This window comes from Aythya fuligula, chromosome 12, assembly GCF_009819795.1.
Source record: "Aythya fuligula isolate bAytFul2 chromosome 12, bAytFul2.pri, whole genome shotgun sequence".
Lineage (NCBI taxonomy): Eukaryota > Metazoa > Chordata > Aves > Anseriformes > Anatidae > Aythya > Aythya fuligula.
Window position 1 is genome coordinate 14,652,883 of NC_045570.1, and position 144,179 is coordinate 14,797,061.

The following is a 144,179-nucleotide window of genomic DNA, read 5'->3' on the forward strand; positions in this document are numbered from 1 at the left end:
GACAAACCAGTTTCTTTCTGGCCAGGTTTCAGCTGGCTGTTGGCTGGCCTGAACGCATGGCTCCCAGACCAGACCTGCTTCAGCCAGCCAGCTCAGGACGTGCAGAAGAGATCTGTCTGAACCTGTTGTGCCACTACAGCTCCAGGCACTGTGGGCTAGTAGAAGATAAAAACTCAGAAGATATAACCCAGTTTTCACAGATTATTCTACTTTTCTCTGCGTTACTCTTGGCAGTAGACCTGGGTAGTACTAAAAATAAACATAAAGTCCATGTACATGAACTACATAGATAGCCTGCCTTCAGTGTTTTTATGTAAGTGTGCTTACCTGTTTATGAGCTGCTTTGTCATGTCCAAAATAGATAACTATTAAAAATTAGTTATCTATATTAGTGAAGAATGTGCAGACCTAGTAGAACTCCAAAAAGAGGTTCAACTACTCATCAGTTATTGTTATATCTGAGGTTACAATATTTGTAGGAATCAGCTCTGGCATGTCCACATGTAGGTGGACAAAAAGCAGCTCTTTCTTAATCTTTGCAGCTTTCACTGCCTTCCTTGAGAGCTGTGGGAGCTCTGTGCTTCTGAACTCATTATTATGTAAGAATCGAAGTAGGCATTCTCATATATTAATTACTTCAGGTTCCTATGTAATTCTTTTCTTAGATTTATCAGTTAAACCAACTGTAAATTTATTAGCAACAGGCTAATGTAGTAGGTGAGTTATTTTACAAAATCACTGTTAACAGATTAAGGAGAATAGAAATACAAAAATGATTTTCTAAGCCCAAAAGGCAAGTAGGAAATAGACCCAGAATAGCATGGTACTAATGTATCTCTGTTTGTTGTGTTTTTTAGCTTGTCACTAATACGAATACAATTTCTTCCACAGTAAGATTTTGCTATATACTACGTTATAGATATGGAGGTGAGACCACTGCAAAAACCACAAACCATTGCTTTTTGTAGTTTCGTTAGGAGAAAACTCTCACTGTTGCACCATCTTCTTCCTGTGTGCTTGTGATTCAACGGTTTGCTGGCAACTTTGGCAGAAATTATTACAAAAATAACTGTAAAAAATAGGTATTTAAGAAAATAACAGTTTATTTTACAGTTCTAAATGATTGGGATAATGAAATATTTTTTGTGAATCCTTTTTTTTTTTTTTTCCCTATGGTTGTTTGCTCTTGAAATCCTAGGGAATTGTATTCTAGTGACATCTGTTAACACTGTTGCATTTAACATGTAATTAGGAAGTGAAAAAAATAAAACAGAAAATAAAAGCCCATGCCAATCTAAATGTGCTTGAAAGGTGCCAGATTGATAACTCTGGAGAACTGAGTCCTCTGTTTATCCTCTGAATTAGTGCAGGAAAATCAATGGCAGCATAAACTTGCTCACGTCGCCCTGAAATGTCTTGTGCTCACTCAGCTGTGAGAGTAGCTCAGGATTCATATTGCCTACAGTCCTTAGGATCCCAATAGGAATCATACAAAGGATGCTGTCCTGTGGTGGAAGGACCGTACTGAGAGTGCTAAACTTCTTTCTTATAAACTTCTGACCATCCATCCAAGGTCAAGCTTTGCAGTTTCAGCATAGATTACAAATGGTGATTTTGAATTAAAAGGCTTTATAGTGCATTCCCAATCTCTGAGCTATTGAATCCCCTGGTGTGTTTTATTTAATGCATAAACTTCCATTGACATGACAGAGCCAGAGGCATTACAATCTATCATGTCAAGACTTCATACATTAACAGTTCTTGTTAGCACACATTGGCACAATACACTGCAATAGTTCTGAATTATACTAATGATCCATGGATAATGGGTCACAAGGAGATTTTTGAACCGTACCTTTAAACCAATGCCACAGTGCTTTTAGGATGTGTCAAAGAGCATGGAGGCTTGGCACTATAACACGCTTTAATGCATCTTCAGAGCACCTTATCTTGTATGCTTTGCTTTAATTGAGATTAAATGGCTTTGAAGGACCTAATGCAATTTCAAGGACAATGCAATATCTCATATTCTCAGTGAAAGGTTTATAATGTATTTCCTTAAAACCGAGACAAATATTCCATACAAACACATTACACCAAACTGATGTTAAAGGTCTAATTCAAACTTAGGGAAGCCAATACAATTAGAATTAAAAGCATGGCATACCATTCCTGAGGCTATGGCTAGGATGGGGTGAGAGAACTGCATAGGGTCTTGGGTTCTGCCACAGCACCAACTGGCAAAATATCAATGGAAACAACATTCTGGAAAGAAAACTACTTTCCTTTTTAGGTGCCTAGATCCTGTTGAAATTCAGATTTAATTTGTGACAGGGAAGACTTGAGAGAGTATTCTTCTGGGTATGCATGCTCTGAATTCTTTGTATGATGTCAAGGCAGGAGCAAAGCCATCATAAAAGTTATGTTTAGTTTGTTCCTCCCTTCTTTATTATATTCCTATATTAGCGGTTTAAGAAAATTTAAATAGATGTCACACAAAATGAGAAATGACAAAAAAAGTGACAACCCTCCTCCTCTTTTTTTTGTAATTTCAGTTTGATAAGTGCTGTTTTATTTAGTTGCAAATTTGCCCTCCTTGGCTTGCTTCAATAATTATATATATAAATGTGCTGCATTATCTTGGAAGATGTTGTTGTATTCCAGTAATGATAACTGTGTAGTTTCATGACCCTCCTGAGCTTACATTTGAGGACTCTTTGGAAAAACTGCCATCATACCACAAGAATGTGAGGTGTAATACTGCCAATTTTTTGAATTATTCATTAGAAGAAAAAAAAAAAAAGAAAGGCAACAAAGACATAGGATTTTTCTTTTTATGTATGACTTTACTGCTCTTCATATTTTTTAAGTAAAAGGAATACAATTCTCCCATCTTTTCCACAACCACAACTCAAAAAGAAAAGAAAATATGTATGCTTCAAAAAGTTGGGATTTCTGGGAATACATTTCCCTCTTTTAACTTGCATTTTAACATAAGGTAAAACATTTTTTTGACAAGGTAAGTAGAGTAAACAAAGATCAGTGAGAAAGCAGAAATTATTGAAGTACTGGAAAAACTGCTGCAGGCTACTTTTTCACACATTGCTGCTCAAGTCAGGATTATGCTATGACAGTTCTAACTCTCCTGCTGACATCCTTATAGACTCTATTACATTATTTACTTCTTGTAAAATAACATTCTATTACAGCTCCTTCATGTCCTGCTGCTATTCTAAGTTCAAGGGGAAGAAATTCTGCTCAACCATAATTCTTTGCTTCCAGCTCGTTAATATGGCTCTGAGGAGATCATTATTAAAAAGACTGATATGCGGCCTTATTTCATACCCCATTTTCTGTTGCAGTTACAACTGTATTGCTAGAGTCTTGGTCTTCACTTAAATCAACAGTACTGCATAAGATGCATTAGCCTGTGTCTTGAAGTATCAGATGAAGCATGTCCCACCCTGAGCTGAAGATGTAATGCCGTTTTTATGTCAGTAAGGGGGAAAGCTTTCAGATATTTCTCTTGCTTTTTCATTGCAAGGAAAAGTGAAGCCAGACATGCAATCATACCTGATTTCTAAAGAAGAAGAACCGATTCTCAGTAGACTTGCTGGGAGCATCTGTGGATAAAACAGGGTTAAGAGCAGACAGATTACTCAAACACTCTCTGAAAATGGACTTAGGTTTCTTTTTCAATGTCAGGACATGTCAAACACATATCATGGAGTCCTATGCAAGGAGTCAGCTGAAACTTGTTTTCTGAGAAGATGTGCATATTAGGACCCAGGAAATGAATTTTCCTACTGTCTCTGAATTGTCAGGCCTTTCATCACTGTAAGTCCAGTTAGCAGCTAGGTGTACCACTAGCAAAATATTCCCACAGTATGGTAGAATGCTCCCAAAGCACTAGCCTTTGAAAAAAAGCACTTTCATGACTGCCTGAAATCACCCTGGCAAGTCAATCATCAGCCCTGCTGCTTGCAGTGTGAATCTTGAAAGCAGCGCTCAACACTTGAAGAACTGGCATCAAACCAAACAGCAGTGACCACATGCTTTGAGATGGTCAGAGGACAGGGAACCCCCAGCACTACACACACAGTTCTGAGTAGAGCACTTCATCTGCTTTCAAAACCCATTTGGTTCATCCCTAATGAAATTTAAGTTGCATTTTGTCAGTAATAATACAGACAACATGATAACTATCTAGTTATCCAGTCCTTGTGAGGAGATGCCGCATAAATTTCCCAGAAAAAAAAAAAAAAATGAATCATATGTGCTCTTTCTTCAAGGCAAATAGTGAAACAGCTAGATCAGCACTGACTGAAGCAGCATTTCATTATGTATGTGGTGGGTCCTGATAAGAGCAGTGCAGAGCATTTGGCTGTTGATCTCAGAAGTTAGGCAGGGACTGTGTGGGAAGGGTGACATTTGCCACTTCCCTCAACCTGAACCAGGACTTCATTCACTGTCTCTAGTATTTTCACAGTTTGCTGCACAGCTTATAGTTATGGCATTGAAACTGGAGATAAAGTTATATATGTGAGTATGCTGTGTTATCAGCTGGGGATTGCTACATCTGTACAGGTAAAGGATGTAGCTGATTAAATATCGCATTCATCATGATCATCATCTGATGATCCTTCACAAAGGCAAGAAATGGGAGTGGCAGGAGGTTGCATACAAACAGGGTGGTTGTTAATTCTACTAGAGTGATCACACAGGATAGGTATTTTCTATTTCTTTCATATATGGGGCTGTTGGTCAATCAGAAAGAAATATTTTGAACCCTGTTACCCTTTGATTTCAATGGAGTTTGGGACAGATTCCCATTATTTTGCTTCACAACATTCTTGTGTCTGCAGAGTCCCTGAATGGGTCAATAGACACAAGCATAGGACAGGTTACTGGAAAAAAAGAAAAAAAAAAAAAAAAAAAAAGTTTACTTGGTTTACTTGCTAGTGTTACAAATTCTGTTTCCCTCAGGCATGAAAGGTCATCCTCTTCTTCATCTTCTTACCTTTGTATTTATCCCTGTCCCCAAGTCTGACCTGCTTCTTCTGTAAGAAGAGTTGTTTCTTCTCTAAGAAATGTTTTAGAATTTCAGTAAAAATAACAGGAATATCTGACCAACTGTTAAAGTCATTTAGCTCAAGTGCCTACAGAATATTTTTAAGATCCAATGTCTTAGCTCTTCTTGCACTGGCAATCCAGTCTCTGAACCAGGGAGTCATTATATATTTATTTATTTATTTATTTATTTATTTATATCACCAATTACTTTTATCAAAATATGTTAAATGAACTGTGTTCTAGGAAAGCAGATAATTTCACTGTAGACTTGCAAATATCCGATTAAAAATGAAGCTGCCTTTTATTTATTGCAAAGGCTAGCATATTCATCAGCATGCCTAATTAAAATTTAACAATTAATAAGCAGTGGCAAACCCTGTACGAAGGTCAGTAGCAACCTAAGCAAACTTATCAAAAATGCAAAGGGGTTTAGAGTTTTTAAAAAGTTCATTCTGTCCTTAATTAACAGATCTAATTACAGTTCTGCCATAGCAAAATGCAAAACGATCTCTTCAAAGGACAAGAAGTCAAAGGTTTAATAGTGCAGATAACCTTCTTCTTCAGTACATACTGACCCGAGTGTAGAAGGGAATTTTACCAAGCAGTCAACAGAGTTGATGGGATGGCTTTGATAGAAATTAAATCTAAGCAATACATAGAAATCCCAAAACAACAAAGGAATTGAGAGGGAATAAAAACTCTCTCCTGTTTTGGGATTTGAACTAACACCAAGTCAAGACTTCGGATAATCTCCCTTCTTAGCAAGTTGTCAATGTATTTGTTCTGTGACCTTTGATGGTTAGTTTTGAATAACACTTTCTGTTCTATAGACTGCATGTGTTTAATTATCACCTTATTCAACCACAATGGACAGTGCAAAAAATGAAGGATAATCTAGTATAGTAGAGCTAAATACAATAGAGCAAAGCACTTAAAATTCCTGCTGTTAATAGTCAGCATTTAGGAGATGAAGGGCAATTTTCCAAGTTTCACTAAAGGGTTTAGTTATGCATTACTTCTTCAAGAAGACTAAGAAAAAGCTGAGCATTATGTTCAGTGTTTTGGAGGAAGAGTCTGGGAATGAACAGAACTGGGTTCATCAGTAACCAAATGAAATCTTCCTCGTTGATTTATGTGGGCAAGGGTCATTACATGTGGGTAATATAAAGTGTCTGAAAGAAAAATTAGACTGCTTAAAATTAATAATATATAGTTGAAATGAATTGTTACTACTCATCTTTACATTTGGATTAAAGAAGAGAACACCAGCATGAGAGGCAAGATCTCTTCAGGGACATCCGACCTATGTGACTATCCTTATTGTCCCCTTTCATACGCTGCCAATGTTGAAGTGAATGTAGGTCTATGGAACATAGTTACATAAAGGAGAAACAGTTGAATATCAATAATTATCTTGGAGAGGCTCAAAATCAAAGGCACCATATTCATCTTATACTGGCAACAAAGTACATCATGACAAATATTTCAACCAAAAGGCTCATTACATGCAACATGAAAATGGAGAGTCTGTTCTGAGCAATCTCCATGATTTGTCCTCTAGCTCTACAGTTGTACTATCATGACCTGAATTAATTTCATATGGCATGATAATTTTCTATTGGCTGCAGGAAGAAAAAAAAATGAAGCCGACTCAGACTGATGAGCATTTTAAGGCTGATCCTTTATTCTTTTTCTTACAAAGAACATAATCTGTTGCTTTTAAATTGCCTGTCTTGTACCAGTCAACCATCCCATCAACATGCCGTACTAACGTAGCTTCATGCTAGTCTTGTGCTATATATTTGAAAGCAGAAATGGTGAGGCTTTTAAATGTAGCAAATATTTTGTCTACTCAAAATAGTTAGATTCCCTTTGTGGCCATGATATGATCCACACCTTTAAGGAAATTATAGTGATTAGTCTAAAATTTGGGTGCTCTGAAATATTTTATTTGGTATTTGGTACTCCTCTGTATCCTACCTCAGAAAAGGACAGAAAACTAGTCCTGCTACACTGCTTAAAAACACAAGCAGTGGAAAACACATACTGCATTATCACATTCCTTTCTTTGATAATGCTTGCTTCAAAATAAGAAATGAACATAATTACCTGAGTTCTACTGATGGGAAGTGAAATACAAGAGGTAGGCATTATTACTGTTACTGTTATTATTATTATTAAAGTAGCAGGAAGTGCAGTGCTATAAAAACTCTTCTAAGCAGTCACTCCCTCTAACAGACCATTAAAGGTTCACTTCACACTTATATCTTTTTTTTTTTTTTTTTCCAGAATGAATCCTGAATCATTAATTTTGCACTTGATGTTCCTAAACGAAAGCTTTTTGAAGCAAAACCTTCTCTTGATGTCTGAATGCACCCTGAAGATGTTAATCACCAGAGCCGTAAATTCAAGACAAAAATCCATCCAGGTACCTTGAATTTATTGAGACTTGAAAGCAGTAAGATGGAAAGATTTTTATTTTTGAGCACTATACAACATCCAAGCTTTAGACAATATCATTTACTAATAGGAATCTGAGGAAACAATGTTGTTAGAAATAATATATGGCCCAAGACACTATATGAAAGGGTGGTAAATTAGATTTGAGAGCCAAGAGAACCAAACCAAACCCTTCTTCCCCTCCCTTGCAAAACTGTTTCAGTTTACAGATCAACTGCATTTGAGCTAAAATTTATGGAGAGACTTGACAGTTAGGGTAAGTACAATTTTTGGGCTGTGCGGGTGAGATACCTATAGTGAAGAAATAAAAAGTTTTATGACTTGTAACTACTTCTATAATTTCTTTCTCTTGTGTTTTTTTTTTTTTCTTTTTTTTTTTTTCTTTTTTTTTCTCTTTATTTTCTTTCCCTTTTTCTTTCCCTTTTTTTCTTCTCTTTTCTTTTTTTCCTTTTCTATCCTCTCCTTCCTAATAGATCTTTCTCTGTCAGTGTTTCACCAAAATAAGGAACAAATTCAGGGATCATAAAATGTCAAGTACTTTGTTTCAAAGAGACACCGATTCCCTGTATCTTTCTCAAAAAAAAGATACTCAATTTCTTTTAAGATTATCACAGCACTGTGAAAAAATAAAGCAATTTTTTTTCTTTCTGGTCACCTGGGAATCATTTTCATCCTCCTTTTCTATTTTAGCATAAGTCCTTTTCAAATTAAAGCAAATGCATGAAGCAAGGGGTAAATTTTGTTTAACTATTAACAAATGAAGACCACCCATTTCATACCCTCTCAGGCACACAAATTCTGAATATCTCATGCATTGTTGCCCTCTAGTGTTACTTCAGAATGTATGTAGAAGATTCTATCCATAAAAAGTGAACAAGAAATGCATGTTTCAAAGAGATAGGACCAGATCTAAACCTGACTGTCTGTGAAAAGAGGCATTTTCCAATCCTTTGACTTTGGTCAGGTTAATTATCTAAGGTTTTTATGAAGAACCAGTGCTTTGAATATTAATTTCTACACATAGGAAGTAGGGGATCACAGGCATTGCTACTTTGCTCTCCACATATCTCTCCACTTTACTCCAAAGAGGATGCCACTCATGCCATATGGGCCTTTTGATTTACCCCAGTTTTCCTGTAGCTGAAAACTTCTCAGGGAGTTCAAAATGCTTGGTTTAGCTATGGGCTAGTATTAATAAAACGAATAAATATGGCTGTATAAATTCAAAACTGTGTTGCTCTAGAATGGCAGGAACAAATTGGATGGAGTGTGACCTGTTAGCACGTCTGGCTCATGAGTTTTACATGTGCATCAAAAAATGGGGAAAAATAATTAATTATAATTTTCTGTGGAAATATTGCAAGGCTTTCCAATTTCCAAGGAAATTTACAAATCGAAGGGGGGGGGGGGGGGGTGGGGGAAGCATTTCTGTCCTTAGGGTCTTAGGGTCCTTCTGACCCTATGTCACTAGTTAGATAACTCATTAAACCTGATCTAATAACATGCAGCCTAGCTGGAATTCTAAATAAGAGCAATCATCAGGAGTCTTCAGCTTCTTTGAAAATCACATATTGGTTGATACTTTAATGGTTTAGTGCTATTACCAGACAGGCATCACATACTGCGGATTTATTAATTTTACCCATCTGATGGGTTTCTGCTGGAAAGTATATCATGTGGCTTGGTGAATAGAGTTACCATCTACGGGATGCTGATAGCTCAAATTCCGGACCTCATGTTGTTTTTCTGTGCTTCGTTTTTCCCATCTAGAAAATGGGATGATGAAATAATTCTCTCATGTAGAATTCTTTCAGATTTATAGATGAAAATGGCCCATCAGAGCTGGGGTATTACTAAATAATATCCAGACTTCCTCTGAAAGCTCTAAACATAATAAGATAAAATGCCAGATTTTTATTCTCTCCAAACTTACAATAGCTCTTCAGAAAAGTTCTCAAAGCTTCATGAAAGTTTTGAGCCCAGATCAGCACATTAATGTTCTTTCTGCAAACCATGCAACATATTCATTTCGCTACCATTTAGGAGCCTGTTTGAAGGAAGAACTGAAGGACTCCAATCAAGTGTCCCAAGATGTGCCATGCAAAATACAACTGCCAGTTCTCTCATAGATCCTTTCATCCTATGCTCACACAGGAGCTCTTGTGCATCCCTACAAAAGATTTTGCTGGGAATAAGCCAATGAATTCCAGCCAGGAACTCTACTCATTTCTCTCACTCAAAATCTTGAAATCCACAACACAAACTGAATCATGACACTCAGTCCTAGCTGTTAAAAAGAAAGGAATGTTACTTAATTTTTATGTTCATACTGGGCATGATTTTTATCTCACACTGATTTTACAACTGTATACTGCAGTAAACTTTGATAACACAGCATGACCTATCTTAATAAAAATAACAGAATCATCAATGACTGGGAGTTGTTCCTGCAGTCACAGCCCTTCAACTCAGGGCTCTGGGGAGTCACAGGGTCCATCACTGGTGTTGAAGACAGAGGCAAAGAAAGGCATGAAACATCTCTGATTTGTCTGTGACCCTATTTATGAGGTTTCCATCCTCATCAAGTAACAGGCCAATGTTATCTCTGGTCCTCCTTTTGCTGTTAACATTTTTAAAAGCCCTTTTTATTATCCCCTGTAGTACTGGCCAGCTTCAGCTTTAATGGAGCTTTGGGTGCACAAATATTCTCCCTACAATGGCAAACAGCATCTCTGTAGTGCTCCTGTGTCACTGACCTTACTTCCAGTGGCCATACACTTTCCACCTAATCTCTGGAAGATCCCTGCCCAGCCAAGCCAGCCTTCTGCCCTGCCTTCTTGACTTCCAGCATTTTGGAATTGCATGTTCCTGTGCTCTTAAGACGTGGTACTTCAAACATGAGCAGCACTGAGGGACCCCAGTGCCTTCAAAAGCAGTTTCCAAGGGGACCTCACTAACTCTTTCCTGAGCAGCATCAAGTCTGCTCTCCCCATACCCAGGGTATACTGTATATGTTACACAAAACTTTTAGAACACACTTTGCTAACATTTATGTCTCCTTGACCTGCCTGTGAGAAGTTAACACGTTTCTGTTCAGACAACTTTGAAAGAATGATTTAAAATTTGATCTTGAACAGGAAACTATTTTTCCAAAAGATTGCAAATGTCTCTAACATTTCATGCACTGAAGCTCATTTTTTAAATGTTGCTCATAACTAGATTTTATGGTGAATCTTTATGATTCAGGAAAATCAAATCTCAGAGTGATTTGTGTCTACCCTTCACAATGGTTATAGCTTTATAGTAATCTTTGGATGTGGACTAGTTGTTATATATATTTGACACCTGTTAAAGGATTTATATCTGAGGCTTAATGAGTAAATGTACTCCAGGTTGCACAGTTTCCTAGTGGCCATCACGAGGCCAATTGTCTTCAAGTATGAAGCTGAAGTAAAAGATTTTCCACAGAGGACTTCCAGTAGAGTCAACAAAGACTTCAAATCAGCAGTCTGAAGATTTACCTCATAGACCACAGAAGGTACAACCATCACAGTTATAAGCACTGGTCTAACTAGAGTGATCTGTCAGGGCTAGACACAGCGTAGAAGCACTCAGTATGGCCGTGTGTTTATGTTAAACATTCTTATCAACATAAGAGAAGACTCCACACATCCCAACAAAAGACACAAACATCCTGGAAATAAGCTCTGGCAATTTACTACTTCTGGGCAGAACAGCTGTACTGGTACTGATGAAACTGCCAGTTCTGATCTCTGAGCAAAGGAAATGAACATGGTACATAAGCTACCTTCATTTGCTGGCTCTGGGACACAACTGCCTTTGAGCCATGTCTGAATATGTTGCACTCTAGAGTTACTACTAAGCCAGTAACAATAGTAGTATGTGTTAGGGAAATGGTGCCTTTACTTACAATTTGAACTGGACACAAATGAGATTGTTCATGGTTGAAACGGGAGTTGTTTAATTTTGGGATAATATATTTCTTAATTTTTGCATAAGCAGCCTAGACTGGCAGATGGGCTGCAGAGAAATGTCAGAAAATTCACTGAGTTCAGAAAATCTAGTCATTGCTTCCCTGAACAGAATTTTATCCCTGTATTCCTTCTCTCCTGGAGAAAAATGCAGGTGAGTATAGGGATCCCTTCACACTCATTAGGTCTGTTCCCTGCATGTCTTCTTACTTCCTATATGAGAAGAAAGACATTTCCAGGGTTGTCTTATGCTTGTTAGTCCTGTACAATCAGAGCTGTTGGGAAGGAGTTTATTTTTTTGTTTGTTTGTTTTTGTCTTTTGTCTCTTACATTAACAATAGAGTTTTAACTAAGATGCCACTTCAGAATGGCAGTAATGAAATGCGCAAGTCAAGAGCACGGCTGTGACTTTCAGAGTTTACAGGGCTGTCAGCTAGAGAAAATGCATCTTTACCTGTAAAGTGGGCAAATTTATTCTGTAAGACTTCGAGGGAAAATAAATTTGAAACTTCACAATGCTATTTATTCAGAGTCACTTTCCAGCATATAACCAGTTGTTAAAGTTCTCACAATAGTAGGAATCTCATAAGCATCTCAATGCACCTTACCTCTGTCAAGAGTCAGCATCCAAGTTTATAACAAGACCTGGCTTCTTTTATTTTGGTGGAGAGACTCTTTTAATCAGCTCACAGTTGCCTGGTATGTGTCTAATTTTATGCGGCAAGAAAAAGATGAGCAAATCTGCACTGACTTCACAAGTTCAGAGATATTTTGCTTTGAAATTTACAAACAGATAGGATCCATGACTAGAATTACAAATGTAGATAAATGTAGATAGGCATAACACATTTAAAATTGCATTTCTTTTCTTCTAAATTGTTTCTCTGCCTCTTGTCATTGCTCATGTAACTTATCAACAGACCTAGGACTGGCACAGTAACACAAGTGTCATTGGGCCAAATTCAGAGGAGGATACAGACTCTGATTTTGTATCTACAAATTCACGTGCTCAGATTATTCACATTTTAAAAGAAAACTGCAAGATATATGGAGAAATTATAAGAAACAAGAAAAGTTCAGTTTTAAATGCATTTCTCCCACTGTGCTGGCAAATCTGTACTACATTCTGTAGAATTTAAATATGAACTGAGAAGAAAAATTGGCCCTGAAGATAGCACAGACTATATTGTGTAGGTCTGGCCAGGAGCAGACTAATCTAGAAAGAGATTAGGTTTTGTGTGGTTTAAGGTCAGTTTCTGCCTTATGTCCCACAAGGCAGAATGGCAGAGGAAGGCCTATAAAAGCATCCTGCTTCAGTGGAGGAACAACTATATAAGGCTGTTGGTGATATTAAGTATACTTCCAAGCAGACATTTAGTATCTGTTACGTTTTTATGGCAGCAATTTAATTCAAGACTTCACATGTTCATAGAGCTAAATGACAGCTCATTTGGGAATTTGAGGTTCCAAGTAACTTAAACCTTACTGGTTTTAGTACCTGGGGTCAAGCTCCTCTTCATGCTTTCAGAGCCACATCCATTCTTCCCATCTGTAAGGTCAAAGCACAAGCATGTAATGGATTCTCTGTGCCTGAATTTCTCTAACTGCAGAACAGGAGAGCAGTCAACATGAAGGGCTGTACGTCTTATAGTAGAGTCTGGGTTCAGCTCCTCCAAGGTACATTGCTTTCAGGTGACATGAGATAAAAGAGATAATGGGTGCTTAAGCTCATTTAGGATCTGGGCCTCAACCTCCTTCCAAAATTAATGTCAGCACTAATTAGCTCCTTAAATCACTGCTGAATAGGTATGCAGAATGAACAAACATTTATCTTTAACATAGTCCTTTCAAAATCAGTGTGAGATGTTTGCTGAGAAAATATCTTGAACGTGTTGTACTTTGACTGTACCTGTTCTGTAGCTAAGCAGAGAACTTGCAGTTCTGGCATCTCTCCTAGACTCTGCAGTATGTTCATTTTCAGTTTCAAGCCGTTTAGTGGTAAAAGATCCTTCCTTAGATATGGCTACAAATATCAGAATTCCCACTGTGAGAAAAAGTTTAAATATTCAGAAATTTCTATTCAAAGCATCAGTTGAAAATCACTATAAGAATTTCTTACCTTTATCTTTTATCTCATGAAGAAAAGCAAAACCAAAAAACCTTAAGAAACAAAGTCTGTCTTTGACCTTACCTCAACTTTTGCTTGCCCAGATTTGACATACAGGTGTATAGAACTAGAGTTGCTTGTTAGTTAGCAATTAAATGTGTTTGCAAGTTTAATAATATGGCGTCCAACTTATTTGATTACAATAGCAGAGCATAATCACACAGATAACAAGCTCTTACAGATCTGGAAGCTGTACTCTGCTAATAGCTGCTGCTTTTCTGTTGACCTGCTGCAGTGCACTTGGACATCCATAAGTTTTGGCAAATTCAACTTGACATTGTCTTAGTGAGGGAAGGGAAGACCACAGATGCATGCCCTAACTGTAATTCCCAAAGAACCTGAACAGGGCCATCTATGGGTAATTGTGTAATTCTCTTGGTCCAGTAGAAAAAGGATCTGATAATTACTGTTCTCTTTGACTGTTTTCACAAATCACAGGAGACCTTTAGGGGAAAACTTTTAGGCAAAGCACCATTAGAAAGTTTTTCAGAAATCTTCAAGCTACATATTGTGAATCTTGATAATGTTTTCTTGGCAGTCAGTCTGAAGAGAGTTGTCCTGTTGTTCTTAGGCCTTAAGAAGAATGTAGAAAGTACACTTGTCTTTTTTACAGGATTCAGCCATAGCCTTTGAAACTGTAGTTGACTTTATATGTTCTTGGCTTGCTGACTTTGCTGTATCCTCTTAACAGAATAAATGATCTCATGTAATAACAAACCTGACAGATCTTCATAATTGATCACTATTCTTCACAGATGAAGGGCACAGGATGCAAATAGAATAAAGCAGTATAACTATTGTGCAATGTAAGTATTGATTCTTTTAATAGCAGTACTGCCTGTCTCTGTAAGTGCCCACCTCAGCAATAAGAAATTATCGGGAAAAATAGAAGTGGGAAGTAAAATTAGAATTAAATGGAGAAAAAAAAAAAAAAAAAGTGTAACAGAACTTAGTGAGTGCCTGCCAAGTAGTCTTATTGCCTAAACATTCAGCTTTATGTAAAGCCCCTAACAGTATCAATAGATTCTTTTTGGACTTGGGAAGGCTAAACAAATGTAACTGGGGGAGGGATAATAAATCAGCCCTGCTTGAACTGTATAGAAGTCAGGTCTTCAAGACCCCTTTAAACAATCGGAATGATTTAATGATTTACAGATGAATGATTGGCATAGGCTGAGAGGTACGGTGGGTATTGGGTGGAGTGATGTGGGGAGGGCTGCTCACACCTCTTACAGCAAACTTATAATCTAGCAAATTGTGCTTTCAGAGCCTGATGTCCTTGATAAACAAGAAATGGCAAGACTTATTAAAGTGTAGTCCAATCACTGTTATACCCTGATACTGGAAGAGATAGGTGTCAAGTTCTGTTACTGCTCAAGTTTTCACAGCATCCAAACGATCTTATTTGAGGTGTGTGAGAAGACACATTGGCATAATATGTGCACACCTATTCCCAAACCTGCAAAACCACTGCAGGAACCCTTTAACCTGCTCTTTCATCTTCTCTTATACATTGCCGTTGTCTCACAATCTGCTCCCACTGAGCACGCTGCAGTTGTCTAACGAATTTCACATTCAGATGGTTGACTCACATTACACTCCACAGGGTCATATGAATGTTCTGAAACTGACAGTTGTGATTACAAGTTAGTTGGGTAAGAAGAGGACCCCTGGGCACAAATCTCTGATGTACCTGAAAATTTTTTTGGCAGCAGTGACTAAATCTATCCCAAGCCTACAAGGTCAATTTGCAGCTCAGTTGCTATCCATATTTATCTGACTCACACTTTAAAATTTTGCTATGACAGTGATAGGATCTCTAGGAAATACCTCAAGTAGTTTCTGTAGATAGTCTGTAATACTTGTTGCCTTTAAACAATCTTCCAAGACATGTCATTGTCCTGATGATGACATCTTCTATTAATTTTTAAGAGAAAAAGAAGTTGTTATAGTCATAGAATTCACCTTGGTTTCAAGTCTCAGTGGCCTGTAACTTGGTAAGCCTTGGTCACAGCACTGTCATCAAGTGTAGGCATCGTTATGCTAAGCAATAAAGGGAAGTGCTTGGCTGCAAGAAGGGACAAGGAATATAGTGTAAGATCACTAAGTTACTTAAATTTCTTATGCTAACTGTGACATCTTATATCACTGAAGCACTTAGGATTTTCCTTCTCTTCCATATTTTTTTCTGTTCCTGTTTGCACTTACTCTTTTCTCCTAAACACTTCCAGTTTCCGATTTGACAGTAGTTAAAACTAATGTATTTAATCACAGTAGTAGTATGACAAAAGCACTAGAAAACTACAATTACAAAAGGAGTCATTCATACACGTCATGTAGATTTTAGAAGCAATAGTAATTTTTATAAGCAAAGGGGAGGGGTGAGAAATCAGACTGTTGAATCTTGTTTTAAAATGTTTAGCATTTAGAAAGTTTTGAGGTATTTATCATAAGATGATACTTGAGAAGTTTTCAGCAACGTCTCTTGACAGAGAACTGCTTCTCTTGGTCCCCAGAACATCCCAGGAAGTGCATGACTTTGTGTCATACAGATACATGCCTGACATGGAGAAAGGTTTTAAACTATGATTTTATAATTTGCCACTCTCAACACAGTCCACCTCTGAACTGCTAAATATTGGAAAAAGTAAGAGGATCATTACTCTGAGGTAGCTGTTAAATATTGAGATATTAAACTGATTTTTTTTTTCTGATCTTTTTCAAGAACAAAAGCATGTAAAAAGAAGGAACGTTGCTCAGTGGCTTGGAGAACCTGTGGTATTTTTGTGGTAGGCTCTAAAATGAGCAGTGAGGGAATAATTTTCTCTAGCTTGGTGTTATGTGTTCCTAAAGTTGTGATATATCCATGTAGTATGAGGGTTCAAGAACTTGAGCATTCAAACACTGTCACTGCAACTAACTGCAGAAAAAGCCTACCATAATGTATGCTGAAGTCAACAAGAGTATTTCTATCAGCTGGAATGGATGCTGGATCAGGTTCAACACAACAGAGATGCAAACTCTGCAGCTCAAGCTCTCAGAGGAGCTCTCCACTATGTCAGCTAAAGAAAACTCTCCATTAGCCAAGTTCATATTGTCATCAATATGAACACGTAAGCAATTCTGCAAGGCAAGCCATGCACTAGACAGTAGTGATAGGCACAAGACGCGAGTCAGTAAGTATCTTCAGAAGCACCAGCTCTATGTGCTATATATGCACTATGATATGCATTATGCAAAGCTTCTGCTCAGCAGAATTAGTCTGTATACCTAATTTTGACAGTTAAGACCACATTTTTTTTTGATAGATAAGACCACATTTTATAGTTACTTCACCAAGAACATTCACTAAGATAGGGAGCTAAAATACAGGGAGACGGAAATGCATTCTTTTTTCTGAACCTATATGCTGGTCTTCATTGTGACCTAAGGCAGAGTTGCTTTAGCTCTTTCTCCATCGTTATTTGATTGCTAGTATAGCAGTAGCACTTAAGTAGGGGTCACAAAATGCTAACAGTATTCTATTGTGAATGTATGCTCTTGTTATTCACAACCTGGAATCCTTGTCCTGCAAAATTTTGCTTTTTATTTACAGCTCTCTAAGCACATTTCTAGGTATATGTTACAATCTCTGTCAGGGATACAAACAATAAAATATTACTATATAGCTGGCATCTCTGAAGCTAGAATACAACCCAATCAAACTGACACAACTGATAAAATTTGGTGCTGCAACTCCTGTGAAGTCTTTGCAGCACTCTGAAATGCTTGAGTACAGCATGGTCCTGAAGTCAGTATGATGTTTTTGCTGCAAAAATGCACTACATCAGTGCCAGAGAATAGTGTCCTTCATTGCACTGATTTAGTGCTCCATCCCAACCCTATTCTCATCAGGTGTTGTCCACCAGAGACAGCTCAGTGCTTTGCTGCTTTTAAGTAAGAAATTTAAATTAGTGAAAGCTTCAAATGGAGATTTATGTGTTATTTTGCTATCAGAAAACCCTTTGTCCTTTGCATCAATAAAACTGATTAATTTTAAACTTACTAATCCTATTGAAAATGGTTTCATTGTGCTCTTTCTGAGTCTAATAAATGGGGGTGAAAAGTGATAGTTACAGTAGATGCACTATGATATGGAGAGTGTGTCAGTTTCTAAAATCCAGCATGTGTGGGTTGTTTTGTTTGAAAAAGTAGTGTCGGCCTAGATTCTAAGTGTATCTTTAGCCATAATGTGTGCTTTACTTACCAATTATTTCTTGAAGAACTAAATTTATATTAGGAAGCAAAGTATTTCTTCCTTTGAGGAGGAGAAGTTTTTGGTCTCACACTAGCATTGCCCACTTGATGACAGAAGAAAATATTAACCATATGTATCTTTGAAATATTTATGGTGATATGGTACATGGCATAATAGATTTAAGGCTAAAAGAGGCCAGCCCTCTTAAATAAAACCTGCCAGAGAATTTCACCGACTTCTGCAGTTAGAGTTCAGAATCTTGTTCAGTAACTATCGAACTCTTTATCACTTGCTTCTTTTGTTCTCCTCTCTGCCCCATAGGAACAATGTAAATTCAAATGAAAGAAAATGTAGTGTTTTGAAATAACTCGATATATGTTGACTTGTAAGTGTCAAATATCATTATTAGACCTGGTGAGAAGGATGAAAAAGACAGTGTTCTGTGCCGCGCAGAAATGTGCTGTTTGTAACACAAGCTCACAGCAACGTTCCCACCCCAGCACGCTTCCTACTGCTTTTCCATATTGCTGCAAGTGATACTAGAGAGCTAGACAAAAAGAAACAGCTTTTAGTTTTTCAAAGCTGTATCTTCCCTTCTTTCATCTCATCTCTGCTTATCTCTTGCTGTTGTTCAGACCCCCTCTAGGATGAAGTTTAAAGAACAATATGGAAAAACAAAGGAAATAACAAGAGTGGTTGTTGTTTTTCTTAAAGCCTTTCTCAAGAGCCTGTGCTCTCAAATGCTTACCTTCAGGTTTTAATTTTGTTGTTTGTTTTTTCTTTAAACATATTCCACTCTGTCATAAACACTCCTCATGTAATTTCCAGTGTCAGGAAGGGAAACTTGGGGCTTGAATTAATTGTGTAAAGGTACAGTTACAAGGAGAAGCAGATGGCAAATAAAATGTTGGGTGAGATTTTCTGTCTGTCTAGCCATCCGTTCATTTATTGTTCGTTTCCATCTGTCTTTGCCTGGCTTCCAAGATTGCATTGTGTATTTCTCTAAGTGCTGTTAAGTGCCAGAGATTTGACAGAGTGCTACATTAGCTTACCTCAGCAAGAAGAAATAGTATTTGGTTATACTGAATTGGTTTTCCCTTCAGCATTTTGTTATAGGATTTTTAAATGTATGTGTTCATGTCTGCAAAAGGCTTTTATGTTAGGTTTATTGTGTAGCCCATCTTAATTGGAGATACTTTACCTACACATGCTTCAGGATTTTTCTTTGCTTCAGTGCTCAAATCATATTTGCCTTGCAAGTTCTGAATCCTTATTCTCTTTTCAGCTGATTTGCCTACTTTTACTTGAAACAACAATAACAACAACAAACTTACTCAGCAAAATTATTTTAGGTTTTGTTAGCATGGGAAAGGAAAGGTTTCAGTAAGGTAGGTGTGACTGTATTCAGCATTTAAAGTGACTTTCCTGAATTCTCAGCAGATTTGATCCTTATAGTAGTTGTTGCTTTAGAAGGGACATAAATTTCCTGCCTTTTTCTCTCCAGATGGGACATGGGGGTGTAATGATACTCTAAACTGCAAAGGTCTGATTGAAAAGGACAGTTAAACTGTTGATAGTTTGTATACCTTGCTGATAGTTGTAAAGTTCTGTAGCCTCACAAACAGACTCTCAAAATCTGGCATTTCAAAACTCTTTTCATGTTTATTTCCAGAGATACAGTAGTATTTTACATGTAACATGAAAATCTATGTACGTGTGTATGTCAGAATGCAAAGTCTGTTGTGTGGATTATCAGCAGCTTCAGGTTAGAGGACTGAAATGACCCAAAACAAAACCACTAAAATGTCACAGAATCCTGCTTAGAATAATGATAGAAATACCCAGTGAACTGAATGATGTGATGTTAACAATCCCAGGATGCAGAAAATGATATGAGTACTGTAAGTTAGATGGCCAGGACTAATAGCCAGGCACTGACGTCAGGACCTCTTAGGGAAAGGCTGTGGGAACTGACCCAGGTCAGATCTGCAACTGAGAGGGGATGTATGTTTTGAAGAAAAGATCAGGAGCTGGAGGTAAGGATACTTATCTTCAGGTCATCAGAGCAAGATGATAATTTTAAAGGCATTAAAATAAAAATTCTGACATCTTTGAACTATCTAGAGGTGGTTACTGCTTTGTTCTCAGTGTGGTTCTATTAACTGTTCATGCATTCATCCTTTCTCTGATTTCTTGTCCTGAAATAACAGTTGTGTGAATCAACTGAAAAATTCCACAAAGTTGCATAAGGTTTTAACAGATTCTCAGCCTTAGCAGGGAAAGAATCCTTTTTTCTTTGTGTGTTTCCAGGATACTTGTCCTCCGTCCTTCTCTTAAGAATAGGTGCCATGATTTCCTGTGTTAGGTCTATCTGTGAAATACTTAAACATTGCTGGGCACTTAACATCACTGTAGAATCAATTCAGCCATATGCCACATAACCCCATCAGGAACTGCTGTGCTATTATGGAAAAAAAAGAAAAAGAAAAAAAAAAAAAAAGAAAAAAAAAAGATATGCAAGTCATTTCTCAAGTTTGACAAACATCTATTTTGTTGTCAGCTTAAATATATTACTACTTTTTTTCATTATTATTTTTCACTCACCTGAGAATACTTCTTTATGCAGTAGACTTCACTGAAAGCCATTTGGGTAAGAATTATAGGATTAAGAAATGTAGGATTAGAATCTCTTTTTATACAAAAATGTTTTTTCATCTCTAAGCAATTATTTTCTTGGACTACAGCTGGAAGTTCCCCAAAACTCTATGCTTGAGTTTCTGAAAGGAGTAATTCCATCATGATGATTCCCATATGTTTTGTAAAGAGAGAACTAGCTGTCTGTACTCCATTTGCTTGAAAAATATGCATTCAAAATTTTATCTATTTATAGTAGACATAGATACAACATGTATCTTAATGTCTTATAAATAAATATTCTCTGTGTTTGCTGGCCATTTTCATGTTATAAGCCTTTCTGAGATACTCTTAAAAACTTAGCTGACATGTTTCCTGTCTTTTTATAACATTTCAGTGGTTTGGGACCTGAGTTCTAATACATTCCTAAATCTGATTTTGTTATGTTATTTTATTTTTGAAATTGCATGGTCACCTCAGTGCTGCTAAGATGTTCAGAGTGAAAAGAAACGAGAATTTTTTCTTCAGTCCTTGTTTTGCAAACGTGGCAACACCATAACATGAACTGTTCTCTACATACTCTCTTGGGAGATTCCTGGTTTGAAAAGTCTCCAGTCTGTATAAAAATACCACAACCAGTCCCTTTGCCGTATTCCGTTAGAGAATCTGAGGACATAGGAAAATTTTGTCTAATGTCTGCTGAACTCTTGACCACCTGCCTACAGGAGATGTCATGTTGGAAGCCACCCATTGTAGATTAGACTAATTCCTATAACTTCCCTGACTATTCAGACACAGATCAAGTTACCGATTTCCCTAACATAGTCAATCACATTTGCAGAAAATGTTTTCATGTCATACTCCCACCAAGTTCTGCAATAACTAACTTCATGACCATTTTCCTTGGCACCTCTGTGCAGATGCAGAGATAACTGCAGTACCTAGATTGCTCTTGTGAGATCCCTAAGGGTAGTACTAATTCCTTAATGACTACCACAATTCATTCCAGTGCCTCATGCCATGTAGTGAGACACTGCTTGCATTTCGTGATGCCCTTTTCAGATAAATGAATGTTTCTATTCTGAGAAATACACTGGATTCTTAAGGGGATTGTGAAAGAGGAGGAGAACCATTGCAATGTCATGCAGGCTGTCTTTCCAACCTCACAGTATCTGGCAATAAATATTTGGATAGGAGAGAGATGAAGTTGTGAAATTGAATCATGATATCTCAACAGATGGTCATAAGCAGCCTAAATATGAGCTGAGTGCATTGTATGTTGTACAGGACTCTCAAAAGATTTACACAGTTATGTTTTACATCAGAATGAAACACCTTTGCTAATCTAGATCTGTACTGCATTAACTTTCAATGTTACACAGTACTTTCATTGCACTATAAGGTAGATTATTGGTTCTTCTGAGCCAAGAAGCATGTAAAAAATGACAGAGAGGTATAGGCTTCTATCGAATTTATCAGAACAAGTTAATGAATTGTATGTGAAAAGGGAGGTTGGAAGTATAAATATGTTCTACATCCTTTCCATGACAGGCTATGGAATATTTATTATAAATGGAGACATAAAGCAGGAATAATCTTCCCCATGACCTCACTGTGACAAACTGGCTTCCTAATTCTTGCTGAGTGCTGATTATTACTTGGCTAGCACTCTGAGCTGAAGATGAAGCATGTGCTAAGTTGCAGGAATTCTTACAAGTAGGCTGAGCTATTTTCAGAAGGGCAGTTTTAAGGACACATTCATGTTTTTACTTGCAGGAGCAGTTTTTTTTCTTAAAGCGTACAAGTAGATCCACATGTGGAAAACCTCCAGGCAAACAATATGAATGCAATTGCTCATTTATACGTTGTATTTTGTGCCTGGTTCAATGGAGCAGGCTTGTGAAGTGTGAGGTGAGAGAGCTTGGTGACATGCTATGAAAGATTTTCTCCTTAAACACCTTTCTTCGAGGTGTATATCAAAGGAACAAGTGTAACATTAATAAACCTGCTTCGGTTTGTATCAACTTGAAGAGAATGCCACCAGGAGAGGTAGCTTGGAAGTAGATGGATATAACATGAAAGAGTAAAGTTGTGCCTTGCTGAGTTTTGTCACTTGCTGGAAAGTTTTGAATTATATTTCTGTACAGACCTGTCTCATAGAAGGAAGCAAGGATCCAGCTCCTTGCTGCAGTTTTGCCATGCACGTCTATGCAGTGCTTTCAGAAGGCTGGAGAAGAGCTACAGAGAAATCACAGAAAGAAATAAAAAATACTGATGAGTACCATTAAATAAAAGAATTGTGCCATTCTTCATGCAAGGTTTCTACTATGTAAAAATCATTACGATTTGAATTCAGACAAAATGCCTTCTAGCTTGTACTTTGAAGGTGAGAATGACCTTAAGTAAGGACTCACCAGATATGACTGGCCATACCTAGGCCATGTGCTCTCCAGACCTGTAACTGTAGCTGAGCTAGTCTTTCTAGTGTGCTGAGAGCAGTGCAAACAAAACGTTGTACTGTTTAGGTTTAACCACAAGATTTTAATCTAGGTCAGTCCAGCCAAGCCTACCTAAGCAGTTTTCTTGTTGCTTCATCCTTTTACCATGCTGCAGGATTTGCTGTACCTATTCTAGAACCAACCTTTGATCATTTCCTCTTAAGCTTACACAGCCAGGAGTCCTTTGCAAGCTTGCTCTTCCCATGTTTTCAGAGCTTGATAATAGTATCCTCTTTGCAGTTTTGTTCCATAGACCACTTGATGCGTAGATACAGGGACAAGAGAAAAAAGTGAAAAGTTCTCAGGTCTTTCTGATGCAGAACAGCAAGAACAGCACACTGCTGGGGATGGTTGTTTTAGTATTTCTTTTAATAATGTCCATAAAGTATATAGAGGAAGGCTTGGTCATTCATTTCATAATAATCTAAACAGCTGTAACTTGCTTTTAAAGTTTTCCCATATGGCAGAAGAGTTTCTCTACAACTTATTCTACTATCTCACCATGCAGTCTGCTTCTATGATACAACACTTCTGTACTGAAATTAAGACCACTAGGGGAGATCAGTGGAGGGAAATGTCTCACAAGAAGAGTGTAAAACATCAAACAGAATGAGCAAACACCTCTTTTAACTTCTAGATGAGCTGTGGGAAGTTTTTGCTTGTATGAAGTCTCATGGACTGTCTGAATTTAAATCTCCTAAATCTGTGAAAACAGAGAGGGATTTTTTTATTTCTTTCAGACCCAATATATGAGAGAAAGCTCTGCAGAGTTTTTAAAGGAATGTTTCTGTAGTTACAGATGTGGGAAGCAATAAAAATCCACCAAACTGTCCTCTGCAAGGGAACTAATGGTTCTAGTTTTGCCAGCCTCCTTAGAGTGTTTTCCACAGGCTTTGGGGAATACCAAATTTCCATTTAAAGGGTAATTCAGCACATGGAATGGTAGAATTTCTTTCTAAATTAAGAGACCCTGGAGAGGGTCTCTTTGTTCTGAATCATTAAGGGTTAAACCCATGACCAGGAAGATCTTCAGTCAAGTCCTACTATAATTTTCAAATCCAAGACAGGCAGATACAGCTTAATAGTGAATCATGAGAAGCTCATATTTTTCTAGGGGCTACAGGAAGTTTATCTGCTCATCACTGAACCAAAGATCCTCTCAGTTCCTATCTACGCTTTTCAGTTAATATGTCAGAGCAACAGTATTGAACAAATTGTCAAGGCAATGAACCTAAGTCCTAGGACAGAATTTCAGGCAGTGTTATGATTTGTAGGTTTGGAAGCCATTCACATTTTTGTTTCTACAGGCTTGAATTCTTTGATGTCTTATGGCTATTAATCAGTGACACAGGGTAATTCTGATTACAAGATTTTGTCAGAACAAAAAGTCACTTAAAAAAAAAAGGTAACATCTCAATTGAGCTTCATGAGAGAGATGTTTCTCCATAGCAGATGTCATAAGCATGCAATACTCATCCAATTTGCAGGAACAGAGGTCAAGTACTTCCAGAAAGTGACCTCTAGACACGAAGGGAACACAGAGTCAAAGAAACGGTTCTAGGGAAATACAAGTATTCTGAAGGATTGCGTTTAGGATTCATCACTGAAAAGATATTAACTGTATAATATAGAAATTAGTTTGATACAGAAGAAAAACATAATTTTTACAGGCCTAACAGAAAAGAAATACCTTTTACACTTTTACAAGTGTTAAGAAGCATTAGTGGCTGTGTAGTCTGACAGTGATGAATTTTACTCACACTTCAGGTGAACTGTGTAAAAGCAGGAGTGTGTTATGCACGTAGATAGGAAACTCAGTAGAGTCACGGCTTCAGAGGTAAAGGAGGTAATTCGGGTTAGAGTACTTCTATAACTGTAACCACTAGTGTAATGCTGCCCTAATAAAACAGCAGGGAGCAGCTCTGTCTCTTTGCCTATGTGTATAAATACTCAGGATCAGGAAAGGAGAAATCACACAAGAATGGACTATGGAACTTTGTGAACTATGATAACTAATACCTATTGTACTGAAGCAGGTGAAATGATTGTATTGTTTTAAACACCTACTTAGAACAACAGGGATATTCAAATCATTCCAATTCTCCTGAAGTACAAATTTTGAAATGTGCTTATTTCACCTCTCAGCAATGTCACAGAAAACAGCCCCATGGCACTCATTTCCCCCTGGATACAAATGAAAACTGAGCCTTATGAAGGGAGATGATGGAAGTGTGACTTTGTCAGGATTTATTTTGGTGGTGGTGTGGTACCCACACTCGCTCTGATGATTCCCTTCGGGGAGAGGTGAGGTGCTGTCTGGTGAGCTGCCATCAGGATTTAACCCACAGTGCCTGGTGAGGGAGCTGTATTCCAGTTGCTAAGCTGACGGCAGCTCTGGTTGTGTCTGTAGCAGAATGAAGGGGCTGGACGTCTATCTGGAGTAAATAAAAACTATTTCTCCTCCTCCACAGACTTTGCGTGGAACCTGTGTGCATAAGTTCAGCTTCTCCTACAGAGAAACAAGCCATCTGTGCAGGCTAGCGCATACCTCTTCCTGAGGTATTAAAAAAAAAGAAATTGTCAAATGGCACAAGCCCCACCTGTCTGGGGAGTTTCAGAACTGAAGCTCTGAGAGCTGAATGACAGTAAATTCCTAAGGAACGGGGGGAAATTGGGACAGAAAAACAGAAACCAGTGTGAAAGGGGAAAGAGAGACCCGGCCGGCAGCATACAATCTCAGCGTGACTGAACGTTCTGTAGTGAGCTGGGCCATGCGAGGGTAGCAAGAGTTTGAGTGAGACCTAATTAAAATCATCTGGCTCTCATAAGGGATATGTCTTTCTCTTTGCAATTATTTTGTGTGTGTCGTGGATATTTAATTAGGCATGTAGAGCTGATGTTTCTGAGACAAATTCAAAGCATGCTATTTTTAGTATATTATTGTATTGTTGGGCTTATGGATTACAAACACTGCAAGTCTGTAAGAACAAAGAAACTGCATTCAAGGCTACAGCAATAATTTAGGACTGACACGATCTGCAACTTCGGCAGTTCTCTGTATCTGATTTTTGTGAGGCAGTAAATGTCTGAGTAGAAATTATACATCATCCCAAACAGATAATAATCAGCAGGGTTTAGTTATTTCTTCTTTGACCTAACCACCTTCACACAGTTATTTTATGGCTTTTTAATATTAGGCAAAACTTGGAGAATGGTAGTTTTGATAATATTTTCTACTAGTGTCTTAATGTCTTATTTCAGTGGATCTTTTTCTTTTCATTTTGTTTTCAATAGTTATAAAAAGAGACCGTTTGGGAGCTTTCTCCTTGCAAGTGGTCTTCACAGCAAAAAGTAATTTAGCAAGCAGCGGTTAATATGTAACCACTGGACTGATGATGTACAAACTCTGGCTGCTTCACTATAATTCCACACATTCTGCGTGTTTCTAACATGAGGATAAAATTGCATGTTGTGGCTCTGTGAACATCCAGAGCACTAACAGAGATATGAAGCCATAAGTATGTAACATTTTGGTGGTCTTCCTGGAAAAATTTTGCAAAGACAATCTCAGAAATCATACCTGAATGTTTTTCTGTGAACCATTATGTATTTTTTTTTTTCTTTTTCCATTTGTTTTGTTTGTTTGCTTTCCTTTTCTCTCATAGAGCTATAATTTAACACACACAAGCAGTAAATGTAAGTGCTATTCTTCATATGAACTGGGGTCATAGGTTCTTTCGTCTTACTTAAGAAATACTATTTTCACAACCATGTTTAAGTTTAGATTAGCAGAAACGTTGGAACACAGACCAGTGAGGCAGGCTTTCTGTGCGAACTCCCAGGTGCAATTCTAAGAATCTTTCCCTCTGGACTTTGACCCTTTTTATATTGTATGATATGAGGGTTTTCAATCAACAATAGTCTTTAGATTTAGAAATGGGTAGATAAGAAAAAGGTGAGATTTAAAAAATACCCTCGTATCTGTATACATATATGCACACATACTCGTTCCTAAACATTTCTGAAATTCAGTTAACCCTCAGACATCCTTTTTAATACTTGAACTCCCACCCAAAGATTTGTTTCTAGAATTGCTAGGTAATGAGGAATCTTATCTTACGGCTGTTTAGTAATTCAGCAGCCCTTCCTCTGCAACTGTGTTTACTATGAGAAAAACCTAAGAAGTTCACTGCTGATTTTAGCACTGTATTTGTAGTGTAACTCCAGTCTCAAACAGTTCGGTGAATTTTCTTCCAGCTCTTGATTCCTCACTGAGCTCACTAGGTGGCTGTCTAAGAACACATATATTCTTTTACTCACTGAAATATAGTTCTTTTGCTGCTGTGCCATTCTCTGAGTTCACTCTGGAGAGCACCCTCTCATCAGCCACAGGAGGTACCACTGCAAGGTCTGGGCTGAAAGAGCCTAACCCCACAGGTATCAGACATCGGATCTCTTTGACTAATCCACTCTCAGTCTCCAAAACCTGCAGAAGTCTGAAGTGCAGAATTAAGTATTTATATCAACTAAGTCCAAGCCTCAGTTGAACAACTTCCTTGCAATACCCGTTTTTGAAATTCTAGGGGATATATTCATAGAAGTTGGATGAAAACAGGGAATAAGGTAGAACGTGCATAACTAAATCTAGTTTGTTCTTCCAATAGGCTAGAGAAGTGAGGCAAAGCATCTTCCAGAAACTGGAAACTGTAGCTTGTGAGAGACTAAATTCAGAAAAACTATGTATTGTTCACTTAACATCCTTCATGTTTTAAAAGTCATAGAATCATCTAGGTTTGAAAAGACTTTCAAGATCGCCATGTCCAACCATTAACTTGACCTAATGAGTCCCACCACTAAATCATGTCCTTTAGTGCCACATCCTCATGTCTGTGCAATACCTGCAGGGATGAGGATCCCGCCACTTCCCTGGGCAGCCCATTCTAATGCCTAACCACCCTCTCCATGAAGAAATTCCTCCTGATATCCAATCTAAACTTCCCCTGGCACAACTTGAGAGTGTTTCCTTGTGTCCTGTTTTTTGTCACCTGTGTCCTTTTGGCTAGTTTGGGTCAGCTGTTCTGGGTCTGTCCCCTCCCAGTTCTTGCTGCACCCCCAGCCTGTCTGTTGGCAGGACAGAGTAAGAAGCTGAAACGTCCTTGGCTTGGTGTAAGCACTGCTCTGCAACAATTAAAACATCAGCATGTTATCAGCACTCTTCTCATCCTAAGCCAAAACATAGCACCCTACCAGCTACTAGGAAGAAAATTAACTCTGTCCTAACTGAAACCAGGACACCTGAGAAAAGAGACTGACACCTCCTTGCTATAACTTCCTTTCAGGAGCAAGAGGTCTCCCCTCAGCCTCCGCTGCTCCAGACTAAACATCCCCAGTTCCCTCAGCTGCTCCTCATCTGGTTTTCTTGTCCCTACACCAGCTTCATTGCTCTTCTCTGCACACACTCAAGCAACTCACTGTCATTGCACTGAGGGGCCCAAAGCTGAACACAGTACTTGAGGTGTGGTCTCACCACTGCTGAGTAGAGGGGGATGGTCCCTCCCCTAGCCCCGCTGGCCACACTACTTCTGATACAGGCTAGGATGCCACCGGACTTCTTGGCCACCTGGACATACTGCTGGCTCACGTTCAGCCAGCTGCCAACCAGCATCGTCAGGTCCTTTTCTGCTGGGCAGCTTTCCAGCAGCTCTTCCCCCACCGTGTACGGCTGCATCAGGTATTCCCTTATTACCAGATGTCCTTACTACCAGATGTGGTTTGAGTTTGACTTGTACACACTGATTTTGTATGGTTATGAATCCTTTAACTTATGGGAAATTACTTCTGATTGAGATGAAAATTGGACCCCAAGGCTCAGGCTGAGCTGAACTTTGGGCATGTATCTCAGTTTTCCAGTGCTTTTCATTGGAAACCCTGACTTAGGAAGGAAAGTATGCATGGATCTCTCTCTAGTCCATGTGTCATCCTGTTGTCTTCAGTACTGCAGAATATAAAGCAGGGAATGAGACCACACAGGAATACATCTCTCTAGAGCACCCCTGAATCTTACTTACATGGTTTGTGTTACTCAGTACTGCTCCAGAAAGATGAGGTGGGGAATAGGCAGTATCTTGTCTCTTTGCCTTAGTGTAATTGCAGCAAAGCTGAATCAGCACATGGCTGGGAATGATGTTAATTGCTTATGCATGGGAAGGATGGGAGAATAGTAGGGAACATAAATGTTATCTGTACTTGATCAGTTTTTTCCCATCTATGTGTTTTCAACAGGATACTTACATTCCATACAATAATAATTTTTCTTTTAGTGTAACCTTGTTGAAAATCTTAGATTTACCTGACACTTTAACAATATTCAGTTGGAAACACTGAAACAAGATACTTCAGGCTGGGGGCTGGGTCAGCTTCATATCTTCCAGAAAATCTTAGACTGTGAAATAGTTTGTTTCCTGTCATCAGAACACAAAACGCTGATGTACAGCTCTCCAGTGCCTTCTGGGAGCTGTAATTCGCTTGTTCTCTGCCCAGCTCTGGTATTTTTTGGCACCTTGCAAATACGTGATACCTTTTCCACATGAAGATAAATGCATAGTTTTAAGCCTTCATTTGCCATAAATCTTAATTTGCATATTGCAAGTTTAGCTGAAATAATAACAAATTGCAGAAGTGTTTTTGCTTGGCTATCAGGAGAGTATGAAAGCTAGCATTCTTGGCTCAGTATCTGCAGGATTAATCTGAAACGCTAAAACATGATACTGGAGCTGATCAAACCGTGCAAGCTACACCTGAGGGGAATTTTTCTCATGGAATTCATAAAAACGTCCTTATTTTCTCTTGATTAGATTTGACTGTTAAGGTTTAAATAGAAAGCAGCAACTTGTACATAGACAGCAGTGGGAGCTTTACAGTTCCAAAGCCATAACTTGTAATCAGCATAGTTCCCTGTCAAAGTGGATTACCCCAAGACACTTCACAACCAGCTCCACTCCCCCTCTTCCCCCATGGCTTCAGGGGGAGAGCTTTGGAACAGGAGGAGAGAAGCAGAGAAAAAGGGGATGCAATTGTCCAAGAGAGACAGAGCTACGTGCCAAAATGTCTGAAGGTTTCAGGACTGTATGAATCTCACATTATTGGTACTTTATTTTTTAATCAACCACTGTTATTGAAAAGACAAATTCACTGTTTGTCTCCCTCTTGTATGTAGTTAGTACACTACAGTAACACAGTTTGGAAACTGAGGTGTAAACTCTGCTTTCAAAGAGTCCTTTGGTAGCTGCTGGCTGGGATCCATCCAGTGGGCTTGACGTTCAGAAGGTTAATGAGAAGATCAGGGAAGAGCATTTACAAAAGCCAGCATCAAGAATAACCCAGTTCTTGAAGTACTCTGTCCCTGTGCAAAGTATAATTATGTCATCTAGGAAGCTGGGGAACTGCTTTCTTTACTTTGGTTATTTCCTGAATAAGGACAGATAGCATTTATGAATTTATTTATTATTAACCTTAATTAACTTGCTTGAACAAAATAAGAGCTAGATTAACAGCCCCGAAGATCTATACCAGATATATTGTATATAGGTAGATAAGAACAGTTCAGGTGGCAGAAAAAGAGAGTATCAGTATATCCATGCAATATCTCATCTCTGCCTGTTGTCAGTCAGAAGATAGGTTCCCGTCCATTTTATGTTTCTAAGTTATGCTGCAAGATGAAAAAATCATTCTTGGCCCATGATGAAGACCAGCAGAACCACTGAATTATGGCTCTAAACAAACACAATTCGATGCAAATACTTTGCAGCAAACACAAGCCCCTTCAACCTTGCCCTTACTGATTACAATAGGTCAAAGCTCAGAAGCTGTGTAATCTCAGACTTTAATTTATAGCTCTGGCATCAACCCTCACCTGTTACATAACCAGTTCTGTGAACTTCTGGCTTCTTAACTAGCCCAGATAAAGTTTTTTCACCACCACACACAACTGATCTACAGCACTGCACTGCAGCATGGACACAGACTCTCTGATTTAGCTCTACATTACAAACAGCAATACAACTGGTGAAACTGATCAGGATTCTCAAAATAAGTAAGCTCTAGTGTAGAATCAGGGTGCAAAGGAATAAATAAATGGCTGATGAATGTCCCAAATGTTAAATGTGTCTTAGTTATGTGTTTTGTATCAACTACCTGAGAGTTGCACTGGTATGCTCTTGGATCAGTATGGCTAATATAAAGTAGGGCTAGTCCAGCTTGAGGTTAATCGACTGTTTATGACACACAGAGCAAGCTGTATACTTACCTGAACAAGACACTTACAAGTTCAGGATTTTCATTACGTGTTCCATTGCGGTTGGAAAAAAAAAAAAAAAAGGGGGGGGGGGGGGGGCAGAACTGACCACAAGACACAACAAGAATTTGAGTTCAGAACATGTAATATGGTAGATGTATATCATAGTTGCCCATATACCATCTTAAGGTCTCACTGAATAGTTGAATGCTTTTAAAATTAGATATTACAGTTTGTTCATAAGCAATTTTGGTTTTGCAACTTGTATTTTAGTAGTGGACACCAAAAACCTCAACATTAAATTGTGGTAAATGATACAGTTTGAAGAAGTATATCCTATATTTAATTGGGGAGGGCTGTGTTTACAGCCTGTTATTGTCTGTTGGTTGACTTTTCCCCGCACACCAGCAAAGACAGTAATGAGTAAGTCATGGTAGTTCTGGGCAATTTAGCATTTGCAATGTATCTTTACAAAGTCTGAGCTGATGAACTTTCTGCTGACAGGCAATATCTGTGTCTAGAAATGAAATGTTCTGATCCTATTAAAATATTATCTATCAGTGGAGAGTGCTGTACAGTTACATTTTTGAAAGTCTGACTTCTTTTAGTGGACTTGGAAGTAGAGTATCCTCCGAAGGGTGAAATTAGGATTCGCATATTGAATTTTCTCATTTAACTCCCATGGATAAACAGTGACATATCCTTAACACAGTTAATAATCTAGAAGCACTTTCCTTTTTGCAGGGTTTGTCTATTTGGAGAAAAAAAAAAAATAAATCTGTGAGATGATCTGTTTGGATGTTAAAAATACAACACACAAAATGATCTCAATGAAAAATTGTTTTTCAACTGTCAAAAGCCCCCAGAAATGAAAGCTGTAAAGCATTTTGTTTAGTTGCTTAGAAAAAGTCATTTTTGGTGATGCATTTTGGGAAGAAGTGAGCCCCAATTATTTCTTACTTGTTCAACAGTTGCACTGAATGTACAATGTGGAAATGTGAATTCTAGTGCTCTGGGGAAGGCATTGCACCAGAATGGCTTTTCCTGTGAAACTGGTCACAGCTGCATTCAGGGAAAGCATTAATGGGATTTTCTATCATCTCTCTTCATGGAATGAAAATTTATCCCTTTCTGTGCTCAGGTGCCTCCCTCTACATAGGACGCACAAGGATCCTGGGTGCCATTACAGGTTGCTGAGGTGAGGAGTCACGATGGTTGCAACACATTATTACACTAGAAGCACTATGAAAGTTGGTCAGAAACATTATACATAGGATTAACTATTTTGTATGAGAACAACTCTTGAATCCTGCAGATATCCTGAATATCTTCAACTATAATCTAAGCAGAGCTAGTAAAGATCCATAATTTCCACAGAAGCACAAGAATATGAGCAGGGGACCCCTGCTTTGGAGACAATGCCTTCAGTTTCTCCTATTAGACAGGCCTGATTTGGGTATTTTGATGTTATAAGAAGGAGAAGATCCCAAAGAGGGAGTTGTGTATGCTTTTCTCTGAATCCTGTTTGCTTTCCATAGGTAAGATTTTCATGAGTAAATATTGCTATTATAAACCCTTTTATATACTTTTTGAATGATCATTTGTGGCAGCTCTTCTATGCTGTTATGAGAGGATTAGTGAACATTATCACAACAGAACATAATAAACTAACATTTGGCAGCCCAAGTCACCTACAAGTCATTGAGGGTTTATCTTAAATCACAGTAGGTACACAGTACTGTGTTAAGGATTAAATGTGTGGTGACAATGGCTTGATTTAATGTTTAGAAAGTAAGTCCAGAAGTTAGAGTTAACTAAAGGTTCTGCCTTCATTGGCAGAATCTAGAAATTGCATCAGATTCTGTTTATGGGTAAATACTTACTACTGAACAGAAAGTACATAAAATAGATACTAGTTTGAAGTATAGGTGTTAGAATAGATTTTCCTTCTTTCAGAGAGCATGAGGAAAATTGTAAAATTGTCTTTGATGTTGAAATATTAGATTTTGAATTCAGAAATTCAGGTTCCATTTCTAGTTCTGCTTGTCTGGGACATTCAGACAGTTTGTCCTCCAGTATCACTCATGGAAAATGAGCAGGCAGATACTCCTAACCCTGCCTGGCGCGTTGACTGCTAAAAGGCAAGCTCTTTGCCCAGAGTGTGCTTCTGGTTGCCTCCATCCAGGGCAGAGACAATGACTTTCCGTGGGCAATGCAGTATAAATGCTATCAACAGCAACCGACATTTGTACCATTTGCAGTGCAAGCCTAGTACCATTTGCAGTGCAATCTGTCTGTTACAGCCTGCTCTCATGGGAAGCAAGTGCTATTTGTAACCTGCCACATGAACAACTTATACAAGAAGAAACATGTACATGGAAGAACCAATTCCAGCATGGAATGGTTGGGATTACAGCCCAACCTTGACCTGGATTCCTTCTAAAGAGAAGGAGATGGAGGATAGCTGTGCTAGTGGTGCACAACGTGCAGATAGCAGAAAGGAAGGTCAGCCTGATTTGGCTGATGTTTGTATGAGACTGGTGAGGTAAGAATTCAGGGTATTTTTTACCAGCTGCATCTCCTTATTCCAGAACTCTTTTTGATGGAAAGATTTACTGCCTTGCCAAAACCTCACATCTCTGTAGTCCCTGATAACTGCCAGGGTAACAGTTTGAATAATTCGTATTTCTTGGTTTCGTCTCATGATAGTCACTATCTTGGTTAGGACTCAACATTGAGCACACCTCATTTTTGATTCATTCCACTGTTTCCCAGCTTCCCTACTAACTTTTCCCTCTACGTTCCTCTCAGGCCTTAGCAATGCTTAGCATTTCCTTTCAAAACAGTCAAGACAGACTTCCTCAACATTTTGCTCTTTCAGATCTTATCTGCGTGGTGTTTCCTTTGAAATGTTCTGCAATGTCCAGACAGACAATGAACCCACGAGCAGCGCTTCAGATCACAATGATCCCATTATTAATACTTTCTTTTCCTATTGTTTCTTGTTGTATACTTGGGACAGTAAGCCTTTCATGGTGTGTATACAGTGTTGTACACAATGGAACCCCGGCGACTCAGGACTGGACATCTATTACAATAGAAATAATAATGTTAATGTATTTTATGGATACATTTGAATAGGATTTGATGAAAAAATAAAGGAAATATGGGATATGGATCATGTTACCATAAAACCACATGCAGCAAAATGTTCATCTGTCTCCAGCATTTCATGTCTTCTGGGCATCCAGGGTAGTTGACTTTGATTTACACAATCAAGCCATTCATTAAATATCTGTTTGAGTTTTAGGCAGATGCATCCTTTACCTGAGTGATGAAATCTGACTACAGGAAACAGAGTTATTCCTTTGTGAAAAGACCCCATTCTGCTTTATAAAGTCAGCCTTGCAGCAATATATTTCTAGAAAACTGCCAAGCTTTGTATACCAAATATCGTTATAAGGGCTTAGCAATATAACAGTTGTGGACTTGGGGTTGATCCAACCACACAATAGCACATCTTTATGCAATACTTCCTCTTTCAACATCCATCTCCAGCACTGTAATTCACTAACAACCGTCAGTTAATTTTAATTCCAAAATTCTAGACCAGAATACAAAGCAGTTTCGAGTCTGAAGTCTTGTGTGGACATATTAATTATTTAAATCACTAGTCCAAATCATGTTCAAAAGAGCACTTGCTGGGAATCCTTCAGGAGCAGACTGATCTATTGTTTATTAGTGCCTACTAGATTGTAGTGTAAACCAGAAGTATGCTCAGTATTTCTTACCAACAGTACTCTATGAAGCTTACTGTTGTCAGAGACTTGTGTGGTGGTGAATGAATGAACAAGTTACAAATATACGTTAGAGAGTATATGTAAAATGATGGAGTCCCTCCTAGGTCATATTAAAGAATAGCATGGAAACTTCGTAACTGAGTCATTTTTTGAAAACTGAAGTATCTCCAGGCCAATGAGAGAGACTGTAAAACCTAATACTTAGTTGAGCGAGGCTTCTTGCAAACCACCTTGCAGATAAATACATACAAGAATCACAGTGGTTCTGTGATATACAAGTTTCTGCTGTCTTTTGCAGGTGAAGGGGTGGGTCAGTTTTGTGTTGCATATAGGAAGGCAACTGTATTTTTGTGTATTTTAGCTTCTGTGTTATGCAAATAAAAACATGAAGTTATGGCCATTTTGCCCTTTTGTGCCTGCAGTGGGCACAGTCCAGACCAGCCACTTCAGTGGCAGGATAGTCTTGCAAGTGAGAAACATCATCTACTCTTGAAAGGCAGCTACAATATATTCACTTTGTTGAATAGCCAGTGGTGCATTCCACACTTACCAGTATAATAGGACCTTCAAAAGTAGGCAAGTTTCACATGACCTTAGAACATATGCCTGACTTTGAGTGCCTGAAAGGAATGACCTCCCCCCATTCATCATAATGGCTTGTAAACACTCAAATCCACTGATTCGAGGATTCCCAACCAATATTAACCCATAAAAAACCTGAATGGTAAGGGCACAGATAGGCAGTAGAAGTCATACTCAGCTATGGTGGCTAAATTTCCACTGTCCCAAAGAACAAGCTTTTCTTTTGGACAACTTTTGTTGCCGTCCCCCATAGAACTGGGGTAGGTTCAGAGTCACAGACATAAGACAATTACATAGCAGAAGAAAGTAAGATAATGTTTTACTTAAAGATATTACGGCACAATCAACACAAATGAAACAAAATGCATAAACACCACTTATATTACTTGATATTTACTTATAACCTCCATATTTCATTCATGAATTTTACAATTCCAAATAAAATGAAACAGTTAGAGTACTTTATTACAAAGCTTATAAAATAATTAAATATTACACTTATATTTTTTGCTTTTTTTTTTACACCATAATTCATATTTTGTGACACTACCATTTTCTTTTCTCAGTTTTCACTTGAGGAAGTGAGCAAAGAAATATAAAGGAAAAGCTATGCATTAATAAATTAATTATTTTACATCAAATAATAAAAAGGGCACAATTATCAAAACAAAATAAAACAAAAAGTAGTTTTCCTAGAAAAGAGGTTACACTTATATAATGTTGAATATCAAGACAGAGTGATGTAGGTTGAGATATGTTTCCAATCATCCTTTCTTAAAGTATCATAGAATACATGTTTTTAATTTAAATTGTTGCAAAAGGAACTGATAATTTCAAGTGACCACTGTCTGGCATTAGTGCTGAGCTGGCTAATCTTAAGCTGAAATGATACTTTAAAAAAAACAAACAAAAAAAAAAAAAAACAGTAAAACTGAGCTACATTCATCAAAAGAAGTTGTGGGATTGGGTGGAATTAGATAAATATGTCCCTCATAGGCACTCCCCAGAAAATTACAGTAGAACACAGCTCTGTCTCAGAATGGTTTTGGCAAATAGGTTGTATTGGGTATTTTTTCAATGCAGAAACTTTTAAAATTGTACCATTTGACATACAGTGTCACCTAACATCTTGATAGTGAATAATTACAAGTATCATTGTGTTTACATTTGTTTTGTTTGCTGGTGGATTCTGAACTAAATAGAAGTTTTATGAGAATGTATAAAAATAGAAATGATTTCCATTTGGTTAGAGTAAATCATCCGCTTAGCATTTGCAATTTTTTCATATCACCTATGTGAATAAATAACTATTTAGAGAAGTTTGGCATGGATTGATGGACTGCAATATTCTCATTATTTCCTTTGGGCAACAGATGAATCAAAACTTGCAGAGATTTGAGATTAAAAGGAAGACATTCTTCAGTATCTTGGCATTCAAACAACCTAGCTTCTGGAAAAAAACTACTTTATCAAGTTTAAATTTTAAATTTACATATCTAATGAGCTTAGAAAGTTGAAAACATAACAATTGAGCTCAATAAATCTGAGTTCCTTGAGTTAGTTGAAATATGAAATTCTATTTTACTTGTAACAGAGCATTATTAAAAGTCCAAATATTCTAATGCTGAATATTTCTAGGAATACATTTCAAGTTACTAGTTAACCACCTCTGAGTTTCTACACAAAGCAGAAAATGAATTCTTCAAAACAATAAAAACATAAGCATGATGCAAAACTTGCTTTTCCAGCAGCAAGTATAATAGAGAAGCACCATATATCTTTGTAGTGCACCATTTACTTCTCGTGGTCACACATGTGACACTGGGTTCTCCAACCAACAGTCATTTGAATGTCTTTCTGTGAAAGTGGCAGTAAGCAGCTTCCTTACCTGGGGATGAACTTATCATAAAAGATATTAAAGTAAACACTTCTGGTTGTGTGATCTGTCATGCTGCCGCGCTGTAACCTTATTCCTTGTAATCCCAATCTCTTTTGCTTGGCATTCAGGTGAATTAGCCAAAAAAAGGCATCCTTACCTTAATTTCTTCCTCATAACATATGACAGTGCAAAATGACACTTTTAAAGAACGAAGAACTGCCCGTTGAGTCTCAGTGTTCAAGTGATCCATAGTACCCTGTACTTTAGTGAGGTCAGCAAATAAAGAAAAAAAAAACATTCCTTTTTCAGTATATATCCAACAAGTACTGTACCTCAGACATTCCCTTAGAAAAAAATGTCTCTTCTATCAGTGGTTTATGTGGCACCATGTCTTGGCTCAAAGCAAAGTTAATTTCAACATAAATTGAAAAAGAAAATCCTGTCATTGAAGAGTTCAGATAACACGCTGCTATCAGTTCTTCTTTGTGCATGATTTACAGCATTGCTTGCCATAAAACTTGTGGTTACAGACACCATGCTGGGGTACCAGATGACACCAACTGAAAAAATCCACACAAGAAGGATCATCTGAAGGAGAGAAATCCAAGCAATATGTTAAGACTATGTTTTAGCAATTCAACAAATCAGGCAGTAGTTCAACAAACTTCTATGCTTTTGGTAATGTTAAAAATATGATGGGTTATTCAATTCAAAGAAAACAAATCATGAACTATCTTAAATCTCAAAAATTCTAGTTTAATTTGATAAGTGATGCTGATAGAGATAATACAGTAGGAATGTCAGAGGCTAAAGGAATTAAAAAATTCAGAGCATACTTTGAAATTCAGGAAAACAGAATGAAATGGGGACTTGACCACTAACTGTAGTAGTGAAAAAAGCCAGTTTTTATGCATCAGTGTTTTCATCTCTGATCTAAATGCTCTAAAGCCAAGTACTTGTATAAATGAACCCACTTCAGTGCTCCAATGCACGTTGATACCAACATTGCGTGGAGTTCAGCTGTGCTTCAAAGTAGTCTCAGCTTTGAGTTTATGTGTATAAACACAGAAAATGCATGGAAAATTGAATGCATGGATCATGTCTGTCATGTGCACAAAACACTCTGCTGTGTGTTTGTATTCCAACACTTTCCAAAGGGACTTATTTTTCTCCTTTTGTAAGGAATCGCTCTTCTAACTTAAACATTTAAATTAGGTGAATCAGGCTTTTAGGACTGTGCCATGCTGGTGAAGTCCTAATTAACTAATAGGGTAAGAGACAGCTGACAGCATTTTTTTCTGAAAAGCATAGTTTTTAATTGCAAAAATAAATAAGACTTTTCAATTAAGATTTTATTTCACATGTTTATGTACAGATCATTTATACATACAGTCCAGGTGCTTTAAAAAACATTACATAGTTACTGCTTTCTACTGTTTTGTAGTGGATGCTTTACTTTTCTTTAAAAGAACAGAGTGATGATTCATATGGATGATTTATAAACAAATTCACAATGTCTGGGAGAGCAGTAAGACATTTAAATGAGGTTTAGCAAAATTTATAGCTAAACTGAAATCTCCTATGAGCATGGGAAAAGATTCCATTCCACTCTCAGAACTACTGTTTACATGGTCAGTAAAAGGAATTTACAAGGAGACATTGAAGACAATCTAGCCACCGTTGTCGGCATTCTCAGATCAGCAAAGTTGAGTCATAGGAGATATATGCTCCCTTACAGAGCATAGGCAACTTCTTCATAGTTTGTGGTTCAGGAGTCATCCCAGTCTCTTTGTATGAATTTATTTTGATTATTCACTGCTTCACATTTTTCACTTACATTTTATGATGGCAGTGGTGATGTTGTATACCTTTATCACTCTCAAATTTGTTTGAATGAATAGGAAAATGAAAAAAAAAATCCTCTGTTTTTAAAAACAGAATCCTTTCTATAAATGTTATCTAAAGAAAATACTATCCTTGAACAAAAAGTTTTCCAGGAACTAAGTGGCTCAGTGTCATACTGTAGCCTTCCCACTATGCCATGTTATGCTTCTACTCTTGAATCTCAGTAGGGATGGAAATGGTAGTTCAGCACCAGCTTTCATTTACTTCATCTACTGGCCCCCTACAGAATTTGCCACTGGAAGGACCCAAAGCAGGCAACCAATGAAAGACGTGCAACCCAACGCAAGAAAAGCTGTTCTAAGTCAGGAAGATCTCCTGCCATGTAAGCATAAATTTTCAAAAATTACAAATTGCTAGCTGTTTTTTTAAAAACATTTTAAGAAATGAGAAGGCAATGTTAATAAATCTTTATCCCCCTTCTGAAGACTGGAGTGTAATGCTAACATTACAGAGGTGTGGCCAAAAACTTTGCTCTTGGGACTTAATCCAAAGACTATTGGAATGAACACAAAGACTCCCTCCAGCTTCAGTGGATGTGGATCAGGCTGTCAGTTCCTTATTTCTATTTACTCAAGTATTTACATGTTGGTTTAATTTTGATTGATTTTAAACAGTTGGATATGTTAGGAGTTATGGTGACCGTAACTGCATCTAACGGATGGAAATGACCCAGCTTGTCTAGGAAAGTGTGTAAACTCTCCCTGAAACATTAATTTCTTGACTGTGATCACTGAGCTAGAGCTACGTGGCTGATAATAGAGACTGATTTGCTTGAATGGAATTCCAGCACAGCTGGTTCCCCCTCTTTTTGCTGCTTTAGACAGAAAGTTAGAGAGCAGTGAGGAGATAATTGATCTCCAGAGCCTGACGACCCAGTTATAATAAAGGTGAAAGGGCTCCTGCAGATGTGAGGCAAGAGAGAAACAGGCCAAGGACAAAATTAATAACAGACATTACTTCAGACATGAAATAAAGCAGAGGGAGGCTGGGGTAAAAGAAAAGTGCTTGCTGTATCATGATAGAAGCGGATGTAATACAGAAATTCTGAAGTACAACAGAACTTTGTAAAGGTTCGTTAGCATTTGAATTAAGAGCATTTAACTGTAGAAGCAGGACAACTGTTCCCTTATCTCTTTTAGGACCATTTCATCTGTATATCCTAGTTTGGATTCAGGCCCCCAGATATCACAGTTTGATAATGTGTGTCTTGAGTTGCTGTAGTAGAATGCTCTAGCACATAAGATATCACTGCATTTTACAGGGTTTCTGTACACAGTGAATGTCACAAATCAGTAGAGACAAGAGGGGGTGTTGCCTAATGTCAAATTACAAGATGCAGGGCCAGAGCTTGACCTTTGCTCCCAACTCTATTATATATATTTTTTTTTCTTGCAATGCAGCCCAAGTTTTATAGATATTACTTTCAGGTCCCTGTTTTAAGATGGTAACAAGTCAGTTAAGGTACAATATTTTGAAAGCTTATGTTTGAAGAGCTCTAACATGCCTAGGTAATTGTTATTATATGGGACAAACCTGGACCTCATGAGCTTTTTTCCTCAGTTAAGAAGGAGTCACAAACTGTACCAGCTTGTGAGCAAATACACAGGATGGTGCAAATGCACCTCTCTCTTTTTTTGGTGTTTCTGAGAAAATTCCTAGGACACTCCTACGTGAATCGACAATACCATAGGACACTCCTATGTGAATCAACAAAATAATCTGAAGATGCAGCTCAGAACCAAACTGTGTAACTTTTTAAAATATTTAAAAAAAAATTTTTTAATAAATTTTTTTTTTCTTATTTTTTTAATAAAACATTTTTAAATGTTTTAGAAAAAAAAAAGTTTTAAAAATCTCAGTTATACTAAAGTTTGCTTTAAGAGGGTTCTCTCTGAGAAGAGAGATACTGTGGTAGTATTGGAAAGTAACTGTAAAGCTGCAAAGTTTGGAAAAAATTAATTTGTGCAGGAACATTCCAAATACTAACCTTAAGTGGGTGTAACTGGAAAAGGTGATTTTTACTGGATATAGAGTATATCTCTATATATAGATATAAGCAACCAACCCTGCTGCAGCATGTAGAGCTGAGTTTTACCTCTTTTCACAGGGGCTGGGCAGAAGTTAGTATTGCAAGCTCTCAGGACTGCTGGTTTCTGATGGGGCAAGCACCCAGAAGCTGGTCTCCCTTGGCGTAGGCACTGTACACTCCGGGTTTGCACTCCCCCGCCACATGTTACTGTACACTGTAGACAGGAAGTGGAAAAAAAAAAAAAAAAAAAAGCTGTCTTTAATTATAGGGAATCTCTCAGATCTCATGAAAGCCAAAGGAAAAAGTTTCAAGGGTTTAAGATGAGACTTTCAGAAAGATTTCAGGATCTGATGTGTTGATGCTCGGCAATCCCCATCAGGACCAAATTTTCAAAGATGTGTGCATCTGTTCTCCATGTCGAACCCTTCTTAAAGTGTGGTTATTTAAGGACTCAACTGAAAATTTGGTTCTTTACTTAGGCATCTAGACATAAACTGAATATTTTAGAAAACCTGTTCCTGATGGTCTGCACTGATTTCTTTTGAACTCTGAGCCTCTGGTCCCAATCCTGCTGTCTGAACAGAGATAAAACTCCCACTGGAACCATAATTATGGCAGTATCTGGGGAAAAACACTATGCGTTTTCAGGAAGATCTATGAAGTATTTTAAAATGAATAAGCATTTTACTTCTATGTGTTTCATGAGAAGTTGTCTTTAAGATAAATGTGATCGTTTTCATCTGATTACAATTGTCAGGCATACATTGTTTCATGTAAATGTTATTAAATGAGTGTGTGGCTCATTGATATGTGGCTCATAAAGTAGATAAGTTCCAGAAATACAGAAGCTTGTTTGCAAGAATGTAGGAACAAATACAGACTGATCCCATAATTAATCATAGTATTTAGGGAATTCCAGGCAATCTGTGCTGGTCCTCAAATCCATTGTGCATGTAGCTATGTAATAGTTCAACCACAGTGCAGTTCAAAGAAGACTGAGAAGGAAGTATTGGTGACCAACCATGGAATCTGGTGCCTCTGGAGCACAAAGAACACGTTAGGGTGACATTCTTCAGATAAAGGACAAATAAATAAACTGCATCAAAATACAGGATGGATAAGGACCAGCTGCATCATGCTCCAGTGGCTGAGTGGTGTGACCTTCCTTAGGGAACGGCTGTGTGCAAAAGACACCCATGGACTGTCAGCACTGGGGATATCACCTCCTCCATTCTCCTCCCTACAGTTGGACATTTTTGACTACAGCACAATGACTGTAAGACTCAAGCTAGCTTCAGTTTGGGTAGCTCAGACTCACATTGCCATAAAGTCACAGCGGCATAGTCTTTAGCATTTTACACCATACTGGATGTTTATGCAGCTCCAGATAGCACCCATTCTGTGGCATGTGATACCACCACTTCTCTAGGTTTGGTGCTCTCTAAAACCTCCTTCTAATTACAGTGGATACACTGTCCAGGAGTCAGCAGTCACTTTGCAGTTGTTCCATTCTTTAATGCTGTGCACTAGGATATGGTACTTGAACTACCACGCAGAGAAACTTGCTCCTTTAAAAACTCCAGAAAATCCAAGACATGAAATGCTGCTGGAGAGCCAGTGCTAGTTGGGACTGGGAGAGAGAGGCAAGAAAGCTTCCTGTTCCTACCTGCTGCCAGGGTGAGGAATACCAGCCAGATACCATGTTATACAACGGTTGTGATGGACAGGCTCCATTGTTACAAGCTTCTTCCAGGTCTATGTTTGGTTTCTTGATGTTTCTACATCTTCTCTGAGGAAAGGTGATCAATTTCCCATGGATGCTTTTCTCACCACATTTTAGTTCTCGCTTGTGTACACCTGGGCCACAGGAAGCTGAGCACTGCAAAAGCAACATACACCTTTTACATCTATAGAAATGCCCTCAAAGGAGGCTGTGCTATACTCAAGACAACTCAAATTATGTGAAACTACAAAAGCATTACCAAAACCACAAATACCACGTTCCACAATGTATAAAAAGAAATATGAAGCCAAGTCAGTGGAAGTCCAGAAAAACAAAGACATAGAGTACATCTAAGTACACCTGAATTTAAAGAACTGTTTTTATAGTGGCTTGCAAACAACACCTGGTTTTCAAATGTCAGCTCAGCTTCTTTTTCTCCACACAGTTTGTGTGTGCCCCAAGTCAAGACCAGTGAAGGAAGACAGTGAGCCATGTAGCTCTACCACTTTACCTCACTCCAGGAAGAAATCACCCACTGGAGACGGTCATTTTTGGGGCAGCGTCCTAGCACACAGGTCTGCTGGGATTCAGGTTTATGGTCTTGGCTGCACATACTATCAGGCAAGATTTTAAGCTTGGGAGAACCAGTACTTTTGCAGTAGACATCCCGTTTCTTAACACCTCTCCCACAGGTCTTGGAGCACTGCGATGGAAAGAAATACTCATTTGAGCTACAGGAAATGCAAACTGACATTTGTATTTTACAGTGAGCAAAGAAACTGTGGTTAATGTGCTCTGTGGCTGTCATTATAATGCAAGTAAACTTGAATTCAATTCGTAAACACATAACAGCAACATCTGTGTGTTGCTTCTAAAGAATTGTTCTAAGCAGTTTTGTAATGTAAACTATGAACTCTTACAGCCCCCATGTAGGACAGATAAGTAATATTATATCTCTCTTCCATTAATGAGAGATACTAAGTTGTGAGCAAAATTGTTTTTCCCTGGACATCATACTTGAAAACTGGTTCTAACCTCCCCTCTGAAGATCTCCCACAGCAAGATGTTCTCAGCTGTTCGTTATTTTGTCCTGACATAGGCCCAGGGGTATCCAGGGAATCTATACATAACTCCTTCATGAATGAATCTCACAAGACAGAATCTGATACAGAAAATGCTTAGGATGCTTGGCCAAAGATATGTTAATTGCCAAGATTGCAATGAAGCTTAGGACAAGTCACCAGTGAACAAACGTGTATTGCTGAGCCGTGGCTCAGTTGAAAAGACATTCTGTAGTTTTCATTGCCTTAGCATGCAACAGAATGCACTAATGAGCCATTTCTGGTGAAATGAGGAAATAAAGAGCTTTCTGCCTTGTTGCATCCTCTTCTAAGCATTCTTCTTCTTACTAATAATTAACAGGCACATTCCAATGTGGAATACCACATTATCACTATACAAATTAAATCACAGATGTTTTAAAAAGATTTCATGAAAGCAGAGTTGCACTGAAGATGCATCAGAAATACCTGCTTGCAGAAAATCTGTGGTTGTAATCTTCCCCCCAGACAGACAAAAAAATCATTTAAAATGACTACCTGATTACTGAAGAGAGATTGGGTATTTTGCATTTATTTTTCTTTAACTCTTTTGAGCCTGTGACATAGGAGCTTTTAGCTGACTCTTGAAATCTTTACCAACTTGTTCAACAGGCCTGTTCACTACATTTAGGCAGGACTTGTGGACTTAATTTTCACAGGCTTATTTGAAATCCCAGCTTGAATTATACACCTCCCGAAGAGGAAGAAAACTGATTTATTTTTTTTTTAATTTGAAATAAAGTTTGAAAGTGTGAATATGTTTGAAGAATTTGTTCTTCCTTTTTAAATATCTAATCACCATATCTGTCTTTTATAATCTCTTGCCATAGTAGTTTTGCTCACATATGCTGGAAGAAAAAGCTACTTGTCTGCCACAGTCCATAACAGCGCCCTCCCTGAGAGAAGCAGTCTGTGCTTCTCAACCCAGAATGCTTAGGTCAAGATGGTCTTGAACAGGACCTAAAGAGAAACAGCACCAAGAATTGTATATAAAAGTAACAGAATTTTCAGTAAATTTAAATCCACCTTGAATCTCATTAAATGAAGATGGAAAAATCAAAATATTGTCACTCCCTTTGATATAGGTGTACTGTTGTCTCTCTCTTACATCTAAGGACTTCCCAGTACTTGACCTTTCCTTACATTCGTAGTTCATACCAGCAGCAACAATAGTGAAAGAAAGAGCAGAGATTAGTTTTGTTTAAGCGTGTGTATGCTTTTTAACTTAGATTGGTTTAATGTGAGGCATTTCATAGGCTTGTGAATCGGGGTGTGTACACACAGGAATCTGCCTAGGGGCCTTATGCCCTTCATGGAAATTAAGTACAGCAATATTCTAAAGTATGCTATAGAAGAGTTATTCTGACAAAGGCAAAAGTACATAAATTATTATTGCACATGTAAATCACAGATTTATCAACCTGCAATTCAAAAGTGTGTATGCAACACATGTCCAAATACTTCTTCGTCCTTGACTGCCTGTCATCTCTAAGAAAAGTTAACATTGCTGTGGGAACTATCTCAGAGAAGAGTTAATGGCTTTGAAGAATTCATAGAGCCTGAAGTTATAAACCAGAAAAATCTTCCATCTGTTTGTATGTATCCAGCAGGACACCATGTGTCCCCTTCTGGCAACCCCTCCTGTCTGACCACTTATGAAGGCTAGGTAAAATATATACGTTGTGTACGTTACCTTTATAAATAGAGCTATTCGCAAAATACTGATTTTCACAAAGTTTACACTTCCTTCTTGAGCAGAGATTTTGGCAGTATTTTTATTATGCCAGCAAAAGAAAATAGAAGTTTTTCAAGTTACCTGAGACCATAGTCCAGGGCTCCATTCAGGTGGGCAGTCTTGACTGTTGCACATCTGCACTTGGGCAGGGGTGCTGACAGGACACAGGGAGTGGGCCACTACCTCCTCTCTCTGGAAAGCCTTTCTCTGGACACACTGAATGAGGCGACTTTGTTGTCCACCTCCACAAGACTTGCTGCATGCACCCCATTCACCTGGTGACCAGCTTAACAGAGAAAATATATATTAGAAAAACACAGGAGGCTAATTAGCTTTATAAAATCAATGCATTTGAAAATTGCATTGATCAATGCATTTTTCCCTTCAGCCTCTGTCAGAAGGCGGAGAGAGGAGGAAGATCCACCTAAGCTTACATAAGGAAAAAGCTGGCATGGCAGGGGAAGAGTGGGGCCATTTTAGCTGGGCAGGTGCCTCCCAACGCACATGTGCATAGATGCATTTGCTTAGGGTGACAAATGTTGGCATGGTGCTGTCCAGCAATATCAATGGCAAACCTTAGCTTTACTCTATTTACAAAAAAGAACATACTTGCTAAAATCAGCAGTCCTGCTGTTAGTGTTTGGAGGATTTAATTGTCCTCAGACTAATAAATTTGGCAGACAGATGATGTGGAATCTAAATAAAACAGTAGGAATTCAACCAGCAAAATCTGTTGGGCAAATCTATGCTGCAGTCACAGGCAAGCTTCAGTTGTGCATGCTGTCACTAAAATTACACAAAGCCTGAATAGTCACTGCCAGTCACTTAGGCTAAGTTCAATTCTGAAATGTCAGTAGTTGCTCAGTGTTTCTGTTATAGAAGCACTGGATGGATCCCCAGCTCTTGTGTATCACTTTGCAAACACACAACTGTGTCTGTTCCCAAAGGCTTAAGATGTGAGACCGTAACCCGACAACTCAATGGGAAAACAGGGCTGAAGAAAACAAAGTAAATTAAGAATGTTTAAGTGATTGCTCAAGTTGAGAACTCATTTAAATACCCAACACTGAATTTAAACTAAGTATTTTAAAACAGTTTTACAGATTGTTAATAATTGATGTCTTAGAAAAGGGCTTTTTGTCTCAACTCCAGCTGCTTCTCCTATCCCCACTTCCATCATTTTTCACAGCATTAGCCCTGTAATGACTAGAATAGCTGCTTACATAGAGTTTTAATGACAGGAAAGTTTTGTTTTGTTTTGTTTTGTTTTCTTACTGTGTGAAAGATGTCCAGCATCTCATTTGCCTGTCTGTTCACATCTGCCTGTAAACAAAACTAATTTTAATTGGTAAAAAATGTATAAAAGGCATATTCTTGGTAAAATTCCTTTGGGAACAGAAGAAATCCCAATGCTCAATCTAAGAACTTCAGTAACTGCCAAAAGTAGTGGGAAATATAAAAAGACCTAATTTAAGTTCAAAGAATTATTAATATGAGAAGTCAGTAGTTATGTATTTCCAGCACATGTCAGAAATTTCCTTTTTGCCTGATATATAAATGTTTAGACCTTTGCAATACAAACATCTGGACAGAAGATACAGTTTTAATCCATTCTACAGCTTTTAATTAGTTTTCCTTGATGTTTCTGACAACTATGATTGGCAGAGCAATCAAAAGCAAACATTTTAAGAGTTTATTCACCATAAGTGTCCAGAAAGTTCCCTTGTCCACTGAGAAGAGGGCAATAAACTTGCTTTAATGTCCTCTAGTAAACTGCCATTTTCCAGGATTATCTGGGCTGTGATCCAAGAGTATCTTTCATTAGCTCAAATAACTAACTAATTATGAGCAGATTTGGCAGCTCTGAAACCCAACAACAGCGTGCATTTTGATGCCTGCGTTCTTACTGTTAGGGTGGTAGTTTTGTTCTGCCTCTTACCACTAAGTCTTTGTTCTTATGCGGCAAGTATACTTCATTGACCTTTACAAGGCTGGAGTCTTCTCTTTTAAGTCACAAAACAGACACACTTGTATCTCATCTATTTTTCACCAACTTTTCTTGCCTGTTAGTCTTACCATATTTGTTTTTCCTCTATTTGCTAGCTATTAAGCATTCCTTGTCTCCTCCACTGTATTTATTAATATAAATATATATTTTTTTATGTTGACAGTCTCAGTTTTGTGGGTAAAATTACGTCATGACTTTCTAGGTAGATTCCTCAACAAAGACGATCTGGCATAGTTTCACTCAGTTGAATGGCAATCTGTTACCTTAAGACAAGGTCCTACATGTAGATCCTCCATACATTAATATATCCTCAGGATTTTAAAAATAATTAATTAGTGAGTTGAACTGTTCTTCCTGAAAGGTGTAGTTTTTGAGGGCTTGAGGCTTTTACAGTTTTTCTTTTTAGGCATAAAGTCATTAATTGTGTTGTAGTAAATCCAAGACTATCAGAGGAAGTTTAGCATGAAAATATTGCACTGCCTGTCAAAAAGGATATTCAGCATTTTTAGTGATAATTATATCGGTGGATCTTTAAAATACGTTGGGATCTCTGTTTAATAGAAATAGAAATTTTCTGTGTGGTCCAGAGGGACAAAATAGAAATGAAGATCATTTGCTGAAGCTTTATAGCACAATACCACATCAAAATGAAGGTAAGCATAAGCAGCTTAAGAAGACTCCTGGGAACATCACAGACATTGCATTTCTGTCTACACGATACTGTGTTCATTGGATAAAAATACTTCTGGCAGAAGATAAGTCATATACAAACAGATTGTGTTTGGCTACAAAGATTACTCAAAATTAGTATTCAGAAAATCATGTGGCTAAAAGCAATCTAAAGAAACTGCTGAAACAGGAACATGGGGCTCTGATGTGACATGCTGCCATTATTTAAATCTTATCTCTATCCTTTTGTGGTCATAGTATATAATTTGCCATTTGGATTTTGTGTTCTCTGCTGTAATCTTTAAATTTTGCAGGAAATTCCAAACTATTACTGGACAATTTTTTAGAATGTTAAACACATTGGAAACTATGGATTTTTAATCAAAAACAAAGCCACTGCGGAGCATGTGTATCTTTCTGCTTTGTCCCATCATCCTCTTCTGCATTGGGGAAGATAGGGAAAGCCTATTAAACTTCATCAAATGTGTTATTTTTATGAAGTGTGGGAGTGGGCTTAGCTAATTGCTTTTACCACCCATTGCTTTTATCACTACAGAGTAAAACCACCAGATGACACCAGGAGTAGAGCTTTCCTCCATTTTTTCTGCCTTCTGCTGCTTGTGCACTTAAACTGCTTTTTCACCTCTCTTTATTTTCTTCTGCAACACTTGATTTTTTCAACATACCGCTTTAGAAGAACTCTTGTTCTGGAAGTCATGGATGTCTTGTCCAATATAACACACCTTTTCTCATGTTTAATATAAAACTAAAGTAATGCTAAGGTCGCAAAATCAGGAGTCCAAATATGGAAGAAACAACAAAAGAAAGACGCTCGATACATCCTTAAATCTACCCATGTATATTCCAAGCCACATGATACTGTGCTTAATTATATGAACATGCAACTTTTTTTTTTTTTTCTAAAGGACCCCTACCACAGCTACTATAAATCAGTGTAACTCCTTTGTTTTTAAAGGCACTCTATTGATTTATACCAGCTGTATTCTAAAGGCTTATCTATATGTCATTGTCTTCCTTTGCATCTCACTTTCTTGTGTCTTTTAGAAAATAAGATTGTTAACATAGGAAATGTCTTCATATTTATTTTTGTGGGCACCAGGAGCATTACTGACAATTTATTTGGCTTAGATAGTCTTCTTATTCGTATCATAATACTCTATGGAGCATTTTGTCCAAAAATCACTAATTACACTTCACAAGATTCTTTTAGCCTAATCTAATATGTGGAATCTGAGTCAGAGGGCCAAGTCTCCACACGGGGAGTAGCACTTTACTCAGGAAATAGTCTTATTGATTCAAGGTGAGTAAAGGTGGCAGAATGGGCCCCTAAGTAATTTAGATTTACTCAGTGTCACATAGCTAACCCGAGCATGGTGACAGAGCTGCAAGCAATCCTCAGGAGGTCTTGCTTAGCAACATTAGAAATACTGCCTCTATTATTATCACTGGGTAGAAGCCTACACAACTAACATTTTTAAACAATTACTGTTTTAAATTACAGAATAAAAAGAGGTTCATCTAGCAGGCTATACAATTCTGTGTGCCTATCATGACCTTGCTGGCTAGCTCAGTCATAAGGCACAACAAAAGGTAGAAAAATAAAGAGAACTTACTATGCTGGGCAGGGATTAGTATTGCATAGTTTTGTTTCACTTAAAGGCTTCGTCCTTGCACCACAAAAGGAGGAATTAACTCGTGTACGATGGTCTTCTAAACAAATTGCTTTTGTTGTAATGTGTCCTATGGAAGTATTAGAAAAAAAAAAAAAAAAAGTAGTAAAATAAATGTCTACTCAAAATATAAGAGAAAAAGTAGTAGAAAAGAATTTTATCTAAACAAGTCCAAGCTCATCCTTGGTACAATTCCACTGACGTGAACTAAATAAAATAGGATTTCATTTGGCAACAAGTTTTTAACACTAATTTCCTTCTCTGCAACACAGCTACTATTGAAGTCAGATGAAACGTTTTAGTTATAAATGGCATATTTGCAGAATCTTCCTCCAGCAAAAATCAGTAATGCTTCGAATCCCAATTCCCTGCAGAAACCAGCAGCATTTGCTTAGAGCTCTGCTTATGTGCTTGCAAATGGCAACAAAACATTTTGCATTTTTTTCAGTACTTCTACAGACTTCAGAGTTCTGCAAGCTCCTGTACCTAGTGTGTATCTATTTTCTACAGGGAAAGCGACAAATGTCTTAAGTGATTAAATGATTTTATAGATACATCCTTTAGTTGGGATGTATTGTGCACCTCACACATGGTTCATTGGGCACAGCAAGTCAAATCTGGAAACACGGTTACTTCCATTGTCTTTACCCATGCTGCTATCCATGCTATCCATCCAAACTTTTGTTTGTTTTAAAGGGAAGCAAGAAAAATAAAGTAGCTGTATTTTGTCTACAGTGTTCCTGGTGGGCCTTGAAGAGTGTACTGATATGCTGTGAAGTCTAACAACACACTAAGAAGATATTCCTGAATTTCACCTGCATGTTTTTTTGCCAATACAGAAGCATAACATGGCTTTTCCATGGTCATCCAGTCCAGTTCTTTGATGTTAAGGACAGCTGCATCATATAATCTTGTTTATATGACTCAGTTCTGATTTAAAGGCCAATACATTTTTTGTTCTCAATTCTTTTTCCAGGATTTCCCATGTGCCAGTTTCCTGCTTTCACTACATCCTACTTTCACTGACAGAGCACCCGGGATTTTAAAATATACATGTTCTGAACAAAGAAATGCCTAGAAGAATATGTTAGTAAGAAATCTTTATCTTAAGTAGAACTTCAGAATTTAACCTGGCAGAACTCAAATATTTGTAATTAAGCAGTGAGACCAGGGTGCAACTGTCACTAAAGGTCTTCATAATATAGTCTTCAGTTACTCTCTACAGATAGATAAATTGTACTAATTATTTGTTATCTTTCCATGTTCCCAAATTACAACTACATCGAAGCACATATTTAATTTCCATGTTACTTCAAGAGCAAGATACATGTATTATATGCCTACAGATAGTCCTCACCATAAGTGACATGAATTGAGACTACAAGGATTTATTTTTTTTCTACTACAAAGGAAGTGTGACGATACTTCATTTATGTTATAAGTTGTTAGATAAAAAATAAGGACCAGGTGTTCATTGCAACCTTCTGTCTGTATTTATAAACAATTTTCAAAATTAAACGCAGCTGAAATGTTTGAGATGCATTAAAAATGAAAAAGAAGAGCATTGGAAATTAAAAAGTTACCTACCCCCACCACAAGTAGCTGAGCACTCTGACTGCACCGTCACCCAGGAGTAGCTATGCTTTTTGACAGATGTCTTGTTCTCAGTGTTGATTTTGGAAAATGTATATTCCCAAGCAATCCCAGGATTTTTGCCTTGTAACAGGATCTAGAGAGGGGTATTTTGGTTTTGTTTGGGAAAAAAAAAAAAAAGGATTCTGTCATTTCTGTCATTTGGAAGGCAGATGAACTAAACATGATACACACATAACATATTTACACACACAGAGTTTGCGAAAGAATTTGCTGGAGACCTGATTCTTCGTTAAGCTAAAGTTCATCCAAGTAATCCAGAACAGTGAAGTGTTTGCTTGGCCCAGCACCTGCAGGACATATAAGCAGAGTGCATAAATGCCAGCACAATGCTCCTTTAAATCAGAAGGCATTTGACTGGACTGATGAAGCAAAAATACCTTCAGTAGACATGAAATATTGTCTGGAGACTTTTGGTGATACAGCATATGTCACTGGCCATGCCCCAGCACTCCGTGCTCCTCTCCTGAGATGGACTCCTAACAGGTGGATCCCTGCCTTCTGCAGGGGCTCATGGACAGGTGCTGGAGTTTGCTTGTGCCAGTGCAGTGGAAGGATTAAGGATTTGGGGATGGGAGATATTTCCTATCTTATAGTTAGCAAACACTCAGCTAACTGATCCTTCCACAATGCCTTCTACGAATTCAAGGCCAGGCTGGATGGGGCTTTGAGCAACCTGCTCTAGTGGAAGTCGTCCCTGCCCATGGCAGGGATGGTGGAATTAGATGATCTTTAAGGGCCCTTCCAACCCAAACCAGTCCATGATTTTATGATTCTACAAATGAAGACACATTTGCTCACTGAGTAAGCAGGACTCAAATGCTTTACTACATGAAGCTTGAGCAAAGCAGTAGTATTAGCTGTGTGGGGACTGGGAATAGAGATGGTTAGAGATGGCTTCCTCACTTCTTGAGCCTGCAGGTATAAAATTGATTTCTTTTCATTGTAATAAATGTTTTTCTGTGCTGACTGGTAATAAGTTTCATTTGGCAGACCCTCAGCTGTTGTTTTTTTTTTTAAGATGATTGAAACTGAAAAAGCTTCAATTCAGCAGAGGACCTGTCCCTGGATGTCTTGTCTACAGGGAAAAAAAGGATTGGAAAAATCTTTTATTCTTGATTTTACCATAATGTGTTAGAAAAATTGTAGATGGTGTGGTTACTAGCTACAGTAACAATCCTTGTCACTTAACTCAGGCAATCTACCTCTTGGAGGTGCAATATTTTAGTAATGAATTATATTGTAGCCTTCATGGAGACAGCTTCCTCCAATTCACTATATTAATTTCAGTCTGAATTAAAATCAATGCAAGATGCACAAAAATCTGACAAATACCTAAACTTGGGGAGAAAAATGTATTTAAATATTTATTTATTTTAGGAGCTACTTTTGGCAGTAAAGTGCATTTATATTCATACTTAATAGAAAAAGTGCAAGAGTTTACAGTTACAGAGCTCTACTAAGTTTTAATTATTTACCACTGTGGATCTGGTCATAGCAAAATAAAGATCAGGTATGGTTTACCTCTGTTCCTAAATATGCTTTTTGATAAACACTTGCAATTCACGTAAGATTCCACTTTACATTAATGATTACTATTCAAACTATTAATGAAATATGGCTGACACTGTCAGTTAGGTTTGTGTGATGTCTAACCTGAGTGCTTAAGCACACCCATGCAGGTAGAACTGATCTCTATTTAGATAGGGTTCAAAAAATACCAACAAATTTACTCTCTTGTCTTTTACGACCAAGAAATAAAACAAATTTTACGTTTTATACATTTTAAAATGGAACCAAGAGTTTTAAAATACTCTGAAAATTTACATATTGGAAAAGAGAATTTATGTGACAGTAAAAATTTAGGCAAATTTACATGAACTCCAGCTTGGTAATGTTGAACACACAATTGATCTGGACTGTAAACTGTTTACTTTTCTAAAACAGCAAAAAATTGATATTATATTTTCTATTCTTAATAACCAAATATTGTATTTCAGTAAGTGAATGTTGATAATGATCCCAACTGTGAAAACAGGACTGCGAACTGTCAATGGCAAAATACACGCAAAAGAGTAGGTGAATGGGTGCATTCTCACTGAAACGTACAGATTAGAAAACCCTCCAAGCACAGGAAAATTGAAGTACTTCAAGTGCAACTTTTCATCTCACACCATCCACCACCATCTACACACCATCCAAGTTTAATTCATGAGCACCTTAGAGTACCTCCGAGACCATGGAATAAATAGATCTGAGAGTCATTACTGACCTCCCTATTTTTATTAATTATTCTCAACAGAAATAATATTTCTATGTCTGCTTTAAGGTTAAGTAATATCTGTATGTATCTCTATTTTACAAGAACAGGATTAAACTCAAACACTCTAAACTAGGAAACGTTTGAACTGAGACTGCTGTGTAACTCCACGCTGCCCTGCACAAATGCACTTGGATCTCTGGGTCATATACCATCTTTCCATAAAGCCTCTACAACATTCAGTGCTCACTAATGAGCATATGATAAAGTTTCCGTATGTTACTTCATGTTCATTCTTTACTGTGTGGTTTTGTGCCCTATTTGCTGTGCCCTGTTGAAATCTTATCAATGTAACTTTTTTCCAGGACTTTCTTTTTTCCTTGGCTATTTATCACTATCCATTGTGAATGTTTTATAAGATTTAGCAGTCCTTTCAGATGAAGGATAACATCTCCTCCACATTTGGTTTTGATTTTTAGAAAGCTGATGGCAAAAAGTCCAACTCTGTTACAGCATCTATTGCACCATCACTTTGAATATCAACCTTCAAGCCCATGGGTGTCAAAAATTTAGAAAAAACTGATTGGCAGGTCCCACAGGTTGTGGAAATGTATTTTTAGTGTGTTCATATTGCTATTTAGCAACTGTGGAAGGTCAGTATATCAAATGAAGAACAAGACCACAAAATCAAGTGTTAGTATAGTCCCTCTGCTTTCACTACTAATAGCTGGGGCCCTCTTCCTCACAGAACTTCATTCACAGTAATGGGGGGCATAAAGTCACTCTTCATTAACAAGCATTTACTGGGCCTGTTCAAATACAGAGAAGCAATTTCAGACAGTAGCTTTATTTTATTCTCGTGATAGAAATGACCTGCCTAATAACAAACAGTTAAAGTCTCTTTCCTGAAAGCGTGAGGATGCTCTTTCTCTCACTTCCCTAGCTGCTTTATGTTCTTTCAAGTGCACGGGCTGAAATACTACCTGGCCCTTTAGTAAGTTGTGTCAAAAGCAGAAGATGTTTTGTCCATTCCTCAAGACCTCATGTAAGGGTGAGCCCTTGCCTCATTTGATTCTGACAACTGTCACAAAGCTGTGCTACGTCAGTGGCCAAAATAACCATAAAGCTTAAAGCTTACCCAACACAAGTATCTTGAATTATTTAGACTGTGAAACTGCTCTTTACTTGGTGGTAGTAGAGGTAAGAAACAAAACAAATGCATCCTGAGCAACAAATTCAGAACACAAAAGAGGGAGGATGAGAAGAATAACATTTTTGTTACAACCAGTTTTACTCCTGTGGAGCAATATTCTCCTGGTGCTTCAACACAGCAAATGGAAATGATGCAAATGATGTCTGATGAGTTAGAACAAGACGTGTTAGTGTCTGTCACTTCAGAGTACCATGCAATGATGTCAGAACCTTGCAGCCTCCAGCTGAGTGAGTGCCTGTGGGGTAAATCCTGCACATCATGCAGGCTGCTCCATTTTAAGCCATTGGGCTACATCCCCTTCTTTTGCATTGGAAAGTAGATCCAATTGTAAGAAAGAGCTGAAGCCTGTAACTTCCTCTCCTTCTCCCCACCTGCAGCCAAAGCTAGAGGTGCTTCCCATTTATTGAACAAGAGGGCATGTTTACAAAGCAGAAGCTGCATTACATTCAGGTCTCCTTCATCCTTGTATCATCCCAGCTACAAAGAAAAAGGGCAAAATCAAACTCTGGAAAAGTAATGGGGACAAAATGTAGGACACTAAGTCATATAATTTAAAGTCCCTGGCACTCAGCTGAAAACGTTATACAATGTATAACATTCAAACAAGTCTTCATCAGAAATGCAATGCTATTGCAAAGTTACATTTTTGCCAAAGTAATGAGCATATAAAAATTTTTCTTTCGTATTTTCAAACATTCATTATCAAGCCCTTCCTTAACAACCCAATAACTGAAGTCTGCGTATACAGCCAAGTTATCAGACCTACAAATTTGGAAAGACCTCCAGTGCAAGTCTACTTAACTGGATACATTCCAGCATATTTTCAGCCAACTGGCATTTGCTCCCAAATTTACAGCTGGCAAACAACCTCCTTAAACATTTCCAGTTCCTCAATAGAACTGTTTAATGTCTACCTTTAACACACCAACCACCTGACTTCAGACACAACACTCAGCAGCTCTGACCGCAGGGCGCAGAGTTATAAAATTTACAGCTTCTTGAGTTTGAAAACCACAGACTCTGTGGCTGGAATCTGCCAGATCTACTCTGAAGAAAACGAACTGTGGCTTTTGCTTTGGGCATAAAATGTTAAAACAATGGATAAATTGAATTCTCCTGAGTAAAGAACCTTTTCCTTTTGCTGCTAATTTTGATTTCAAAGTTAAGCCAATAAATTTTCTAAACTAGCTGTGCATCTGCTCCTTTGTTTGAGATTCTTTTTTTCCCCATGGCTATCCTAAGTCTCCAATACAATATTCCATTTTAAAGGTCAATATTTTAAAGAGCCTATCAACGTCTTTTTTATGATTGAGTCATTATACTTTTAAGGTATCTTTTATTGTAGGATGCGTATATGAAGTCACTTGCAATACACTGAATTAAAATAAATTAATTTAGACAAGATAAACTCTTCTCCCATAATATTCTGTCTAATGTACAGGAAAGCATACAAGTGTCTGGCAGGTTAACAAGCTATAAAATGAATCCATATCTCTGTGAAGGAGTAATACACTTATACCACTTAGAGAATTGCAGTGAGTTTAAATAAAAAGCCAGATAAAGGAATAGCTACTGTTTATCCATATGTGCTTTGCGTATTTTCATCTTTACTCATTCTGCATGGGGATAATTTACAAAATGGGCATGAGCCCAGACTCTGAACCCCAGCACACATGATAGCTTTGATCTACACCTTCAAATTGCATCTACATTTTCTGGGTCACTCCCATGCTTTGTAAGTCTTTTATAATTTCTTTAGGTAGATGTGAAGGAGTTGAGCTATCTCCAGTGAGCCATCAGTTACACCAAAAAGGGTGGACTGAGAAGTTTAGCTGTGTTAAAGACTAGTGTCTGACTTTTTAGATTTGGTTTTCAGAAAGATGCTTCTGAGACCTGCAGTTTATATCCACTCTGAATCTACATGCCACTTAATACATATTTTAACATCCAACATGCTAAGCCAGATTCTGATTTCTCTGATCAATCAAGATTAATTCCACTGACTTTCATAAATTTACTCCGTTTTCAGTAGTGTAAATCTAAGCATGGAGCATATGCTGGTGGAAAACTGTTCCTGTTTAAAACAGGACCACTGGCTTGAATGGGCAGCTGCTGGGGCTTTGACATGACTTGACAGTGGCCAATAGCAGGAGCTTCCAAGCAAAGTGGGAGAACACCTGTAGAGAAAAGCACCAGCAGAGGAAGAATTGCATCTACATTGGTTACTTAAGTCAAACCTTAAAACAAAAGGGTTTTTATCCCTTCAGTATTTCTAAAGTCACTTTAAACAAAATCTTAACTAAAAGCTTATGACAAACTATTGTTTTTCAAGAAAGTCCACTAAGGTCATTAAAAGGAAAAAAAAATCACACACACAAAAAAAAAAGTAACCTTGAAAGGTCCTGTATGATCTCATTTCTTCTTCAGCTGTTTCAAATTTATCTTCTGTTGTTATTGTGTCTCCATTTTTTTACTGTTCACATGCTAAATGTACAACCTTCAGGGATACTGTCCAGCTAGTCTCTCTTCACTAAAGGAAAACGCTTTTATCTGTTTGTATTGAACCAACATCTGCATCTTATAAGCACATCTTAGCTCTCTTTAACTTACTTTCTCTTTAGGGGAAATCAGTACAAATTTATCATCTAGTAGCTAATAATAAATGTAATGTTTTATAACTGCAACTTGGCTTTCTCCCAGTGGCAGCTAGATCATCAGTAAAGTCATTCCACCTGGCCTCCTTTCTCTCTTTTTTTTTTTTTTTTTTTTTTTTTTCCTATTGGCAAAGAGGAAGTGATTTACTGGTTTTAATTAGACATTTTCCTGCTTTGAAGCTTCATTCACCTTCTCTTTCCATGGATATTTGCCTCCTTATAAAGCATCCTTTCCATCTGTTGCTTACTGTTGTCAAAGTAAACCATGATTTTATGATTATTTAACCAAGATTTCACAATTCCTTGATAAAATATTTCACCGAGTTTGAGGTAAATTTCAGTGAGGATACTGATTCTATCTCATCCTGAAAAACTTTACAGTGCTTTCTCAAATCAGATTTGAATTCTCAAATCAATCCATTCTTCCTCACTTTACTGGTAGAATGGAAAACCAAATTATTGAATTATTGTGTTTTTAAGTTAGTTTATTGATCCCTGGTCATGCAATATTTTTCATGCCAACCAAACAGTGCAGGTTTTTCTTGCCCTTTCAGACTCTTTCTTGTAATTTGACTTAGTTGTGGAGGGTGAGTGAATATTTCAACAAATGGAAGTCACACATGACCCCCACATGAGATGTGTATCAATAGAGCCCTCTGACACCAATGTCCCTGGTGCTCTGCTAGCCCCATATGGAAAGTACTTTCAGCATTTGAGGTGACCACTGCCAGCCCTCATTTTCAAAGCTAGATGAACGAATGATTAATTTACTGTTCATTCCTCCTCAGGTTAACAGAAAAACACTGTTGAGGTCTTTAAATGGAAGTGGTGCCCAAATGACCTTTGACCAAATGACAGATAAATAAATAAACTGAATATATTCAACTACCTTAAAAAAATGCAATATGTTTCCATTTAAGATGAGACAATTATGCTACCAAAACCATATTTAAATACCTGGTATTAATTTCTTATGCCAGATTATCATTTAACTATCATGTTTCTACCACTTTGACCTTTGTTATTTCATCTAGCCTGAATTTTGACATTTTGGGAACTGCCTTCAGTACCCATGTCTCTTTCTCATTTAGGCTTTTACTGGTTTCTACAAACCCACAATCACTAACCTATCAATAATACCAACTGCAATTTCAGAAGGATATACAAATTCTAAAGGGCACCAGTTTACACTGCTTTGCATTCCCTCCATCTGTCAATTTACTTCTTGGACAATCCAGAAAAGGCTCTGATGAAATCTCCAGAATTTCATTTAAATCTTCCAGTAGTTGTGCTCAGGAAACACTCATCCTACACTTTTTATACCACATTCTTCTCAAAATATTCTCCTCCCCCTCAGAAAATATTTGTACATTAAGTTTGCATTTTTTTCTCTCACAACCTAGTTAAATTACGGATTCACTGCTCTTTGTCTTCTTTGGTATGACTGGTTCCCATAATTACATACATATAATGTATGTGAATATGTATATGTGTTTTTGTTGTTTATTTTTGCTTTGTTTTGTTTTGGTAAGATTCCAGGACAAAAAAAGAAAAGTATTTTGTGGTTCTTGTCTCTCATCCACTTTTGAATAGTGTTTAGGACTGCAAAGTCTGATTAAATGACACAGCTTAGCTATTGAAAAACCTGATAGAAAAACAGATGCACAGGAACATGATATACAATAATGCATAAATACAAAACATTTAGTTGAACTGCGAGGCTGAACTATTACTTGTGATATGCAAGGCAATAGGGAATTTTAAGACTCTTTTTCTTATTTAGGTTTCACCCTTATTTCTTAACACATGCTTCAGATGTCTGTTTCAAGAAAATAATTTGGAGAATGACTGCATTTCACAGCAAGTGATTGCCTTGAGCACAGACGTGCCAGACCTGTCTGGACCCATACCTGGAGAGCACTGGTCCCATCCTCTCCTGTGAATGCTAGTCAGAGGATGTGTGTAACCTGAACTTTCTGGATGCGTGCAGGTTGACTTGCATCCAGAAATGCAGTTGAAAACCTGGATCATTTGGGTCACCACACAAATGTCTTGCAAAACTATGACCACAAAATTAAACAAGCACAAACTGTGCTAATCTATCTTTCAGATCGGAACAGCAACAAATACACCTACAAAAACTTGTATTTTGTGCCCACCTGAATAATAAAAGTTCCTGTATTTACGCATGCAATTTATTCAGTTTCTTAGTCCCTGTAGTATCCGTTTTTACAAGGACTCCCACTGAATACTTCTGGAAAAAAAATCTACTCCAGAAAATAATTATTAAATTGGTGTTGAATACAACATAATTACAAATAATTAAAAAAAATATATAAACATTACAGCAGAAGCTGAGGTCTGCTCCCTGGAAAGCCTCATCTTACTGAAAATCAACTTAATTGGATTTAAAAAATTGCTAGCAAGACTTATTTTGTATGCTTAAAGTTAAATAGGATTTGTTTCATGATTATTGTTGGAAATAGATATTCAGCAATGCATGTTTCCTCATAAAAGTGTATTCTTTGTTTTTCATTGGTATTTGTGCTGCTTATTTATTGATAAAGCATAAATGATGCAGATCTCTGAACACAGTATTTTGCATTTTCCCAGAATTCAGCTTGTTGAACATTGCTGAAATTACTGAGAGCCAATAAATAAACAAACAAACAAACAAACAAACAAATAAATAAACACTTTACTACAGCTGATAGGTATATATAATTGGGGAATATGTTAACTTTAGCATTTTTCAGTTGTTAGATTCCCTAGTTATTAAGCCAGTGGTGTAGGTATTTCAATAAAAATAGAAGGGAAGCTTAAATAAGCTCTCCTAGGAGCAATAGCCTCAAGTTAAATGTTAAATCTTAATAAAACTGTTTAGCATAATTTGATAGGATGAAAATAGAAGTGTTATTTGGCATTAAAATGAATTTTTTTTCTTTAATCTTTATTCTGTGAAGTATTTGCATGATATGCAGCCAAGTCATCTTACAGGCAATTTATTATTCATACTTGAGTTCTATAATAATACAGTTCAATTTACTTTGTATTATGACAAATAAGATTCCTGAGAGTTCAGCTTAGCATTTTGTAGTATTTATAAGTGTGCTTGTTTCTTTGGTGTAAGGCTATATTGGAAATGATTTGGAGACAAGGAAGCATGTCTATGACTTGTAGGCCAAAACTCTTCTTTCAACTAAAATATTCTTATTAACCTACACACACAAAATTAAAATTCTTCAATTGAGAAAAAACATTTTGAAATGCTGTTGCAAATTAGGATAACAATTTGTTAAAATGTACAGCTTTAGCCTATGTCAAACTGTCCCTTCTAAAACATGTGTCCATCCTAAAGTACTTTAACATATGTTCAAGGTTCATGAGCTTCAATGGTGCTTAAATATATGTTTAAGCACATTACTCAATATGAGTAATGGTAAGGCTCTTCAGTATTCAAAATAAAAATCTTTACTGAATAGCTGTGAAAGTTTAAATAATCCTTGAAGAATATATTTCATATCACAGTCTATATTCGCTGTGTTCCTAAGCTTAACAGAACAAAGCTGTGTAATGGAAACAGGATGCAGAGTTCTCGGTTCACCACTCCTGCTAAACTTCTGCAGAGAGCTGTTTCCAGTTATGGTGTTACGTGATGGGGAGAAGAACCACCGCCTGCTGCCTCCGAGAGTGGGTACAGCCCTCACACTCCCGCTCTCCTGGTACACTCCAGAGAAAGGTATGCCTTTGGTAGCAGGCTGACCGGGGTACTGCAGGAAGATGTGGGAAGGAATTGAATCCCTTGGCTCCTTCCTTCTCACAGGGAAGAGTTCATCAAAACAGATGTAACAGACACGTTAAAAATCCATGGATTTGCTGGTGCTTTCTAACAAAGGAGGCAAACTGATATAGCTAACAGTAAGTAAAGACTTAGGTGATTTAGCCAGAAATTGACACTCAGATGTTCTGATGCACTTTAAAAGACAAGCAACCCCATGCAGAAAGAGTTTTTTCTTAGAAAAAAAGACCAGTTTTGACCAGTTTCAAAAATGTAACACTGAAACAAACCATAGAAGCACCAAATTTACTTTCTTCTAAACCTAGTTTCAACACAGTATATCTGGCAGACAGAGTAAGTGGAACAAAGTTGACTGGGAGGTAAACATATATGAAATTCCTTATTCTAGACGCTATCACCGATAAAACGGAATCAACAGAAATTACACAGGAGCCTAAGGTATGGTACTTAGATCACCTGTGTCCCAAAGTAGATGTAAAAAGGGCTACTTGTGCCTGCGTTTTCTAAAGCATTATTTGAAGCTCTTACCTTAAGCCTATCCATAATGTTAAATTTATTTTTTACATCTCTGAATTTTACTGTACAGTACTTGTGGGATGTGCTTATAATCTCTACTACCATTGTGCAGCAACTGAGAAATAATGCTATATGGTGTGTTTTACACACCTTTCTTTTTACTGAATTTGTGACATTTAATAAACTTCAAACCTTGATGAACTGTTGAAAGGCCTTTCAATCTAGCATGACTACACAATTAAGTCTGAATACTATCGTGACTCAATGCTATTCTTTAATCTCTCTGAGAGCTACAGCACAGAGCTAAAGCTGTCGTTACTAATTCTGTAATAGACATCAAGGGAAGAATAAACAGAAGAAAGCTTACTTCAAAGACCAGCGTCTCATTAGTTGGTCCTGCTGCATATAGACTCTCTGGATGGTTAAAAGAGCGTTGATAATCAAAAACTGTTCCAGCAAAAGGGAACTTTCCTGGCCAGTCAATTGTCCAGTCTCCTGTTAGATAATACTTTTTACTGAGGTTGCGCACTGCAAGATAGCTGGTTGAGATTTGCATTTCATGGAGTTGTATACTGCGTGCTCCTGCTGGAATAGTGACCACAGCATAGTAGTCTGAAATGAAAGAAGTAAGCAAAATTTTTTCAATTGCCATACGGATAGAGATGGTTTACCATTTTTCAGCCAGTTTGAAAGATATTGAAGATAGCTGTTCAGATCCACCAAAGTTACTTCATTTCCACAAGGAAAAAAAAAAAATCTGATTTTAACCCCCAATGCAGTCTGTAATCAGAGTAAATCAGAGGTATTTCAATTCCTGGAATTTGTCTTTGCGATTGAAGACAAGAAAAAGCAAATTTACCTTAGAAAAATGCAGAAAATGGTAGTTTCACTGTAACTGTTTTATCATGTTTTCCCTGTAGTTTCCTGCAGTAGTTGGAAGGTACCACTTCAATCATGGGCAAGCTTTTTGAGGTGAAATGCACTGGGATGCAGAGAGCTCCCACAAAGCCCTGTATATAACTACATCTCCTTCCTGTGACTCATTTCACTCTGAGCATTTAGAAACCTACTTCACTCTACAGTCAAATAAGATGCTACCGACAACCTTCAACACACACGGAACACAGCTCATTTTGCAGAGCATTCAGTTTAGCTTATTCTCCTAGCGTTGTATTTCTGTATTGCTATATCCTAAATGATTTCCTGACATACCTCACTGTAGCATTGACATGTCTTACAATCATCAATAAATGGATCCTCAAAATACCTCTGTGGGTAAAGAAATATTTATTATCTCCATTTTATGCTTGAGAAACTGGGGTAAGGTGGAGAGGATTTCACAATAAGCCTGTGACAGTCCACTAAAGGAAAGTCCACGTCCTAGTGACTGGATCATCCACTGAATCAACTGGACTGCTTCCCATCAACTTAATTTAAAAATGGATGTGGAAATGATGTCACGTTTGGCATTATGCTGTGTATCACTTTTTATATATTCTATTGTCCCCTTCCAGTCAGAACTGTTGACCCACTTGCATGAATCTTAAAATATTTTTTAAAAATTCACACGTAAAAGGAAAAAGTGGCTTAAGAAACAAGAGGAATGCCTACAGATTAACTAACCAAGACTTATGTTCATAGCTTTCTTGTTACCAAGAAACAGCAGAAATGTGAACTCTTCTCTCACTCTCCCTGTGATTTTCAGTTCACATCTGGACTTTTAGACACTCCCTAATGAGCAAGGAGTCATATATATATTACATGGGGATACAGCAGAGCAACGAGTTGATGATCATGTGGAACAGCTTTCCTTACCATTAGCTTTGTGCTGGATCAAGTACTGGCCTTTAAAGAACTTGCATGTTGAATTATCTCCTTTACAAACTCCACAAGCATCCAGTACAGCTTTGGAACCAAGTCCATGATCACACCCTACTTGCTGCAACCAAAAGGCAGAAGTAAAGGACTCAGATACAAGGCAATTTGAAGTAACAGCTGCATTTTCTATAAAGGAGTCAATTGCCCACTTAAAAAAAATAGAAATTAAGATTGTAAGAAACTTAATTATTATCTTACTTCACAAATTCCATCAATGCAAACATCGTATTTATTTGGTGAACACAACGTTCCGTCCTTCACTTTGCTGGACATTGCAAAGAAAAAGTCAAAGTCTTCAGCTGTACAGTACAATTTACATCTGTCTTCCTCTATGGAAAACAAACAAACAAACAAAAAGACAAGGAAGTATTAGACCTGTGGCACAGTTTAAAAATGAACAAACAAAAAACTCCAAGCACCCTGCTGTTTCTACTTGCATCCTACATGACATTTGGCAGCTACAAGGATTAATTGTGTAGTGACTTATTAGGACCCCAAGATAGGCAAAATTACAGCCAAATACATTTTAAAACAATGTGTGGGTATAACAGTCCACACGCTCACAGAATTACATGTACGAATTCAACACCAATGTGAAAATGAGCATATTTATTAGCTTTGCTGCTGTGGCTGTGACTTCAGCTCCACTTGTCCATAGTTTTAAGTTTATTGTAATAATGGTATTAATGTTTAATTAAAATTTGAAAAAGGTATGATTGCTCAAATGGTGTGTTCAGATGGAAGCTAGGACAAGGGTGAGGTTTTCCCCTAACAAAAGCGCTTTTCCTTTAAAAATGCCAGACCACTGTCAATCAAATTTCTTCTTATACTCAGATAGTATATTGTGCTTATAAAGGGCTGATAAATTCTACATAGACAAATACAATGATGCTATTGCTACATTGATACAGTTGCTGAAATACAGTTTTAATACAAAAGTGCAACAAATAAAGCAATGTAAAATTTTCAGGAACATGAAATTGGATTTAAAATGGTATCCTTTTATTCTTAAATAAACAGCTGGATTTTCAATAGCATGTAGCACTCAACTTGTTCTACAGAGGCAAGGCATCTGTAGCAGTTTTGAGAACAAGATCATACTTTCAGGAGTATATAGATCTTGAGGGATATTTTGAAAAGCAGTTAAAGAGAATAAAGACAGGCATTTTCAATTTCAGCATCACTTGGGAATTTCTTGCTTTTGGAAAGTATGCCCTCTGACCCTAATTTAAACTTTTACTAAACACAGCCTTAAAACCAATGTAGGCTACATTAACTTCTGTTAAATGAAGTATTATTCCCCCTATAATGTAGCATCCATTGTTACATGCTGCGAAACCATATTTCCTCTTTCCTCTATTCACAATGGCTGTTAGGACACAGATTTCTAAATAGCAACTGAAATGTCTGCAAAATCTTTTTAAGAAATTATAATCAGGGTATGAATAGGTTATGGGTGTGTGTATACTTAATGGCATTGAAAACAAATTTGTGCAGGTTGTAAACAAAGCAGCTACAATGTGATATAATCCAGTGACTTTTCTTTAAGTAGCAGAAATTGTATATATAAACTGACTTTCAAACTGCAGCAAATGCTTGCTGTAATTGATTAAAATGAACATTGATGCAAACTATTTGCAAAACTAAGGTGGATAAATTAAAAATAAATTTTAAATCTACAAAAGACAAATGAGAGTTATTGAGACCTGAATTTTATAAAGATCTCTTAGTAAAAGATAACTTTAAAAAAATATATGCCTGTACATTATTTGTTTTTCTAATTCTTAAGGGAGTGTACCAGCAGAAAAGTCAGAAGGTTGATTTATTGTTACATTTTGAAATCTGAGAACATTCCAAAGGAAGGAAGATTCTGGTAGGATTACTGTAGAAGCTCACATTTCCCATGCTGAAGAATCCATGGAATTTTTTTTTTTGTTTTCTATTGTTTTGTTTTTATACTAAAACATATGTAATATAAAAGAAAGGGCTACCAACAGCTGGGGAGTCATGCTAAGGACAAAGGTTTAAATTCACAACCAAAATGAACTCTGCATGTTCATACAGGTGGTATCACATAAGAGCCGGATTCAGCTATGCTGGAAAGCAAACATATCTCAAATAAGCCAACTCAATTTCTATTTGCTTACATCACGGTGTTATTTGCCTAAAGAATATGGATGATTTTCAGCTGGTAGCTTGCTCTCTGCAATGGCCTTTGTCCATCAGAGCTGTGGCATAATTACCTTCCACTTTAGTGTATGGCTTCCATTTGTAGTACCATCCCCGGAAAGGTTTGCTGTTATATTCTGCACATTGCTGGGCACGGAAGTCCAAACTATTTGCTGGACATGGCTGAGTATTACAAAGTTGATAAATACGACTGGAACCTTGGCAGAATTTGCCACCATACTGTGGCCTAAAAAAAAAAGAAAAAAAAAAATCATTTGCAGCACTTACTTTTTATGTGATTGGCACATGTTACATGCACATTAACAGAGAAAATGAGAGGATGTGTTATCTCAGGAGATCAGTATTTCTTATACAAACCATTAATTTTCGTAGTTGTTAAAACCCAGCAAAGCAGTTGCCATGAATTATCTACTTGGATCACTGCAAACTCAGCAAAGATGCAAACATCTAGAGGTGAATCATGTGTTCACTAATTAAAATTTATAGCTATTTTGTATTGGCTGGTTTCAGTCTTGCTAATATAGCTATTTTTACTCCGTTATAACCCAGGAAGGAACATGTGCAAAGAATTACACATCACAATAAGAGTTAATAAAGAATAACATAGCACTGGTCAATCATAAACAAAATGAATAATGACATTTGGTTGTTCATTTATTTTGTAAATCATTTTGAAAAAGTGTGCTTTTAAACAAAGGAAGCAGGGCTACACATAGTTGCCCTGCTCTGCGATACCATTGACATTCATGAATAACTTTAAATATGTCACATCTGCTTCAGCAAACCTTACTTGGGTATTTCCCTTAATTTTGGAGAGAATGAAAAGAACATATTCTGTTGCTTTGCTTGGCATAACTCATCTTATGTTATCAGAATTATATATATATTACTATTTGGTCTATGTCTGTGTCTGTAAGCTGATTTAAAATGCAAGAATTGCTCTTTTTAAAGTGGCCGAGAGACCCTGCAAACCGATGAGATACGTATTCACTCACTTCCTTACTCCTTATGGATCTCCTAAAAATCCACTTATGTTATTTTTGCAGTTCCACAACACTCAGATATACATCTGCAAGTACTGAGCCAAGTCTTTAAAACCCCAAAGTCTAAGAACTGTGTGACATCTGTGTGATATTATGCTATTTCTTGCATCGAGTGAAAAAAAAAAAAAAAAGAAAAGAAAAAAAAGCGAGAATTCTGCACCTGCATACATTTATATTACGATTTTTTTTAAAATTGCGGAACATACATGCTTGGGAAACAAGATCTTTCAGTGGATGGCATAACAATGTTACACACACACTACAGACAAAAATGAAAATAAAATATATCAGGTAATAAAAATATTATTTTAGTCAAGTTATTACTTATTTAATAATAATAATTATTTAAGATATATTTAAATGTAAAATAACATTAAATTTAAATATATATTATTTATAGTTAACTATATAGCTAGTATAAAAGATACAGTTGCAACAAGTGTGATCACATTTGTTTGTTTAAAGCCTCAAACAGTACGCTGTAACCCTGTATCAAGTATCTCATGCAACTTTTAACATGCATCTGTCTGGGAAGTAATATGGAGAAAGCTTGGTGCAACATGGGTGAGAAAATCCACATACATTTTATTTTTACACTATTCCGTATTGTAAATTTTAATTCCCACACATCTAACCCACTAACTAAGCCGGAGCTTGGTTCTCATGTTTTAAATTAGCTTCAAATGTACACAATACCTCACAACACCTGGCTTCTCCAGAATTCTGGGCTACAAAATAGTTTCTCCAAGGAAGAGGTGTAAACCCTCTGCTGTGCCATTTAAAACTGGGCTAAAGCACCAGAGAAATGTGTTGTGGAAAAAGCACTTCCATTGACCTTTCTTGAGGTCATTTACTTGAGGTCAACTACACTGACACTGGGTACAGCAGCAAAGCTCTTAAAAAGAGTTGGATTTTCCATACTAGCTGGTGGCAATTCAGTCTTTGAAGGGCAAGGAGGATATGAATTATCAGTGAAGTCAGTATTTGTGCAGCTGGGGGGAGCCTGGAGTTTCGGCAGCCAAGTGTTGGGTCCTTACTCAATTCTCTACAGACTTTCTTTACAGCTTCAGCACATGTATGATTTCTGAACTCCTTCAACCCCAGTGAACAAATCTGCTTTAGTAGAAGGAAAAGAAGCAACCTCCTTCCAAGTACATGCCACCAAATAAGCAATATAATTGAATTATTTATGGCTAAATCGTGATTTCTAGCCACAGGCTTGTATTTAAGGATGGTATAAAATTCCACCAAACTAGGGGAGCACTAAAAGAGGCATTCTGTTTCTCAACTCTGTTCCAGCATTTTAATATTACAGTACATTCCCATTACTGAAGCCATTGGCCAGAGAATTGATGGAAACATCTCCACCTTCATTTTTTACCAACCAGATGTCAGTTGAGTAATTCACAGGAAACTAGATGTAGGACTACAAAACCAAATTTCAGAAAAAAGGACTCTCATTGACACTGATAAAGTCACGCTTTTGTTGTGATGTTTATACCAACAGCTTTTGGCTTCAGACTAACAGCTCTTTGTGTATAACCATGCTCAGATGTGAAAAAAAAGAAAAAAAAAAAAGGTATTCCAATATTTTTATAGCAGTATAGTACTCCTAATGCAGATACAGCATAAACTTTCATAGGTGTACCTTCCCAACTTTGGCACATACTGGTAAAGATCCCTGCATAAATAAATGGAATAAATGCTGTTATAACTGAGGCATTACTGATGATAATTGGAGAAGGAAGAAAATAGTTGAGAAAGGCCAGCACAGTCTCCAAAGAATGAATTGTAAAAGGAGTATAAGTACAAAGCTGCCAACTTCATATAAGACTGAAATATTAAAATGCTACAAATGTAGCATAAATAAATTCTACAGTACCCTTAATGGAATGCACTTAAAGATCAACGAAAGAAACTAAAATGGCTATTCACTGGAATGTAACAGAGAGTGTAAAATCCTGAAAAAAAAAAATAATTAAGGAAAATAAGGGAAATATTTCATGCGTTATAAAAAGGGAATGAGACTGAAATTTCTGGACTCCTATTTTTTCATGTTTTGTAATCATTTAAATTGAAGTGAGGACATTTCTGCTCATATTATGACCATATTATGACAATATCACAAAGCTAGACAATTGTTTTCTGCATGAATTCAAAAGATCTTTCACAATCTTCCTTTTTATTAATGCTTTCAATGGCATCATAATTTTACACGGGCTTACATCTGCATTGTCTTTACTCACAGCTATTGTACAGAAAAGATTAAAAAAAGACATGTTGAAGCCATTTTATTGATTTAGTCTTTTGTTTATATACATGCTAAAACTCCATTCTACTTCTGCTTCTACTGAACAATGCGCTATTGTGAAGTGGGTAGGATGCAGTCCCACAGATACAACTTAGGTATTAATTCAAATCTCTTGGGCGCTCTTCAGGTTCTTTCCCAGCTAAACTATTAAATTATGTAATCTATTTCTATCTTGGAAAAGTACCCCAAGTGTAAAATGTTGTGATTTATGAAAACCAGATCCATGAAATTACACTGGGACAATTTATAGACACATAATTATTTTAGCAAATCGTCATAACCCTGTGTTCTACAGATGACCTCCATAGGTGTCTGCTATTATGAATTTGTATATAACCGAGGTGGTAATTCAGGAGCCGTATGCAGAGCTGTTTGGGTGTGGTCACGACGTCCAACTTATTAGTATCAAGAGAAAGGGAATTGAATTGCTTGGATATCATTTTCAAGAGGGGAATTTCACATGCTAACACAGATAATAAGTATTTCATAAGCAGCAGTCTGAAGCTGTATTAGCTGTATTACCTGTCTAAGCTCTTAAATAAGGTGTCACCATTAAAATCATGAGAAACCTAGAAATCCCCCCCAATTCTCCTGTAAGAAAGTCCAGTCAGTTCTTCAGAGATCCACAGCCCCTATCATAATCTCTTGTAGAAATACATATTATTTATTGTCGTTCTCAGAATTTTGCTATCCAAAATCTTCTGTCAGATTTATGAACAAAAACATTAGCTCCTACACAAACCTGGATTAGGAAAACTGACATAAATATCTTACATATGAAATAATACACATAGATATATTGAGATATCTAAACATCTGAAATATATTTCAGAAGTTCAGAAAGAAAGGGATCATTATTCTTTGTTTATGTGTAGTTTTAGAAGTGAACAATGAACAGTCAGTAGGTTATAAATCTTTCCATGTGGTTTAACATTGAAAATGGATAGGATTCCATTTTTATATAAAAGTGCTGTGATGTGAAATACAGTTACCTGGATATCCATTCACTGTTGTATATTGATGTGTAGATGGCTTGTTTATAGTCTGTAATTTCATCACTCTAAATCTGAGAGAGATTTATAGTATATTCTTCTTGCTCTAACTGGATTATTACTAATGTAATAAAATTTAATTTTTTTAGAGAGACAGTACAGTTCTGGTATCAAGCCTTACATGGTTACATCAAGTCTTACATCAGATCTTACTGAAATTAGAACAGATAGACCACTCTGGGTACAAGTTTTAAATATATGCTACAGTAACAGACACATTGCAAGTTAAAGAGCTTTTGTGTTAACACAATTTGAAATCATTATTCGTTATTATAGTAAGCCAAGCCGAAACATTCCAACTAGTGGGCATTCTTCTGTCTTGCATGGAGAGCAAGAGAAGGCTTACAAATCAATGCAAAGAACAAGGTATATACATGCAAATTCAGCAGGAAAAACAGAGACCAACATAAGAAAACCAGAATATATATATATGACACATAATTGAGAATCTCTACTCTCATGCTAACGATTTTTCATTAAAAAATGAAACTATCCAAGCAATTTTGTTATCAAAAACCACAGAGAAACAACAGAAAAGGTTGAGAATGCCCTGCTATGGATCTGCAAAGATTGACTGATGAAGGATAATAAAGACTATTTTAACTAACTTGAGTTTTCCTATAACATAGTATATGAAGCATGGATATTACTACTGGAGCACTGTGCAATAGGTGTGAGGCTTCTTTACAGCCTCGTATAAACTGTGTCATATTTTCTCTATTATTTATTACTGCAGTTTAAGTGCTATTTTTATTGTGTGCAATGAAGAATACGTGTGTATATGCCTGTTAAAGTTTTGTATGAAATAAAACGGTGACATCATTTGTTTCTACTAAGTTAGAAAAGATTCTGACCTGATAACATTTTACTTCTACTATGAAATAGTATTGGAAGGAATAGTAGCATGTACAGTGATAAGATGTTCACTAGAGGAACATGCTAGAAATGTCTTATGAGTTAGCATACAATACCATAGTTCAGCAACTTTATTCTGACTTGTGAAACATAAAAGAATACAAGAATATGACAGACATACAAAGTCATAAGTCTAGAACCATTTTGATACTGGCTTTAAATGTCTTTGGTTTATTATTCTGGACAGTATGATCTCATCAGAAGTCTTAAATTACAGTTAAATTATTAGGTGTGATTATGTCTGTGTGGCATTTCTTTACTGCAGCAGGTGTTAGATAAACTGCAGTGTTACAAAATAAATTCAAAAATTCAGAGTGGATAGATGCTACAGTGTTCTAGCAGTCTTTGGACAGCCACTACTTTCTTCTAGTGGACAGAACATATTTCTGTTCTTTAGATACTGACTGGTCATAATGGACGTGAAAGAATGGTCTAAGAAGCATTTCACACATATCGTTTCCCTACAGAAATGGACCCCATTTGTTTTGTTTTAATAACATAAATAGCATAAAAATAATACCTTTTTCATATCTATGTCTTACTTTGGATTGTTGCAGTGTCTTTCTTGATATGTGATCCCACCTCCACAAGTCCGAGTGCACTGTGACCACTCAGACCAGGCAGACCATTCACCATTTACAGGCTTGGGTCCATGATCACCATATTTGACACACTGTCCTCTTCGACACCACTGCCAAAAGAATGCCAAAAAATATCCCATCAGAGTTAGTGGTACCTAGTAGGTGCAAAAGAAAAGAAAAAAAGAATGGACATTTAAAAGCTCTAGCGCTTTACCCTAAGAAATCTAAGGTCACCCATTGAACTCAATGATATAGTTCACAGTACAACAAGGACTCTGAAGGAGGAGATTGGTCAACATGATGGTATAGATAAATAGTGGCCTTAAATTTGTCCAAGCTCTGATTCACGATCTCTGATGCACAAATTTTCAAAACTGTTCTTTTGGAGAGTATCTTTTTGGGTTATCTTCCCCCAGAAAACATGTTATTTGATGGTCTTGGTTTGTCAGAACCTCAAAATCTCCCATGTAATTTAAAAATAGCCTGCTAAAATTCTGCTAAAATTTCTCTCCTTTTATCATTCATTTATGAAATATTATACAAAGAGAAAAAGCGAAACAGAACATTTGTCAGTAACTTGAAAATCAAAACAATATTCTATTGAAACAAACATTACAGCAAAATAAAATATTTTGTGTAATTATAGATGTTATAATCAATGGATTATTATTTTTTTTGCTGATTTAGATTTGCTAGATGTATCTTATTCTATAGCTCGACAGGAGAGGCATCACTACCTACAATCAAATAGACACTACTGTGAGGACAAGTCCTGACTATGTATCGCAGTGCAATCTTCTACAGAGCAATAGGCAAGTCCATGATACAAAACCTGGGGTGGTCTGGATAAAGCTGGTTTTGAGGGGAGCTAGTATTTAACCCAATGCAATCTAAAACCAAGATAGAATGACATCCTATTTAAAAGAACTTACCATACTTATACCACAAGCTGTTCCCTCTGCTGCTGGCATGAACTTAGTCTCACATCTGTGACCTACTTTATGACACCAGAGAGATTTGCATATATCCTGAAAAGAGAAAGAAAAAAGTACTTATCATAGAACTCATAATTCCTATTATGTCATGGTGTTTAGAAAAAGTAACAAATGATATATGCCTTTGCTACCATATAAGCCATATAGAAAAAAATTTCTGCATTTAGAATATCCAGAGTTTAAGATTCATAGCACAGCCATATGCTGTATATTGCCTTCTTGTTTATGGACCATTTCACTATATACATATTTTTTACTATTTTGAGTGTGAGACTATACTAACAAAAATTGTGTTAAAATGTTAAAGGCTAAAATTAAAACAAGTCTGCAGGGACAATAAAGCTGAACAGATTTTCTAAAACATGGGAGGTGGCTGGAAACAGTCTCTTCCCAATGCAGTTCACTCTCACCTCTTTGTAGCTGTTGAAGAAACACTGCTTGCATCAACTGATAAATATGGTGAATATAAAATAAATCAAAAAATTCCAGAATAATAATGGGAGTAAAAGAAATGACAACACTTTTCAGAATGACCACTCTGGATTATTTGACAAAATGTCTTCTCTGAGGAGGCCAGCAAGGACTGTAATAGTCACTATAATAAAGGGTTAATCTAAATTAATCCTTCATCACAGAGTCAGAAGATCCATTTTTATTGTTCTTAAATGACTATATAGATCCTTTCCAGGCTTCCACATCAATGCATAGGAGTAAAACAAAACATGAGAAGCTTAGTCCTTTTACCACCCTCATCCCTTATGAAAGTTTTGATCAAAGCTCTATTGCCTGCTAATGTCCATAAGCATAGTAGGCAAGGGCTCAGGGGTCTAATGTATCCAACTGCACACTTTCTGACTCACAGAAAGGACAAATTTCCTTCCGAAACACCTCAGGAATGGTGATATTCCTCAAAGGAGGCCAGTGCCTTCAAAGCAAATTGCCAAGCAAGATAAAGTAGAGAAATAGCCCCAGGCTCTGGAGAACAGTGTTACTTCTACTTATAGAATGCTGCAGTTCCCTAATATAATTATAACTTTCCACAAGGATATCAATAGGTACCTTAACAAAGCTGAGGTTGCATACTTTCGCTTTCATTCCAAATTGCCATTTGCACTGGGTATCTGCATCATAGATCTGCCCAGGCAGTTTGTCAGGGTATTTATACTGTCCTGTTTGCTTCGGCTCATCAATCAGACAGGCAGCTTGAGCTGTACTATAATGAGAATGTATAGTGATTATGACTAAGGTCTTTAAATCACAACATTTTAATTTGCTACAGAACAGCAAAAACATATAGTATGGTATACAGTACTTTTAATTAGCTTTATAGTCATGTACTGGAATAAGAATATATGCTTGCAGGAGCCAAAAGATCTTGACATCTTGTTGGTAGCCTGACCTGCAAACTTTTAAGGAAGCATGAATTTCCAGGCTTTGGGACTGTTGTGACAGGAAAAAAATGATACCAAAGTATTTTGCTCCCTTTATTTGCATGTAAAAAGATCAAGGTAATCTGGTCTGCTTCTTTCCCTTAAATAGATTCCAAAAATCAGGAATCAAGAGTCGACATGGACACTGTCTCATTTCAGCATTCACTTCAAGTGGATCAACAAACAGAAGCCTTCTGCGGCTTGTGTGCTTTGGGTTGGCTGGGTCTAGCTTAAGACCAAAGGTACACTATGGTCTGCTTTTTTTTTCCTTTATGTGTGCTTGAGAAGCAATGTGTATGGAAGGTAACCCTATGCTAGATATATCTTCCAAGTGTAAGTCTGTTGGACCATACTGCATGCTGGAGGGCTTATGAGTTTTTTTTTCAATTTGAAATTTGCTTGTGTAATCTGAATATGCTGCATCATTGGAGCACACAAAGTCACCAAAACTCTGTCACCTTTCCTATCCATTGCTCTAAGATAATAATTTGAAACCAAGAAACTGAAATATGTAGGAATTCGATTCTTACTTCAGAGAATTAACATCTACAATGCCCTTACTGGATCTGGGTCTTAGTACCACTTACACATTTTTACATAATGATACATACTCTACCCATGTACAACAAATAAAAGGAAAATTTGGCAAGAAAGGACTGCAATTCTGATGACATTAAGCTCAGAAAAATACAGCTCCTTTAAAAGCATCACTGAGTAGTACCAACACCCTGGAGAAGTAACTGGCATCTTTCTCTTTTTAATATTTTTTTTCACCAGAAGCAGTGTATGAAAAACTTAAAATGTTCTTACTCATGCCATGAGCTAGATCAAGAGAGAAACTCTAGGGAGAAAGGCAATTAATGTTAATTTACATTTTGTAATGACTTCGGCACTACTATGTCGGCCCTCTGTGTTCACTTCCTGCTAATTCTCTACTGAACCTGACAGGAATGCCTGGGAAAGAATGATATGCCAGCCATTATTATTGGATATTCATGGAGGGTGAAATTTGTTGTTTTGAAATGAGGCAGGAAAAAGACACTTATATTGCACAGAGAAGTTGTGGATGGCCCATACCTGGAGGTGTTCAAGACCAGGTTGGATGAGGCCCTGGGCAACCTGATCTAGTGAGCAGCATCTCTGCCCATGGCAGGGGGTTGGAACTAGATGGTCTTTAAAGACCCTTCCAACCCAAGCCATTTTATGATTCCATGGCTCTATGATTCTATACCATACCACCGATACACCTCAGATGTCCAAGTGTGCAGGCTCAAATAGTGTACTGGTTTGAGCACATTTTAAAAGAGGTAAATTTCACACCTATGTAATTTTTATGTCTGTTCAAGTGTTCAAGGCCAGTTACTAAGATGCATTCCCTGACACTGGTCCAGATTAACATCTGACCTACCTGAGAAATTTGTTGAGATACTGCCTGCTGCATACAGACCAAGAAAACACACCATTGTTTCCCGTAAGTGTAGGAGACATAATATTGCCCTCAGCTTTTCTGCAAGGATTTCCTTCTCCATCATGAATCATACCAAAGCTGAAAAAGAATCATACATGAGAGTGAAAAATTACATTAATCAGAAGCAAGACACAATTTGTGGCAGAAGAAACACATTACAGTCAACACCTCTGTGTTTGAATTCCACAAAAGGATGAACACATATGCATAAACCACCATTCAAATGACTATTAGGATAAAACTAGTTCCAGTTAATAGCATTCAGACTTTACTGTCATCATGTACTTGTATGATTAGAAAAACAGTCATTTTTCAAGAAAGATGGTGATGGACAGGAGCTCTGCAATGTGAGCTGATGACATGGCATTGCCATCTAATTACCAGAGTTACAGACTGTTTCAGAAGTTTTACAGTTCAACCATTAGTCTTTTTTTCATGAAATTGTGCCTATTTGTTGTATCATGAATTGCCAGTGAAAAATTCTATCTAACATCCACTTTATAGCTTTCTATGTCCACCTTGTTGGACATCCTATAACAAGCCAAGAACTGATTTTACTTGGAGTCAACTGTGTCTTGGAAGGAACTACTAGGGGCAATGGGGGCGGGTGGAGGTGGGGAGGAATATTATACTGTCTATAGTAAGTCTGCTCTGCAGATAAACAGATGATGAATTTCTTGCAAAATCATGGTGAAAGAGAAATATTCTGAAAAATTCAAGTCACAGCTATAGGTATATGTTTTTGCAGCCTTTGTCAAATGGGGCCAATCAATGCCAAAATCAGATTTATACTCCAGGTGCCCTATTTTCATGTCTCCAAAATGCAAAGTACCTTATAAGGAAAAAAAAAAAAAAGGCTAAACAAACAAACAAAAAAATGACTAATGAGTTGTGTGGATAATTGCAGCAGAGAGATTACCCCAGATTGATTTTTCCTCAATGTGCTCTCTCATCTCTCTTGTTTATAAGCAATAATAAGCAATAATAAAAGCCACACTGAAAATGATAAATGATGTGGAGCGTATGGTTATAATAAATTTAATTTTCAGACTTTATTTCACTGCTTTATATTTACTCACTGTACAGGACATCTGTGGATTTCAATGTGTTTGGAATAGAAATTTCAAAATCTGTTACTTCTACATTGTAGTACATTGGTGACTTTATGAATGCAATGTGTGCACATGCAGGGAATATCTAATTTACTGGGCACGATCCTCTACTATTTTAAATCATTGCAGACTCATCAGAGTTGCATGCGTTGCCACCAGTTGAGGATCCAAACTTTCTAAAATATATGTCTCATTCTATAAATGGACAAAAAAAAATGCCAACTGAGCAAACATGTTATAACCCTTTATAAAATACTAATTTTGTTCACATGCATTACAGCCAACGGATCCACAGTTTTAACATCCGCTCACTCAATGGGCTCTGAACTCCCAAAGGAAATGTTAAGCTTTCAGGTAAAAACACAAACTACTTAAATAAAACCATAAAAAGTGTATAACAATTGAAGCTACTCAGTGGATGACAGTGTGATCTATACACTATACAATACCCTCTTAATAGGAAATACTTGGATTAATATATTCACAGTGGACCTCACTGTGCTGAGTGGACCTCAGCACCTATAGTATGGTCACAGTTTTTCATACAGCAAGACTTTGTATTTATCTGCATCCATATTAATATGAGATCAATGCAAAACAGTCAAATCACTCCATTTATTTTACTGAAGTGGTTAGCGGTAACAATCCTACATTTGAATTGAAGTTTCTCCTAAAAATTCTGAGTTGGTACAGTCAGGAGAGAACTCTCTGAAATGACACTTGACTTTCAAAGACACACAACGGACATTTAATGAGCGGAATAAGAAAACTTCAGGAAACGTCCTGTATGCATCATCCTGTCAGATAAGAACCTTCAATAATTGCCACAGGGAACCATTTTTTCTCCAGGACCAGAGCACAGTCTGAAAGCACTTCTTAACCTGTTATATAAACACTGATGATCAATAGATGAGATCCTAAATTTTCAAAATTGCACTAAATTACCTTACACCTTGACATAATGAATCATGTACCGTTTCCAAAGCCGCATGCTGCATGCTTATTGTTAGGATTGCCAGACAATAATTCTGAGAACATTTTTCTTCCACAAATCTCTGTATCACAGAGACCAAGTTCTATCGTTTTACACTTCATATTAGGTAGTCTCAAGGACATGAATATGAACAGATGATAAGAGTTTGTACCTGAAGCAGCTGTTTTCTAGCAGATAAGATGCATTTCATTAGACAGGAGTATGGAAATATACCAAAACGCTCCATAATATAAGAATCAATGGCAGTGGTGAAAAAAGAGAAAAAAAAAAACAACCAACCAAAAAAAGTATTTAAGAGGTTCCAAGTATAATCTCTTAAAGTGAATAAAACAAACAAGAAGGAGATTAAACTACTAAAGGAGATAATTCTTGAAAAATAAGCTTTGAGCCTGATTCTCTCCCTCATACTGATCGAAGGGCATTAAAAGTCTACTGAGCTCAGTGAAACTGCATTAGTGTGCCAGGAGGATGAAGCTATATACATTTTACATATTTGGTCCCATTGAAAGCATTGGCTCAGTTCCCATGGGCTTCACCAGTAGCTGGATTATTCTTTAATTCCTTGTTTCCCCTCAGACCTGTGAAAGGGTCACTCATGTAGACATTAGGTCATAGTATATACTGTAGAGCATATGTGTACAATGAAAATTAAATAGTCCTGATTCAGTCATGCAGAATCAGAAGGATTCATGCCTTGAGCAAACAGCAGAATATAGTAGCACTGCTTTTGAAGGATATTACACGCACAAATGTTGCTGTACAGAATAATGATCCTATGTCAGTGTTTTCTCTAAGCCTTGATTTCAGGTTTGTTCCACATTGAGAAGATATACTTCTATACCACCAGTGGTTAGTTAGAATCCAACCTGAGTTATGTTGGAAGTGAAAGTCAAAAACATGTAAAAAGTTGTGAAAAGGAATTAAAAGGTATCTGGAGAAAATGGGACAGTAAAAGCTATTTGTCTTCTTGAGATCTTAATTCAACAATTCAGAGAATAGCTGAAGCTCCACAGAAGACTACCAATTGTGCTTGAGAGATAGAAGTTAGGAAAATGACACTCTTATTACCATAGAAATCAAATGGAAATCCAATGGATATATCTACAGAAAAACTAAAACTGCCACACAGGTTGTTCATAACCAATACATCAAAAAATAAAAATACAATACAAGCTCCATGGGTGTCTATAGATGCTGTCTATATTCTAATAATTGCTCTCTGTGATCCATGGCTAGCTGATTTATATTAATTGATGCTGTGTTTCCATTCACTTACACGTTTATTTATAGAAGGAGTAGGTAAGACTCATGAAAAATAACTTACTTGTGTCCAGATTCATGAGCAATTGTAAAAGCCAGTCCAAGGCCTGTATCTTCATTAATGGTGCAACTACGATATTTGCTGCACATACCACTGATAGGTGCAAATCCTGAAAGAAGGAAATGGTAGAAGAGGTTGTTCTTCTACAGAATGCTAAGTACATACATCATCTACACTGTTCCTAATAAGCCACTCCTATTGTGTTGCATGAAGATGCAAGATGGCTATCTACTTCATCAGTTTTATCATCTAAGAATTAAAGCAGACTTTTATCTGACAATAAAGGGACTCCCGTATAAGAAGTTAATGCAAATCAAACCTAAACCTCCAAAATGCACTTTACTGGTACAGATTATTCTTTAAAATAAAGTAAAATAAAATAAAATAAAATAAAATAAAATAAAATAAAATAAAATAAAATAAATCAGAGTGGCTCAGAATTATTTCAAAATCTCAAATATTCCTTGAAGAGGTGACAATCCAGAAGGATGTTTTCAGAGAGCTTATCTGTCCACTTCTGCTGGGACAATAATACTGGAAATATTCTTTTTCTTCTAGGTAACTCAAAGAAATATATGTAATAATAATACAGATCTTTCCTGTTCAAGAAGTTTAACATTATATACAAAATTGGCCTTTGTTATTTGAAAACATTTCAGACTCTGTGAATCAAGATGCTGCATCCACGAGTTTCTCAGAATGTGTTTTCTTATCATACCTAAAGTATCACAAGGCTCGTTTTTCCAAGAGCAGATATCAAAACCCGTAAGCAAGATGGCATGGTCATGGCGCTTTCCATTCTTCCCAACCAGAGCAGATTGCCATTGACAAAAGCTGTTCAGTGACTGGTCTGCATGGTGGTTAATCAGTAATCCACCCTGTAGGTATTTCACAGACACAGAAAGAAGGTGCTTTCATCAAAACTTGAGAAAGGTGCTTGAAGGAAGAAGAGTTGGTTAGGGAAAAGAGAATTATTTTTGTTTGCATTTTTTCTATGTGAACTTATGCAATCCTGTATTTACTATTTGTGATGACCAATTCAGTTGATGAATTAATCTATTAGAATTATAGAATAAAACTGAAGCATTCACCAGACACAGATATTTTCAAAGTCAGCAGTTGAAATACAATAAATAGGGATTTGATTCCTGATAAAACTGAATACCAAAATATTTTTAACCTTGTGATTAAAATTTTTGGAGATTTTGGTGAAGGAAAAATATTATGCAAGTAAATTAACCCATCAAAAGTTTTTCTCATCAGGAAAGATTTTTTCTTCTTTTCTTTCAGGACCATTGCCAAAAGAATCAGCTCCATTCCGACCTTCTGTTACATGCTGTCTATGGTTTGGAACTTTTGTCTCTTTCTCTCTTCTGTTCATCCCACTGGAGAGCCTACTTCAAAACCTACAAGTAGATTTCTCATTCCAGCCTTCTCCAAGAAAATGTTGGAAACTGTTAAGTTTTATCTTATTGGATGCATTTCAAAGTTTCTAAAGAACATTTATATGAAAATGAAGGTTTTAGTATCAAAAGAAAAAAGGAAAAGCAGTGACATCTAGAAAAGAATTTTTGAGCTTTTTGTGATTTCAATCTTCTTCTCACACTTTATGTCATAAGAATGACAAAGACTTCTAATGAAAGTTCATGTACATAACAGAGGAATATCCAGTGTTCCCTGTGAACAGTATCAAATGAAGTACACACCATGAAAATCCTGATACAACTTACAGGCTCTTGTTCCAAAAGAAGAAGACTCACAACAATGATGTTTATGTCACTTCCAATTGTTCCATCTTTAAACAAACTGGAAACCTGTAGTGATTATTGAAAATGAAATATTATCTACATGTATTAAAAAATATTTTTTAAATAGACATATGTATTGAGTTATCACATCCACCTTCATTTTTCAATACAAGTTAATGGAATTATATATCTTTTAGGATTAATCCAAAAGAGCTTAACCCAGAATTATGCCCCAAACCACTCCACTTATTCAAAACACTTGAAAACTTGATTTCAGTGGGCTTTGTTCTGTCCTTGTTCTCGTAGATCAAGTGTAATCAGTGTTAAAGTTCAAGTTTTGAAGAAAAAATTAAAGGAGAACAAGGCCACAAAGGAAAATGTATTTCTAGTTATATTATTTTTCTCAAAATAAATTTGCTTTCTCAATTTTTTGTTTCAAGGAGTGACATCAGACTAAACAGATTAAGACTTGTGAAACTAAGTTTCAGTTTCAGCATACATGATTTCTTTGTACTATACAAGATATATTTTAAAATTTAACATTTGTAAATATTCTCCAAACATTTATATTTTTTTTACCCTACAGTAGTGTTGTCAGAGCTGTGATAATCCAAAAAAAAAAATCATTATAAATAGTTTTTTGGCCTAAGTAACACATTGTATGAGACTTGAAGAAGAGCTTGTCTATGTTGTGCCTGCCCTTTCTGGTATCACCATTTGTCTAATGAAAGATACTCTGACATAACAATATTTCACAGGGAAAACATACTTCAATGACATCAGATCTTACCATATTCATAACTGTTAAAATGTATGTTGTTACATTTTCCTTGCCGTGTTTCTCTAACATTTTTTTATCTGCCACAACAAGGGTTTCAACATTTAGACTTCCATTTTTCTGAATTTTAGCAGATGACCTTTTGAACCTAGCAGAAGTCCCATATTCATCTGAGCGAATGTATGTCTCTTCTGTGGGTGGCTTAGGTGCATCTAAAAAGGAAATAAAACTCAGTTTGGGGAAGGATTCAGATCACCCATGATCAGTTTCATCAGATACGGAAGTAACACAGGTTTAGAGCCATATTGTTTTTACAGCATATGATTTAATACTTATGAGTAGGAAGTTCTTGTATATTTATGAAACAAAAAAAAAAGATTAATTCTTCAGGGTAGGATGGCTATAGGGGGAGATGGAAATAGGAGAAAAAAAATGTATTCTGTAAGCAGTTCAAAATAAAGAATTAATCTAATAAATTGGTAGCATCTGTGGTAAAAAAAAAAAAAAAAAAAAAAAAGAATTTTTAACAGAATACCTACATATGTCCTGTCCTTTTGATAACATCTAGAAGTGTTTGGCATATGCTACTTACATAGCAGTTGATGAAAAAAAATCCTTTCCACAACAGACGTCCACCACCAGAAAGGAGATATACCATAAGTGTCCAGAAAGGAGACACACCACAATTAAGTTCTATTCAGTGGCAAATTTGCAACTGACATTGCTCCTGCTGGGAATGTATTTATTTAGCATAGGTAAATGTCAGGAAACAGCAATCAAGGCTTGACAACAGGATATGCGCATCCAGCCTGCACACACTAATGTTGGGGTGCACTTTTTCCCTCTGTGCTTGTATAGCTTGGTCAATGTCAAAGTCATGGCATGGTTTCCAATCCATTTCTTCAGAGACCGAAACGGGAAAGGAAATCTATATTCTACATCCTATAACTCTCCAATTGCTCATTGATTCTTTCACCTAAAGCTACGCTGCTTTGGCACTAAGAATTAACTCAAAGGCTACTTTTTAAGGCCATGCTAACTATTTGGATAACAGTACAGTTTGTTTGTTTGTTTGTTTGACATGGGATGTAACATGAGGCAAGTGAAGGAGCCTCAGGTAATTCAAAAAATCTTGCCTGTGCCTCATCAGAAAGTTAGTCCAATGACAGAGCATCTCAAGCTGGGAAATCAGGAATACCACAGAATGGACAACAGAAATCTGCTTTCAAGAATTAAGTCACGCTGAACTCTATTTAACATTGCAAGTGACTGTATTAGTAAGATTTGAAAACACCACTCATTATAAAAAATTATCCTTTACAAGTTCAGAGAACTCCTCTTCTGGAAGCACGTCAAAACATGAAGACCTGCCTCACCCAAAAGTAAAGCACTCAGTTCAGGGCACATCAGTTTCCATGTTTTGAAAGCAATATAACTTCAAGGCACTTGACTCATAAAAAATGGTGCTTATATTTACATGTCCTGTAGACTGATCCTCAAGCAGTGGAGTTTTGTTCTTGGATTATCTTCACTGCTACTTATAAAACCTATGCAGCAATATGTTTCAAGCATGATTTAATGACTACAGTCCAGTGAATTCTCATGATCTAAAAATATTAAGATTGTGAGGCAGAGTTTGAAAGATTAACCGACTTCTCTAGTGCTTACAGACTGACAACATAGGAAATTTCAAATGACGATGAGATGGACAAACTACATTTATGATCTTAGAAGTGGCAGCATGCTCATCCCTTTTTCTGTTCAGAAAACTTGGATTCATTCTTAAGTTAGGATAAATTAACTTGACTATAGGCAGTGTTAATAGCAGAGGACTGTCTTCTGTACCACTGCATACTCAATTCTTACACCTTTATTTATTCAATCTAAAGTTTTCTGTCTGAGGTGGCTGGACTGGATGTTGCTAAAAATTTCAAATTAATATGATTCCAGATCTCAGAACAAGACCAAGAAAAAAAAAATCAAAACAACAACAACAAATAAATAAATAAATAAATAAATAACATTTTCTTCTGCATCCCTTATTTGCCCCTACTCAACTAAATGATCACATGTGATTATATTTGCAGGATTCCATTGTATTTGGTGAACACAAGAGAGGTTTGTTTGATATATTAGCTAAGACTGGGTGTAGAACTAGGTTGTGTTTTTTTTTTAACTCCTCCTCCCTTTCAGAAGGTTGCAGGTATGTATAGCATGAGGTGAAAAAATGCAGGATGTGAAAAGAAAGAGTTGCATGGTTAAGATAATTAAAGGAAATCTTGTTTAATTGGATTTTAACAGTGCCTCTGACACCAAGTTCCTAAGTGATGATGGATAAATCACTTACACTAAACTCAGCACAGCTGGATGCTAACTGTATGTTCTTCATTTATCAGGAACCCAGCTCAAAAATCCAGCTAAAATCTCATGGCTCTAAGTGGAATCACTAAACATACCAATAAACATACACAATTACAGGAGTATATATTCTGATAAGTATGTTAAAGGAAAACTCAGCTTATTGATTTAGTATCCAGCAGCAATGGTTATTTTTGACATCTCCTGTGTCTCTGGAGTCCTGCTTCTAAGACAGGAATAATGATAATATCTTTTCAAATCCCAGGAGGTTTTGAAAATGCAATAACCAAAATGTGTTAATTTATTACAGGGACCAGCATTATGTAAAAACTAAACACATGAATAATTCTGAATTTGGACAAGCAGTCATGGGGGGTACAGCAAATAAGGAATAAGACCACAGTGGACAATGTAAATAAAATTAAATACTGCAGAGCAGAATAGCTAACTTAGCACCATTTTGTTTGCTTTGAAGCAGGCATCAGGAAAAACAGACAGGAGCGGGAGGGAGTATGTAATGAGGTAGCTTTGACCTGCATCAGAATGCAAATATTTACGGTTGGAATCACAGACTTCTGCATCTGGCATTTGAGGTCTAGCTTTCAAATCAGTGAGGACAAGGATTTTTGAAGAAGCAGTCACTTTTTAAAAAGCAGTTATCTGGCTTCAGATAGGCCTCAGCCTCAGCCATCTTTTCCACTACCTCCTTTCTCGTTCCTTCCTTTCTATTTGTTTTTCTCTGTCTTCCCTACATGCCTATTGGAAAAGGAACCTGCTCATTTTCTCACAACACAAGCAAGTTGGAAGAATGTAACTAGACTGACAATATTTTCAATACTGTGTGCAATCCTGGAGACCCTCCTTAAGCAACTCAACTTAGAAGCAGATCAGTTTGCAAAGAGAATCAACTGAAGACTGTAAGTACAGATATAGGGTCCAAGGGGGCTCTAAAATGTTCAGAAATTTGAAGGCCAAATGAAGGAGTCAGAATAGATCTTGGCAGGATACTATGCTCCAATATGTTTTTTAGGAGGTGGCTCCAAAATTTTATTTAAACAATTTACGTGGGAGGTTCTTTTTGAAAATCTCAGTTGCTGAAACTTTCATTATCAGATGGTGAGCTCTGAAAGATTTATTCTCTGTCCTCTCAGAAAGTAGTGATTTGGAAGGCTTCTCCTCCACCTTCAAGCCTAATTAATTCTATTTCCCCAGACTAACAGAGAACAGAGAACAGTTTAAGGACTTGGCAACCCTAACTATGCAAAAGCAGTGATTTAAAACAGAAAGGCTTATCAAAAACTATGGTGATGTCAAAAAAATCAGATAAGGGATCTTTTATAGTAGGTAAAGTAAATGAGAACTAAACAGTGATCTGATGGCTTAATAAAAAAAAAACAAACGATGACATCAATTTAAAGAATCATATTTCCCATATCTATTTCCCTTTATAGCCATACTATCCTTAATTATTATGTCTCCATCACATAGGTGACTATGAACTGCACCTAAGTATCACCATACAGTCTCTAAGAGGCACTATCTCAAACAAGGAGAGAAAGTTTCCTTACATACATTTCTTGCGACGTCCACAAAAATGTTGCTTTTGAAACCTTCCAGGGTGGTAACCATTCACTTGAGCATGATACTTGTGGGAAGTGTGAGTTCTGTGATGACCAAGAGAAAAGTATTTGGGATTGGACTCTACTGTGTACCGGTGCACCTTCTCTTCTGCTGTTCGTTTATATAATACATGAGGATGGTGTCCAGCAGGTGATGTGTAGTTGTGCTCCTGTGCTAGCTGCTGAGGTAACGGAGATATAAGGAACTCTATCTTCCGTGTCCTTATCAAACCCGAAAAAAAAAAAAAAAAAAAAAAAAAAAAAAGCAGAAATTAGAGGAAAGACCGTCGAAGTTCACAGCTGGAACATGCTAGCTCTTAAAGTGATCTCCCTCCAAAGCCTCTAGACAAACTGAAATGTACTCCTTTAAAATACATTTACTCAAGATTTAATCTAGATAGTCTTCCCAATTACATATGCATTGTTGCACTTTGAAGACAACCAGGTGTTATGTTTGGTAACACAGAGAACAAGCCTGCTGTACCCCACCACATTAGCATAGCACCTTCACACATTGTCGTGACTAATTTTGTAAGCAATAATAATCCAGACATAAGGTTACTCTAAGTAGAAACCTATGCACATTATGGTACAGCAGTGCAAAGTTAAAGCATCTAAAAATTTTAGTATCATCATTCAGTAATCAAGTCCCAGCAATCTAATCAACATAAAGCAGTTTATATTTTTTGCCCTCATACAAATGAAAACTGAACAGTGAAATCAAGTATCTTAATTATCTTCCTTTTTGGATCCCTAAAAGACAGAAGTGAGTATGGGAAAAGTATGCTGTATTTTTCACATAGTATCTATGCATAAAACTGCACATGTGATGAAGTGTTTCCAGGATCAGGGCCAGAGAAATGCGGGTGGCACTGAGGAAGTATTTCCATGCAGCTCATTAATCAGTTATGATTTTATTTCATTTCTCGGTTTTGTAAAACACGTTGTAATAAACACTCCTTTTTACCAAGTCAAAAACCACGAAGTTTCATCAGGTAATTCTGTTACATTATATACATAATACTAGATACAGATTTTTGTTTTGGATCAGTGGAGCTCTACCATGTGCCAATACCCTCCTGCCAAAACTGACATCCCATGAGATCTACATTTCTCTAATGCTTCAAAAAAATATGTGCAGACAAACAAATGTCAATTACAAACCATCTTATCCGACATCTTAAGTCCTCAAAGCTCATGATTCTACCACCTCTTTCCTCAAAAAGCATTCTTTGAAAACGTACATATTAGACAGGTATCACATATTCCCTTCTGAAACTGATGCTTTATTTTGCTTAAATTCCTGCATCTAGAATGCCAAGGATATTCAAAAGAGAGTAAATTTTAATGACTAATACAAGCACTGTATTTCTTAAGGATTTGTGAAATTTTCTGCACTTTCAGAACTGTTTCCCATAAGGAAAACTCAACAGAACACATAAAGAAAGTGAAAATAGATAGCTACATGTAAAATCTTCACAGCTTTCTAAACTAATGCTAAAATTGACTTTAAGTCCCGTTAAAAGATTTATCAGAGATATGGCGGTACTCCATAGTCTATAGTAAGACACTATGCCCTCTTCATGGAAATTCACTTCTGTCTTTCCAAATCGATAGTATCTTCACAGTACTCCCCAGTATAAGTATTTTTCATTGGGTTTTAATAGTAGTGCTCCTAAAATAGTACCATGATCTTCATTTTGACAAGAGATTACATATTATGAAATTAGATGATCAAATTGCTTCCTGAAAAATTATATGAACATTAAAATAGATGCTATTCTGATTAACAATTTACCCCCTCTCCTCTCTTCAACACAAATTCATAATTATCTTTGTCTGTATCTACTTAATCACAGAATCACGGAATTTCTAGGTTGGAAGAGACCTCAAGATCATCGAGTCCAACCTCCAACCTAACGCTAACAGTCCCCACTAAACCATATCCCTAAGCTCTACATCTAAACGTCTTTTGAAGACTTCCAGGGATGGTGACTCCACCACTTCCCTGGGCAGCCTGTTCCAGTGTCTAACAACCCTTTCAGTGAAGAAGTTCTTCCTAACATCTAACCTAAAACTCCCCTGGCTCAACTTTAGCCCATTCCCCCTCGTCCTGTCACCAGGCACGTGGGAGAACAGGCCAACCCCCACCTCGCTACAGCCTCCCTTGAGGTACCCATAGAGAGCGATAAGGTCGCCCCTGAGCCTCCTCTTCTCCAGGCTGAACAAGCCCAGCTCCCTCAGCCGCTCCTCGTAGGACTTGTTCTCCAGGCCCCTCACCAGCTTCGTCGCCCTTCTCTGGACCCACTCAAGCACCTCCATGTCCTTCTTGTAGCGAGGGGCCCAAAACTGAACACAGTACTCGAGGTGCGGCCTCACCAGAGCCGAGTACAGGGGGACAATCACCTCCCTAGTCCTGCTGGTCACACTGTTTCTGATACAAGCCAGGATGCTGTTGGCCTTCTTGGCCACCTGAGCACACTGCTGGCTCATATTCAGCCAACTATCCACCATCACTCCCAGGTCCTTCTCTGCCTGGCAGCTCTCCAACCATTCCTCTCCCAGCCTGTAGCTCTGCTTGGGGTTATTGCGCTCCAGGTGCAGGACCCGGCACTTGGCCTTGTTGAACTTCATGCAGTTAAATATTCTAAATATTTAATATTCTAAAGAAAAGTTAAAATTGCCCCTGATAAATAAGAGAGAGACAACATTGACAAGAATTTAACTTTCCTGCTTAATGCCATAAGTTGGCATATTTCAAATGTCAAATCGTATTTGGTAATGGCAAAGTACTTTCCTGTAGGGAAGAAGACTAATATTTTAATCCTTACGTTTTGTGTCATTAAACAGTTTAAAAGTGGTTCTGAGAGGCAGTCTTTATCTGCTAGAGGGCACTGATACCTGGTCACTGCCTTTTTTTTTTTTTTTTTTCTGATGTAAAACATAAATGTAGTAAATCTGGTTTTTATTTCCCCATTTTAAAGGTTTCCACATCTGAAATTATTCCTGTAGGATTAATTTTGTAAATGATTCAAACCATATGGAACAAAGAGTTTTCTACATTTTCCTGTAAGAAACTATCCCTGATGTACACCAACTTCTACCAAACGTAGCCCCAAATGTAATTTCTATATTTAACATTATAAGGGTAGGTTGAGAATTCTGGAAAAAAAAAAAAAAGAAAAAAAAAAAAAGGAAAAAAAAAAAGGCAGACTGAGTTGTGGACCCTGTACTGCATATTGCCGCACTACTTCATAGGCTGTAACTGACTTGAGTGCCTCACAAAGGTATTCACTTTTTTTTTTTTTTCCTCAGCAGAAATGAACCCAAATCTCCAATAAGACTTTTTTTCTTTGTGTTTTGCATCACACATGTCCTCCAAATTGAAAAATGTTGTGAGAACGAAAGATATCTTCTTTTGGTAACATCTACTTTTATGAAGTTGTCATGAAGAAAGGGGAAGTGCCACGGAGCAGCCTGGTTACTCACTAAATCACAGATCATTTTCCATTTCTTTCAGGTATGGGATGGTTTCAAGGATTCACATTAAAATAATCTCTTCAGTAATTCAAAAGTAATGCCAAGAATGCTGACCTGGCTTCTGACAGAAATGCACTCCTCTGGATTGGTGCTAAGTGGGCAATTGGGCAATAACAACCAGATGCTTTTCTTGCAGGTTCTTGAATTTTAGCCTTAGGTAAAGTAAAATGGTCTACGGCTATGGTCATGTTGTCTGGAAAATACGCCACCTGAGAAATCCCAGAGCACACAGGCAGGATACTAGCACAGAATCTTCTTTTCTAACCTCATACTGCCAAGGAATTCCAGCTCCTTGAAGAAGGCCAGGTTTTGGCTAGTCTGTACTCCTGGGCAGTGTAAGTGTTAAAAAAAAATAAAAATGTGTTCTTTGGAATTTTTCCTACAAATACACGAAACATCACTGTAATCTGCAACATGGTTCACCAGATCAAGTATTTCAGTAGATTAACAATTACTGTCAAAATTGTCATGGAAATTTTATGCATTAGGTTTTTGTATTGCCAGCATAGCTTTAAGTATACACGTGCTTATCCTTGAATCAGAACTCAGTAATACCTTTCCATTAATTTTGATGGGTTTGGGACCTGACAAAAAGAGGATTGGATAGGTCCAAACTCCATTTTTTTCTTCAGATTCTCTGCGATCATAACACTATGAGAGGAAGCAGGCTGATCAAATCTACCATTTTTAGTAAGCCTAAACAACACAGCATGAAAATGACCAGGGACTCCTATCTATTCCCTCTTCGCTCTCCCACTGTGGTTATCACTAACAATAGCTGTAACTGTGAGAACAGGGTGGAAAGGAAAACCCAAGAGACTGCTCAGTTGGAATTTGCTGTTCTTTTTTCTTCCCTCACAACACATATTTGCTCTTTCTGTAAGGGATATTCCATACCATTGGGAAGTAAATTGAAAGACATACGTTGATCTGTGTGGATAGCAAATAATTCTGAATCAGTAAATTAGAGGAACTTGCAGTTTGTTTGCAGACAAGTTGAGAAGAGATGAGAAGGCAACATTCCCCACACTCATTATTTGTTATGAAGCGTTTGCTTAGCTCTGGGCAAAAGGAATTTTCACACCGGAATACGTCTTTGTAAAATTCCTCGGTATCAGGGTGCTATCACCAAACTAAGGAACTTGTTCCATATTCTCAGTATAGTTCAAAAGGAGGAAGAATCTCAAAATGAAATTTAGACAAGGGAAATGATAATAAAATACCTGCTTCAAGATTTTTTTTTTTTTTGATAGATTATAAACTGAAGAATAGGAGGAATGCTTTAAAACATTGAAAGTTTATCTTAGCTATTCTAAACCAGGTAAATCTTCCATAATTTCAAATCCACATAAAATGGTTTTTAGAATCCAACTCTAACAAACCTGTTTCTATTATTTGCCTTTTGCTGAAACCACACAAAGGCTGCTCCCATTCGTCTCCCCCTGTGTTCTTAGATTCAGAGTGAACAATCTGGGAGCTTACTGGTTTGTAAATCTAATTCATTCTGATGTTTCAGCATCTCCAAAAAACAGACCCTCCATAAGGAACACAGCACTGACAGTGAGAGACATACCACACAGAGGATTTTTCAAAACTTGTATTTCTTGCCTACAACAAGAGAAAGAGGTTCTAAGATAATAAAGAAACCCTTGCTCTACACTGGAAGAGCTTCATGGCTGTGGGTTCTCTGTTTGCATACAAGACATTTTCATTAAATGCTAATAAAATTAAAGGCAACAGCTTGGCCACATGCATAATAAAGTTGCAGGAGTTTCATAATCCAGATGCAAAATACAAATAATGAGGTAAGAAGCCTAATGAAATGAAACTGATAATTAAAATCTATGAATGAATTAACTGCAACGTCGCTGCTAAAGAAAACTACTTAATAATGACTGACACAAAACTGAATTACAATTTGTACAGACGGGAATATCTCAGCTAAAACAAGTGCTAAAGAACATGTGCATGTACTGCCTAAGCAATACTTCTCATTTCCAGAATGCTTTATTCAATGTTATAAGTATATATATAAAATCGAGAGTGCTAGAAACATTCTGTCTAAACTGGTAGCAGCTAAAACCATGGCCAAAGAAGTTAATGATGTCTATACCATTAGGCGAGTGTGCATGTACTCAAAATGAAAAATCTCTCAAAAAGCAGAGTTAAATGTAGTTTCACACCCGTTAAAATGATTCCAAATATTCACACAAAGTTTTAAAAGACTTGACAAAAGGCCAACTGAAATTGGCATAAACCTTCCCACAGACATCAGTGGACACTGATCCAAGACTTCTGTTGTGTTATTAGCCAACTGTCCAGCACACAAGTCATTGATTCAAACATCTTAACGAGAATTACAGCACGTATCACAGGCACAAAGTACAGCTTTTAGTTCTACTTAAAATAAATAAAAACGTAAATGTAGAACTTCCTTGAAATTGATAGAATAAGAATAGATGACCTAAGAACAATAGTTGCTGGTTATTTAAAATTATCTGAGGTCCACAACCACAAGTTGCCTCTATATCTGGAATTCACTTTACAGTATTTTGGGACCATCACGTGTCACAGCATACTGGCGCTTTTCTCCTCTTCATAGTGAAAACTCATGAAATGAGCTTAGCTACAGTTCATTTTAATTAAAGCCAAACTCTTGTTTTCTGCCCTGATGTGATGCTAGGTTTCTGGTCCTTTAGCATCGCAAAAGACCATTCTCCACCTTGCTGGAGGAGGGCCTCCCCTAGCTCATATGTCCCACCTGTGAGAATTTTCTGCTAGACCATTTCCAGTTCTGGAATCATCAGCATCTTAGAAGCAGAAAGAGGGAGATGAGTCCCTTCCATCGGGTTTTATAGGGTTAGTGGTAGTCCCTTTATGAAGTATAGATATGCTCTTCATGTTTGAGACTAGCCCTCCATGCAGTCTGCATGTGGTCCAAGGCAGCTGGAGGCAAGCCAGCTGAGCAATGTAGCTGCTGAGAGACTGGGCTTATTAGCTCAAGCTCAGCATAATGTTTATGTGTCTACACGGTATTTTGTAACAGAGCTAGTTCTTGGCCAGCAGCTTGGAGAACAGCAATGGTGATTTCAGATCCATTTCAAATGCATGATCAGAGATGGCAGTCCCCCATGCATATACCAGCAGCCTGCTACAAAATTCCCTCAAGATGACAAAAAGTGCCAGCTGCTTAGAATGAGGTTTGGGTCTAGCCTTGAAAAGGGATATACAGTTTTCTCACACATGCCATGAATTTTTCTTTCCTCCAAAGCCAGGATATTCAACCAATACCAGTATAAGGCTGTTCAAAGCAATCCCACATCTTGTGGGCAGTCTAAATCAATGTTTCTTAAGAGAATGTGTAATGAGGAAGACTCACCTCTTCGGATAGGTTAAGGTGGTAGAATGAAAAATATGTAAGACTATAACCTTACTACAGTCATAAGCAAAACTATTTCCAAGAATTATAGCCAGCAGTATAGTACAGAGTGACCTGAAATAGTAGATACCTGATATCGCTAACTAACTTTTTGAGAGATGGGTTATTGAGCACCTCTCAGGTTAGGGTCAAAATGTCAATACTCTGGAAACTATAATCAAAATGAGCAAATTAAGATGTGAAATCAGGTAGAAAAAATACAAGCAACTTATCTGGCAAAGCAGAATGAAGGAGCTGAATTATGGGAAGTGTTGCAGAGGTGAAAGATATCTTTACCCATGGGAAGCAGCATGAGCAAACAGCCAAACCAATGGCAGTAAATCATGGTAATTAAAGAAGTTTGTTCCCTCTCTGCTATGACCTACAGCCCCTTTTCTGGGTGGTAGCTGCAAAGGCGACAGCTGTGGCAGCTAACAGAGCTGAAGTGTATTTTGCCTCCGTATTTTGTTTCTGTTCCCCTCAGAAGGGCATTTCATACAGATGCACCCATGTTACTGAAGCACTGGGTGAATTTAACAAGGTTCTGAGACACAGCAACAGGGACGCGATCCATGATTTTCCAACATAAAGTGACAGGTCTGCCCCCCTAAATCCATCCACAGGTTGTTAAATAAATCTCCAACTTTTAGAGTGCTAAGCACCCAGGAGCTCCCATTGAACTGAACATTGTCTCTGAACTGCAAGCATTTCCAGAGTGCTTTTATAACAATTTGGGAAAGAATATGTTCTGGGAAACTAGTGAGAATGGACTCTCATGAGGTTTCCAATAATACACATGTATTATTGAAGTCAGAGATCCCACGAGTAAAACTCAGAGCATTTTCATTTTTGATCCTGTCCCAAACCAGGCAGCACAAAGTCATGCGAACACACTAAACAAAAGAGAATTTAAGTTAACTAAACTATTCCCTAGCTTTTATGTTTGCCAAACAAATTCACCCATTCTTCAGAATAGCATCGAGTCTGTAGATGGGCAGTTACTGAGGACTATCCCAGAATCAGAAAGGTACAAATGTAATGTTTTATTGGTCTGAGGCCCTGGCTGATGTGGATAACCTCAGCAGACCTTTACTGATTTTCACCAGATTGCAATATCTGGCTCAGTACCACACCAAATGTTTAGGTTAAGTTAATGGACTTTATACATACTATTTTTATTATGAAAGAAGCATTAGAATCACTGGTTGTCTATTTCAATTTGAGAGCTCTCAGCTGATCACGTTTCTGTATGTTCTAAATGACCCACAAAATAACTGAGTTTATTCTGTTTTCTAATATATAGATTTCTTGCAAATGTAAAATGTTAGGAATTCTTAACAACATAACATTTTACTATCAGAGGATCTGACAGAAGGAGAGTAAGACATTTAAATTGCCAATCTGAATTAGTCATGAAAGACTACTCTGTTTGGCTGCTCTAAAGAATTGCTATGCAGAACATGCAGCAGTTATTAAAACGAGGTAACAAAATTGCATGTCTTTAATTATTCCTATATGAACAAAGACAACATTATATCTGAATAGTGCCTTTGTATTTCTGCAGTTGACTGAACTTGTTTAAAACATCTTTATGCAATCCTCTGTCAACAAATGGCAAATAAGGAAATACTCTTATTTGTTCCTCCATTGAAGGTAATAGAACCAGTCACATTGGTATTTAAATGTATTAAATTGGTATTTATTGCAGGGTAATGAGATATTCTAGAACTGACACAAATCTGATTGCTTTGCCAAAGATTAAATACTTGCTTATATATAACTGAGCTTCCTCATTTCTCATATTAAAAAAACAAAACAAAACAAAAAAACAGTAGGCATCATAAATGAACAGAAGAAAAGTACTAATGTAAAGTACAGCATTATGACACAAACTACAGTTTAAATTAAGTGTTTTGCCAAGTGCATTCAAGATCACTTCGTTAACGATTCCATCAGTATGGGCACTGACTGTTTGGCTCTTTGGCTTGTTACAATGGTTCTGGAAAGCAGTTAGCTAAAACAAGCTGCTTGAATTTAGGCTTGGTAGCTGTACAAGCAGTTGGGTATGGCCTGTTTAAGCAAATCCCTGCAACTGTAAGATAAAATCTAGATATTTTATTAGTTATGACAGCTCTGAAATCCATCACAATGCAAACAGGAAACAGCAGGATTGTTTTATGAATGCATTTATGCTTCACTTTTCCTAAAAAGAGGCAGCCCGTACTTGTCATGTGCCGTCTTACAGTTGATTAGTTACTTATGGTACACCAAGTGTAACAGGCCAACTGTCTTCAAAAGGTAGCTCAGTTAGTCCCCTAAACTAGCATCGCATGTAACAGAATTCGTTGCCTGCGAGAGGAGCCCTACCTTTAACTTTGAAGCATAGGAAGTGCAGCCCTCCCTGTCCTCCCATAAAAGCACCATTTATATTCCTCTTAAAGCTCTGAAATGTGACTTGGAGATATCTAGATCTTTAACAGACCTTTGGACAGGGCAGAAAGTTGCCCTGTGGATGGTCCACTATGAATTATTCATACTGCTCAAAGGACTAGGTGCAATGAAAAGGCACTGGGAAGATTCTTCTCCTCTGTATATAGCTAATGAATTTATGTTGATGAAATTCAGATGTACTAATATTCTACGGAAATGGCATGCCTTGTCAATCAATCTTCTGATCCTATAACTGATAAAAGCAAAACCAGTAAGACTATTTAGGTAATAATGACACCAAAAATGAACTGCTTAAAACAAAAGAACTGATGATAACAGATAACTAAAATCAGTACTTAGAGATTCTTTTCCATAGGATCTCAGCATTAGCAGATGTTTGCTTGTTTCTGATAAGGAACATTCCCTCCTATCACACATGCAGCTCCAAACATTGGAAGTCTTGAATCAGGCCTTGCACAATACTGTAAGTTACGAGATTTTTTTTTTAAATAATGCTTAAGGGCTTTGGTGTTTTATTTGCTTTCTGATTTCTTGAAACATTTTGGATTGAGTGTTTAACGTGTTTTTTTTACCCTTTATGATCATGTGTACTAGAGTCATATTTGGTCTATTTTTTTAGTGAAAACTCAGCTTTTCCTGTGATGATAGGACTTTGGCAGCTAGGCTTTTCAGAAGATTACAAATCATGAGTGAGAGTGGCAAACAAGTGTGAAAGGCTCCTTCAGACCTTTAAGACACCTTGTTGAAGTTGCAGCCAAGACAGAGAGACTAACCACGCTCAGACACCGCACAGGACTAGCTGATGGCAGACCCTTCACTCTGCTCAGAGTGGCTTACAATGATTGTGTCAAAGCCCCACAGGGAATGTTCTAGACAGTGGCAGTTCACTACACATATCTACTTTTCCCCACTGAAGATCCTCCAGATAAAAGCTTTAGCCTAGCAGAGCTGATGCAAATGAATTTGAGGGGGCAGAAGATCTGAGCCTGTCTGACCTGGGATAATTTGCATTCAAACAAAATAAATCCAGCTCTATTCCCATAGCAATTTTATTTTGCTATGAATAGCTCAGGCAGCTCCAATAGTGAGGAGCTCGGGTTACATCTGATTGCCAGCTGTATTGCTTACTAAGAAGTTAGGTCAGTGGTTCCCAACCTTTTAATTTTCCTTGTTGGAGTATACATTGCTATGGATTAGTTACATGAGAGAGTGGTCACAAAGAACTCTGTAGGGAGCAAAGTATCAGCTTTGCTGATATTCCACATCCACAGACATATACATATGTTGAAATATCTGTGTGGGAAGGGGAAAGGGAGTGGAACAAAAAAGCTTAGACCATTAAAGGGATGGAAACTAAGAAGCAAAGATGGCGCAAGAGTAAGATGTCAGGCTGGCGCCTGGGTTATCTGGATTAAACTCCCAGTTCTTCAGTCATTCAGCTTCTCCGTTCCTCAGTTTTCGCAGTTCTAAAGGCAGGCCAGTATACTCTACACTGCAGATGGTCAAAACAGACTTGTGAAGACTCACATTTGACTCCAGTTGGGTTGTTCTAAAATGCCTCTGTCTCCGTCACTACAAGCACATGGCCTTTCTCCCCCTGCAGCCCCAGCCTTGAGGATGCCACTCAGCAGCCTGAGCTCTCATCCACTGACCAGAGCATACAAGGTCATGGTAGCTGAGTACGTGCCACCTAGCAGGGCTCCACACTGGTAAGCACCCTGTTCAAAGACACATTGCTCAAATGTGGCTCTGCCCATGATCTGTCCCTCATCACGTCACTAGATGGACTTGTGCCATGTGTCCCCAGTCACAGGACTCACAGTGCGACACGATATGTGACCCTGAAATAATGTGGTCACATTCACTGGAGTCTGAGCAGGTCGGTAGGTTTGCTCATAACTAGGAATTCTCTTGCTGTAATTCTTTACACTTCACACATGCCTATAGATGAAGTGTGATTGCTTAGCATTGCTGCAAAAGGGGGAGCAGGATAGAATAAATTTCATCTTCTCTGCTTTTGCTGTAGTCATCTCTTCAAAACAGGTGTGTGTGAATCGTGTTTTCTTTCTAAAAAATGGCAGATCAGTAAAACTTTGAATGCAATTCATACCATTAAACCTGAAATACAGAGCAGTATCATTCCAACGATTTAAAATAAGACCTCACCGTTTTCTCAGGTTTTTCACATTAAGAATCCTGTACAATGACAACTCCATGTCAGATTTAGAGATATAGTATCCAATAGGTACAACTTTAGTGTCCTGGTCTTAATTTAGAATGAGCATTTGAATAAGGAGTTATTTGCTAAGATAAATGTTGTAACTGCATGCCGTCAAAAACTCTCATATTTGTGGGCACTGTTTATAGCCATGAAACCTGCCTTCATGGTATTACATTGCCAAGTATTCCGGGGGTCCAAAGATTTGTTTTCCCAATTGTAGTCAAAGGTAACAAGTTACCAAATGGTTGTGCCCAGATATACTGCCCTAATTTCTGTCCTCCTTCGAAACTGTGCATACATACACTCCTCCCTCCCACAAATTAGTCTATGTTTTGATTTTAAGGGAATGATGCACAAAGGTGAGCATGCCAACTGTCTTGCTGGTTTCACCACTGAAATGAAACACAGGAAGTCTGAGTGAATTTGGCCCTGTCTAGAAAGGTTTTTAATACAATTATAAATGAAAGTTTGATGAGAAATAATTTTCAGCATAATTTTCTAACTGCAGTAATCTCTGTAGTAGAAACAACTTTGACCTCATGTAAAAACCACCACAATTATGTCCTGGTTTGGTATCAAATACAATAGCATGCAGAAACTGTCCTCTTAAAATGGAAACAATATCACTACCTTAATATTGGTCCAAATTTTCAGCATAAAGTGAGCTAAATCCATTCCTCAATGCAATACATCAATTTACATCTGTTGACATCCTGCCTGCTGACAGGGTCAGAGTACAACATACAAGTCTAAACCAGTACTTGGGCTGTTAACACAACAGTTTCCAAGTATTCAGGTCTGTGTTTGACTTACTGCCTAGGCCTGCAGAGCTACAGCAGTCATGAAAGGTTACATTGATTTTACCATATGCAGATTTTAGTATAAGCCTATGAATTATGTGACTCTTTAGCAGGGATGCATCTTAATAAAAGCATGTAAGATGGTGTAGGAATATTTACAAATTTCTTTTCATTTATGAAATCAGCTCCAATAAGCACCTCTGAGAATCAGAGGACAAAAAAGAAGATGAGGAAAGGACACAAAGGATTCCATTTCTACAGAGTCCTTTAGAGATTCATCCAAAAAGGGAAGCCTTTGATTCTTGTGTCAGCAAGCATACATTTGTTGTGAATTTCAAGCAAGTGAATAGCATTTTTTCATCAAAGCATTTGTACAGTAGAGTGTTGTCAATGTAATACCTTCTAATATGGACCATGGAACCCGAAAGATCTACATAACCTTGTGATGATCTCTGAGACCTCAAGAAATGGTAAAAATAAAGTGTCAAAGGGAAGACTGTACTTGAAAGTGATGTTTTCTTCCATGAGATATTCTCTATATTAAACTGGTCCAAGAAATCTGGAAATCTATTGCCACAGGAGTTGTCACTTTATTAAGCACTATAGGCCTTCTAGTTGAATTACAAATGCAGTAAAGTCAAGGGAAATATAATTATATGTAATTTGTTGACAGCTTAACATGTTGCAAAGTTACAAAAAGATGGTAAAAAAAAATAATCAACAGAAGATTTAGCAGGGATAATTTCCTAGGCAGCCTGACCTTCTTTCTGCAATGAATCTACTGAACGGTAGGTTAAGCAAAGGTCAGGTTAAACATAGGTTAAGAAAAAAGCTCCAAGAAGAGGAATGTGCTGTCAGGGTCACAGAGGCTCTGGGACATCAAGGAAGTGTTTGAGAGTTACAGACACATCAGGCTAGTGTGTATTTCCCAGTCCCAGGGCCTGCATGTGCTCCCTGCTCCACCCTGGCAGCACAGAACACAAGACCTGAGGACTCTCTGTGGACTTTGGGCACAACCTGAGTGAAGTGCTGCATAGTTTAGCTACTGTTGTATCTTGAGCCCTTAGAAATCAGGATACACTTGGTGGGCTGAGAGGTGCTGCATGAGTCAAGTAAGTAGTGCATCAAAGCACACCAACTCCCATAAGGAAGAAATCACTTGTCTACAGCCATAGGCAGGAATTACGGAAGTGAACACGAAGAGTAAAAAATGTGTTCCCCTCATTCTGAGCCCCTCCGAACCTCAATGTTGATTGCACAGACCCTGATTTATCATTTTCACATTACAACTTCTCAGATATATCCTGTCCCTAGCCCCTGTCTCTCACCTTAGTGCATCCCTGACTTCTCCCCAGAATAATCTGGCTGCTCAGTGGTCACTTTCTTTGGCTAAAGGGCCTGCCAAAAGACCAGTGGCATGAAGGTAGTCACGTGCTATTCATGCCTACACATTTTCCTACATCAGAATATATTTGCTTTCAGGAGTAAAAGTGCAATCCTGCCATTTCTCTGTGTGGATTTGCCCAGCTTAATGTGTCATGCCTAAAGATGTGACTGTTCATGCATCTGGATCATCAGTCATTTACTCCACCTTTTCTACTTTCCAGGTGGTAACATAAACAGAGGAAAAGCCAGAAGGACCTCTTGTTGTGAAACATTTCCTCTCTTCACAGCATGTTACACTATACACTCCTCCCACAGCATAAAACCAGCAGTGTTAATGTTGTATGGAAGTAAATTAGTCACAAATAGCACCATAGGGAACTGAAATACTTTGAATGTATACCATATAATCAGGAAATGCCCGCCCTCTTCATCTGCCAGGAACAAGGAAATTGAAAGCTTTGTAATTTTAAACTGGCCATCAGTTGCTATGAATCAATCAACCATCTCGCTGCAGAGCTAGCATGCACAAGAAACGCTGTGAAGATAAGAGAGGGTTGAAACTACACTCCCCATCCTGTTGACATAGTTTCAGCCCAAGATTCCACATTTGCTCACTCCTACCCTGGACTCTTCTTTGTACACCTCTACTGAACTCCTCAAAAGTGCCAGAATGGGACACTGGACTTCCATGTTTTTTTCAAATTATTTATACTACTATCAATTCTTACAAATGTCATCAAACCTAAATGTATTTTTTTGCATAAGTAAATTGTATAAAATAATTTATGAATTCATAACAACTTCTTCCTTTAACAGTTTTAATATATAATGATAGAAGTCATGCAGGACTGATAAATGTCATGGTCATTTTTTGCAATTACTTTTCATTCATCCACTTACTATAAAAATCAAACATCGTCCTTCTTAAAATTGGAGTCCCTTCCTGGAAGAAACATGAAGGAGCTGATTAAAATTATAGTTACTATTTTGCTAGCACAATATTGCTATTGAATGGCAGAAAAGATAACAGCTCTAGAGAGCATTGCCTTGTGCAACTTTATGGAAATGAAAATACATTCATATTTACTGCATTGCACTGTCTTTAGTAAAATCAAGATTCACACTAGCACCTATTCAGCTCTTTGGTATAGACATGTATGTGTGTATACATCAATTTCTCTTCCTTTTTACTGAGTAGTAAAATGCAAAAAGTCAGGTCCAGAAGATAAACGGCCTTTAAAGGCATGTGGCACACTATGGATGCATTTTGGAGCACAGGGGCACCATTCAGAGCAGGTTAATGGCAAGTAGCAACACAGCCCCACAGGGAAATACTCCAAATCTTCTGTTAAACCCACTAGAAAAGTAGGCCTGTGGAGGCTGAGTATCCTTTGCGCCATACAAATGCTAGTTTGCAGAACACAGACCTTCATTCTGGGCAAAAAACATTTCTTTTGTTTTGTTTCTCACATTAGAGTGCATTCCTGACTTTCCCAAACTGAAATCTTTAAAATGATTAAATAAATCATGTGAACAGCCACAACATAAAAATATATTGTTCCTTCAGCCTCAAGCTGATTCTAACTATTTTAGTCTTGTGTTACTATTCTGTACACCAGAAAGCTACTTTTCAAGAAACGGTTGGAAAATTACAACAAAAAATATACTTCTTTTGGGACTACAACCCAAAAGCTGAAAACATGTAAATAGAACTGGTGACATACACAGGTCAAAACCAAAGTCTGGCACATTTTTGATCTCAGCTTCAACTGTCTGTGGTAATATATCATCTGGTCTTGCTGACTCAGCTTCAGGTCCAAATTATCCTTTCACTGGTGTTACATCTGTCACGCAGGCTGATGTAGAAACCAAAACTTTGTCACCATATCATTAGTCTGATGTTCAGTGACACATGGCCCTGACTGTATGCTGCTCTGTCATGGCTCCCACCCTGTATTTGGGTTCATGTATGACCCTCACTGAGTGAGAGCTGTAGGACCCTGCTTCAGACAGTGAAAATGACCACCAAGGGCTCTCCGATAGGCAGAGGAATCACAAGTATCACTTAACTGTTTCTATAGGAGACTACATGTCCTCCTCTATGCAATTATTCAGCTCTCCTACCAAGGGCAAAATACAAATAAGGTCTTGCCTCCTACAGGTGTTCCCAGGAAGACAGGTGTTAACATCCTTGCACATTTTTGCAGGTCAAAGACTGTGAAATCCAACTCCTGTCAACCAAGGGAAACAAGCCTGAAACTACTTTCCTCTTTTACTCTAAATGCCAGATTTTACTTCACCAAGACTTGATCAGGATTAGGCCAAGTAACCTCTTTACATTTACTTAGTTTTGACTTTGAATTTTTTGGTGGCCATTGCACTTCCTTTTCTCTTTCATTGTCATAATACCCTGGCAGCATAGCAATAATGAAAACATTTGGTGTTAGTTCACTGAAACACATCTGGCAGCTGCAGGCACCAGATGCCAAGCACTTCACTGCATTTTCCAGCAGCAGTAGCAGCAGCTGGTTCTCTGGGAAGCCACCTGAACTCCTGCTTCATTTCATGTCTGGCTGCTGTTAGTCTGAGTAGTCCCTTAGAATAGGATACAGGCAGTCTGTAGATGGGTTTCTTTGCCTTTCAGGTAGGCCATTTTCCTCCATTTTGTAACTCAGGAAAATCTGATTATACAGTATTACCTTGGATTATTTACAAGATGTGTTTTAGGGTCTGTCAGTGGAAACCGACATGCTTCACTTTCCTGATGAGCCAGCACTACTCTCCATTTGAAAAACGCCTTTCTAAATCAAGGAGTAATTGTAGTAATTTTACCCAAAGAAATGGTGTCGCTCTTCATTCTATGGCCAAGAAGATACATGGAGGAACTCTCCTGAGGACAGGTTCTGATCCAGAAAAGCCAGCACAAAACTTTTTACTCTCCACAAGCTTTAGATGAAGCCCCTAAACCAACAAATACCTGTCAATGACAATGAAAGATACTGTGGTACAGGAATCAAAGGATGTCAGCTGCTCGCTTCTGTCTCAGCCTGGAAGTTGTTCTTTTTCTCCCCTTTGCTCAACCTTTTGCTAGAGGCGAGAAAACAATCTGATCATCAGCCCGCGATGTTGAGAATGCAAAAAATATCCATGCAGCCTTCAGCATGGCTTCTAGCATGAAGAGCAGCCAGCAATCAGAGAAAGAAACTTGGGGCTGGATATACTGTTGTGGTAGGTTGGTCTCTACAGTGATTTCACAGACAGCTATTGCAAACAATGTAAGTCTGTAGAGCAGACTATAAGGAATGATCCTCTGACAGAAGAAGTAGCAAAAAAGTGCGAAAGTGACAGAAACATTTTTCTCGTCTGTACTGTAATTATCCACAGATCCATGGCGGGCTGCAGAAAAATCAGGCTGGCCCTAGACCAAGATCGGTACTATAATCCTTAATTTATACTTGCATCAACCAAGATAAATAGCACAACTTTCTATCAAGTGTTAGCAGGAAATTAAACTGGGTAGCCACATTTTTTTGAAAAGTTTAAACTTTCTTCTCTGACACTGCTTTACACCATTTATACCTACCCTATACCATGACCAGATAATAATCCCATTGCGGTATTGACTGGAAATATTTCTTGAGGTTTAGTCTAGCCTAATTTTAAGACCTACTGTTTTCATGACTTCTTCCGAAAAAAAAAGAATGTGTCACATAAGACAAGCTTGCTCAAGACAGATTTATTTTTAAATGCTCAGTCTCTTCACTGAAACGCATTAATTTGCATGAAGAAAAAGAAAATCTGTTTTTAATTTCATTATTTAAAAAAACTAATTATATTCTGATGTTACATAAATTTTATATTGCATGGCAAAGAAACTGAAGATCTGAAGAGTAATCCATGTTTCATTAGTTTGTGTATTCTGCCACAGAATATAATATTACGTTCTTAAATTAGTTGGAAGCCACACTGTGCTGCAGAGTAGAAAAACAAAAGTGAGGGCTTAAGCTAGGTCAAGCATATTTTGTATAGGTCCATTAAAAATCTCATTCCATTAATATTAATAAAGATGTTGAGACACAAAAGTCCTTCAATTAACATATATTAGGCAGGCAGGCACAAGCATTCAAGTGATCCCACTGTGAACAGCAAGAATCCAGTCCTCACAGCATAAAGCCATGAGAGCTGTGTACATAGTGGGGCAGCTAGAAATGTTAATGCCACAGAAGAGTGAAAAGGCAATGCCCTATTGTCTCTGCAAGTAAATATCACTTTATTGCTTCAGCTTCCTCTTCTATTAAATGCATTTATGCTGGACCTTGCTATTTCAGTAAGAATAACTTCAAGACCTGTTATCTTTGTCATCAGACTTTTTTGTTTTACTAATTTGTGTCAGGAACTAGCTGTGAAGCTACCTATGAGACTCAGGAAAAGAATTTTCATCTGACTGTATAAATTGTTTGTAGATTTCCCCAGCTTATGAACTAACATTGAAAAAAGAAATTAACTTGACTGTTCCAGAAATTACTCTGGACAATAATGGTTCCCACGGTACTAAGCTTCAACCATCAAGACTCATTCACTTGCATATGACCTGATTATTTGACATTTCTTCACCCTCATTCTTAGTGACTTCCGAGCACGATAAACAATAAAAGGTTACTGATGTCAACCTATTATGAGTCTCTTCTAACACAGAGTAAAGCCAGTACTGAAGCTTAATTAATACATTTGTAAATTGTGCTGAGCTGCAAGGCATTATGATTTCAAGTTTCTGTAAATGTTTACCTCGAAGCTTTAGTCAACGCTCTACTGTCTGAACCAAAGATAAGTTCTGCTTCCATCAGCTATTCACATAGCTGGTCAAATCACTGTCAGAGCAAATCAATAGGAAATTCCTTTGGCATACTGTAATTTATGGTAGACCTGCAGCAACAGAATTGGGATTAAAATGGGATAAGAAAAGGCAAGAAAGAACCAACATTTTTGCTCCCAGTGACATGATCAAAAAGACAGAGGAAAACCTTGTTTGTAATGTAATTATCCATTAAGGTTCAATTCAGATACCATTTAAGGGCTAGTCACAGCCTTCCTAACACAAAATGAGTGGGTTTTACAAAAAAAGATAATGAAGTCTGAGCTTCAGCTGATAGAACTTGCGGTAGGTTCAGTGCTAGCTCTCACTGCAGGTCCAGTGTACCTCTCACTGCAGATAACTAAGTTTAACCCTTCTCCTACTAGTTCACTGAGAGAAGACCAAAATGTGTCGCACAGAGCTAACAGCTGTGCGTGATCAGGAAATTAGAGGGAACACTTCTGATGACTAAATAGACTGTTCACTTTAGTGGGGGTGTTGTCAGGTTATCGCTGAACAGTGCAACTTCCAAAAAAAAGACAGGTATCTTCTAGAAATCCCCCAGAAAAATCCATAGGTCCACAGCAATACTTATGTCCAGGAGACAGTGAAATCAGATGCAAATAGCTCTGAAATTGTCTTATAGAACCAACTGATAAATTATTAGCATCACAACTCTGGATGCCTTTGCACAGCATGGCCCCAGCTTTTATCTTACCCCATCCATGGACTGCAAATTTCAAAACCACTGAAGTTGAGAACAGTTTTCAGACCTCTGCCCTTCTCTCATCGTTGGCAGTACTGGACGGCTGTCCCAGTGATCAAACTAAATCTCTTTTGAGTATGGGGCAAACTGTACGTCAGAGACACAATCATTGCAAATCTGAAAGCATTATCTTAAATACCTTATGCACATAAATATAACTGCGATAAAAAACTGTAAGTGCCAAACCGGTGTACTGCTTGTACAGAGAGACTAAGGAGGAAGCAAGTTTAAGAAAACAGTGATTAAGAACAGTTTTGATATCGCTGTTTGCTCAAATTAAGTGGACTGTGCTGCAGTACCAAGGCACAACCAAGATACTCCTCTGCTTTTCACTCACTCCACTGCTGTGTGTCATGTAAGGAGCTGTGGGAGTGGGCTGCTTGAGTTGGACTTGAACTACAGTTTCACAGGCTGTCATTGTGGTTTGGGTAAACAAAAGACTTTATTCTGGGTATGCAGACCCGGTATCTTCCTCAAGCACTTTTGAAGTGGAGGAAGGGGAAAAAGAGAAATAAAATCTTGTTTAAGTTAATTATTAGTAACTGAAAGCGGCTATTAGTTTTTAGAATCTGCCTCTAAAAAGGGAAATATGTTAGATGTTCAGTAGTTCATGGCTGTGGAGAAGAGAATATGTTGCATCTCAGCAGCAGAGATAGTATGGTCCAAACAAAATAGTGGCACTTAAAATAAAAATCCTCATTTACATCAAAGACATCCTGTTATGAGGAGGTCAAGTCTGCGCAGACAGGTCATCCTCTCCTGACCCTTATGAGGGCATTTGACTATTAGCTTCTCTCAAACGGACTAGGGAAACTGTGGGAACTAAGCTTTGTGGAAAGATTTTGCTACAGCAAGAAAAATGCTGATGTTTCAAGTATAGATAAAGTCTAGTGATTCATTTAGAAGTCACAAGACTGCTTCTTAGAAAAAAAAGGTCAGGACAAACTGCCTATCTACACACAAGTGGACGACCCCCTGTTTCTGGCACTGTTTTTAGGGTGCAAGCACTGGTGCTCACAACAGCCTAAAGTTTGTTCTGAAATACACCAACAAACAATTTCCATGCTCTTACTGCCAGTTAAGCAATAATGGAGCAGGCAAAAATGACTTAGAGGACTAGCTCCTGTGGGCAGTCTTGAGAACTGTTCTATGTTCACAGCCACTATGTTCAGGCTGATGGAGCCAAACTGCTCATACTCAGTGGCAGTATTTCCTCTATGTATGTTCAAGGGTTATATTTTATTTTTTTTTTTACTAAACCTGGAAGAACCACAAACTCTATTAGTCCTCCTGTCCAGTGGAGACAGATTATTCCTCCAACCTTAAACCTATCTAACTCCATATCTCACCTTTGAGGAATCAGTAGGATCACACTGCCTGGGATAACACTGTCTTTGTCTTGCAGAGTTAAAACCAGAGCTGAACAGAAAGCTTATCTGACAGATATGCAGGAGGGTAATCAATAACCTAATCATGCAATTCATTTCCTATCAACAGTCAATACAAAAATATTTGTGTTTGTCTAGTATACTTTAAAATATCTGCAAGAATGCTTTTTTTCAGTCACCTCATTTTCCTTGGAAAATTTTTCCTTTCCTCTTTACTGTATTATGGGATGAATAATTACCCAATGTCTATCAAGATGGTGGACAAAGTGATGATTCTGTGAAATAGAATTTGTGTTTTATAAAGGATAGAGATGTGTTGGTGTGTGAATATAAAGAAGGTCAAAGAACATATGTTCCATATGCTGCTCATTTTGTTCTGGTGTAACAGCAAAAATTATAGAGTTTGTATATTGACTTGTAGATGGACTGAAATAGCTTTCAGAATGAAACAAATCTTCTCTTCAAGGTCCTATTGGGCCATATTTTGTCCTGTTTTTACAGTGGTAGGTTTCTAAAGGAACTTCATTGCAAACAGCAATTGTTTTGTACTTTTACCACCAGTCTGGCTCACTGATTATGATGGGAGTTTGTCTGAATAAGAACACTGGGATTTGTCTCAATCTACTTAATTGGACTTAAGTGTGAGCTCTAGGTATAAGAAGTTGTTAGTATGAGCTTAAATAATACTAATATGGGGTGCAATTAAATGTCTACAATGCATGGTTATATGAGTTGCCTTGCCTGCCTGCCTCTTAGGTGGCCAGACTATGCTAAGAGGCTTTAATTTTGTGGGTTCTTTGATATTTTGAGAAAAGTCCTGCCCTCAGACATGCACACACAACTACGAGTGAATTAATACATCTCCTGTTTATCTCTCAGAGCTACACCTAACCCTTTCTCCAGTCATAGACTCCTCTGACAGCTCAGTGAGTGTAACATGATTCATCCTTCCCTCCTCTTTCTCTTCCCTTGACTAGACACTAACAAACACAACAGAACTTGAGACAAGAGAAAGAGGCCCCTTATAATGAAAGATTCAATCACATCTTACCAAAAACAAAGGAGGGCACTAGCTAATGCTCAAAGCTGACTCCACTCTTCTAATTGAGGTACATAAATAAAAGGGGCAGAATGGCCCATATTCTCTTCTAGCATAAGCAGGTGCAGTCTGTCAGGCCTCCATGCTAGCACATTTGTTTAGGGATGAATTTGGTCTAAACAATAAAACTCTGTATCATGCAGTTTTAAAGTACTTGAACTGTTCCACTGAACTTTGCTGATTTTCTCTCTGACCCAAAATACAGATGCATGTCTCCTCTATGATGTAATGGTAGGAGCACTCCTTTATGTTGTACATGTTTTTTTCTTTTCTCTTCTCGGGGGGCACATGCTTTGTACTTGTCAGATGCCCTCGCCTCTCCTCCACCAAATAGCAGCAACATTCCCACAAATGCTATAAATAAAAACCAACTCATTCATTATGATCGGTATTTTCTATGTTTTGTGTATTGGACTACAATGTAAACTTGCTTGACTCTTAAAGAGAGGGTTCTTGTTCACAAGGGTAGTGTGATTTCAGTTCCTAAATGCACAGTTATAAATTACTTTTAAGACTCTCTCTAGAACGCCACTTGACTACTGACAACTCTAGGGTTCTCTTTTATTCTGCCCTGATTTTCTGTGTGACTGGAAACCTCTCACTTTATACAAGAGATTATGTATACATAGACCGAGCATATGCAGCACGTAAGGAGACAGAAAGTAGACCAAAAAAAAAGCATGTAAATAGAGACAATCAACATACAAACAGTAGTAAGGCTTTTAAAGATAGAGTCATCCTGGAAGTGGGTTTAAAGATGGTGAACCTGACATAGATACCTGTTTTTAACACAGGATAGAGTGTATGAGGATGGGCAAAGGGGCAAGGGCAAGTAGTTGGGAATAGAGAAATGGCCAAACTGAATACTTCCTAAAAAAAATAAAAATAAGCCTTATTCTAACAATGGCCTGCACCACCTATTTCAGAAAAACTGGGGAAAAAAAAAACTTTGTTATGTGGCTTTGGGTCCCAATAATATAGCTAAAGACAAATATAAGTAATGATATATTACTAAATAATATCAGTAATAATAAACTGTAATTTGAATAAGTATGAATTAGCTCAAAACAGGAGCTTGGAAAAAAAGTGGGGAAGAATGAGCAGCTTGAATTGAACACACAAACAGGAAGAAGCAGCAAGACAAACCAGCGGCCTGGATGTACACATTGGGAAAGCACAAGGAATTTGTGGAACTTGAAGGAATATCCAAGTCATTCTTGACTATCAGAAGAGTTTTATTAAAAATGACAATGAACATCAGTGGGGAAAGGAGTTGAAAATTTTACAGGATTTTCTATTTGGGCCACATTAAGATGATGACAAAGGAAGAAACTAATTTTATATTTACAAATGTAAATGAACTCACTGACCCAAAGTTAGAAGAGCTAAACAAAACAAAACAAAAGCAGCCCTGAGAGTGAGGAAGTATTAGCAAAATATATGAACATTAAAAAAAAGTAATCACAGCTTCTTTGGAGAGAATGTATTATCTTCTCTACAGATAGTCCAGAACACATTTTTATGAAGGTGTAGAAACTATACCTGTATTTTGAGCATTTTTGATAAACTGACTGAATGACTCTATGTTGTAGACCACGAGCCTGAATTTTACTAAATCTGACATGCTGTTACCAAGAAAGTATGATGCTGTTACTGAATGCCTGATGGTGAAGCAGGCATGTAAGATCTAAACAAGATTTCTTGCATACAAGTTCATTTCATCAAAATAAATAAATAAAAAAATCACAGCTTTCTTGCTGTATAGCTGATGCTCCAGCAAATAAAGGATGCTGACTGAAGCAAAAGTGTACAGAAGAAAGCAAGTTTCCCATTGACAATCAAAATACCTAAACACTTTAAAGATGAAAAGGCAAGAGGCAGTACTCATAGTAATTCTGTACACACTACCCTAAAATGCTAACTTAATTTACATGAGTACTTATTCAGAAAAAGAGTGTGGACCCAGTTTTGCCTTTTGACACATCAAGGAAATTGCATTGACTGATGGGAAGATGCAGTCTCAAATCAACAAGTCAGCATAAAAACGTGAGGCCTTAGTGTCAATTAAGCTATTAAAGTGTAAGATACGTCCATCTCTTAATAGATTTATACTGAAGCAACAAATTCTTGCTCCTTTCCAGTGTTAAGTTAAGGTCATCCTGCCTAACAAACCTTTTCATATAGACACTCTCAAAAGTCCACTCTGCAGGCAATGGCAGATAACAGACAACTGAATGACTGAATACTCTAGGTCATCCAAAAAATTAGATCAAAGAGTCCCTGTAGTCTATTGAAATGCAATTGCTTCCAAATCACATTGTGGTGTTCCAGGCTTGAAAGAATGGGTCACTGCAGTTTTATTGTAGAGAAGCTATTGCTAATGAAAGGAACAATGGAAAGATTAGTGCTACCAACCATATAGAAGAAACACCACTTTCGGTTTAATTGCAGTGAACAAAACAAATAGGAAAGAAGGGCAACCAAGTGACAAAAGTAGTTGGTGCAAAGAGGATATAGGAGCTATTCACAAGGTTCTCTTGATCGGGGGCACAGCGTCCAGACTTAACATATGATCACTGAATTTGGATCACAGTAAAAATGACGTGGTTGTCATTACAGACAGTTGATGACACATTTTTAAGGCAGCCTTGCAAACTGAAAGACTAAGAGCCCTGTTGATAAGTTTCCTGATATTCACTAGGTGCACTGAAAATAATGGATGGATACGGAGAAAGGAACAATTCTGCATTATTTGTAATACTGACTCTGCCAGAGATTATTGTAAGGTTTACTTCACTTACCGGTTTAAAATAACAATTTAAGGTGAAATCTGTTGAATCTTGGAACTGATTAAAGAAAGAGACAGATTATAATTGATGATAGTGTAGGTACTGAAAATGTTGTGCCATAATAAATTTGTTCAAGCCACAGTATTTATTCTCTTTTGATCAGTTTCTGGATCTTTTCTAAGTAAAGCTTACCAGTCATAACAATCTCTATGTCGAGACAGTGGTAACAGATCCATTTCAGTCTCAGTTAAGATCACCACATTCTGTTTCTCTGTGACCTGAGGCAGACTTGAACCTTCCTTCTCCAGACAAGACATGACAAGCCCAGCTTCACTTAGCTCATAAAGCATGTTAGAAAACAAAATGTGACCAAGCGGGGGAGATCACCCAAATTTTAACTGTTGTATGTAGGTAGAGCACTTCCCTTAGAGGAAATGGCAAACACTGCAATGAGTGAGAATGGCTTTTGTTGGAATAAAAACAGTAAAAGCTTGTAGTTTTGAAAATTAAGTTTCTATAGAAATTCACAACTAAGCACACCTGATATGGAGACTTTGGGACTCCAAACATAAAAACAAAAGAAAGTTTCATTCCTGTTCCTGGCACCTGCTCCAAAGTCACATTTGCAACTGTTCAAATGAACTATAAAATATTAATTCCTTCAAACTGCTGTGACCAACACAGGGAAAAAAAAAAAAAAAAAAAAAAAAAGTAAAATAAAAAAGAAGTAGAGCATACAAAATATAATCCAGACTACTTGCAACTAATTATCAGTATTCAACAGTTCTTCCAAGTGAACCACCCTCCTCTCAAGTCACTGATTACTATTTCAAAGGAAACACTGGATGTCTGAAGTGCCCCTCTTTTGGTCCCATCATGCAGTTTAATAGCCCTTATGGTCAAGTACCTTTCCAAGAAAGATTTCTAGAGGGTGACCTAACATATCCTCTGGACCCTAATGAACTGCACAGCATAAAGACAGCTTCATATAACCTAACATTGTTGAATTTCCCTTCTTTAATCTGCATTCATAGCAGACTGCAGGCAAGGTGTAAGATCTTTTGCCTAAAAGCCATCAGTAACCATTAATTCTGTAGATGACTATTCTGAGTTAAGTCAATAAAGACTTCTCTGCAGGCAAAGAGCACTGTCAAATATATTTTGAAAAAAAAAATAATAATTTGTGCATAATAATTTTTCATGAACTTGGATGACAGCCATAAATATAAAATATGCAAAGATAACATTTAACACATTCATAAGAGATCAACTCGTCAAGACTTATAAACCAAAGTAGGCTGCAATTGTCAAAGGATTGGTTCATAACTCCTACTGAGCTAAGAAATTCACCCTTCCTTAAAGTAGTTGACAAACCTAGGTATAAATATTTTTTGCTCTTAAATTGTGGATTGATTTTTTCTTTATCCAAAGTAGTTCACAAAAGCAACAAGAACATTTACTTAAAAGCAGGTGAAAGAAGGAGAAACTATCACAAACTATAGCAAATGAAAATTGCTGTGGGTTAATTACTAGGACTACTGGTCAATCTTCTGTTTTTTCCTCAAAGACTATGATAAAAAATTACAAAAGGTGTGATGCAGTTCAGTGGCTATAACTAAATCTCTTCTGTTAAATGCACTGGTGGTTTTAGGAAAGTCACCAAATGGTATATGGTACATACATACAGATCTTTGCCAAAACAGCTACTGTTCCGTATATGAAAATACTTCAAACACTGATTTGTTTTAAAGAAACACTTACCAAGCCTACACACGTAGATATTGCTACTGATGAGGTGCTATCGTTCCTTATAAATCCCTGGTAGAAACACTGCTCAATGTCATGTTCCTGAGAATTTGAGACTCCATCTTTCCCGAGTACCTGGACAATAAAACTGTTGCTTAAAATGTTTGAAGGTTTAAGTTCTAAATGAAGTTCCTGTCCAAATGCTGAAAATTTGTAGTGCAAGGAACTCTTTGAACTCTGAGTTGATCTCTTTTTCCTAGTACTGTGCAAAACATTGTGTGAAATGTACGATCCACTGGAATCCACTTTGACAGGTGTCACAAATACATAATCTGTAACGATAAAAAAGTTAGCCATCAGCTTTAGCATCCAGCAAATAAGGTAAGTGTCATTCTTACACAGTAAGCAGCAGGCTTTCACTATGGTATGAAGAATTCCATCATTTAAGTACAGGCCTGAAAGCTCTACAGGCTATGTGTATATAGTCTTGACTGCATATATTCATCCCTGTAAGTCACACAGGCTCTCAAACTGTGTTTGTTTCCTTTCTGCCCCACTGAGAGGTACAGACTAACTAGCATAGCTGTGAACATTCCCACAATCATTCTTCTGAAGACATTTGTCATCACCAGCAGATCTGTAGATTTTCCCCTCCCCCTGTATTAATTGCTGTCAAATGTGAAGGCTGCTTTGGTTTGTTTTTTTTTTTTTCCTTCCCTAAGAATGCAGCAAATATTGTATCACTGTAGGGGGAACCATGACTGGGACTTTGTAGAACTGTACCACTTGTTCAAATGGATTAAAGGATTAATTTATTAATGCCTTAACTGAGTGAGACCTCATCTCTTTGTAGTGACTTGATTAGACTGGGTTTCAAATTGTAATTGACCTTCAGCAGAAAGAGATTACATCCTACCTAATAACCTTTAGTCAGCCATTGCTAATTGCGTGTCAAAGAACTTTATTGTTTTGGATAAAATACGTGAAAAATTACAAAACTATTTGCAAGAAGATCTACTCACACAACCTAGGAAAGGAAAAAAAAAAAAAAATAGAGGCCATGATCCAGCTAGCAGGCACTTAGCTTGAAGTACATGACCACTGCTGTTGAACTACCCATACAGGGATTACTTGGATGCTGGAAGCTTGGTCTGAATTTCAGTCATTTGCTGAACTAGCACCATTGGCACCAGTTCCCAGTTATATGAGTAACTATGCTGACTGAACTGCTTCCCTGCCCCATTGAACCATTGAGCTGTACTTCTCTGCAAATACTTAAAGATGTCCATAGATTTGACAGTCAGACAATCCACTTCTAACACCCTTTGGAAAGAAGAAAAAAACTCTTCCTTCTTATGTCGTAACAGATGTTGCAAAAACTACCACTCTTCTCGCCTAAATAGATTTTATTGGATGCACGTTAAGCTGAGCACATAACCAATGATAGGTTGTTTTTTCTTAGACGGTGGAAACAATACATCAAGAGCTTTCACTTTCCTCAAGTGGTGTTAATCAACGGCAGAAGTTGAGGACTCTAAGCAGGCTAGTGGCCAAAAAATGCAAGCAGCTGCTGGAGAGAGGGAATCCCCCAGTGAGCAGATGATAGGGTGCAACAGGGTTTTCCTTTCTGCACCCTGGTGTGGTTCTCTATTGTACTTTGTTTCCACTCTCACCCAATAAAAAGCATACACTGCACTTCAAACTTCCCAAACTCATCAGCATCTAAGTGCTAGTCTCTGCAACCTGGGAACAAACTGTTCCTCAGCTCTCATTCAGAGCAGTCCTTTCTCTCCAGGTTTGCTTTCCCTTAGCCTGCACTGCTCTGCTTCTTCCACCCTCCCACCCAAATCTTTTCATTACTTTTGTCTCATTGCTTCCTTAACAGATGCATGAGGTTTTGTTATTGTGGCTACATACACATTCATCTTCCTAATTGCACATGTAAACGTGGATGTATTTACCAGCTCGTTTATTCACTCACTTTGCCTTTACCTATCATTCTTTTTAGCTTTTGCATGCAGGGCTGAACAAGTTAATCTCTGCCCAGGGTTAGCTATTTTATGGCAGCCAACTTGCTTTCACTTTATGTTCCCTGAACACCGTGGCTTCTTCACTTTGAACGCTCAGTCTACCAAAAAAAAAAAAAAAAAAAAAAAGCATCCACACAAATGTTCACATACATCACATACATAGATAACACAAAGAGCTATACAAACCATGATTTAATTCACTGATGCTGATGCTGTCACTGGTTAAAGTTGCTGCATGAAACATGCAACAGAGGCAGCACAACTGAAGGGTCTGCAAGAGAAAAAAAAAAAAAGAGAGAGAAAAAAGAAGCATTGGGCGAGATTTACTTGACAAGGGAAGGCAGAAAGACAAGGCACCAGAGACTGTGCAGTAACCTGGTATGCAAGCACTCTAGGCGATTGCAAAAGAAAGTGCTCTCGACCTGCCTTTACAGCGCTTCCAAGCCACGGGAGGGTCGGGAATTGCATGGAGCAGCCGCTGAGAACCGCAACAGGTACCGTCCAGCCGAGCAGCAGGAGACAGTCCATGTTCCGCCGCGCACCTGGAGCGCTGCTACCTGCTCCCCGAAGCGTGCGGCGGCCGAGCCCGGCTCCCCCGCATGGTCACCTGGGCTCTGCCCCGCAGCGGCTCCGGCGGCCGGCTCTGTGCGCGGCGGCGGAGCCCATGGAGCGGCGCCCAGGTGAGCGCGCCCTCGCCGCCGGCGCGCACGCTTTAAGCCGCCGCCGCCGCCGCCGCGGGGCAGCGCTGCCTCCGGCGCCGCGTCTCGGCCCGGCCGCCGCCCGGGGGGCGCCGCGGAGCGGAGCGGAGGGGAGCGGGAGGGACCAATGGGGAGGCGGCGGGGCCGGGCCGGGCCGGGCCGGGGTAGGGCTGTGCCGAGCCGTGCCGAGCCGTGTGGTGTGAGCCGTGCCGTGCCGAGCCGTGCCGAGGAGGCCAGGGGCCGCAGGGAGCCGGGGGAGGCACCTGGGCAGGGGGCGGTGGGATGCGGAGGGTTTGCGGGAGGCTGGGCTGAGCAGGAGGGAGGCGGCCGCGGCACCTGCGGGGGGCTGAGGGACGAGGGGGTGCGGGGGGTGGTGGAGGAGGCGTGGGGCTCAGCCGAAATGTGCAGGGGTCTCGGTGCTGGTGTTGGGAGAGGGGTGTGGGGTCCGGTATCAGCCATCCAGCTTCGTTTGGAGAGAATGTACTGCTGTGGTCCATTGTTTCCAAAGACATCTTCAAGGAAGACACACAAACAATCAAAATCAAACACAGATAAGGGTGCCTGTGAAGGAAATCCAGCTGTGATAGCCAAGACCCACTACTGAGCACTTACTGTCCAACATGGATGTTCACAAAGGAGCTGACTGCACACCACCTACGTGTATTGAGCCAAAAGGAGCACTCGGTTCTGGTCTCGACTGCTCTAGTCCATGCTGTCAGGTTCCACTTCCCCTTCTAGAGAAAACATCAGTAATGCAGGAAAGATCTGAATAATCTGAAAGGAAACATAAAACCGAAGTTAATGGGTCGGGAATCAATACAGAACTTGTTTCTGATGGGTTTGGCTGCACTTACAGAAGTGTCCCTCACCCCGTGATCTCCCTTTTGTGCCAGAGAGTTTTTGTATATGGCTCAATGCAATCACACTCAAAATCTCCATTGTCCCAGTGTCACACCACAAAAGTAAGCAGTCGACGGTGCCAATTTAAGGTGCCTGGCTGCTCCACTTGGCACACGAGCTGGAGGATACAATGGATGCGAGGTGAGCTGGAGCTCTGTCTCCTTCACTGGAGGGCTCTTGACAACTGGGCTGGGGCAGTGGATTAGGCAGAGCAGCGATGCTTTCCCTTCTAAAGCATGGTCTGCCTTGAAACATTCAATAACTTCCCAGGTGTGGAATTTCTCCTTCACCTCTCTCTTGTTTCCCAATGGTTTTACATCGTCACCTTGCTGAATATGTTGTGGTAAAGTTTCAAGACCTTTTTGTAATAACACAACTGTCACCTCCCACTGAGTGCATTCAAAAGAAATAGCTGGCTACAACTTAGCATTTGTCCCAGCAGAGCAAAACACATAAAACATGCTCTGAAGAGTAGATAATAGGAGAAAATATAAAACTATAGGGCTGTAAATTTATAATCAGCCTTCCACACCCTGAACAGACAGACTTGATTGTTTTCAGCAGACCACCTGACTGTGAAGACTGACATTTTACTTGCTGTGAGGGGAGGGAAATAAGCATGGATTTCTAGAAATTATAAGGACTGTTTAAAAAAGCAACAACAACAACAAAACTTTCACCATAAACCAAGCACCACAGAAGGGAGTTTTGCGCCTGCTTTCTGTGGAGTTAAGACTTCACCCTGGGGATTTGTAGTTTCTGAGTGTGATCAAAGAAGAAGAAAAAAATGTGATACTGCTTTGCATGCCTATAAATGACATGTGTCCAAATTTGATTTGGCATTAGGCAGGGGACCCCAACCTTTCTTGGCCTGTAAGCAGCAACATTGATCAGTTCACATGCTTGGACACATCACACTTTGCTCCCCCAGTCAATCAAGACCCCAGCAGTGACGGTCATAAACATCAGAGAATCCTGCAGGCAGCTCGTTACCATGTGCAAACATAGTTACCATGCGAACCCTTAGAGAAATAAAGCACCACAGTCAGCGGGGCGCTAAACAACGTGGTGTCAGAGGGTTTTCTCTCACCCCCCACTCCCAAGCATTTCCCACCGCAGATGACCAGCCAGAATATATTGCCTCAGAGGTGATCATTACCATGCTATGGTCTGTCACTGGACTCCTGTCTTCTCCCCAGGCTGTCAGGTTGGACGCTGCTATAACTTTTTCATGCTGATCAGTTCTGTAATGTTTTCAGTTGGTCTTTTCCTTCCCATTTTCTTCCCTTACTGTTTGTATCCACCTGCTGCAGTTGGTTCTATCTACAAGAGAATGAATACAAGAAAATATGGCATTCCAGCAGAAATTTGTCACCTATAGACAGCATTGCACTACCCATAATGGACTTCTTGTGGAAGATCTCCAGCATTATGACATTCATCTAGGTACCATGACTCAGAAAGTCATGATTTCTTTCTTATCTACAAGGGAAGAGCAGATGTTTTGCTGTGCTATACCAGCAGCGAATTACTGCTTCACTTTCATCCCCATACTGAGTCTTGCAAGAGCACAGCCAAGTTCCACCCAAGTGTCTCATCCATCCGCTCTAGGTATATCATACTGGGGTGCAAACTCTCCATACATATCACCTTGATGTCTGGATGCACAGATATTGAGCGTTCTTGTTTCCACTCACTAGCTTATTGCAGGAAAAGGATGATTGTTTTCTATAACTTTGTATTTCCTAATTCTGAATCCATCTTTTCTTGTGAAATTCTATAGATTTTTATCTTTTTTTTTTTTTTTTTTTTTTTTTTTTTTTTCCCTAAGAATGATGCTATCATGGCCACAGTGATAAAGAGTCTCTGCAAACACAGAACTCATATTATTGGTAACACATCTGATGGGCACGCAGAAGAAATATGCCCTGAATAAAAATGCCATCATGTTTGTTTTACCTGCTTTGTTAGAGCAAATTCTGTATTATAAGAGACATTTTTGACCACTAAGATGAGTGAGTCATTCATAGAAGTCTGATAGCTACCATCTCTGCCTCCGTCAACCTCAATTATTTTTCCAGTCATATTTGTATTAGAAATTAATCCAAATAATTGATACGACACCTAAATAATATATGATTGGACAACTGGGAGCAGGGTACTTCCAATGAGAAAGTGGAACAGAGGGGGCTTGTTTTAATCAGGAGCTTTAGTCACATGGCACTGAGTGAATACAAATAGAATCAGAACAAATAAAGTTTTTGCTAACTCTGCATTCACTTTTTGCAACTTTGCAGTGCTACTTGACCATTTCTGTGACTATTTCTTACCAGGCTACATATTTGTTGGGTTATTCAGGGTACTTCCAGGTTAATATCTGTGCTCTCTGTTTCTCCTCATGGAGACGTTTCACTCTTGTGAAGCTTTGGCTTCACTTATAATGAGTGCTGATTAACCACATGCTGGGTGAAACTCCTTGTGGAAAAACCTTCATGGAAATGTCTTTCAAATGAAAATGGACCTCTTTAGAATTAGCAAGTCGTTTTCAAGACCCATCATGTTCACCTTTGCCACAAGTCAAGTAGGTTCCATACTTGGTTATGCTCCATACATACCACAACTTTTAAGGTTTTTCATTGTTGTTGTATTATTCATTGAATAATCTCAAGGCAATTTGTGAATTTATATAATTTGCCTACAGAGTTTAGCAACTGTTAGTTGTAGCAGGACAAAACATCCAATCCTGCAAAATACGAGTAACTTGAAAAATAACTCGTGGAAGGATTACATAGCTATACGTATAGATTACAAGTAGTGGCAGGGATGCAACCATCTGGTACAAAACTACATTTGTATGGCTGTCCGTATGTTATCTAACCCACTCCATACTATTCAGTTAAAGAAGAGGTGAGACCTCTTCAGCTGGCACAGATGACCAAAGCTCCTCTGTCGGTCTGATTTACAGAATCTGGGCACACCGGCTACTGCATCCCTCCTGCCAGAATGATTCCTCCTGCAGAAAGGAGGTTGTAAACAAAAGGGAGGTTCATGGCTGACCTCCCTGCCACAGGGAGCTCCTCAGGTAGGGTATGGGGGCACAGCCGGAACATGATGCATCCCGGAGGACTGGCTGCCGGCTTCCCCTCCAGCTAGAACAGCATTAGCAGTTCTCTTACTTCCATGGAGTACATTTATAAAGCACTAGGCAGTACTGTGATGTCTGCTAACAGCAGATCTACTCCTGTACCATATCCTTTCCTCTCTCCCTGAACGTTAAAGGCTACTCTCATAAAATGAAACAATGAGGCCTTCTTTGTTTACTTCCGTGAAATCTGAAGCTGGCTACAACATTCTCAGGACTGGAAAATGCTAGTCTAGCATATTCCCAAAAGCACATACAAAGCACACTTCAGCATTTCTAGCCAGTGTACAGTTTATAATATGAGCTACTGTAATAAAGTTGCTTTTGCATGATGGTTAATTGCATTCTTCAGTGACACATGGCATGGGCTATACCATGTCACTGGTTATTCTGTTTATAGGTAACTGTATTTCAGCTGACATGGAAACTGGATAAGTAACAAAAACATCTACTGGTTGAGTTGGTGTGGTTCCTCCATTAATTCATGTTCCTTAAGGGCCTGAAAAGTTCACAGAATAAAATTCCACTGTCTCTCCAGTTGCTGCATTAAATTCTGCTTTCTGCAGAAGCCTCAAAACGTGGTGTTAGGACTGAAGTTATTTCCTCAAATGGTCTCTAAACCCACAGTTTTCAGATTGCATCCTATAAATTCTGGCAAACTCCAAGCAATAAAGAGTAATCTCTGTGGAATAGGTTTTCACCACCATTTACAGTAATATTTTCTGTCAATAAGCCCCTAAGTTCATTTCACATAGCTTTTTAATCACAGCCACTGGAAAAGGAGCTTGATCCAGCATTCCTCCTGTACCCGAACTCCCAATGAAATCAAAGAAACAGTGTTTACATTTTTTCCTCACCCAATTTGCACGTAGCACTCGGCTGTTATAGTCCCAAATAAATGCTTTTGATTACAAATATTAAACACAATTTTCTGCCTACATGCATTTCTCTGTATTGCACAGCATGTCCATCCTAATTTGATTAGTTCTACACATTTATTTGTGCTAGCTGGACATCCTACTTTCTGGCAAGGAGCATGAAGTTCCAGCTATCCTGCTGACTTGCTACTATTGTACTTTCTCTGTCCTGCCACACAAGAGATTTGGGCTCAGGAGCGGAACTAAACCCACCTCCGTGCTGGGTGCTTACGGCTGACATACAGCAACTTCACAGAGCAATGTTCTGCATTTCTCTTGCAGGCAGTGCTTTAGGCTAACACTTAGATTTTAGACAAGATTAACTGACTTGCATTTCCAGTGTCACCAGCAATTTTTAGAGGGGGAGGGGAGGCCAAGGAAGCCAGAAAGACAGCCTAAAAACTCAGTGAGTAGCATTGCTTTGGCTTAGATCCAGATGTCACAAGTTGCTGCCATGGTGTCCCGACACACTGCGGCTGGAAAGTGAACAGGGGGAAGCTGCAGCTCAGTACATGGGGGCTCTGTCACACACCCACACCCAAATTAAATGAAAATGTCCATCACTAATAGAAGGAAAATAAAAGCTGTCATTGTGGGTGGCCCGACTATGGCTTTGCAAGCAGTACATTTTAGAAGAGTTTTCCTGGAACCTTTCCAAGTGTAATTAAAGAACAGGTACCTCCAAACTCACAGAATTCTAATAAAAACAATTATGCAGTTTATAACATTGTGCACGTGCCAAAATTTGTATTTATACAATGGATCAAAAATGGCACGGGAGAAATCGTGCAGTCCAGCAGGTTCAAAGATCCACTTTGAAAACGCTTTTCATAAAGACTTATTTGCACTATACCCGGAAGGCTGTGTAGCCTATGGAGTCACAGAGATGTATTTAAAACTCCTGCAAATTACTTCTAAGACACTAGTATTGGTTTCAGACATACTTTGGCATAATGTGCAAGAAGGAAAGCCCAGCCTCTCTTGCAGTCAGCCAGCATCTGCACCCCAGAAAAGGATACACCAGGCCAAGAAAGAAAATCCACATGGAAGTTTCACCCTCTCTCTTCCATGATAGGAATGTATGAGCTTACTACAGTTCCAAAACAAATGGCACTGGAATGAAATGGTACCTCATTCATTGCTTATCGGTTCTTCTTTTCTACTCTGTAAATAAAATACACTTGTAGATGTATATCCAGATATACATCTACATATATAAATATGTATCCACTATAAATATCCAGTAGATGTTCTTTTCTCCCTTACTCCTACTAGCATTGCTTCTTCTCACTCAGCCTTGACATATTTATTCGTTTTGTTTCTAGACTGGAAAGGTAACTTCTGCTCATGTGACTTGTCCCCTTTTTGTAATAGCTACAAGTGTGAGCATCAGTTTGGGTTGCTTTATAAAACAAGACCTACAATGAAGATTTTCCTGCTTGTGTCCAGTTAGTTTCAGGGTGGGATTCTGATTGCAGTGATGAAAATTTCAAGTGCACTCGGAGGACTTAATTTTCCAAAGTACCAAGAATTCACAGCCCTATTTGAGATCAATAGGAGCTGAACCTGCTCAGCATTTCTGAACATGACTCCCTGTACTCTTTTGAATAACATACCCTGAGAAGAATATTGCTGGGAAGATTTAGTCTCCAGTCCTTTCTACATGTGTTTCTTCTTTTATTTGGTACTAATTTCATGGGCCAAGTAAAGAAGAAAATTGGCTTCTCTCTCCTCTGAATTTCATTATTTGCAGATTTTTTTAATACAAGATAATGCTTCTTTGGCTGGCTCCTGGGATTCCTCTATTAAAAACTTCCCCCCCTTTTCACATCAATAAGGCTTTGTTACTTCAGCCTTCTTGTCTGGGAACATAGACTGCAAAGAAGTTCACAAGGCTTTTCAGTCCCTTCTGCATAACGGTTGCAGCGTACCCACAAATACTTCGTTATACCATTTTCAATTGAGTATCAGACCATTTCCCATGAAAATTGTGTGCTTTTACTTCTGATGCCATGTATGTATTTTGATGCCATGTATGTTCATCTTTCCTTTGTCATTGTCTGCCAAAGCCCACCACCTTCATCTCTTTCTTACCCAAAATGGACTTCTCCGTGGGAATTTTAACTGCAGCTTGGCAATCAAATGGGAAATGTCTCCCACAGAATTATGGAGCAGTTCCATATCTGCTTCTGTAAGAAAGAGTTTACAGCACCATGCAATACTGTACAAAGAAGGCGTTGTCTAATAAATCTTCATAGATACTCTATTTGCTCTGTACTGAAAACTGTGTATTGAAATACTGCAAACACTTTTACCATACCAGGAGTGGGATTTGTGTTAGACATTGGAAAACTGTATTTTTCTTTTTGAGGATTAGATTCTTATGTCTTGTAGGCTATTTTGCATGACGATGGCAGTGGACAATGACTTCACAGCACTGTATAGAAGTATGAACTTTAACTATTTAAGTCTCTTTATTCTCTTTGAGTGGTAAAACAAGGTCTTTATTACTTAACTTTTATTTTCTGCAAAGAAGGATATTTACTACCACTATCTTTCTTGCCAAAAGATGACGATAACAGATGAAGAATATGGTAGCAGTAGTTGTACAGAACCTCATCAGCTAGGTGCTGAACACACGCAGCACAGAAAATTGGTCCCTATCCCAAGAGCTCAGCTTACAGTTTTTAATTTGCCACAGCTTTCTTTGCATTCCTAATTTGCAAACAAAACTATTCCCTGACTGTGGTGTTGATTTCCAAGGGTATTTCAGCATGTTTAGGAGTCAAACAGTTGTTTTACAAACTCAGTGTTGTACTGGTTGCCATGACAACATTTAATAATATCTTACTATGTGTGTGTACTGAGTGGAAAGTGCTTGATTTTTGTCTATGTTTGATAGGGTTCGATGTTAGGAAGAAAAAGGAGTGAAATCATTTTAGGCTGTTTGCCTTTAACATTGAAATTAACAGCCCCTCTTCAGTTGAAGTCAATAAGGGTAGAATTGGACCTCCTGGTGGTAATTCTGAACTTGCATATTGAGACAAGCACTCTAGTGGGGCAGAAATGTAAAGGTAGCTATAATTAAAGATGTGATTTTTAGCCATACTACAATAAGAGAAATGTAGAATATATTCATGAAAATCTTAGTCATGCATGATGAAACCCTACTCAGAAAACCCTTACATACCAGTCTAATGTTGTGTATATCCATGTTTGCCAAAAGGCACCTTATAACCCAAACCCTTCCCTTCTTCTCATTCATGAAATACCAAATACTGTGAAAGTGCTGCTGCTTTGTTCCACAGATGAGGTTTTAAAGAGTTTAACATTAATAAAATCGGTTTAATGGCCTTTACAATCATTTTACTTTTGATGAGAGTAGGGTTGTGGTGTTTTTTTGTTTTGTTTTGTTTTGTTTTTCTTGAATTGAAATGAGATTTAAAACGTTCTTGGCAATGCTGACAACTGCAACATTGGGCTAGAGCTTCATAACCAGAAACTGAAACCGATTAGTCTGTTTGAGGGTAACCCGATTATTTCCTACCCACGCTCACAGGATAATTTTACTGAGTTGCACTCTAGCAAGAAGTGCTGATTGCAGCTCTGCCAGGCCAGCACGTGTTGCCTGCTGTCCTGATGGTATGAAACTGCAGACACACGCTGCATGATTACAGGATCTTTCAGAGGGCTATGGAGTGCCTCACGTGTCTAGGACTTAGAGATTAAAAAAATTATTTGCAGTCAGAAGTTTACACACTGAAATCTACAACTAGAGTAGTTATCCTGGCCTGTTTTCTTGATCCAGAGCAAAGTGAACTGTAAAGCCAAGAAAAATGTGACAGGTAAAATCTGAATTATATTGACAAAGTACTTTTGCTTTTTATGACCTATAATAAACCAAGCCACAAGATTATTTTTTATTTTCATGGACACCTTTTGTGTCCCTTGGATTACATATGCAGTCTGTCTTGCTCATTTGCAATCACATGCTAAGGGTGTCAGAAGCAGCAAGACCTAAGTGCTGTTCTTGTGAGTACACACTATTTGCAGCAACATTGCAAACTGAGAAAAACAGGAAGTTTATTAGATATATCTTTTCCAGATATTTCTTTTTTTCTAAAATCCTGCTTGCTCACAGTATACAGACAATGTGATCTGAAAGCACATTGTTTTGGATAATGGCCAGCCAGCTGGGATTCCTTTACAAGTACCTGAAATAGAACCAAGGTAGGGCATACCGAGGTGAGCAGCTTCCAGATTTTACCTGAAAGCTCTGTAGGTGGCCTAAGGCCACTTGAATCTAATCCAAAACAGGCACCTGGCTCTGGCCTGGATGCCTGCCAGTTTCATAGCATATTCTATCCCTGAATTATGGTGTCTGGACTTATTTCATGGCTCATTGTTGTATGTCTTTTTAAACTAATTCCTCACTGAAAGATGTTTGAAATTCAAAGCTTTCTTCAGTTTCCCACTTTATTCTGGAGCTGCAGACACTTGCCTTACTAGGTCCGGGGAAAACCTGCTCTAACAACTCACTAAATAGAGCTTAACACTTTCGTAGTGTGCAGGTTGTTGTTCTTGGGAGGAGGAAGAAAGGGGATAATAAGGGTTTGTGTGATGGCTTTACTTGGTTGAGAAGTATATCTTTTGTAAGTAAGTTTTCACCACAAAGTTTTCACCAAGTGCCTGTGCTGCTTAATTTTCAAAGCACTTTTCTATAGGTGCAAAGGCAGCAATCTTCTTACAGTGATTAAAGCTTGGTTGTTTAGTAACCAAAAGTGTGGCTTGTATTTGCTAGCCCTCGATTATCATAGGGCTTTTATTATGGCTCAGTCTTTCTTATTTTAGAGAAATTTTTCTAACTTCTTCTTTACAGATTGCCTAGAAGCAAATCTAGTATGGAGCTTCATGGCTATTGGACTCTTTCAGAATACCATGTCAGATTTGCTCATATTCCAAAACTCCTAATGGAGAAAAGAAATCCCCCAAAATCCAAATGTGAGCAGTATAGTCAATGTTTCCTCCACAAAGGAATAAAATACTTAAAATACTTAAGGGAGAATTCAGCAGTGGATGATACATGTAAATATGAGAACTTTTCCCTTAGAGCCAAATGTTTTGCTTTTGATGTCGAAATATTTTAAGTGGAAAACACTACAGGATTTCTCAGTGCTACAAGGGCAGCTTAAATAGTAATGTATTCATCTTTCTTCTCCCTATCAGATCTGTCAAAATGGTTTGTATCTTCATGATTTTGTATAACCAGCAAATCTAATCCTTACCAGATGCTTGGACTTTTTACTGCAGTGTTGCATATTCCTAATTATGCTGCTATCTGACCATCTTAATACTTGATTATCATCATTACACTCAGCAATCTTCTTAGCTGAACTTTTAAAGAAACAGAAAGGTGATCAGAAAATTCAGCATTTTTCTGCAAACTTCTTTCCTGAGTGTGGTAGCCTCACTCTTACAAGAAAACATGTTGCTGGTTAAACAGCCCAGAAAAGAATTACCTGACCAGAATAACTAACTACTGCCTTAGGGTATGTTCCGTCTCAAATGTTGATTTGAAATTGCTGATCAAGTGTTAGATTAACTAAATTATTTACAACTCTCAATTAATAAATACCAAAGCAGCTTTTCTAAGAAAACAACACAGAACATTAAACAAAGAGAATAATGTCCATGTCTGCAAAAATCACCTGGAATGGTTTGTCAGATACCAGGGCATTACATAGAGTAGAAGAGATTTGTACTGAATCATCTGCAGGGCTAAATCAAGGGAGTCTGTTATTTCCCACCTTAAAGTGACTAAGAAGTATTTATAAAGTGACTCAGAAGTATTTAAAGACCTTTGGGTCTATAGGAAAATCACAAATAACTTGAAAGTTAGAACACTTTGCCTGAGATTTATGCATTGTATCAATAATAACAACAAGCCCAATAAGACTAAGGGTTCAGGATACGAACTTATTACATGTGTGTGTAGAGTGTGTAATGTGGGAAGCTTTGGGCTACCATACTTCTGTCCAGGTTTTCCCTGACAAAATGAAATGTAGTGAGAATAACACGTCTGGGATGTGTCCTTGATTTATACACATGCACTAAGTCCAGAGTGAATTAGATTTACTGTGCTCTTACAGATCACCCATTCAGTGCACAAACATTAGATCCCTTGCATCCCAAATATCCATTGTTCATCCACTGGGATCCATTGTTCATATACTCCAGAGCAGATCTGACCATATGCATTAGATATGCCTGTGAATGACCTTGATTGGCTCATCAAAGTCCTAAACAGCCATCACAATACCTCAAAAAGTATCTAAGTAGAAAAAGAGTACATGCTTGGAAAAAGTCAGATACAGTTCTAGGTAAATTGTGTAAGTACAAATTTCACTTGCTATGCTTACTGTTACCATTATAAAAATATATGAAGATATCACTCAGATTGGGTCAGAAAAAGGACCTGAATCCATAAGTATTTGAAATGCAGAATTCCATTTTATTGCTGTGTGCTCTGTGCAGAGAGATTAGAAAAATATATCACTGTTCAATCTTCTCTAAAGAAGGATGGAAACAAATGCTAATGTTCAAGAGGGATTGATGTATCTTGCATCATTAAACATTCAATAAGCCTTCAATATTTCAATAAGCAATTCATTTTTTCCAGCCTAGTTACAGAATCACAGAATCACAGAATTTCTAGGTTGGAAGAGACCTCAAGATCATCAAGTCCAACCTCTCACCTAACGCTAACAGTCCCCACTAAACCATATCCCTAAGCTCTACATCTAAACGTCTTTTAAAGACTTCCAGGGATGGTGACTCCACCACTTCCCTGGGCAGCCTGTTCCAGTGTCTAACAACCCTTTCGGTAAAGAAGTTCTTCCTAACATCTAACCTAAAACTCCCCTGGTGCAACTTTAGCCCATTCCCCCTCGTCCTGTCACCAGGCACGGGGGAGAACAGGCCAATCCCCACCTCACTACAGCCTCCTTTAAGGTACCTATAGAGAGCGATAAGGTCGCCCCTGAGCCTCCTCTTCTCCAGGCTGAACAAGCCCAGCTCCCTCAGCCGCTCCTCGTAGGACTTGTTCTCCAGGCCCCTCACCAGCTTTGTCGCCCTTCTCTGCACCTGCTCAAGCACCTCCATGTCCTTCTTGTAGCGAGGGGCCCAAAACTGAACACAGTACTCAAGGTGCGGCCTCACCAGAGCTGAGTACAGGGGGACGATCACCTCCCTAGCCCTGCTGGTCACACTGTTTCTGATACAGGCCAGGATGCCGTTGGCCTTCTTGGCCACCTGAGCACACTGCTGGCTCATATTCAGCCAACTATCCACCATCACTCCCAGGTCCTTCTCTGCCTGGCAGCTCTCCAACCATTCCTCTCCCAGCCTGTAGCTCTGCTTGGGGTTGTTGCGCCCCAGGTGCAGGACCCGGCACTTGGCCTTGTTGAACTTCATGCAGTTGACCTCAGCCCATCGGTGCAGCCTATCCAGATCCTCCTGCAGAGCTTTCCTACCCTCAAGCAGATCGACACACGCACCTAACTTGGTGTCATCTGCGAACTTACTGAGGGTGCACTCGATGCCCTCGTCCAGATCATCGATGAAGATATTAAAGAGGACTGGTCCCAGCACCGAGCCCTGGGGGACGCCACTAGTGACTGGCCTCCAACTGGACTTGACTAGTTGATGTGTTTGATTCATATACACTAAAAATCTTGACCTTAAACACAGATTTGAAGGATTTTAAGCACTTTTGGAAACATACTGCAATGTATTTGTAGATTGAATAGGCTCTGAAGCCCCTAGATGGAGAAAGACAGTCTTTCATATTCAATGTGATTGAAATATTTGGAACTCCAAAACATACATTTACTGTACAGCCATGCACGGCCTGCCTTGGACTATAAAACTAGAAAGTCAAATTATGAAGTAATTCTACTCTCCGCAACGTGCCACCATTATTTTTGTATAGTGGAGTATAACTGGATTAGGAATGGTTAGTGCAACATGCTACTCTAGTGTGGCTGAATGACAACACTTCAAAAAGCTATGTTGTCTGTACGCCTATTTCTTTGAACAATGACTAATGTCATTGTACCATGACCCAAGTTCTGCAGTGATTGGCAGTTACAGAAACACTATAAGACAAAAATCTGATATTATTTGGCAATGTGCTCCATTGGTTATCAAGCCATGATATCTCATCTGACTCCAGTTTCTTTGGACTAAAAAAATAGGACTACTTTTTCCTAAAATCTGTCTCATTACAGCACACAACAGCAGAGAAACACTCCGTGTTCAACTCTAAGCTCGTTTGTCTAAGTAACTTAACTCTTAGCATGCCCACAAATATTTTCTAAAACAGTATGAAAATAATGTTCAGCAAGATTTCTAGATTCCAAGGGCAGGATTCAGGAAATCTCAAACTCAGAAGTACTTATCTTGTGACTTTTGTGCCCAGTCTTCTGCATGCTCTAGCCTAAAAAGCACAGTGTGGAACTAGCAGGACTTACTACACACCGCTGAAGGACATGCTAGGCCTAGTAAGTGCATTAAGGAATTCTGTTCTACACCTCCATAATGTTTTATACCCTGACTGCTGCAGTCAAGAGACAGGTTAAGACAACTTCCCTCTGCCAATAAACCTGAAATTCCATCCAGCAGATGTCAGAATTGAGCCTTGGACTCTCATCGTCATGTCACACACTGTTTTGTAGCTCCTGGGGCTTTAAATGAACTTAATTTATATAAAAAGCAGAAGATATAAAGTAATTGTCAGAAGTCAAGAAGGAAGCGGTAGTATTAAAAATAAATAAATAAATAAGAAGAATATTTCCATAGAAAAGGTGATTATAATGGAGACCTTTTTTCTTGTAAGAATTTCTGGCTTTTGCGTTTTGACTCTCGAACTGAAAGATGATATTTAAAGCTACCGTTTCAGTGTATAACTTCTATTTTTTTATGTCTTGTTTTCTTAGATCTGCTGCTAACTTTGATATCTGAGCCTTGTACATTTTTCGTGTTGCTATGTAACTCTGAAACATTGAAATTCTGTAATACTGTGTTATGTCACTGAATTGAAGTGTGGCATTATAGTCTCACCATCACCAAGTCATAATGGGCTCAGTTTTGTACATGCTCCAGATCCTTCACTCTACTGAAACTGAAGTGAAAGTCTGTAAATGGCAAAGAATGCATACATTACCTTTCTCATTTAGATGAGAATCTTCCTGACTCCTGTTCTTTTCATCCATATAACTGACAATCCTTACACAATTCACTGAATTTCACACCACTTCACAGCAAAAATATTTGTAGTAAAACTGGTTATCAGTTTAGTAAAAAGCATGAGTGAGACTTCACAGCCTCCTTGCTGTGAACGAGGGGTCAGATTCTCCAGAAAGACCCTGTTGGTCTAAACTGGCATAGCTCCACTCAGGTCATGTTTCACTGACAGCTCTTACTAGACAGGATTTCAGCCAGCTCAGGGTGTGACAAATCAACAAAACTGAAGCAATGTGCATCAATAACAGATTTTGTCTAGGGAATATAACGCAATCCAAGAAACTTCTTAAGTCAGTCGAGATGTCTTATATTGTTTATACCCCCAAACAAACTGTAATATGCAGTAAATCCTACAGCCAGAATTTCTTGAGGGAAAGAGTTTGTTACCTTTCTGTCAGAAGAGAAAAGAGAGTGATAGCACCAAAAGCTTTGTACTGTCAACATATACAGAATTATTGTTGTGATTCTTGGGAAGTCACTACAGAGGTACATCAATACCTTTGGGAACAGCTTCCAGAAAGACTCATAAGTAGAAAAGAAAGCAATTACTCTTTGCAAGTAAGAGTTAGTTTCCAAGTAGTTAACTCCCCAACGCAAAGCGTTTTTCTACCACAGCACACATACACACATAGGTTTAGGTCTAGCAGTGGCCTCCAAATCAGCTACATGATTTATGTCTGTTGAAGTCTTTAAATGGCACCAAGTCCACTCTGAGAGCCCTGCATGAACACCTATTGGTGATAGTCATTGTACAAAAGGGACAGAATTTGTTCAGTGCCCTTAATTCCAAAGAATTCTGGTAGTTCACTTTGTTTAAAAATTTCTCATTCCAAATTTTAATCTGTAATTAGCTGTTGTAACTCTGCAGGTTAAACTTATAATTTAAATTCAAGAGACTTTAAAACTGTCTGGACAAATTAGATATGTACTTAGAATACTGGCACTTCTCCAAGACAAACAGTGTCTGTTATTATCAACAGTGCTAATGTTACCAGAATAACTAGGAAGCTTTACAAATCAGCATGACAAATTAAAGAGAGAAAAACAAAAATCTCCGAAGGCAAGGAGTTTTTAGCACTCATTTAAATTTAATCTTCATGGCTAGATTTGTTTCCATAAACATACGTTTGTTGTAATTAGCTACTGAGACTGGAGCTTAATGAGTTTAATAAATTTTTCAGGCTGTTAAGAGATGGAAGTGGCACTGGATGTGATGTGATGTGATGACTAGAGATTTTCTGTAGTTCAATGAAATATAAATGAAGAGTAGAAATTAATAATTAAAAGAGAATTGGAATGACTGAATCACACGTTTCCTAAGGGCACTATCCAACTCTCTGTGGAGTGGAAAATGTCATTAGGAACTGGGCATGGACCATAAGCTTCTAAACACTTGTCCAACACAAGAACAGAAGATCAGGACGCTGGAGCTGCACATTTAGGAAACCTGAACAATTATGTACAATGTTGACAGAATATTTTCCCTGAACAGGAGATTGAAGAGTGCAGTGGAGGTATGGCCCTTTGTTTCAAAGCCATGTTCACTGCAGCCCCTATGAATATAACAGTGGGATGGTGCCTACGAGAAATATGAGCTACATACCCAATGACAGGGTTCATAAATCTTCAGATAACACCTCTCTTCACTTACACTTCTGACTGATAAAATATCTTCCCTTTTTGTTTGTTCCTTTGTTTTAGAACATTTTGTTGTTGTTGTTCTGTTTTTGTTTGTTTGTTTGTTTGTTTGTTTTAATGAGATGCTACAGAAAACCTTAATTTCCACACTGGAATTTGTAGTCTTGAGTATTGAACTAAGCATTTTTCACTTGTTTGTACTACTGGGGCTTACTGAGGCTACCTAATTAGTAGACTTAGACCACCTCTCACAATCTAGATACCCATGTTACCAGAATGAAGAGACAGCCAAGGCACCATTCTATTCTTCTCTCTAGCATTTCACAACAAATGTATGAGAGCCATCTTAAAAATTATGAGAGAAGTGTGCAAGTAATGAAATCAGTATGTACTTCTGTTTGCATGGGGGTTTATGCAGCAGAAGTCAGTTGTGAATAGGCTAGTTACTTTAGCTTTCCTTAGCCTTCAGCTTTTCCTTTACAACAAAAAGAAAGAAACTTTTCCTTTTCAGGTGAAATCTCATATCCTTAAATTACCAAGGAACATGGGACATTACTTTCCCTTCAGTAACATTACTGAAGTTGATAATAAATAAAAAAAGTTTGGAAATAAAGAGTAAAATCTTGGAATTGGAACTTCCTTTTAGTACTGACTGACTATTTATACAGCAGGGACAATTTTTGATTTTAGATGATGAAAACACTCTTCAGAGAAAACATTAAATGCTGCCTGTTGTGAAGAGTCTAGCTCATATGCTGCCTTCAGGCACCTGTGGCTAGAGATACTACTTAAAACCAGCCAAGGAAAATTCACTTCCATAATCTTGGAGCAAGCACTAAACCAGACCTTGCAGCATGATGTAGAGTGCTTGCCTAGGCTCTCAAGAATCTCATGATTTGTGTTGCATAGAAGATAATCTATGGATAATCTAGTCCACACTGTATAATAATTCACTACATCAAAGGAAACACAGAACCATGTGTTTATCAGATGATTGTAATGTCATGAAAGACTGAAGGATATGAGATTAGTTTTAACTATAGAGATAGAAAACTAAGTATTTACATGTTAATGTGGAAACACTTGCTACATTCCATAAAATATATTAAAAATCTGAAAAGAGAAGAATGCATTAGCAATGGAGAACAGATTTCAGTCCTGTTCTCAACTGCTATTTCAGTATTTGATCAGATGTTCTCATCCAATAATTAGGCGTAATCTAGCAAGCAGATGGCATTTTGAAATGTGGCTTTGGAGCACTACCCCTTACCTTGTTTCCCAACAAATTCTCCTGTTATTATTTTAATGTGCAGTGAAAATGTAATTTCAGAGGACACTGTGAGACTTTTCCTTTTCTTCCTCTCTGGCTCTTTAAGCTCCAATGTCAATTTAGCCTGACTCACAGACCAGACAAAAAAGGTAGACAATCTAAACTTCTGTTTGTAGCTAGGGTTTTTTTCCCCAGTTCACTCCATCTTTCTCCATTTTACTCAGTGGGCCTGAAAATGGGGCACTGTCAAACTTGTTTTCCTGGTTTGACTCATGCCTCATTTCTTATGCAGAGGCAGAAGAAGTGAACGGGAGAAAGGGGATTTCTACATGGGTTCAGCATGTCCTAAATTATCCTTATTTTATTTAGTTCAGACAGGCTCTTCCACTGGTTTAAATACTTTGCAAAGTACATATGTCTCAAGAAATATATCAACATGTTAACTATGAATATACCAACCACAAAAATCAGCTTATCTCAAGCTGTTCATACAGAACAGAAATAAAATGAATGATGAAATTAGGAATCAGCTGTCATCACTTTGTAATACTCTCACCCCATATATTTTCATAATTTCACGTGGTTATGTCACAGAACTCTGTAATGAGATGTGTGTTATGAGGTGGAAAGATTTAAAATTGCTGGAAAAAATGGTACTTTTTTTTTCTTTTTTTTCTTCATGGATTTGTCAAGTTTCTTATCTTCCTATTAACAAAGGGCTAAGTAATTGAAAGTTTCTAAACAGTGTATTTCAGTAATTACTTCCAAAGAAGCTGAACAGGGTTCAATAATATGGATTGTTTTAAAAAAAATAAAATAATCGTAAGTGCAAATGAAGGAAGATAACCAGAAATGTCTGAGATTTTGCAAATAAATCTGCAAAAATCAAACCCCATGAAAGTATATTCTCATGCACTCAAGTGGAAAAATGTGATCTCAAACCAAATGTTTATTTTTCAAACAAAGGAAGAAGTAACCAGTCCATTTTATTCCAATGTCTTCATTGCGGTCTAATTAATCAAATCAAAACGAAGAAAAAAAAAAGGTAACAATTTGCCAAACACATAAAAGAGATGTCTGATGCTGATGATTACACAAAAAACTCCCCCAAACAGTCTGACTTATTTCCAAAGAAAAGAATTTTAGGGGCATATTAGTTTTCTGAACTTTCTCTCATAAGTTGCTTTCAAAAGATCAAATATAATTTTACCATTTATCAATCTCACACTACATACAAGAAGTGGGGGTGTCTTTGAAATTCTCTTCATTTGAATTTCTGCACCTACCTAAAAAAAAAAAAAAAAAAAAAAATCCACCTCTTTTATAGAAAAGGCCCCATTCTATGAATAGCTCCACTAAAGTAGATACGAATACAAAAATGAGCACAGATGCAGGTGTTTGATACATCATTTATAACACGCATTCCTGATGAACTCAAGCAAGTCATTTCTATTTATCTCTCAAATAAAAAGCAAATACCAATAATTTATGATGTGTGTTCATTATAAGAATTCAGAGTTTAACAGATGCTAGTTTCTTGCCACATTTCTAGCAGGTTGCCAGGGGCAGCCCTGGTGCCTGATGGCAATGTAACTTACACTACTTCACACCTATGGTAACAGTTCTTTCCAGTAAAATTCTCTATTTTTATATTAATGCCTTGTTAGAATTGCACTCCTACATCACACACGTGACTCAGAGACATTGCCAAACAGGTTTCTTAAAGCTGAATACTAAATCTATCAGTTACCAAATATAAAATCTCCCTGAGGCAGAAATGAATGTCGATAAATAACGAAGTGAACATAAATCACATTTATTTTGCTAAACAGCAAAGCTTATTCACTCCAACCAGAGATAGAGGGAAATCATACCAAATATTAGCAAACTGGAAGTTGTTCATTGGAATAACGATGTGAGTATGCAGGCGAAACTGCAGCCACATGTTCCCACTCAGAGACAACGTGCAAACTGACACACCGGGCATTTTAACCACAGCCTCTTTGTGCCCATACATGGTATTTTAAGGGCAGTTAATCTGTGTGTTCACAGACCCTATGTGCGGTCTCATCTCTGGTCTGACCACATTGCTGATTACTGGTGCTGTGAGTACCTTTCCTGTGCCAGGCCAAACAATGCACGACCACCTTGTAAGGCTGTACACTGGTGCTGTCCACACGGAAGTAGCTCATGCAGAAGCAGGAATTGCTCGGCCTTCTGCACAATGGTAGACTTTACCTGTTCCAAAAACTGGCAAGCAAGCATCAGAGCAAATCATTCCGATGTGCAGTGGCTGCTGCTGTGTGATGGTAGGTGCTGTGTTTCAGTCCGAGCAAGGTGTAAAATATTTGTCTGTTGCTTTATTCAAACATCAGCCTCTTTACAAAGCAGGTTACAGCTCTAAGCCATCTTTGTGTTTTTTAATAGTCAAAATCCACAGGGAATTTGCACACTTTTGGCCAAAAAGCAGTGCCAATGTCAAAAGCAATTTCAACAAGCACAAACAGTCAACTTAAAGGACTAATACATGAAGAGGATATACAGGAGTGTGTGGGAGCATGAGCAGATAGCTATTAACAGTAGCATCTATTACAAAATGAGATGTATAGCCCTTGTTTGAAGTACTAATAAAGTATTGCTAACCCAGACTCTGAATTATTCATATTTATGGTCTGTTTAGTAATAACTGTGAATGCCATCTTTTAACAGCAAATTGAGCAATCCTGCTATTTCCAGCCCAGCACAGAATCCTTTGATAATTCTAATTAAGATTGCCACCGACTCCACTGTACGATCACAGTACTGCTGTGTGCATATGCCCAGCAGACAGTCTGTTCCCGAAGGACATGTCACAGAAGAGTCTTTCTCAAGAAAGCTGAACATTAGGTACGGCAAACAAATCAGTTGACTGACTTAAATAATTAGTTGTTCATCTCAGCATGCTACAGTCTTACAGGATCTGAAGAGCTGATTAATTTCTTAAGTCAAAATCCTTACTAAACTCCAAGAGCTTTGCCCAGGCTAATTTGCAGCTTTAGGTTTTGCTTGCAAGGTTTTGAAAATTTTGCTTTTTGAGAAAAAAAGAAAAAAGGCTTTTGAAAACTGACTTCCTACCCAGCTGACTGCGAAAGCCTGAAATCCCTCTGCCTGCAAAGGATTTTCAAAGAACACTGAAGACAAGGAATGGTGTTTGGTGGATCTGTGGTTGCAATATGCAAAGAAATAAAATATTTTAACACTATTCCCGAAGTTCTTACTATAAAATAGAGTTGTCTTTAACTGGCATGGAAATAAAAGCTCCTTGATTAAGGAAACTGTTGTCAGCATTACGTCATTGTCTTCACCCAGGGTACTCAAATTTAAAGGTCATTGATCCCTCAGTAAATTACCAGAGGCCACAGAAATCAGTAGGAGTCTTTTTTGTTGCCTTACAGACTTGTTATATTAGGCTTGTACACATTGCCTTGCTGTAACGTGGCACCCTGATAATATCCTGAGAATCAAGTCTCCCTCTTTGCTGCTGTGGTACCAAGACAAGCCTGCCAAGCTGTCTGTCAGAGAACCCGCCCTGTGTCTGCAATTAGAGGAACACTCCGAACACACGCATTTTTCCGAATGTCCTTGCAACTGGGTGCCATGCTATGGTTTGGGACCAGTGTCTTCAGTCAGCCCTAAGAAAGATCAGATGTTTCATTGTCCTTGCAGTTACAGCTATGGAAGTTTACTGGGGAATAAAATTTCATCTGACTAAGGTCTTCAGATCTGTTATTATTATTGCTTTGAACCAAAAATGTCTGCTTTAATCAATAGGGTTATAGTTTTCTTTCTGCCATGCAGAAGTCTGTAAAGTGTCTCCATTACAGCCCAACCAAAAGGACATTTCCTCTCAAAAGAAAAGAGCAGCATGTTTCATGAAACAATTTATTTAAAGAACATCTGCTTGAATTTTCAGATTGTTGCTGTAGGATATGGTTACATTAAACTCTAAGACAAAAATGTCTGGTTTTACTGTGTTCTATATCTCAGTTATTAACTCAATTTTATAGGACCACTTATGTAGGCTGAAAGTTTTCCTAATAAATCATTAGAGGATATTTAGGCCTCTCTCTCAGTTTGTGGTCTTTGTTTGTTTTCCAGTAACCACAAAACATCTGAATTAAATTATCTAGCAAATTTGATTACTTGTATTCCAGAAGTTGTACATCTTCAAGATATGTCAATGTCATTGCTACATCAGCAATCTTGTGTTCTGACTGCATTTAAATCACTAGGTTCCTCTTCCATTGTATTGTTATCACAGAGGTGTTAAATCATATATGAGCAATACTATATAGCTTTAGTTTCTTCTAAAGCTAAGCATATAAATTTAAAAAGATACGAATACTTGGTTTGCATCATATCCCCTGCTTGACCATTTTCAGCCATGACCCACTGCCCCTGCAGCTGATGTATAACAGCATCTTGTATAATGGTATAGGCTGTATGGTTTTAGGAGGAAGGGTTCTCAGAGAGGGTTTGTGACTATACCTACACGACTATTTTGCCCATGCCCAGAAGTTCTCTAACAAAATAAAAACAATTAAGTTTCAAACTGTCTGAATGGTCCAACTGGATACGCGCCACCTTAGAATGACTTGATTTTATCTAAAATTTTGAAACAACATTTTGAGAGAATTCCACTTCTAACATTTCAGAATTGAGTTTCTTCAAAATAATTAACAGCCTACCTTTTCATCTTGATCCAAAGTGATCTTCTCTTCATAACCTCAATATATGTTACAAGATGAGACATTTACATGCCAATCAGCTGTGCTTGTTTGTTTGTTGCAGCCATGGTGTAAATGAACTTAGCACAGCAGAGGTGGTAGATGTCTCAGTATGGGACTGCAGACAATAAGAACTAGGCCACCTTAATTTACCAATATTGGTATGTCTTCATCTAGACTTTTTTTTTTTTTTTGACAAATGAAAGCAAAAGTAAGCCCATTAATTTTTAAATTTTGCTTTTCCTGCTTGTACGTAAGCTCTAATTGCATGGAAAAACTCTTATATTTAAAACAAAAAGCATCGTTTAAAAATATCTTAAACCAACAGAGAACAAGCATAACCCAAGAAATCCATTTGCTATAGCCTGGAAGATGTATTTCCATGTTAGCATTCTTCAACAAAAGCTAATTAAATTAGTTATTAAATTAAGCACAGTTCTGACACAATACAGTGCACAGGAATTTCATACAATAAGCTCCCAGAATTACTCAGGGTCAACAAATAATTACCTCGGCAGTCCCCCATGGCACACACATTGTCCCATCAGGCAAGAGAAGAATGCACCACGCATTCCACTGCTCAAACTGCACTTTTAAATGTTTAGATATTTTGGGTGGGCAACAGAGAGAAAGGAAAGGAAAATGAACAGTCTTTCAACAAACAGTTTGATATAACATAATAGGAGCAAAGAGTCCTTCCACTCTGCTTTTGCTCCCCTGGACCATACTAGGAGACAAACAGGCTCTCAGGCACTGTTTGTGTCACACTCCAAGCTACATTCCACATTCCCTTGCTTTGGGCACCATCTGTAGTTCACATATTCCTTTAGGACACCAAACATCCCTGGGAAAACAACAGCTAAAAACCAAACATACACAATACACAGCCCATTCTCACACAGCAGAAGCCTCAGTCAGAAAATGGAGACAACAAAAGCTTTAAATAAAAAATATTATCTCTAGGCAGAATTGTGTTTTCCTGGTCCCCTAGAGAATTTTTCTCTTGTTTCTGGCTTTGTTTTTTGCCAGTGGGTACCCTGCTTCCCTGTTGTTTGAGGTAAAGAAATCTATAATGATGTCTCTTTCTCCATTAAAACGTCCCTGCAAATGACTAGAGATAAATTCACAGGATTTTTAAAAGCCTCAGTGGATGCAAAGTTGGAAAACTGAAGTTGTTTTACTGCCACAGCAAGAATGTTACACAATGTCAGAAAAGCTAATGAACCACCGTACAGAGCACACAGGTTGGTTCATTGCAACACAGCTTGCCTGCATGCGTAATCACCCAGCCGCTTTGTCTTCGTGGATCTCCTGCCTGTGCCAGACCGATGTGCAGGGGGAGGTTTTCTTCCCACATCCCCAGTGTTTGCAGAAGCTTTGGTAGCAGTGTGTTACTTTCCCACACACATTTGCCAGCTGTTTTATCTTACAGATCACTCAGTGCTTTCAGGATAAGGGAATGTTTCTACGGAGGAAGTTGGTGAAAGAAAGCAGCATAACACCCTTCCTTAACGTATCTCCATTTTCAAGCAGTTCCAGAGGTGAACTGCTGAGCATTAAATACATTATTCACGACGTCCACATCCCAGGGGGTTTCCCAAGCCTTTAGCAATGCTCCACTCTGTGAGAAGCATAATTCCTGCATTTTACACGCATTCAGTTTCGTTACTATTTAATGTTCATAGTGTACAAATTGGATAACCTGTGCCTGTGGCAAGTCTGCTGCAGGCCAGAGCTTTCATGGGTCGCAATGAGATGTTATTATGGCCTAATAGAACTTTCATTCAGAATGGCACCAGACTGTGGGACTGCTTAAAATTGAATTTTTGAGAGTAGCAGCAGAATACAGTATGATGCCTCAGTTATTCTGTGCTACCAGGGAAGCAGCAGCAAAGCAGGTGGGTCTCCACTAGTGAGTGATCCAGGAGAATCTGGGGATATTCATCCAGAACCCTCCCCAGCCACACTCATCAAGCATGGTTTGTCTTATGGCTCTTCGTTAAGGCTCCATCTCATTAGTTGTCTTGTGTAAGAGCACGATCAGTATCTTAGTTTCTTCATTTGGTCCTCTGAGGTATCTTTCACATCCGTTCTTCCCATGCAAAGATATCTCACAAAACAGTACAAGATAACCTGATCTCAGCAAGGGAGTACGTGCTTGACACGAGAGGAATGCATAGCTTACAGATGAATGTATTTTTAACATCCAGGATGTATGTGGTTTTGCTTTTCTCATTTTATGGGTGCACATTTTAAATCATGCTTTAACAGACTGGCCTTTTGCTGAAGAGACAGCTAGGGTGAGAAGGATTAGAGGGAAAGGAGTAATAAAAATTGTTATTAATTTTTACTTCTGTTGTTGCTAACAAAGGTGAGTATGCACAAGAAAGCAGCCTGTGTGCAGTTCTGTCTTCTCCCTGAAGCTGAGTCTCACTTTGTACTTAATCCTGAAAGAACTAAAGCCTAGGAAAGGCAAAGATATGTTTTACTTTGTCACGTATGTGGTCTGGCTAAAGCAATAACAGCCCCACAGAAGAAACTCAGTCCTATTGCTGCAGACCTGTCTCTCTGTTTACATGTCCTATATGAACATTAGGGGGTTGCTTTGTTCAATTTTTACAGAGTTCACAATAGTCTAGCTCTGAAGCCCACCAACACTGGAATTTTTGTTTTTCAATTTGCACCAGGTTTTTCTGCAGCTCTTTGACTTGTATGGACTTGTACTTTGTTGTTTTGGTTGGTCAGGAAAAGCACGACAGGATTTCATAGGGAAACATAAGAAGGTCTCAAGAATCTTTGGTTTCAAAGCTATTAGTAGGACAATTCTATTGAATTTTTGGGTGGCTCCAGGCTCAGAGCCCTCCTGTAGTAGGCACCCCATGGTACATTACTGGCTGCTTCCAGTGAACTAGTAGGAGGTGATTTGTTGTTTTTTATTTTTTTTTTTTATTTTTTTTTTTTAGTATGATACAAATAGTTTTTATTGAAGAAAATAGGACTGTAGAAAGAGATGCTGTCTTGTGATGATTAAAGAATCTTTAACCTGTTCAGTATCAGTACAAAACTGGGGATGAACAATGTATGAACAGTGTTTGACGTGGGACAGGAGAGATCACTGTAACATATCTCTGAAACACATTTTTCTTTGAGCTCTTCTCACTTGTTTTTTATATTCCTCCCCCCTCCTCCCAAGCATTTTGTTATATTTAAATTATAAACTCTTTGGTCAGGGAACAGCCTTTATTACAGATTTGCACAGGGACTAACAAAACAAGCTCCTACCTCTGGGGAGTTCTGCAATACAATTAAAGATGGCCATTCTCCCAAAACCTAGACACAAAAGGACATTAAGTTTGTGAGGTAAGGATTCAACAGCCAGGAGAAATCAGAATTAAAGTTTCCTCTTTGGTATAGACTCTCATTACAATCATAGCCTTGTACAGGAACAGGCAATGCTCTCCCGTTCTACTGAGTTCTTTTTTTTGTCCCTTACTTCATTGCATAACCTCTTGCATTCCCTGCTGCACCTCATCCATACTCATGAGCCTTTCATAATTGCCAAATGTACTATCTTGTTTTGGTTGCCTAGTTTGAGAAGCATAGGGCTTGACTTTTAAAAGCAATTCCATTATATAGCACATTTCCAGTCAGAACAGATGGCAATGCAACAGAAATCTTGTCACATCTGCAAAACAGAAATATTAGCTTAGATATCTTAAACTAGATATGAAACTGAGGAACACAACATAATGACCTCCAAAATCTTGGTTTAAATCACTTGTATTAATTACACAGAAGTGTCTGCCAGACATTGAAAATCCAGTTCACTGAATCCAGACAAGCACTGAACTGTCTGACTACTTGAATCCTCTGCCTCTTCTGTAGCCATGACACATCTCCTCAGAGATCTGTTTGAGCTGTCAGTTATTTAGCAGCTTCTTCTCAGAACTGAAAGCTTATTTTAGGTTGTGTAAACTTAGCACCTGAAGATAGGTGCTCATTAGATTTCTATCTGGGAGGAGAATTTGGCACACATTTACTGCCCTGCCTAGGTCTTCAAAGGGAGTACCTGTGTGGTCCTGCCACGTTCCTCGTCTGAACAGACCTGAAAAAATAATGGTCTTAGACCATGTTGTGTCGCACACCTGTGGCAGGGTCCAGTTATAGCCTCAGGAATGAAATTCACTGCAGCACCCAAACATATAAATTCCTCATAAATTTCTACCACATGAAATGGACCAGAGTACCCCCCAGTTCACCAGAGACTGGTCATTTATGTGTTTCCACTGATCTAGGACCTTGCTTGTACCATCAACCTCTTTGACCTGAACAGTAGCATGGAACTTGCCTACTTGCCATACCCTCCTCTTCTGTTCCAGGCTGTGAAAGGTGTCTAATGATCATGTTGTGATCTTACTTAAAGCAACATTCACAGAGCAGTTCTTTCCTACTCTTCTCTTATCAGCCTCTAGACAAAATCAACACTTCCCTTCCCCACAGTGAGTGCACCATGTGAAAGCAGCATGACAGCTACTGGATCTACTTTTGAGTCCCATCCTCAACAACTTTTCATTTGCTCAGCCATTTTCTTGCCCTTGAGCTCTATTTTACCCAAAGCTGTCAAGCTCACTGCCACCTCAGAGAACAATGCCACCTCTTAGGACAAGGAGCAAAGAACCCCACTAACAAGCTACCCGGACTGCCTACAAATGTAAAAATACATATGGGCAAAACAATCTTTATGTTTTCAAGTTTACTGATGCTGGAAGATTCACTTTCCCCCTAGGGAGACAGAAATAAGAGTGTCTTCTCTTGAAGTTTTTGTATTAATTAAAGAGAAAATAGTGCTCCACTGGAACAAATCCCTCATGTTACTTCCTAATCATCAATTTACAAGTACAGTTTCTAAAGCAAGACAACCCGTGGGTGGCTCTGAGATCATTAACAAGATATAAATCTGTTAATAAATAATCTCATGGGCACGGCATCTTAGGAAGACTGGTACCAATTTCTACACTATTTTAAAGCCTGCTGTGAAGTTAGGCTGGTTGCCAGTGCTGAAAAAGAACAGTCTGAAGCTTGGCCTGGCAAACCTTCAGTGAGCAGCTTCAGTCTGTGAGTGGTCATATTGTGCTCTTCTAGGGCACTGTTCTGCAGAAGCTATCAGAGGAAGAGACCCAGATACTGCAGAGGAGCATTAGTGGTGTGTAAATCCAAGTGTTTTCATGCTGTCAGCTGAAGCCTACTTAACACAGATCATGTGCACAGCATGTAAAATAACAGGGTGAGCACTACCCTTCCCAGCGTGCTACCGCCAAGTCCTTACAGCAAGGTCTGGGAAAGAGAAATAACTGCCCCATCAATTTTCATGTAATTTTTTCAATAAAAATATGGTACATGTAGTCTCCAAGGGTGTGTATGCCTGTGGCGACAGCAACAGGAGGAAGAACTTGCAGAGGGAACATTATTATGCCTGTGCTTTCCCTGCTAGCATGGCTGTAAGTGCAGTGGGAGATCTCAGAGGTGGCTGCATGCAGTGCCTTTCTGACTGGAATGATAATGCCAACAGGAAGATAACAAATGAGATGAAGCTTCCAAAATCCTTTGATGGGATGTGAGCAGTTGCCAGCAGAAGCAAAATATATACGATCTGCCTTTCAGCTGCTTTGTGTATGGAAATGCAGTGCTGAAGCAATGTGGAGGGTGTGCATGCATTAATTCTCTTTGCATGTGCCAAAGTAGGTGGAAAAGAAGCCAGAAGGAAGAATTATAACAGTCTCCCTTTTATTTTTGTGATTTAATTTGTGTCAGCCTTGTCCTTTCAGTCAGTGAGTTACAATTCTGTTGTTTGTTGTATTTACTGTTACAGGATCTTCCATTAGGCCAACAAAGTCAACATATTTTTTATGGAAGTGTATCTTTTTGATGTGTCTTTTAGCAGCTTTTTTTTCTTCTTATTTTTTTTTTCTCTTTTTTTTTTTTCTTTTTTTTTTCTGTTTTTTTTCTTTTTTTTTTTCTTTTTTCTTTTTTCTTTTTTCTGTTCTGAACTGCTTGCTCTGGCTACCTGGTTTAAATAGCTAATGTATAGTTTATTCTGTTGGACACTAGCACAAGGCCTAGGGCAGTTTATTGGGTCATATTACAATGAAAAAGATGTTGAACGACTTAAGAAGGATGCTTTGTGTATTCCCTGCCCCAACTTGACTGTTGGTTTAGGAAAGCAGCACAGCATGTGGTCAGCCTCCTGTGCCTCTCATTGTCTTCCTTGAGACTATGCTAACTCTATATTGCTGAGTACAAGTGTTCAGTTGTTTATGCTCTCCCCCTCACCTCTGCCCTGGGAATATATATAATGGAAGAGAAATACTTCGACCTATTTTCACACTTCACAATATTCTGGCTTCAGCCAACCTTCCAGACATAGCTGTTATGGTTACAGTAACACTGTTATACTAGCACCTCACCAAGGAAAAGATGTAACAATGTGCTGGTACTGTAAGGTGTGGAGTCCCCATGCAGATGACTCTAACAACACCAGCTGTAAAAAATAATCAGATTCTTTTCTTTAAGAATATGCACGGAGATCTCCCTTTTTTTTTTTTTTTTTTGTCTCTGACTTTTGAACTTCAAAATGTTGCCTGTTATGAAAGTTAGAAATACCATCCATTACACTTCTGTTATTCTTTTAACACTGAT

General features: G+C 38.0%; 1 protein-coding gene across 5 annotated transcripts; it reads right to left on the bottom strand.

Moving 5' to 3' along the window:
* Positions 1-36,673: 36,673 nt before the first annotated feature.
* On the bottom strand, positions 36,674-115,446 carry ADAMTS18 (ADAM metallopeptidase with thrombospondin type 1 motif 18). Of its 5 annotated transcripts, none has more exons than XM_032195436.1 (23): positions 115,276-115,446; positions 115,036-115,120; positions 112,835-113,151; positions 86,317-86,599; positions 82,399-82,598; positions 81,591-81,674; positions 80,579-80,738; positions 79,864-79,969; positions 76,374-76,511; positions 74,595-74,748; positions 73,473-73,568; positions 72,502-72,695; positions 66,692-66,864; positions 64,647-64,777; positions 64,386-64,509; positions 62,938-63,182; positions 52,063-52,204; positions 50,419-50,545; positions 46,189-46,393; positions 43,784-43,975; positions 43,216-43,428; positions 41,616-41,763; positions 36,674-38,203 (listed from the first exon to the last, which is right to left on the bottom strand). In XM_032195436.1, exons 1-23 carry the CDS (start codon positions 115,375-115,377, stop codon positions 38,088-38,090), a joined length of 3,735 nt encoding a protein of 1,244 aa, XP_032051327.1. In that variant the 5' UTR covers positions 115,378-115,446; the 3' UTR covers positions 36,674-38,087. The 5 variants fall into 5 exon arrangements, with proteins under 5 accessions (XP_032051327.1, XP_032051325.1, XP_032051326.1 ...); XM_032195434.1 differs by having other exon boundaries at positions 115,225-115,446; XM_032195435.1 differs by having other exon boundaries at positions 72,502-72,650; positions 115,225-115,445.
* Positions 115,447-144,179: the final 28,733 nt, after the last annotated feature.

What these genes read in the sequence shown, in the direction of transcription:
- ADAMTS18 (XM_032195434.1), bottom strand. Translation starts at nt 115,377, where the DNA reads ATGGACTGTCTCCTGCTGCTCGGCTGGACGGTACCTGTTGCGGTTCTC. An exon ending in AGACACTGCAACAATCCAAA is followed by an intron (nt 66,865 to 72,501) that starts GTAAGACATAGA and finishes TTTTTTTTTTAG; the next exon opens with GCCACAGTATGGTGGCAAAT. An exon ending in GCCATACACTAAAGTGGAAG is followed by an intron (nt 64,778 to 66,691) that starts GTAATTATGCCA and finishes TGTTTTCCATAG; the next exon opens with AGGAAGACAGATGTAAATTG.